General features: G+C 36.5%; 1 long non-coding RNA gene across 2 annotated transcripts; it reads left to right on the forward strand.

Moving 5' to 3' along the window:
• Positions 1-59,963: 59,963 nt before the first annotated feature.
• Positions 59,964-119,287, forward strand: LOC116274570. Of its 2 annotated transcripts, none has more exons than XR_004183340.1 (3): positions 59,964-59,991; positions 61,626-61,888; positions 116,089-119,287. It is a non-coding gene; the product is annotated as an uncharacterized LOC116274570 (long non-coding RNA). The 2 variants fall into 2 exon arrangements; XR_004183339.1 differs by lacking the exon at positions 116,089-119,287 and adding an exon at positions 80,039-80,305.
• The last annotated feature ends 24,892 nt before the right edge of the window (positions 119,288-144,179 follow it).

Here is a 144,179-nt window from a genome sequence, read left to right on the forward strand (position 1 = left end):
GTGGTTTCACGGACTAGGCCAGGACTCCCTGCTCTGTGCAGCCTTGGGGCATGATGCCCTGTATCCCATCTGCTTCAGTGCTAGCTGTAGCTAAAAGGAGTCAATGTACAGCTTGGGCCATTGTTTCAGAGGATGCCAGCTCCAAGCCTTGGTGGCTTCCATGTGGTGTTGAGGCTATGGGTAGACAGAAGTCAAGAACTCAGGTTTGGGAACCTCCGCCTACATTTCAGAGGATGCATAGAAATGCCTGGAGGTTCAGACAGAAATTTGCTACAGGGGTGGGGACTTCATGGAGAACCGCTGCTAGAAAAGTGAAGAAGAGAAATGTGGGGTTGGTGCCCCCACACAAGAGTCCCTTCTGGGGTACTTCCTAGTGGAGCTGTGAGAAGAGTGTCACCATTCTCCAGACCCCAAAATGGTAGATCCACCAACAGCTTGCACCGTGTGCCTGGAAAAATCTCAGATGCTCAATGTCAGTCTATGAAAGCAGCCAGCAACCTTGCAGAACCACAGAGGCAGAGATGCCCAAGACCACAGGAACCTAACTGTTGCATCAGCATGACCTGGATGTGAGATATGGAATCAAAAGAGATCATTTTGGAGCTTTAAGATTTGACTGCCCCACTGGATTTCAGACTTGCATGGGGCCTGCAGCACCTTCATTTGGGAAATTTGTCTCATTTGAAATGGCTGTATTTATCCAATGCATGTACCCCCATTTATCTAGGAAGTAACTAACTTGCTTTTGATTTTACAGGCTTGTAGGCAAAAGGGACTTGGCTTGTGTCAGATGAGACTTTGGACTGTGTACTTCTGGGTTAATGCTGAACTGAGTTAAGACTTTCGATGACCGTTGAGAAGGCATGATTGGTTTTGAAATTTCAGAACATGAGATTTTGGAGGTGCCAGGGGCAGAATGATATGGTTTGGTTGTGTCCCAACCCAAATCTCATCTTGAATTGTAATCGCCATGTGTCATTGGAGGGACCTGGTGGGAGGTAATTGAATCATGGGAGTGGTTTCCCTAGTGCTGTTCTCATGATAGTGAGTTCTCATGAGATCTGACGGTTTTATAAGCATCCAACATTTCCCCTACAGGCCCTCATTCTCTCTCCCACCACCCTCTGAAGAGGTGCCTTCTGCCATAGCTGTAAGTTTCCTGAGGCCTCCCCAGCCATGCTAAACTGTGAGTCAATTAAATCTCTTTCCTTTCTAAATTACCCAGTCACAAGTATGTCTTCATAGCAGCATGACAATGGACTAATACAGACGGACTGATCACAAATATGTTTGCTGTTTCCCTAAAATGATCTGAGGAGGATTTTTCTTGCCTTTAGTGACTCCCTGCTATTTGAGGAGCTTAGTTTCATTTCCAAGTACTAGAGACCAGGCTCTTCCTCACAGACTTTCATCTGCATACTCCAGGTTTTAAACATAAACTTGTATCTGCATCTCTGTTTCCTTTATGACTCTTTAGACCCCAGGTCTTCTTGAATTTTATGATTTTGAATTTATTCTTTGTTTCCTGAACTGGGGTGTTTTGTTATACGTTTGACTTTATGTTAAAATGTGTTCACAGGGGCTGGGTGTGGTAGTTCATGCCTGTAATCCCAGCACTTTGGGAGGCCAAGGCAGGCGGATCACGAGGTCAAGAGATCAAGACCATCCTGGCCAACATAGTGAAACCCTGTCTCTACTAAAAATACAAAAAAATTAGCTGTGCATGGTGGCGTGCACCTGTAGTCCCAGCTAGTCGGCAGGCTGAGGCAGGAGAATCATTTGAACCTGGGAGGTGGAGGTTGCAGTGAGCCGTGATTGCACCACTGCACTCCACTCCACTCCAGAGCACTCCAGAATGGCGACAGAGCGAGACTGCATCTCAAAAAAAATGTGTGTAAGGATATGTGTCTGTGTCTGAAGCAGGTGGGAGTATCCTGCACCATTGATACAAAATCAAATGTGTGTTCAACAGTTTTCTATATGGTTTCTATAATTTCTGTCATTTGAAACAGGAAATGAGGGGTTGCAGTTATGTTCTAAGACTGTCAATTTCAAAGTATTCTGTTAGTTTTTAAAAATTTGTTTGTGTAGAGGTAGTAACTATTAATTGTGTTAAAAGATGACTTAAAAGCCTAAAATGGAAAACATATCCATTGATTATTTCTGAGAATTATAAAAATATTATCCTTAGCTTAGGCTATTTTTGTGAGAAAACAACTCACTCACCTCAGCTCACGGTAGTCTTGTATTTCTGGAAACAGTAGTTGAAAATTGCTGCATATCAATTTATACTTTATATATATGTGTGTGTGTGTATATATATTGTTAAAAGAAATATATATGTGTGTGTGTATGTGTATATATGTACACATATATGTGTGTATATATACACATACACACACACACACACATATTTCTTTATAACAATCTGTTGACGTCAGTATTGTTCCTTCAGGTTCTACTGTAATAGAATGTGGCCAGAAAGAAATGGCTTATCACAGATTGTCTTCCTCAAAGCAGTAAAGCAATCAATCACTCAGACTTGGAGGATGCTTCTATGATTTTTTCGCTAGTACTTACTACTTTATTACACTTTAGGTTTCTTTCTTCCTTCTTTTCTTTTTCTGTCTTCCTTCCTTTTTAGTTTCCTTCCTTTGTTTATATTTTCTTTCTTTTTTTTTAAAAAAATCTTAATTTGGGTAACTCTCCTTTTAAGGAAGTTGAATAACTTTCTAAAACAAACAGAACACAAGTAGTAGATTACTAAGCTGACTATAAATTAAAATCAAGCTTTACTTCCCTGAGACCCAACAGAGTATGAATGAGTACAAAGTAGGTTCGTTCGATAGAACATTGCAAAGGGACCATATTTTCACTCCTGCTCAGTCTCTATATATATAAAAGGCAAAAATATTGTGTGCCAGTAAGAATGGCCTTAGTCTATTTATATTCTGCTTAATAAGCACCCTTTCAGCATTGTACAGACGAAGGCTGTATCTTTCTTCTTGATTTCTGCTCTTCAAATAGGGTATGTTTTAATTTTTAAGAAGGAGAAAATGCCTGTTCAGATGAAAACTAATCACTACACAACATTTTCAAGAAAGAAAGGAATAGCAGATGCTTAAAAGACTAAACAACGTTTCTTTCTGAATAAATATCTCTGATTATTCTTTTCTGTGGTTGACTAACTGTATAAAACACGATCAGGTCTAGTGCTTTATTGATGTATCACAGTCTTAGGCAGAGTTAACGGTATACTTAGGTTGGGCCTGCCTTTCTTTCTTCTCTCATTTTCCAAGCTGCAGTGTGGCACAGCCCTTAGTCGATACAGCAACTCCCTGCTGAGCAAGCGTTAAATTGAACAGATGAATGGCAGCATTTTAAAGGAGATCTGATAACCCAGACATGCTTGCGGCTTTTAAACAGGCCACATCAGATAAAAAGAACTACTGGACACTTGAGAGCTGACATATTCTTCTAAAAAAGAAAAGATCTTGAGAAATCAATTGGGCCATAGAGAATATTCTCCAAAAGATCAAATAGGGCAAAAGAATGTTTCTATTTCTCTAGAGAAGCATACAATATTTAGAGAAAATGCTCTTTCAAATAGTCAAATGAATTTATTCATACAGAATTTTTATATAAAAAGAGTTGAGCCTAATACTTCTGAGAATGACTTTAAAATCTCCCACATTTTGTCAACAATCTTAGACTTTATCCTAAAAAAATATCTTGAAAATGTTTTCCATCATCATAGCTGCCCAAAGAAAAATACAGTCTTCAAACAGTAAGTTCATAAATCATTTAGTTTTTCTATACTTAAAGAAACAGAATTTCCTGAAGGCCTTCTGTGTATTGGTTTGTATGTTTGTGTGTATGGGTGCACACATATATGTGTGTGTGCATGTATGTGCGTGTATGTGTGTGTGAGACAGAGGGACAGAGAGAGAGAGAAATTTAGCAGAACACTGTATATACAAAGTTTAACATAATCTAATTTCAGAAGAAAAATTTAAAAAATCTTTCTAATGATACTGATCTTTGAAATCTAGCACTTTATGTAAAAATCCACTCCAAATTGGAAACATATTTGTCATTTTCTAAAGGAACTATGCCTACCAATCAATGGACTACATCTGGTTATTAACTTAAGCCATTTCTGTGATTCCTTTCATCATTACAGACCTACATTGATTTTACTAACCGACTGAATGGAATAAGCCTTTAAAAAATAAAAACGAGAACAGAAGAAAAGAAGGAAGGAAGAAAGAAACTAAGAAAGGAAGGAAGAAAGAACCTAACCTGAGAAATAAGCAACATGTACCCCCAGACATTTGGCTCATTGCCGAGCTAAACCAACCTTCACAATTTGCAGAAAGTAAACTTAAATATCATTGTTGTCAACTTAAAATCAATGAGTTGGGTGAAAACAATCAAGTACCAAAGTCACAAGTGTACAAGGACTGTCACATTAGTGCCATGAGACACGGCCTCATTTGGTGCAACTCTGTGTATTTTTTAAAGCAGCTGTAGGCAAGTAAATACTTCATGACATTAAATCAACCACATAAGAAAACTGAAATAAGTAATTACTCTAGGGAAGTGAACAATTAACAACTGAGCACACATATGGATTTCTTTGAATGTAAGTCAGTAAGACTCTATGTTTCCAGAGAAGAATTATCTCCCAATTATTTTTCTCCCCAACAGTAAGAATAGTAGGGTGGGAAGAGTCAATAATACATGCTCAATAAACATGATTTGAATGAATAAATTGGTATTTGTTAAAGAACTACATAAAAAAAGACAGTAATAATAGAGACAATTTTCTCATACTCCTTTAACTATTTTAAATTATTTTTTCTTCCCTCATGTGCTTACTAATAGTTTCTCTCATGTCTTAGTCCAGTCAGGTTGCTATAACAAATTACCATAGACTGGGTGGCATATAAACAATAAGAGTATATTTCTCATAGTTCTGGAAGCTGGAGGTCTCAGATCGGAGTGCCATTATGGTTTAATTCTAAGAAAGGCTCTCTTCTGAGTTGCAGATGGCAACTTCTTGTTGCGCCTTCTCATGGTGACCGGGGCAAGGCAGCTCTATGGGTGTCTTTCATAAGGACACTAAAATCCTGTTCAAAAAGGCTCTGCTCTTATGACTTATCACTCACCAAAGGGCCCACCTCCTACTAGCATCACCTTCAGGGTTAAGACTTTGACGTATGAATTTTGTAGGAACATAAACATTCAGTCTATTATACCCGGCATCCATCCTTCCTAGTACCCTGTGAACCTCTTCCTTTTTTTTGCTTTCTTCATCCTTGTGTCTCTGGCCTGCTGTTAGTAAAAGACTGTCTATGCCACTTAAGTTTCCTTAACCACCTATTCAGTATGTCATATTATACCAACTCCCTGCTATAAACTACATAATACAGAGAATTCTGAAACCCAATTACCAACTCAAAGATGTATTATGGAATTCTGCCAATCTTTCTTCTTGTTGATTTTCTGGTGGGTTATTTATCTGGAATTGATTTTTCATCTAGATAAATCACCCATATTTGTCACTGTAACTCTTGGACTAAATTATTGCCTCTTTAATACGTTGTATGTTGGGCTTAACTTCTGGGGTATATTTCTTAGGTTAAGAGACTGGGGTTTATCCCACAGCCATTAACAAGAGGAGTCAATTCTTGCCTCCTCTGCAGTCACTTAAGCTAACCCAACCTCTCCCAGCCAGAAGGAGACCTGTAATCCAGATTTTAGTTATTATAAATTAATTGGTATCATAATTTTGTTCAGAAGTAAAAGATCGTCATTTGTCTTCCATAAAAAGATGAGCAATACTCAGAAAATGTTGATTGAAAGTATTCACTGATAAGTATATAAAAAGCAAGGGTTAAGACATACTTGATTTGGTCAATATTTTATTTGCACTTTGCTTAAAAAAACAAAGATGAATTGAATGGAAAGAAACAAAAGATTGTAGATAATGATTATAGTTTAAATATGATGCTAATTAATGATGTTACTACTTTTTCATTTCCTTTTGATGAAGATAGTTCCAAAATTACTTTAACAATCAGCAGATATGATGATTTATTTAAATGATTATCGTAAAAAGGAAACCAGAGAGAAGGTAAAGCTCAGAGAAAAATATTGATGAAAATATTAGGTACATCAAAAATCACTCTGGGTGTTTTGATCTGATTCGTTCTTCTACGCTTGACAGAGAACATTCAATACTCAGAATTATCCATCTATCATTTTGACATTGCCCTTTGGAGAGTAATTATCAGTACTAATTTATGTAATTTTTTTAGTTCATCAGGAGGTTTCAGAACTCACATATGCTGTTGAATGTCTGTGTATTTTAATTTTATACCTTGAATGTACTCTATTTACATTTTAGGCAATACAATATGACTAGTGTAATATTACATGAAATTATATTTTCAAAATGGAAATTATTTTTCAAGGTTTTTTTTAAAGAAGCTTTCAAAAAGAATTTTCAATTTTAAAGAAAATCAATGTTTTTCCTTTTTTCTGAGACTGTATAGCTATCACTTGCAAGGAATAAAACCACAGAAATTAATAGGACATGTGCTTGAAAAAAAATATTTGGAACATCTACGGCAGTGCCATCAAATACACATAAAATATTATCCACATATGGAATTTTAAGTCATCTAGCAGTCACATTAAAAATAAAAATAACCTGGTAAAATTAATTTTTATAATTGTGGTATCATTTATACACCTATAAAAAATGCATTTGGTCTTTTCTTCTGGTTTCTGGTACAGCACTCCTCTGGAAGCTAAGTCTCCAGAAAGACCAACCCTTTGTTAGAAGTTTGGAACTTTCAGCTGCACCCCCCCCCCGCCAACCTCAGAGAAGGGAGGAAAGGCTGGACTGGGTTCAAGCGCCAGTGGCCAATAACTTAATCAATCATATCTACATAGTGGAAGCTCATAAAAATCCCTAAATGATGGGGATTGGAGACTTTCCAGGTGGGTGAACACACTGAGGTCCTGGGAAGGCAGCATGCTCAAATAGGGCATGGAAGCTCGGCACATCTTCACCTCCCACTGCCTTGCCCTAGGCATTTCTTCCATTTGGCTGTTCCTGAGTTGTATCCCTTATAATAAACCATGAATAGTAAGTAAAATCATTTCCCGAGTTCTGTGAGTCATTCTCATTTCCTGAGTTCTGTGAGTCATTCTAGCAAATTATCAAACATGAAGGGTTGGCGGGAGGTTGTGGGAATCCCTGATTTCTAGTAAAGTTAGAGAGAAGTGTGGGTAACCTGGAGACCAATATTTGCCACTGAAGTCTTGACACTGACTCTTGATAGACCTCCAGGTAACCCACAATTCTCTCTAAATTTGCTACAAATTGGGCTGTGAAATCGAGCCCTAACCGCATGGAGGCTGCTTTCATTCTGGGTAGGTAGTGTCAGAGTTAAACTGAATTGTAGGGCACCCAGTTGGGGTACCATCATTTTTCTTCTGAATGCTGAGTCTTTCTATTGCTTCTCTGTGGAGATCAATCCATTCTAGCGTGGCATGAAAGATCTATTGAATCTCTATGTAAACTAAAACACAGGGCAGGTCTAGGTTTTGAAAAGGGATGGAAACCTTTTTGAATTATTTAATGCTTATGTTCAACCCCACTAAACAAAACAAAATACATAGCATGTGTTACACAACTCAAATGTGTAATACCCACATTTCAAGATATTCACTCTTGAATTTTCAGAATGTCAGCAGGACACTGCCCATGCCTGACCATCCTCAAATATTTTGTAACTCTGGTTAGTGCATCAGTATTAGTTAATGTAAGGAGTCAGTGACAAACTGGAAAAGGGATAAAATAAGGGGGAGATTCAATATCAGTTAAGTACATCTAAGAAGTGTTATGTCAAAATCAGCATTGAGAAGGCCATTCTGAATTGGGTTGTGTTCACAGTTTCATAATTACACAATTTACTTGTCAAATATTCATGAAGTCCTGTGATTTGCTTTAAAGACAGATACCCTGTAACGCATGACACATTAGACTTTAGATATCAGTCACTTAGCAGTTATTTCACCCCAGGGAATTATTTAATTTGCCTGGTCTTTAGAGAATAATAGAATAATACCTCTCTTATATGACTGCTTTCAATTAGTCTCACACAAACACACAATACGAAAATACTTTGAACACTGCATGACACCTGCTAATGATTTATTACCTGACAACAACATAATTCTGACCTAGTGAATATGAAGATGGCTCTATTATCAAACCAAAGCCTCTCTTTGCTTAATATGATTTTAATAAATATATTTATAGGAAAAATTTAGCTAATGATAAATGTTCTTAACAATTCTTCTGATAGTTTGTGATAAAGTAGTTATGAAGATTAAATCAAACTTATTCTTCATTTAATATGAAAATTTTTTTCTTAAATAATTACTCAAACACTGTCTGGTATTTGGGATGTTTTCTGTTTCTTCATGTTTCCAAATGAGATAAACAAGAAAAAATAGGATAGACTAATCATTACTAGAAATAATTTGAAAGACTGTTTGACTTTATCTTGACATCAATATGGTATAGAAACAAATTTGAATTAGTTTGACAGTGCACATAAATAAATCCTGGAATATGTAATTTCTAGATCATAGTGTAATCCAATTCTCAATTTAATTTTAACCTAATGCTATGCTAATAGGTATTAAAATGGGCATTTTCATACCTTTTTATTTACAAAGAAGAGTAAAGGTTAAATTATATTGGTAATATTCACATAGTATAGAGAAAGAGAGCTAGCATCTATGTTCTATGTAAAATTCCAGCTCCTTTCAGTTGCAACTTTTTTGGGGTTTCAATGAAATTATATATTTACCAACATAAACAGATTTTAAAATTTACTATTTTCAATTCGTTACTGCTTATGAATGTGTGCAAAAATTAAAGTCTTTATAATCACTAGACTGGGATTTTTATGTCCGCAGTTTTCTTTAAATTAGTATAAGGCACAGTCATGTGGGTGAAATGTGTTAAATGTGAGCCAGGTATTTTCCAAGGCAAAGTCCTTGTTTAACTGTTTTACTTAATACATAAGTAAGAAAGACAACTTTTAAACTGCCTTTGCAAAAATTACAACAGTAAGAAAATTATGACAGTGAAAGAGATCAGACCTAACCAACTCCATCTTTTCTTTAACCTTCAAACTGCCCTTAGATGTTCCTGAGCATGGACCAAGTTAAGTTTGGGAGAAATTTAGTTTATAGTTTAAGAGATGGTAGCTCATCCAAAAACTAAACCACCTTTGTAAAACCAATGAAAAGAAACCAGATTGGGAGAGTGAGAGGAGCCTAAATTCTGCTAAGATGTAGGCATAGTTAAGTAATTACCAGCCATTATTCCAGAGGTCACGAGATTTGCAACTTCCCCAATTACTCCTGTAACTAACATTCCTATTGCAGAACCTAAAATTGGCCTTTTGAGATGTCTTCTCAGGCTTTTGCATTTCTGAAGACCAATGGCCCCACCCAGACCAATGACTCCTTTGTGGCCCCCACCCAGAAGCGGATTCAGCACACTACAACTATTTTCCACAACCCCACTGTTGCATCCCCAACCAATCAGCACCCATTACCTAGGCTCCTGCCCACCAAACTATTCTTGAAAAGCCCTAGCCTCCAATTTTTTGGGGTGGTGGATTTGAGTAGTAATGAAACTCTAGTGTCTAGTTTAGCTGGCTCTACTTATATTAATATAACTCTTTCTCTGTTGCAATTCTCCATCTTGATAAATTGGCTCTGTCTAGGCAGTGGGCAAAAAGAACCCATTAGGTGGTTATACTTTTAGCTCATTAAGAGTACAAATCCACTCTGAATCTGTACTCAGTAAGATATCCTGCATCAGGTCCTCCGAATGGGAGGACTACAGTGTCTCCTTCTCAGTGCAGTGATGCTTTTCCTTAAGTGCATATAGAAATGTTCATATTTTGCCCGAGTGAGCAGCAGGACAGTTAAACACATTGCCATCTTGTGTTGACAATGCATACTTCAATTTGGTATTAGAGACACATTTCCTTATAATTCTGGGTTTAGATTATTCAGTTTTGCTTAGTGCCTCTGTTTTCTTGTGGGTATAATAATAATACAGGTGCAAATATTTCTTGTGGGTGTAACAAGGCTGGTGCAAACATTAAATGAACAAATAGATGCCTAGTAAATGGAATTGTGACAGGCACATTGTAAGGATTCTATAGTTGCTTTTATTATTATCAAAGTTATTATTATTAATCTATCCCTGAAAATTATCCAGCTTATTATTATTATCAGAAAGGAAATGTTGAACGACAATAAAGTTAAATGCAAACTGCATAAAATGACTTTATAATATTAGGAGATACAAACTTGTATTTGAATATATTAGCCAAAACAATGGAATTATAAATATGTATTTTCCATTTTTTTGAACAAACAATAATTTATATGAAAAATGTGTAGTTAAAAAAGCCAGTGTGGTTCATAATTGCTGATGTGCAAACTCCTTGATTTAAAGCAAAAATCCACTTTAATATGGCAGCATATATTACCATATTCTTACTTGAAAAATGTTATTTCAACTCCTCCAAAGATATAGTGACAGAAAATGTTATTTTAATTTATTTGCCATATGCAATCCTGTTTCCTCTCCTCAAATTAAGAAAAATGCATAGAGTTTCCATCAAGTAGCTCCTATTGGGATGAAAACTCTTAAAACTCAATAAGGAGCACTCTGTTTTCAGTAACTCCTGTTAAAACACGACTACAGCTTATGGCCAGTTGGAAGTGAAAAATCTGACTTTTTTTCTGGATAGAAATGTGGAATTACAAAAATGTCACCTCTGCACAAGGTACATATCCAGCTAATCTAACGCAGCCAGATAATCACAACTCTACTGGAGTACTGTGTAGATCTTGCAGTGTGGGGAACAAAGTCTATGCTTGCTAGCAGGAAGATCACCAGAAGAGTGAAGAGTCAAGGGGCTGATTTGCTCAGACTGAATTTCTTCCTAGAAATCTGGGAAGTCATACGTCATCCCATAGGGAAGAATGACAAGTAACAGAAAAATGGTAAGGATATGGCTCTTTGGAGGGTTCTGGGCAGAAAATGTGAAGCAGAGAAAAATTACACATTCAGACAGAAAAACAAATGTATTGAACAACAATCAAATAGCTTATTAAAATAGGACCATTTTTGTTTAGGTCTCTTGATTTATGTTTTGTGAAACTGTACATAATTTATTCTTTCTTTCAATAGATATTTTAAAGTATGAAATAATTAACACTGCTAGTCATTAATTTTTACCCTGAAAAACAATCGTACCTTAAATTTTCAGAACATTATTTTTTATTTAGCATATCACTTCATACATAGCCACAACCCTCAAAGATGTAAATTAAGGACAGCAAGATTTAAAATCAATAATTCCTTTAAGCCTTTACAATATTTTTTAAAGCAGTGCCAGGAAATCAGACATACTGGCTTTCACTTTCAGTAACCTGAAAATAATAGCATAAATTATGTAAGTAACCTCTTATTTAACAGAGTGGTATCATTTTTTTTTTACTCTAAGTTCCTCATTTAGTATGACAAAGCTCTACTTTCTAGATCAGTGGTTCTCAAAGACAATGATTTTCTCCCAGGAAGATTTCTTAGGAGGCATTTGGCAATGTCTGGAGAGAGTCTGGGTTGTGATAAACCAAGGAAGATACTACTACGGGCAACTAGTTAGCCAAGATCATAGATGCTGCTGAACATCCTGAAATTCAAGTGGCAGCCTTTACAACATAGACGTAGCCAAAATGTCAGTTGTGCTGAGGTTCAGAATCTTTGTTTTAGATGCATGTTATTTGACTTAAGATTTGTATTAATATCAAAGGGACGACTTTGGGGCTTGAAGATGGCTGACTAGAGAGACCTGACAATTACCTTCTCCACAAAGGAGGACCAAAACAGCAAATAAATAATCACACGTTGAATAGAGTGTCTGAGAGAGAACAGTGGAAGTGAGCAGAGAAGCCACAGGAAACCTCCGAGATACATACGGAAGAGAGAAGCAAAGATGTTCACTGGTCAGGCTTGGCTGGGAGCCTCAGGAGAGAAAAACTTCCCAGTGTAGGAAAAAGGTAAATGAGAGATCACCTGCAGTCCTCATTTCCACCACGAACGTCTGCCATCTGCATGCGGAGACGCCCCTTGGCCCTTGCAGGCCCTGAGACCAGTAGAGGAAGCTGTATGGAGTCCGTATGATGGCACTGTTCCAAAGTGGGAGTTCATGCTGGATCCTATCAACCCCCTTGCCACCCCACGCAAGACTCAAGCAGCTGCAGCAGGGTACCATTTTGAGAGTTCATCAGCTACCAGACTATATCCTTCCCTGGGACCCAATCGTCACTGTTTTCCACTTCCCTGGAGACCCCTGCTGACATGTCCCTAGATCCGCCCAGAGGTCTGCAGTATCAGGACACAGAATGAACCCGTCACTGTGGCCAGGTCCCCAGCACTCTAGCCTTTGCAGTGTCCGACAGCCTGGGGAAAGTGCATGCATCACACCAGGGAGTCTGCCCATGAGACAAGACAAAGGGAGCCAAAGCATGTGATGCCCAGAGTCTGAGAGACCCTGCCCAGGGCCACTGTCACAGACACTAACCTCCCACTCTAAGCAGTAGGGCCACTCCTCATCTGCATGTGTCTTCAGAGGGCACAGGGGCCAACCTGCCCAGAAACCATCTTGGCGTTTGAGAATATTCCAATCTTGCCTAATGACACTAGGACTGTGCATGCCACTTGGGGGCCTGAGGACGACATTCAACCTACCACCAATGGCACCCTTGCATGCTGTCTGGGGATGTGAAAATTCAACTACCCTGGCCTGTGCCAGCTCAGTGCCAGTGCTGCTGAACAGGGTGTCCCTTCACCAGTGTATATTTTTGGGGTCTTTATCAAAAAATCAGTTGGCTGTAAATATTTGGATTTATTTCTGGGTTTTGTATTCTGTACCATTGGTCTTGTTGTTTGCTGCCAGTGCCAGCTCACACAATCAGGAGACCGGAGGACTGGCCTGCCCCACCCTCAACCTCCTGCAGCAGTGCGCACGAATACCACCCTGGGGGCCTGAAAACAGTTCTACCCTGCCCATTGCCATCTCCATTAGCACCCAAACATGCTGTCTAGGAGCCAAAAAACAATCTTCACAAAGTTAAATAAATTAAAATCATATCAAACTTCTTCCCAGAGCATAATAGAGTAAAATTAGACATCAATAACCAAGTAGAACTTTGGAAACTGTACAAATACATGGAAATTAAGCAACATGCTTCTGAGTGACCATTGGTTCAATAAAGAAATTAAAAATAATTAAAAAAAATTTGAAACAAATGAAAATAGAAACACAAATGCCAAAATCTAGGGGGTAGAGCAAAGGCAGTGATAAGAAGGAAGTTTGTAGCTATAAATACCTACCTCATAAAGAGTAGAAATATTTCAAATAAACAACCTGATTATTTGCCACTTCAAGAAGCTAGAAAAACAAAGTAAATAATCAAACTCAAAATTATTAATTTTTTAAATTTAATTTTTTATTTAATTTAGTTATTTTTTAGAGACTGGGTCTCCCTCTGTTGTTGAGGCTGACCCTCCAGTGATCCTCCTGCTTTGGCCTCTGAAAGCACTGTGATTATAGGTGACAGCTACTGCACCCAACCCAAACTCAAAATTAGAAGAAGAAAATAAATCATAAAAATCAGAGCAGAACTGAATAAAATAGAGACTAAAAAAGTTACAAAGTATCCATGAAACAAAAAGTGTTTTTTAAAAAAAGATAAACAGGATCAATAAACTGATAGCTTGACTAACCAAGAAAAAGAGAGAGAAGACATAAAAAAGTAAAGTTAGAAATTAAAAAGGAGACATTAAACTGATATCACAAAAATAAAAAAATCATTAAAAACTGTTATGAAGCACTATATGCTAACAAATTGGAAAATCTAAAGAAAAAGGATAGATTCCTAGATACACACAACCCACCAGGATTGCATAAGGAAGTTAAAAATTTGAACAGATCAATAAGAAGTAACAAAATTGAAGCAGTAATAAAAAATCTCCCATCAAAGAAAAGCCCAGAACCTGATGGCTTAACTGCTGAATTTTATCAAATTTATAAAGAAGAACTAAAATGAATTTCTCTCAAACTATTCAAAACACATTTAAGATGAGCCCTCTATGAGGCTGGCATTGCCCTGATACCAAATCCAGGAAAGGCATAAGAGAAATAGAAAACCATAGACCAATACTCCTGAATAACATAGATGCAAAATTCCTCAACAAAATACCAGTAAAACAAATCAAACAACATGGCAAAATATACCATAATCTAGTGGGATTTATCAAAGGGACAAAAGCATGGTTCCACATATGTAAATCGATAAATGTAATACATCACATGAAGAGAATAAAGGACAAAAAATTATAATATCACCTCAATAAATACATAAAAAGCACCTAATAAAATTCTGAATCTCTTCATGATAAAATCTCTCAAGAAATTAGGCATAGAAGGAACATATCTCAACATAGTAAAGATAATGTATTGCTGACCCATAGCTAACATCATATTGGATGGGGAAAAGCTGAAATCTTTTCCCCTAAGAACTAGAAAAAGGTAAGAATGCCCACTTTCACTGCTGTTATTCAACATGGTACTAGAAGTTCTGGCCAGAATAGGCAGGCAAGTGGAAGAAATAAAAGGAATTCAAACTGGAAAAAAGAAGTCACAATGTATCTCTTTGCAGATAAAATGATCTTACATATTTACAAAACACTAAGACTCCACCAAAAAAAAATTTAGAACTAATAAATGAATTCAGTAAAGTTGCAGGATACGAATTCAATATATAAAAATCACTAACATTTCCACACACCAATAGCAAACTGGATGAAAAAGAAATTTAAAAAACAATCCGTTTTATAAAAGCTAGAAAAAAAATCTAGAAATAAATTTAACCTAGAAGTCAAAAGACCCCTGCAAGGAAAACTACAAAACACTGATGAAAGAAATTGAAGAGGATACAGACAAATAGCAAAAATCTTATGCTTATGGAATGGAAGCATTAATATTGCTAAATGTCTATACTACCCAAAGTGATCTATGGATTCAGTGCAATCCCGATCAAAATAACAATGGCATTCTTTACAGAAATGGAAACAAAAATCCTAAAATTTGTATGACACTATAAAAGACCTAAATAACAAAAGCAATCTGAACAAAAGAACCGAACTGGGGGCATTACATTACTTGACTTCAAAATATACTCCAAACTGTAGTAGCCAAAACATCAAGGTATTATCATAAAAACAAACAACAAGATGAATGTTACAGAATACAAAACCCAGAAATAAATCCAAATATTTACAGCCAACTGATTTTTTGATAAAGACCCCAAAAATATACACTAGTGACGGGAAACCATCTTCAATAAATGGTTCTAGGAAACCTGAATATTATGCAAAAAGAATGAAACTATATTCCCATCTCTTGCTGTATAAGAAATTAACTCAAAATGAATTAAATACTTCAGTATAACACCTGAAACTATAAAAATACCAGGAAAAACCTAGGCAATACTCTCTTGGACATTGATCTAGGCAAAGAGAATTTATGACAAAGACCTCATAAGTGCAGGCAACAAAAGCAAACATAGATAAACGGGACTATTAAATTAAAAAGCTCTGTTTAGCAAAGGAAACAGTCAACAGAGTTGAGATAACCTGTACAACGGTAGAAAATATTTGCAAACTAATCATCCAAGAAGGGACTAATATCCGGAGTACATCAGGAACCCAAACAACTGAACTGCAAAATAATAATAGTATCCCCTTAAAAAGTGAAAAAAGAACATTTCTCAAAATAAGACCAGTATAAACAGTCAACAGGTACATGAAAACATGTTCAACATTACTAATGATAAGAAAATGCATATCAAAACTACAATAAGCTATCACCTCATCCCAGTTAGAATGGCTACTTTCAAAAACACAAAAAATAGCAAATGCTGGCAACGATGCAGAGAACAGGGAACTCTTACAGACTATTGGTGGAATGTAAATTAGTATAGCCATTACGAAATACAGTGTGGAGGGTTCTCAAAACTGAAAACAGAATTACAATATAATCCAGCAATTTCAATACTATGTATTTATCCAAAGGAATATAAATCAATGTATCAAAGTAATACCTGCACCCCAATGTTTTATGGAGCACTACTCAAAATAACAAAGATAAGAAACAACCTAAGTATCCATCAATGAACAAATAAATTTAAAAAGTCATAACTTTATAGTATAACATAAAACATAGTATATATAACATTTATAGAATGCTCTCTCTCTGTGCATGTATACAGTTGAATAGTATTTAGACATAAAAAAGAATGGAATCCTGTCACTTGCAGTAACATGGATAGAACTGGAGGCCATTATGTATAAAGTAAAATAAACCAGGCTCAGAGAGATATCACACATTCTGGCTCATATGTGGGAGCTAAAGAAGTCTATCTTGCGGAGGTAGAGATTAGAATGATAGTCACAAGTATGTAGAGAGTGGGGAAGTGGAAGAAGCAAGGTTGGTACAAACATACAAATTGATAGCACAGAAGGCTGATTATCTATAATTGTTATCTATAACAACAAGGTAATTTTGGAATATACTAATTTTTCTCACTATTTAAAACATAAAATATATCTGCAGATCTAAGAAAAGTTGTCTAAGATTCATATGATTTAATAGCATCCGGATACTTAACCAGGTACACTTAGTAACTTACATTGAATTGCACAATATTTTGAGAAAACATTATTATTTGCTAAATAGTGGGAGAATAACTTTCTAGAATGTAAGATCAACAAGTGCAAGGATTATTTTCTATTTTGGTCAATGCTATGTCTTCAGGGCTTAGCATATATAGACAACAAATAACTGTCAAACGAATAAGTAAATCCTAAAATTCCAAACCAATTCAATTTAATGATATATGTTTTTAGGCTTTTATTGCAACTAGCTTTTGCCTCTTGCAAATATCTTAGATATCTCCTATAATGGGTAAATACTTACAAGTTTAAAATGTTTTTATATACATAGAGAATTAAGACTTTTTGCATAAATAATTCTCATATCCTTTTAGTGAGTCAGAAGTTTGTATCCCTAATTGACAGCAGAAGATTGTGGATAAGGCAGGCTCTGAATGGTGCTCACCTAAATAGTCATTTCATCCCTGCTGTAGAAACGACCTCATTTGGATGGAGCAGCGAAGTGCCAATCAGAAGACATGGAATCTCAGCCTCTCTTACACTGTGTGGTGGCCCCTGACAAAAAGGTTCTTGCCTGTCAGATATGGGTAGATAAATTTGGGGTTTTCATCTTTTCAAAGGAAGAATGTTTCCTGACTTTTTAATGATCGCCATTCTAACTGGTGTGAGATGGTATCTCATTGTGGTTTTGATTTGCATTTCTCTGATGGCCAGTGATGACGAGCATTTTTGTGTGTCTGATGGCTGTATGAATGTCTTCTTTGAAATGTCTGTTCATATCAACACACTTACTTTGGTGGTTTCGCGGGCTTTGGGACGCTGCCAGTTCTAGGATATTAGCCCTTTGTCGGATGGTAGATTGCAAAAATTTACTGCTCATTCATAGGTTACACTAATTCCCTCTGATGGTAGTTTCTTTTTGCTTTATGCACGAAGCTTTTTAGTTAATTAGATCCCATTTATCCCAGTGCGGCTTTTGCTGCCGTTGCTTTTTGGTGTTTCGACCATGAAGTCTTTGCCCAATGCTATGTCCTGATCGTTACTACACGGTTTTCCTCCAATTTCATGTTGATGAACTAACATTTAAGTCTCTATCCATCTTGAATTAATTTTCATTATAAGGAGTAAGGGAAGGATCCAGTTTCAGCTTTCTACTTATGGCTAGCCAATTGCACCAGCACCATTTATTAAATAGGGAATCCTTTCCCCATTTCTTGTTTCTCTGGGTTTGTCAAAGATCAGATGGCTGTAGATGTGTCAGGTATTATTTCTGAGGACTCTGTTCTGTTCCATTGGTCTATATCTCTGTTTTGGTACCAATTCTGCTGTTTTTGCTGGTTACTGTAAACTAGCAGCAAGTATGGATTTGAAGTCAGGTAGCGTGAGTATATAGCATTTCAACGACTTAGGATTGTGTGGGAGATGCAGGCTCTTTTTTGGTTCCATATGAACTTTAAAGCAGTTTTCCAATTCTGTGAAGAAACTCATTGTGGTATGCTCGGGATGGCATTGAATCTATCTCTAAATTACCTTGGGCAGTATATGGCCATTTTTCGATATTGATTCTTCTATCCACGAGCATGGTATGTTCTTCCATTTTGTTTGTGTCCTCTTTTTATTTCACTGGCAAGGTAGTTTATAGTTCTCATGAAGGGGTCCTTTACATCCCCTTGTCGATTTAGATTCTAAATATTTTATTCTCTTTGAAGCGACTGTGAATGAGTTCATTCGTTTGGCATTTGTCTGTTACACAGTGTGTATAAAGATGCTTGTGATTTTGCACATTAATTTTGTATCCTGAGACTTTGCTGGGGTGCTTATCAGCTTAAGAGATTTTTGGGCTGAGACAATGGGGTTTTCTAAATACACAATCATGTCATCTGCAAACAGGGACAATTTGACTTCTTCTTTTCTAACTAGATACCCTTGATTTCTTTCTCTTGCCTGATTGCCTAGCCAGAACTTCCAACACTTTATGTTGAATAGAATTGGTGAGAGGGCATCCCTAATACCAGTTTCCAAAGGGAATTTTTGGATTTTATGCATTCAGTATGATATTGGCTGTGGGTTTGATAAAATAGCTCTTATTATTGCTGCGAGTCACGTTCCATCCAATACAGCGTTATTGAGGCGTTTTAGCATAGGGACTGTGAATTATAAAAAGCCTTTCTGCTATTAAATTATTGAGATAATCATGTAGTTCTTGCCTTTGGTTATGTTTAATAACAGATTCATGTTTGTTTGAGAATGTTGAACTGAAACAACAGGCGCGGAAGGGATGTGGAGAAATAGGAACACTTTTACACTGTTGGTGGATTGTAGAAACTAGTTCAACCATTATGGAAAACGGTATGCCGATTCTCAAAGGATCCTGAACCCCAGAATGTCTGTTGTATCCCATTACTGGGTATATACCCAAAAGAATTATAAATCATGCTGCTATAGGAACACATGCCTGCGTATGTTCATTGCTGACGCCTAATACAATAAAACGCTGGAATCAACCCAAATATCAGTGACAGACTGGACTAAGAAAATGTACATATACACCATGGAATACTATGCAGCCATAAAAGGATGGTTGTGTCCTTTGTGTAGGGACATGGATGCAGCTGGGGAAACCATCATTCTTAGCAAACTATATCACAGAACAAACCAACATGTTCTCACTCAGGTGGGAACTGAACAGTGAATCCTTATGGACTCAGGAAGAGACATCTTGCAGGGCTATCATGGGGAGGGATGGGGGAGGGATTGCGTGGGGTTATACCTGATGTAAATGACAAGTTGATGGGTGCTTGCTGACAAGTTGATGGGTGCAGCACAGCAACGCCTAACACAAGTATACATATGTAACAAACCTGCACGTTATGCACATGTACCCTAGAACTTAATAATAATAAAAAATAGGCTGGTAGCGGTGGCTCAAACCTGTAATCCAGCACTTTGGAGGCCAGAGACGGATGCGAGATCGAGACCATCCTAAATGCTGCAATTGAAACTGCGTCTCTACTAAAAAAAATACAAAAAACTAGCAGAGGTGGCGGGCGCCTGGATCCCAGCTACTCGGGAGGCTAGGCAGAATGGCATAAACCTGGAGACAGAGCTTGCAGTGAGCTGAGATCCGGCCACTGTACTCCAACCTGGGTGACAGAGACTCGTCTCAAAATGAAATAAAAGCTCCTCCTGCTCAATAAATAAATTTAAAAGAAAGAATGTTTATCCTTGTCTTGAACTTATCCTTTTACCAGCCCTTCTTCCCCACTGGAACCCAGACACAGTGTCTGAAATACACCCCTCTATACATTTTAAGAAAAACAATCCATTTTGTTTAACTCATTTTCTTATTTTGATGACATATTTGTAATATGCAGCTGAATTGATGCCTAACAGAGGCATGGTAGCTTAGAAAGTTTAAGTGATATATCTAGGATGGCCAAGTCTAAATTGTCAACTCCGTGTTTAAAAACTCAACTTATCCGGCTCCACAATTCATGTACTTTTCATGATGCTGTACTTTCTTTTGAAAGTCTTAGATGCTCAATCCAGTGCTTGTAATTAGTATGTCCATTATATACCCTCCATATTTTATATTCTTTCAAATAAAACTCCAGGGAAAATAATATACAAACTAGGATTTCAAATAGAAGAATAACGAAAAATAAACAGTTCTTAGTGCTCATTTATGATGAGTTTGTCCTTTAAGATGTCTTCATTGAGTTAAGAAACACCTGGGGCTATTTTAAATGAAAATGATTTTTTTCCAGTTTTTTTATCATTTAGATCAAGGTAAATGCTATGATTTTTTTCTAGCCATAGCAACTTTTTTTCTGTTATAAAATATGGTCTTACTTTAAAAAGAAAAATCATTAAAATAAAAATATATAGGCAGAATCCTATCAAAAATGGTTCATATTAATGACAAATCAATGTTAAAAAATCGTTGTAAGTTTTATTTTCAAATTCTATAAATTATTTGGCTTCTGAAATACATCATAACTTTATTAAACATGGATGATAGAATAAAATTCATTTTCTACTTCCAGGCAATACATGTTGGGAGGAGACATAAAACGTATTCATAAAGATAAAAACTTGGAAGTACAGGATGTCATAGGAAGTTCACTGCATTTATGCTTAGAGATGTACTATAAATCAAGTTCAAACATTAATTGAATGACCAAGAACAAATATTTTAACTTCCTTAAACTTTGTTTTATTATTTAGAAAATGAGATCCTGTTATATTTGCCAAATGATTTGATTTTTAAAAGGTTAAAAAAATTATGCAATTTCTTTGAAAACTGGTATACATACAAAACACATTAGCTATGTTTGAATATAAAAAATAAATTAGAAAATAAATTTAGTTTTATATTTATTATGACAGTCTTGAAGTTGAGACGATTAAGACATGATATTAAATAATTAACTGAAACAAGAACCTAATAATTACAAGATACCTCCAAAAGTTTAATGTTGCATCAAACACTGTGTGTTAATTTGGATCTATACATTCATACGCTTTACAATGTATATTTTTTGTTTTTTAACTTTTAATTTTTGAGAGTACATAGTAGGTGTATATATTTACAGGGTATGCGGGGTATGTGAGATGTTTGGATATAGGTATGCAATTTTATTTTATTAAAATAAGCACATCATGAAAAATGAGGTATCCATCGCTCATTTATCCTTTGTGTTACAAACATTCCAGTTACACTCATTCAGTTATTTTAATATGTACAATTAGATTACTTACTATAGTCACCCTGTTGTGCAATCCAAAACTAATTCTTATTTATTCTATTTTTTGTGTGTACCCATTGACCATCCCCATCTCCCCTCGACCTGCCCCCACCACCCTTCCAAGCCTCTGATAACCATCCTACTCTCTGTCTCCATGAGTTCAATTGTTTTGACTTTTAGATTCCACAAATAAGTGAGCACATGCAATGTTTGTATTTCTGTGTCTGGCTTATTTAACATCACGTAAGGACCTGCAGTTCCATTCATGTTGTTGCAAATGACAGGATCTCATTCTTTTTATGACCGAATAGTATTCCATTGTGTATAATGATATTTTCTTTATCTATTCATCTGTTTCTGATATGGTTTGGCTCTGTTCCCACCCAAATTTCACCTTGAGTTGTAGCTCTCATAATTCCCACATGTTGTGGGAAGGACCAAAGGGGAGATAATTGAATCACGGGGGCAGTTCCCCCATACTGTTCTCAAGGTAGTGAATAAGTCTCACAAGATCTGATGGTTTTTGTAAAGGTAAATCAATTGCACTTGGCTCTCTCTCTTTCCTCCCACCACCATGTAGGAAACACCTTTCACCTTCTGCCATGATTGTGAGGCCTCCCCTACCACATGGAACTGTGAGTCCATTGAACCTCTTTTTCTTTACAAATTACCCAGTCTTGGGTTTGTCTTTATCAACAAGATGAAAACAGACTGATACAGTAAGTTTGGAGGGCTCAGAAGAAGACAAGAAAATGTGGGAAAGTTAGAACTTACTATAGACTTGTTGAATGGCTTTGAACAAAATGCTGATAATTATATGGACAATGAAATTCAAGTTCAGGTGGTCTCAGATGAAGATGAGAAACTTGTTGGGAACTGGAGTAAAGATGACTCTTGCTATGTTTTAGCAAATAGACAAGCGGCATTTTGCCCCGCACTAGAGATCTGTGGAACTTTGAACTTGAGGGAGATGAGTTAGGGCATCTGGTGGAAGAAATTTCTAAGCAACAAAGCATTCAAGAGGTGACTTGGATGCTGTTAAAAGCATTCATTTTTTAAAAAGGAAACAGGGCATAAAAGTTTGGAAAATTTGCAGCCTGGTGATGGGACAGAAAAGAAAATCCCGTTTTCTGAGAAATTCAAGCCAACTGTAGAAATCTGCACAAGTAACCAGGAGCCAAATGTTAATTCCAAAGACAATGAGAAAAATATCTCCAGGGCATGTCAGAGACCATTGCAGAAGCCCCTCCCATCAGATGCCTGGAGGCCTAAAAGGAAAAAATGGTTCCCTGGGCCAGGCATAGGATTCCACTGCTGTGTTCGGCCTAGAGACTTGGTGCCCTGCATCCCAGATGCTCTAGCTATGGACCAAGGTACAGCTCAGTCATGGCTTTAGAGGGTCCAAGCCCCAAGTCTTGGCAGCTTCCACGTGGCATTGGCTTCTGTGAGGGCACAGAAGTCAAGAACTGAGGTTTGGGAACCTCCACCTAGATTTCAGATGTATGGAAATGCCTGGGTGTCCAGGCAGAAGTTTGCTGCAGGGGCAGAGCCCTCATGGAGAACCTTTGCCAGGGCAGTGTGGAAGGGAAATATGGAGGGGAAGTCCCTAAAACAGAGTCCCTACTGTGGCACTGCCTAGTGGAGCTGTGAGAAGAGGGCCACCACCCTCTAGACCCCAGAATCATAGATCCACCGACAGCTTGCATGGTGCCCTTAGAAAAGCTGCAGACACTTAACCCCAGCCCATGAGAGCAGCTGGGATGGAGGCTGTACCCCACAAAGTCACAGGGGTGGAGCTGCCCAAGATCATAAGAACCCACTTCTCGCATCAGTGTGACCTGGTTGTGAGACATGGAGTCAAAGGAAATCATTTTGGAGCTTTAAAATTTGACTACCCTACTGGATTTTGGAGTTGTGTGGGCCCTGTAGCCCCGTCGTTTTGGTTAATCTTTTCCTTTTGGAACAGGTTATCTAACAAATGCCTGCACCCCCATTTTATCTAGGAAGTAAATAACTTACTTTTGATTTTACAGACTTGTAGGCAGAAAGGACTTGCCTTATTTCAGATGAGACTTTGGACTGTGGACTTTTGAGTTAATGCTGAAATGAGTTAAGACTTTGGGAGACTGTTTGGAAAGCATGATTGTGTTTTGAAATGTGAGCACATGAGATTTGGGAGGGGCCAGGGATGGAATGATATGGTTTGCCTGTGTCTTCACCCAAATTTCATCTTTATTTGTAGCTCCCTTAATTCCCATGTATTTGTACAAGGGGCCTGGTGGCAGATAATTGAATCATGGGGGTGGTTTTCCCAATACTGTTCTTGTGGTAGTGAATAAGTCTAATAAGATCTGATGGTTTTATAAAAGGAAGCCTCTTTTGCTTGGCTCTTTCTCTCTCTTGCCAAGTAGTGCCTTTCACCTCTGCCATAATTTTAAGGCCTCCCCAGTCAGATGGAACTGTGAGTCCACTAAGTCTGTTTTTCTTTATAAATCACCCAGTCTCTGATATGTCGTTATCAGCAGTGTGAAAATGGACTAATACAGTTTCTGAACCTTGGCTATTATAAACAGTGCCACAACAAACATAGGGGTGAAGATGTATCTTCCATATACTGATTTCCTTTCTTTTGAGTGTATAATCCAGGTACCACTGGATTATATGATACCTCTATTTTTAGTTTTTTTGTGGAACCTCAAAACTGTTCTTCAGAATGATTATACTAATTTATATTTCCACCACAAGTGTATAAGGTTTCCCTTTTTACATCCTCACCAGTATTTGCTATTGCCTGTCTTCTGGATAAAAGCCATGTTAACTAGGGTGAGAAGATACTTCATTGTAGTTTTGATTTGCATTTCTCTGATGATCAATAATGTTGAGGACCTTTTTATATACCTATTTACCACTTATACAACATCTTTTCAAAAATGTCTGTTTAACTTTATTACCCACTTTTTAATCAGATTATTAGATTTTTTTTTCTTATAAAGTTGCTTGAGCTCGTTGTATATACTGGTTACTAATTCATTGCCAGATGGGTAGTTTACAAACATTTTCTACCATTCTATGGGTTGTCTCTTTACTTTGTTGATTGTTTCCTTTGCTATGTAGAAGGTTTTTAACTGGAGGTGACCCCATTTGCCCATGCTTGCTTTGGTGCCCTGTGCTTGTGGAGTAGTACTCAATAAATTTTTTGTCCAGACCAGTGCCTGGAGAGTTTCCTCGGTGATTGCTTGTGGTAGTTTCACAGTTTGAAGTCTTAGATTTAAGCCCTTAATCCATTTTGATTTGATTTTTCTATATGGTGAAAGATAGTCTAGTTTCACTCTTCTGCATATGGATATTCAGTTTCCCCAGCACCATTTATTGAAGAGGCTCTTTTCCCCAGTGTGTGTTCTTGGCACCTTTCTTGAAAACGAGTTCACTGTGTATCTATGGATTTGTTTCTGGTTTCTCTATTCTGTTCCATTGGTCTGTCTGTTTTTATGCCAGTACCATATTGTCTGGGTTACTATAACTGCAGTATGATTTGAAGTAGGTAATGCAATTTCTTTTGTTTTGTTTCGTTTTTTCACTTAGAATAGCTTTAGCTATTCTGGGTCTTTTTAGCATACTATAGTGGAAATCTGAATAAAAGAAAGATGTACCATAATATTGGGCAAGAAGATGTACGTTTAAAGGTACTTATTCTTTCAGAATCAATGTATGATTTTAAAATTCTAACTAATACTCTCTTTTTATAAGGAGAATAATATAAACTATTTTAGAATAGTGAAGAAATAACGGAAAAGTAAAGTGACACAATAGAATTGTCTCAATAATTATTCCATTAGTAACATATTCTAATGCCGCCATAATCAAGTTAGTATTGTAGTAACAAGCTCAGGTGGTTAGATCAGTGCACAACACAGATAATTCAGAAATAGGTCTGAGTGTATATGAGAATGTAACATATAAAACAGGTAATATTTTAATTCATAGGAAAGGATAGTTAATTTTATAAATTGTGCGGGCATATGTGGCGATGCATCTGGAGTAGAACTGTCACATCTGTAACACATATATTCTGTTTGGCTTCAAGTCTCCCTACTGATGGAAATGTGAATGGTTTCAAACTTTTCAAAAGTGTTTAAAAACAAATATTAAAATTAAAGCTACACATATACTTTTTTGGTCTATCAGTTGCCTTCTATTACTCTATTTCTTGGAACTGAATTTGCTTTCTGTGAGACTTTGTATGTAATAATATTTATTGCTGTATTTTTCATAATAACCAAAAAAGGAATAAAAGGATACAAATACAGTATATGCTCAAACGTGCAATGTCAAGGACTCCATAAATAAATTACATTTAAAGTCTGCATCATGGAATAATATCTAAACGTTCAAATTATTATTAATGCATTTCATTTTCTTCTTCTCCACTTTACAAATTTTGTTTTTCATATATTTTCATCTCAGAAAAAAATGCAGACTAAACTTTAATTTTCCCAGGTCCACTTCTTAATTCCATACTCCACAGTCCTGCTTCACTATTGGTATCAATGCTGTTTTCCTCCTCACCATCAATGCTTGCTCACTATGACTACTTATCATAAATCCAACTATTTATAAGTTTCACATATTCTAAAACAAAAAAAAAGAAAACAGGATATACAAAGAGAAAACTCCCTTCTAATGTTCTGCTACATCAAGCTGAACTTTCTCTGCTTTTATCACCTTAGAATCCTGTCCATTCTGTTAAAGTCTTCACCAGTCATTTGTTAATAAGACTCCAGGCACCGGGCTAGTCTTTCACAGGTCCGCCTCCATAACACCAAAACCAAGACTCTGCCAGTATTCATGATCTTTGACCTCTGTGCATATGACACAATTGACCATAAAGCCTTCTGGAAGCAATGACATGAAAAACCACTTCAGTAGCAGAAAGAGAAAGGACAAAACACATTTTAGAAATATTTAAGTGGCAAAATCAAATCAACTGATGATTGACTGATTGACCGCCTACAGGAAGGAATTCAGTGACTCACTGGGTATCAGATAATGAAGACAGGAATTATGTGAACCTGTTTTTGGGATTTGGGTAGAGTGTGATACCAGCTGTTTTTCCCCTCACCATCAGTGCTTTCTCCCTGTGAATCAAAACAGATTTACACTTTATGAAAGGAGGTTAGGATTTACATGGAAGTGATGAAGCATTTGTAAACCTGTGAGATTAGCATAACACATCATATTTAATCAGATGTCTATGAGTCTGAAGATCATAGCAAAATATAATATTTATGAAATGGCTAAATTATTCTAGGAGAGATATGAGTGGGGTAAAATGTTGGTCAGGAATAGCCTTGTGGAAATATCAAGGTTTTATGAATATATATATTAAAAGAAACTCATGGGGAAAGAAAAGATAAATGGAGAATTTGACCTGAATATTTTCTATTTGATCCTTTAGATTCTCTTTCCACCCAACTCCACACTGCCCCATGCTTCAGGATCAAAGTTTGGTGACACGTTTATGTCTGCTGTCCCAGTTTAATCATGAATGATACATTTTCTTATTATAAAAATGTCCTTATTTTAACTGTACATTATATGGTTATCCAAACCAGGAATCCCTGGTTTCTCTTTGATTTCAGCCACCAGAGATGAGACGGAGGGAAGAGAAGGAGGTCAGAAAATTTGTTTCTGCAGCATCCTTTTTGACTTGTTACATTTGGTTGGTGGTTGTTCTTACTGGCCCCAGCTGATGCTAGCCACTGATAGGGAATAGGGAATGAGGAAGGTTCCATATGATCCCCATTGGAAGGGGCTATGTGTCTCTTCCAATTGGTGCAGGGGTATGAGCAGATCACTCTTGATTGGTGCAGGGGTATGGGCAGATCAAAGACAGTGTAGTGTCAAGAAAGTCAAGAAAGAATTTTCCAAGACTTGTGTAATACACGGGGCAAAGCGAATGCAACAGGTAGTCCATCAAGACAAGGAGTAGATAGTCAAAATTATGAACAGTCATAAAATGTATGGCAATTATAAATTTTGTTTCAGGTAGAGACAACACATAAACATACACTAGGCATAAAATATTAAAAAGGAAAATAATTAGGCAAAAAAACAAAAAGCTTTTCTGTTTAGTTCAACAATTATTAATGACCTCCTATTCTGATTTTAGGGGTCGTTGTCTGAAATACATGTAGGGAACAAATTATAGAAAGGCGAAACTAGGGAATTCACTATATATTGATATAATTTATTTGAGTTTGAACCTATTTATACTTAATCATGTTTGGAAAAATATAAGCAGATAGAGAATTTTTGTGGACATATTATTCTGAACAAACATACTTTTGCCCAGCTTATGAAGACTTACTTTCATCAAAGTTATAGAAATACTTTGGCATCAATATTTGGCATCAATCAGCAGATATGGAAGGTAATAAGTTGTTTAGCTATGTTTTAATCCTCTTCTTGATGTGCTCACTGACTCTTATAAACTGAAAATATGAATGGCTAAAATAAAATAAACTTTGTATGATTATTAGAAACAATACTAATAACTCCTAGAAAGCAAAGACATACACAAATATCTAAAAACATGGCAAACTGCTGGAGGATGATTGTGGAGAAAAGTTAAATTAGCAGAATATAAGAAGTTTGGCATTTTCAGGAATTTAGAAGCCAGAGTAATTAGCCAGTCAAAGAAAGAGTTTGGTCTGCCACCTCTTCCCAAGTTCTCATCATTTTTTAAGGATTTGGTACATCTGGGGATTCTGATAGCTAAGCCCTGTATCCAATTTAGAAAGAGCATTCCTAATGTTAGCTGAAGGCAGTGGAGTAGAAATTTATTACTAAGGAACGAAATGCATTCCTTCTGGCGGAAAGCTGCTTAGAGGAATGTATTTTGTGTGGTATAAAAGTGCATGGAAATTTTAGTTGTATTTTTCTTTAAATCTACGAAAAACTTTATGTCTTTGAGGGACAAACCCTATGCAGCTATTGGGAAAATAGGAAACATCTTAAAGAAGAACAAACTTATCCAACATTGCACACTATTCTGTTTCCTACTTCATAGACCGGGCCACCTGAAATTTCATAACCCAGCCAAACTTTAGATTCCTTGTATTTTCATACAGGTCTCCAGAAATGGGAATGATACTCTTGCTAAAATATCTGCTGTGCAGAGTCTATTCTGCTTAGAAAATGAGAAGAATCAAGAACTATAAATAAATACCATACCATCTTCCAAAATACTTTTAAAGAGGTTCCTATACCATTCAGTCTTCTGGGTTTGAATTAGAGCAAATGGTCAATGAATAAAGAGAGGAAGAATGGAGAGGGAACAGTATCTGACACCTAAAAACTCCCGGCAAGCACTAGCACATTTTTCTTTTTTAATAAAATGAGTTATTCTATTTTTGTTTCTTCTTCAAATTCGTAAAATAGTTTGAAAGGTACAATTTCAATGTGCCAAAGTGAAAATTTTCTCCCGTGATTAACAAATACTGTTACTGGCTGTGAGGCAGAAAGTAGTATATAAGCAGTGATTAAATATATTATTCGGGTAATAGTAAAAATCTGGTAAACCCTCACACATTTTAGAGAATCATAGAGCCTTCTACTTGTCTATAAATGTGAAGAGCAAACTTTTTGATTCTCTTAAAGTGGTTGAGCATGCCATTGTCACCTACTTTTCAGGAGGGAAAGGTACTAGAAGAATATTCCTATCCTCTGCTCACAAGTCACCCACTGGGTCACTCTTTCCTTGAGGACTTCTGGAAAATTGCACAATTGTGGACTGTCCTTTGCAAACAGCTGTGCTCATGACTTAAACACTGGTTTCTTTTATTGCAATGTGGGGGTTCTTAAGGGGTCCAGATTATCTTGTTGCTCAGAGAATGAATAAAATTTAGGTAGAGGGGCAGGAAAGTTCATTTTGAAGCCCAATAGCCCTCACGTTTAAGTCATGTTCTGTATTATTTTATTGGTAAAGAAGCTGGTATTTAATCTCCATCTGTCTGATTCCCAAATTTTATCTATCAGCATGTTTCGAATTTATAATAGGCTTGACGGTCAGAACAATATTCACTCCTAAAAATTCAAACACTTCCCACTTAGTATCAATTGTGCCTTTTCCTATAATTTCCATTAAAAATTCATGTTTTTTGCCTAATTCAATTAATAATTACGCAGAATAGAAATGCCAAGTCCATAAAATTGCTAGAAATTGGGATGTTTTGTGGAGTTAGTTTACTTTTCTCATGTTTCACATAACTTTCTTAACCATGTAGAATGTTCTGCCACAAGCAGAAGCTCAGTAAGTTCTGCTGATTTGTTTTAACAAGTATAAAATGTGTTTTCTTTTGCCATGCAAAGCTGGCTTACTAGAAATAGTATTGACACAAGAAGGAAGTCAACATTTATGGTCTGAGCATTTCCAGTGTTAATATGCTTGAGTATACAAAATGCAAACGACTAGGCTATAAAATGACTTTGTCTTTCCCTAGTCAGGAAAAACTACCAAAAAGGTAATGTAAAAAAATATATAAACTGAGTAAGCACATGCCCTATTGCCACTTATACTTCTGCTTTTCTATGTAAGTCAAAATGTAGCTTATATAGGAACTGTCTAAAAACATATTACGGGAAGAATGATGTATGGATATTTACAGGAGAAAATCTGATGGTGCTCCAAGGAATGCCTTTCTGTATGTAAACAACTCTTTAAGTCACAAGGCTCTATGAAAAATGGCATGTTCTATTCAATGTAGATTCAATGAAAGAATCTCAGATTGCCAAAATCATTTTATGAAAAATGATAGCATTATGGTCCCACACCTTCATGTCTTCAAACACACACACACACACATACACATCACACACACACACACACTTCTACTTGTCTATAAAGTTAAAGATGTGAAGAGGAAACTTTTTTCTTCTCTTGGAGGGGTTGAGCATGCCATTGTCACCAACTTTTCAGGAGGGAAAGGTACTAGAAGAATATTCCTATCCTCTACTCACAAGTCATCCACTGGGTGAGTCACTCTTTCTTTAAGGCCTTTTGGAAAATTGCACAATTATGGATTGTCCTTTGCAAAAAGCTGTGTTCATGACTTAAACACACACACACACACACACACACACACACACACCCCATATTATAGGAAGATGATGTCCTCTTGTTCTAAATCACAAACCAATAAAATATTTGTATCCTATTTCAAACCATACTTATACCTTAACCTAGTCCTTGCACAAGTACAACTCTCTCCTTTTTTTTTTTTTTTTTACAGAAATTCACATTTCAATGTCACTGAAATGGGCAGTCAAAAGGCTAGCCCATCTTCTTAATCTAGTTCCTATACAATACACAAATATGTTTTTTTTTTTTTACCTGAATGCACATTTCAGTCAGTCACATAATGAAATTATGCCTATTTCATTGACATAAATAATGAGGTAGCAGAAACATCTTTTTGAGATGTTTATACATCAACCTAAGTCTCCATTATCCTTTATTTATTCCCTAAGGAGATAAAAATATAAATCCAAAATTCTTAGGAATACAAAATGGATGACTCATGCTTCTTGCAAAATGTATGCTTTCCATATGACCATTAAGAAATAGTGACTCTACCCTTAGGTCTCTACCACTATTTCTCTCTCTTCTCTCTGTCTCTTCAAGCTTGCTTACCCTTGTACTCATTCTTCCTTCAAATTCCTTTTCATATGCTAAATGTTGATTCATCTCTTGCCATTTTCTACTTCATTCTTGCCTCCCAATAGATATTACATTCAGAAAAAACATATTTCGGTTACAGAAACATGCAACTCATTCTTACATAAACATTTTTTTCACTTCAACCACCCCATTCCTTTTTATTTTCCTTTAAATATTAACATCTTTGAGCTCAAACCATCTCTTACACTCTCTCATTTTGGGTTAGGTGGAGGATTTCCAGATAAAACTCAAGACATGTAGTAAAATTTGAATTTCAGATAAACAATAATTTTTTAGTATATTGCAAATAGTGCAAGGATGTGTTTTTTGTGGATATTCAGGGGAGGGGGGTGGAGAGAGGAAAATTCCCCACAATGAATGTAACCCTGTGAGCAGGATAGACCCTAGGAAGTATAAAATTAGCTCAATGTGAATTAACTTGTATTGCAATACAATGGCATTTCCAAATAAAACCTGTATCTACAAAGTGATTTGATATTTTCTGACCATGAAAGTTTGAGCACTTAAGTCATAATTTTGAGGAAAAAAATGTACTATATCCTTTCCATTCTGTGAAGTCTGTTTTGAATTGTATTTATGAATGATCTGACCAAGTCGTACCATTTTCTAGTATAGAAAACTACTTTCTTGTGGGTTTACTAGTAACTAAAACCAGGGGATTTTACTGTTACTGTTCAGTATTTAGAGTGAAATTTCACTCTTGCTATGTATTCAGAATGAGTACAGAATAATTTAATCCAAGAGTAAGGTAATATCCACTGAGAAGTTGATGAAACCCTCACATTGTTTGAGGGAAAATTTTAATTCACTCAAATTGACATCTGTAACTGATAATCACAGGGCATAATAAAACTTAAAAAAAAAAATAACCCTGGTGTTTGCCATTCACTAATGTAACAGTATCTAGTTCCCTATCAGTATCATTAAGTTCAAATAAAATACAAACTAATATTCACTTCAATCTATTTTCTATAGTGACTATTTGAAATATTTTCTTTAAAAAGCTCAATGTAGTGATAAATCAGATTACAACATTGTAAATTCTTTATGATATCTTTAAAAAGCTTGCAAATAGCTCATAGAGAGATATTTATTACACATATATACACATAAGAAAGATGTTTTAATGGAGGAAAAAGTTTAAATAATTTGATGTCAATGTAATAAAATATCATTAATTGTATGGGTGTTTACCTTTGGTTGGGGGCATAAAGCCCCAGATGATTTTAATTTTCTTCTTTGCTGAGCAATATTTTCTAGATAATCTGTAATAAACACATTTTTAGCAAGTAATAAGAAACATATTTCTTAAAATAGTGTAAAAAATATTTTACCTTGTATTACTCATATCATTTGCCAGAGGCCCAAATACATATAGATTCTATTGAGCTGTCTGTGCTTAGGAAACCCAGAATGTGAAACCAGCTGGGTGATGAAATAGCAGGGAAAGGAATAATTTGTTTCCTAATAAGCTATATATAAGTCACTTCTTGAGTGAAGAATAGGTCAATTGTACTTTGTTTGGAATTGTTATTTATATTTTCAAGTGAATATGTTTAACATTTCCCCAGAGTCCCTTTCTGTAGTTCTTGATGATTGCAGCTATTTATTAGCATATGCACCCAGGCTAAACTAAAATATTCCAGGGGATGAATTTCTCAGTTTTGTAAAAAAAGTGGATTTGTGCAAGAAAACACTGCCCTCAAGGCTCTCTGCTGAGGAATTAATCTCTACAAACATAGAGAAATCCCTGTTGTTCAAACAAGTTCTTAGGGCACAAAACATGGAAAATAACCTGAACTTTGTCATCACTACTCGAATATTTTTCTATGTTTGTCTGTTGAAAATTACATAGCATGTCTAATAGGACACTTTCTAAATCTGTGAAATACTATGCAACTTTAAATGAAGCCACTTTTACTTTGATGAACTGCCACATGGCAAAGCAAGGACATAAAAATCCATTCAAATAGGTGTTATAAAACAGATTTATTAAAGAATGTATTACTAAAAAATGTATTACCAAGGGACAAACAGGCATACACAGAGATAGAAATATAATTAAAATTATTACTGTAGAGTCCTATTAAATGTATGACAATCGCAAAATACTCAGCAAATACAATATTCATATGCACATTTTTATAACTATTATATACACTCACATTTTAATACTCTCTCATATTTCACTGTGATTATAAATAGAACTACTTAGATATATTTGTTTCTTCCATACCAGTTGTTAAGGCTAAAATGAGACACAAAATAAATGATCGGAATAAAAATATCCAAGTCCATTTTATATTTATTAGAAATTGTATTCCTTGCTGTCACCCAAAATTTCACACATATCTCAGGAACGGAATAATAGGTTTGTTAGAATTCTGTCCTCTAAATAAGAGTCCTCTACCTTTACTTACATACAATGCAAGGTAAGTAAAAAATCTCTCTTTTTTAGAACACAATCATTTTGAACAACAGTTTTATATACTCTATTACTATTTGGTTATTATCTTCCACTTACTTTCAGTTTATTTTAACCACTTACATCCCACGACTACATTGAGACCCCTTCTTTAATGATCATGGATTAATTATGTCCTAATTTTGCAAAGTGTTTGAAGGATTTTCTTTTTCAGTTTGAGCCAGAACCTTATAAAAGACTGGTTATAACCTAACTACAGCTAGGAGACATACATATCACTGACACTGCCAGCATCTTCTATGTGATGATTCACTTCCACATCTGAAGAAAAGACTAACCTATGAATCTTGGGTGTTTTTTTCTCAATAATCAGTTCCTATTTATCCCTCTCAACTTTGATCTTCTATGTACAGCAATATGTTCTCATTTCTTTTAGATTTTCATCAAAATAGTTATTTTTTTGAATTGTTTGTAATTTTAAAAGTATAACACATGTGTAGCTGATTTTTCTTTTATCTTACTGTGGTATTTAAATCTCATTCATATATACACAACAAGGATAATGAGTAGGGGGCTTTTAGAAAAACGTGAAAACAAATACCTATATATTATCACCTAGTTTAAAATATCAAACATTAATGATACCTATGAAACCTTTTCATGATCACATTTCGTTTCGAACACCCAGAGCTATCCATACTTTTGAATGTCTATTTCATGTTACCTTGCTTTCTGATGAGTTTTACAAATGGACTTATTTGCTTGCTTTTGTACATTGTACAAACGTTATCACACTGTATGAACCCTAACATGGCTTATATTTTGTTGACTAATAGTATGTTGTAGAAGTCACCTATGTTTCTGTATGTGGCTAGTCCACTTTCACGGCTGTACAGTATTCAGTTTAATGGATAGCCAAATTTATTCATCCATTCTCCTCTTGGTTGAAAATTTACTTGTTTATATATGTTTGCATTTACAAATGATTCTGCTAGGTAACCTCTTATGTCTCATGTTGAACTTCTAATTTATTTATAGGGCATTTCCTTAGAAAAAAGTTTGCTGTGGGAGGGGGTATGCATGTGTTATAGAAAATATCAATTTTTTGGCCAAATTATTCCATATTCTGTTGAACCCTCCTATGAACAGAATATGATCTCCTGAGACTCCAGATCTTCATCAAATCTTGCTATAATGCAGCTATAATATTTTCTCAGCAATATGCTAAGGCCAAAGTATGTATAATTCTGATTTTAATTTTTATTTTCCTGTTAACTAATGAAGTTAAGCATCTTTACATAAATCTTCTTGACTCACATAAGAGATTTCTTTGTAAAATGCTTGATATCTTTTATTCATTTTGTATTACATTGTCCAATTTCTACTAATTGTTAATAATTAATCATATGTTTTTGGATACCAAGGGTTTGTGGGTTAAAAAAGTTGGAACTATCCTTCCCATTTTGTAGCATTTTAGTTTATTTACTGGATTTCAGATGAACAGAAATTTTAAATTTGATTGCAATCAAACGGTTTTATTTTTATTTTTATTTTTTTGAGATGGAATCTCATTCTGTCACCCAGGCTGGAATGCAATGGCAGGATCGCGGCTCGCTGCAACCTCTACCTCCTAGGTTTAAGCAATTCTCCTGTCTCAGCCTCCCGAGTAACTGGGATTACAGTCACGTGCCACCACGCTCAGTTAATGTTTTGTATTTTCAGTAGAGACAGAGTTTCACCATGTTGGACAGGCTGGTCTCAAACTCCTGACCTCAAGTGATCCAACTGCCTTGGCCTCTCAAAGTGCTGGGATTACAGGCATGAGCCACTGAGCCCAGCCAAAAACTTTTATTTTTAATAAATGTTTAAGGCAGAATTTATTTAAAAATTTTAATAAATTTCTAATAAAGTCAGGCAGCAGAGGCAGATACTTCTGAGCCTGTGGGGGCAGGGAGTGCCCTCCTGGCCCCTGAGAGTACGGAGATGCCCAGTTCCACAGCCACAGCTTGGGCGGCTGCAGCTGCGCCTAGGAGGGCGGGGATCCTCTCTTCTCCTGAACCCCAAGAGCACAAGGATGCCTGGGTCCCCAGCTATGGCTGGATGGCTGCCGCCGCATCCAAGAAGCACGAGGCTCCTGCTCTGCCAACTTAGAAGGGGCAGGGCTTCTGCCTATTCCTGGATCCCACTGGCTCGGTGGAGCACACAGCCCTGGCTGTGCCTCCCCAACTTTAGCTGGCATTATGGCAGCAGTTGCTCCAGATAGGCCACCGCTGCCATCAGAAGGACACTTCACCTATATATTATTCTTCCCTAAAAGTGTAATTGTGAGATTTGTTCTCAGACTAATTTTAAGAAAATAACCAGTCCACAGACGAATTTTAAGAAAACATCAGAGCAAATCGAATTGAGAAACACTTTACAGAATACCTGACAAGTACTCCTCAAAACTGTGAAGGGCATAAAAACAGAAAAGACTAAGAAACTGTTGTGGACCAGGTAAGAGTAAGGGAGCATCATGGTAAAATGAGATGTGGCATCCTGAACTCAGTTCTGGGATAGTAAAAAGAACATTAGTGGAAAGACTTGTGAGATCAAAGAAGAATAGGAGTTCAGTTAATGGTAATGCACTAATGCTGGTGTCAATCTAAAAGTGCCTGAGATAGGTCTCAATCAATTTAGAGGTTTATTTTTCCAAGATTGAGGATGTGACCAGCGAAAAAGAGACAAAAGTTACCATAGGATCTGTGGGATGCACTTTTTCCAAAAAGAGTTTTAAGAAGTTCAATATTTAAATGGGAAAGAGCAGCAGGAAGCGAAAGAGGGAAGAAAAATGGAGAGTAGGGTAGGCAGTGAGGTAAGCAAATACTTTCTTGAGAGGCTTTGATTAATGCTCACTGAATCCACATTTTACATGTTTCGCAATTTAAGTTTGTCCAATGTTTTTCTTAAAATTGGTCTGAGGAATTATGATTTTCTAAAATTTAGTCTGGGGACTAATTCCTATAATTATTATTTTGGGGAAGAATAATGTGTAATTTCACAAGTGAAAAGAAAGAAGTAGGGGAAATAAGGCAATTATGCATTCATCTAGCACTCAATAGATCTATGTTTTACATAAGATAAAGTATGTGTGTGTAATTATAGCTGTCTGTTGAACAAAGGAACTCAGCTTTTTTTCAATGACTCTGTCCCATAGCTTAACTTTTACCTTTGGAATGGTGACTTTGGGGTCCTGAGATTTTATGTTATTTTTTTCACAATGATTTCTTAGTTGTGACAACTTTAATATAGTTATTATTTTAGAAACATAGAAAAATCCTGCCTTCAGGAGCCGACAAGCACAGGAAGGAGGCCAAGGAGGGGCTGAGGGTCGCTCAGTGCTTGCCTGCAGGCACCTCTTGGCATGACCAGCCTGCGTGCCATGAACTGCAGCAGGAAGCAGACAGGCTCCTGGGTGGAAGGGGTGGGTCCCCAATGAAGCCCCATTTTCAAGCAAGGGAAGGCCTGAAGCCTGGGGACTGGGTTACCAGCCCTGTGGACCAGAGTGGGAACTTACAATGCTTTATCTGAGCCCATCCATGGCCATTCATGGATCAATCAGCAGAAAGAGGATGACCAACTGCTGAGAGGAGCTATCCACTCCAGGGTCTCCTCTCTGCTCAAAGCTGAGAAGACGACAGGAAAATCTGCCTGCAGAGAGGAGCTACCCACTCCAGAGTCTCCTCTCTGATGAGAGCTGAACACTCAGCAGGACACCCTGGCTGCAGAGAAAAATCTACCTACTGTGGGTCTCCTCTGAGCTGTTCTAGCACTCAATAAATCTCCTTTTCACCTTGGTCACCATCCTTTTGTCCATGTGCCTCATTCTTCCTGGGCACAGGGCAAGAACTCAGGACTCACCGAAAGGGGGCGCTAAAATAGCTGTAACACAAACAGGGCTGAAATATGCCCCTTGGTCACCATGTTGCAGATGACGAGGAGGAGAGAAGAGCTGTGACCCTTTGAGGAGCCTAGACTTAGGAGCTCCCTGAGCCAGGGCTGTGATACCCTCTTGGGGCTCCAAGGCATCTCCAAGTTTCTGGGTGTCTCCAAGCTTCCAGGTGCCACTGCATTCCCCAGTGCCAGCTGTGGAAGCTGCTTGCCCTATGCCTAGTCCAACCGAAGCCTCGCAGGGAGCTGGTGCCCATGCCACTGCGGCCAGCATGCTTGGCTGTGCATAGTGGCCAGACCCCATGCTTGCTTGCTCACATATGTTGCTTGCCCTCATCGCTGTGCTTGCCCTTGAAGGCATGGGATCCAGACCAGTAGTGCGAGCTGAGTGCAGCCTTCCAGGCCAAGTGAGCCCAGCAGGCCTGAGCAAAACTTGGGCATGGGTGCCACTGGCCACAGAGGTTTCTGGCTGGCAAAGCGACACCCCAAGGATCCTGTAACATGTCCTATTACATCATATTAGTAAGTATTAGCCATATGAAATCAACATGATGTTGGGCATCTTGCCTGAAAGTATTTACTATCTTAATGGCATGCTACCAACACATCACAATTCACTAATTAATTGAAATGTGAACCTCAAATATCTGAGACAGGTCTTAGTCAAGTTGGGAAGTTTATTTTGCCAAAGTTAAGGGTGCGTCCCTGTGACACAATCTCAGGAGCTTCTGCCAACAAGTGTCCAGGGTGGTTGGGGCACACCTGGTTTATACATTTTAGGAAGACATAAGACGTTGATCAATATATGGAAGATGTACATTGGTTCAGTCCAGAAAGGTCAGACAACTTGAAGTGGGGAGGGGGCTTCCAGGTCACAGGTAAATAAGAAGCAAATAATTGCATTTCTCTGAGTTTTTGATTAGCCTTTCCAAAGGAAGCAATCACATATACATTTATCTCAGTGTGCAGAAGGATGACTTTGAACAGAATGGGAGGCAGGTTCTCAGCTTGACTTTTCCTTCTAGTTTAGTGATTTTGGGGTTCCAAGATTTATTTTCCTTTCACAGATACCCGCTTTTTGAAAATATCCTTTACTCGGATAATGATGCTTGAAATTGCTGACTGTTGAAAATTAATTAGCTTTTGGGCCATCAGAGCAAGTGGGAATGTAACTGAGTTCTGTATGGACCAGGGTGTTTTCTAAAAGTGTCTTCTTCGGAGAGTTCTAAGGATACATTTTTTTCTCCTCTTTCCATGAGTTTCTCTGCCATTTCTCTTTGCATGAAGGGCTTATTCACCTTGAAGTTTTAACACTCAAGGGCCTCCACTTGATGCAAAGGCCTGAGGCTCTGTTTCCTGTCCCCACATGGCCACTGAAACAAAGCATCCAATCACTGGGTAACGCTCACACCCTCAGGGCACCCTCTGGCACCAGTAACTTCCTCTCTCTCTGGAGTCCTTTGCCTCATGCTGGCCGGATATTACTAGGTCATCCATATGTTTAAAAATTATTTTAAAAATATTTTATTCAGCATTTAAATTCTTTTTTCTGTGTTGGAGTTATGTTAGGGTCTGTTGTTTGCTATGCTTTCTGTTTTTACATATAATTTCTTCTTGATATTTTCTTTACACCTTCCATGATCTATCTCTTTCAAAAGATGGTTTAATAATTTATTTGTAGTATCTATTTTGACATGTTACCATGTTCATGCTTAAGATTTTCCATTAGTTACTCAAAGAAAGATAAAGTTGGGTAAACAGTGAATAAGAACAGAGAAAATGGGATCCATATTAGCTACAAGTTGAGCATTACTAATCTGGAAATTCATAATGTGAAATTTTCCCAATTGTGAAATTTTCTGAGCACCAACATGATAACACAATTGGAAAATTCTACCCCTAACCTCATGTGACTAGGCACAGTCAAAAAGCAGTCAAAGCTTCATTTGCACAAAGTTATTGAAGATATTATATAAAATTACCTGTAAGCTACATGTATCAGTCTATAGGAAATATAAATGAATTTTGTGTTTAGACTTGGGTTTCATTCTCAAGATGTCTCATCATGTATATGTAAATCTTCCCAAATTCAAAACATTTCCGGTCCCAAATATTTCAAATAAGGAATATTCAACCCATATGATAGGAGTGCAAAAAGAGAAAAGGATTTAAAAATGAAGAGGGTTAAATGCAAACTGTTACTCAGAATAAAATAGATGATATTTTTAGCATTAGCAATCTTACATCCTAGCTTCAATATCATTTATAATTTTCAGACTAATAAAGCATCATCACATTTTCCTCACTGCTAAATAAACGAAACATCTTGTATTATTTAAAATATATAGCTCTAGTTTTCTTATTTTATTATCCGTGTGTGTGTATTTGACTACAGAATGTGTAAGATTATAGTTCTTAGAAATAAAAGTCAAGACAAGTTATTAAAATAATTAAATATAATATGCAAACTTAAATGTAATAAATTTCAGCCATGTGCAATTTTATAATAACTCCCGGAAAACCATATCTTATTATGGACATCGTTATGTTGAAACTGATACAAATTTAGAACCCAAATGAAAAAATTAAAAAAAACATGTTAATTAGCCTTACTTACTTAGGGTTTCTTATAGAGGAAATAAGAAATGCTAAAGATTTTGCATATCGAAGTTGAAGTCTGTTATAACAGTAGGAGGGAAGTAATATACAAATTCATTTGTTGATATTTTTGAAAGAAAATTCTAAAAGTGTCCTCTTTCAAAATATCAGTACTTTAGAAATGAGGTTCTTTTGTTAAGATAACAAAATTGCCCTGGTTGTATTAATTGTGAAATGACCATCTAAAGATTGCAAATAATAATTCAATTGAAAACTTAATTATCAAAAAAATTAAATACCAAAAGTAGACTCTCCAACATCATCTCTCTCTTAAAACTGGTGACTCTTCTTACATTTCCACTCTCAAATTAAAAATTACATCAGCAGACTTAGTGGCTCATGCCTGTCATCTCAAGCACTGTGGGGGGCGCAGGAAGGAAGATGACTTAAGGCCAGAAGTTTGAGATCAGCATGCGCAACTCAGTGAGATCCCATCGCTACAAAATTTTTTTTTTTAATTAGCTGAGTATGGTGTCACATGCCTGTAGTCCTAGCTATTCTGGAGGCTGAGGTGGGAGGATTCCTTGAGCCCAGAAGTTCAAGGCTGCAGTGAGCCATAATCCCACCACTGCACTCCAACCTAGGTGACAGAGCAAGACTGTCTCAAAAAATAAAAAAAAATAAAATATGTCATCCCCACAGGCACTCCAAACAGAAATATATTATTGTAAATTATTTTTTATTTCAATCATTTGATCCAAAGCAGTAATGCCATCCAGCCTCTGTAAAATCCCAAGCATTTGTAGATTATTTGTTTTTCTCATCTTTCCTATCACTACTGCCTCAATTTAAATTCCCCTTATGTCTTGTCAAGATTATTAAAATGTTTTTCACTGAATTTCCTCAACTTCAGTATAAATTTCCTCTTACATTAAATTTACTTCATACTGTTCTTGGTTCATTTTGTGCTGCTAGAACACAATACCTGAGACTGACTGACTAATTTATAACAGCAATGCATTGGCTGACAGCTCTGCAGCCTGGGAACTCCTATATCAAGCGGCTGGCATCTTGTGAGGTTTTCTTGTTGTATCATCTCATGGTGGAAGGCAGAAGGGCAAAGAAAGGGCCAAACTTGCCTTTTTATAATGACACCAATCCTACCCTTGAGGGTGGGTGGAACCCTCATGGCCTCATCATCACCTAAAGCTCTCACCTTGTAATATTGTTATAATAGCAATTACATTTTAACATGAGTTTCTGATGGGACAAATATTCAAACCACATCATTCTGCCCTGGCTCCCAAAAACTAATGTTCTTCTCACATACAAAAAGACATTCATTCCATTTCTATAGCCCCAAGTGTTCCGGTATCAACTCAAAATTTCAATGTCTAGAGTCTCATCTAAATTAGATATGGGTGAGACCCAAGGGTTGATTCATCCTGAGGCAAATTTCTTTTCAGCTGTGAGTTGGTGAAATTAATCAAGTTATGTGCTTCTAAAACACAATGGTAGAACAGGCATAAATAGACATTTCCATTCCAAAAGGGAGAAATAATAAAGAAAATAAGGAAAAACAGGTCCCAAGCAAGTGCAAAACCCAACAAAGTAAATAATACTAAACCCTAAATCTTGAGAATACCCTCTTTTGACTATATCCTGCTTTACATGCACATTGGGGTGGTGCTGGCTCCCCTAAGGACCCAGGCAGTGCTACCCCTATGGGTTTGCAGGTATTAGCTCATACAACAGCTTCCACAGGTTAGAGTCTTATATCTGCATCTCTCCCAGGCTGACATTGCACGCTGGTAGCTCTACAGTTCCAGGGTCCATGGGCCTTGCTCCCACGGCTGCAATAGGTGCAGCCCCAGTGGGGACTCTTTAGCAGCTCTGCCCCTGGCACAAATCTCTGCCTGAACCTCCATACTGTCCACAGCATCCTTTGAAATCTAGGTAAAGAAAGCCATGCTCTCACAACTTTTGCATGTTTTTGCACCTGGAGGATTAGTACCCTGTGAATGCTGCCACGGTTTGCATATCGAACTTTCTAGAGCAGCAGTTATAGCCACACCCGAGTCTGCTGGAGTCATATATTGGGCAGCTAGCTGAGGAATGCTGCATCAGAACACACAGAATGCTGGGAACAAACATTGAGGCAGCCTTGCATAGCCCCCACGGTCCTGAGGACAGCCTAGGCCTCTCTTTTGCTATATTTCCTTCCCGCAGACCTTGGCACTCTGGGTCTGTGATGGGAGGGGTGACATAAGTAATCTCAAGAGTGCCTTTGTGGTCATTCTCTCATTGTTTTGGTAATATCCTCTGGCTTTGTTCTTTTCATATTAATTTTCTTATCAAATGGTCCCTTCACCATAGTCATTTTCCTGTCCTGAAAAATGCTTTTATTTTCCACCAAATGGCCAGGTTGAGAATTCTCCAAATCCCTAAATTCTGTTCACATTTTAATGATCAATTATGATTTTAAATGATTTCTCCATTTTCACATTTTACTGCATGCTGTTAAAAGAAGCCACACAGCACCTTGAATGCTTTGCTGCTTAGACATTTCTTCTGCCAGATATCCTAGTTCATCACTCTTAAATTCTGCCTTTCATAAAGCCTTTGGGCATAGACATTATTCAGCAAGATTCTTTCTCACCTTACAACAGGGATGGCCTTTTCTACAGCTTACAATACCCAATTCATTTCTTCCATCTGAGACATCATCAGGGTGGCCTTTACTGTCCATATTTTTAACAACATTCTGATTATGACAACGTAGATAATCTCTAAGAAGTACCAGACATTCCTTACAATGGAACGTTCTCTTCCGAGCCCTCACTAGGTTTGTCCTTAATGCTACTTTAACAGAAATTCAGGTTTTTGTAGCTTGCTCTTCCAATTATTCCAGCCTCAACCCACTACCCAGTTCCAAAACCATTTCCAAGTATTCAGTTGTTATAGCAACACCCGTTGTCCAATACTAATTTTCTGTCTTAATCCATTTCATGATGCTGTAACAGAATACTGCAGACTGGGCAATTCACAACAAACAGAAACGTATTTGCTCACAGTTCTGGAGGCTAGGAAGTACAAGATCGAGGTTCCGGCATCTAGCAAGGGTCTTCTTGCGGTGACATCCTATGGAAGAAGGTGGAAGGGCAAAGAGAGGGCCACATTTGTCCTTTATAATGGCACCAGTCCCACCTTTGAGGACACAGCGCTCATGGTTTAATCACTTTTTAAGTATCTCATTTCCTGATAATGTTACAATGGCAATTAAATTTTGACATAGGTTTTGGAGGTGACAAACATTCAAATAACCTATAGTTGGAAATATTTTTCTAATACACTCTGACCATACTGACATGGGAGAGGGGCAGACAAGTGCTGGGAGGAGAAGGGCGGGTGCCTGATGAGAGCTCTACCCTCGGGCCTGTGCCCATGCACCCAGGTGAGGACAGGCAACCTTGCATTTGCGGGCAAATGTTGCATTTCTCAAACCACCCTGGCCCGCCGTGCCCCCACCCTGTGCCAGTAAAAACACCAAGACCCTAGCAGGCAGACTGGACGTCGAGAGGAACGCATCAGCAGAAGAAGACACAAGCGGCTGGACGTTGAGGGGAGCATGCTGCTGTAAGAGCACACTGATAGAGCCGGCAGGCGGCAGGCCATCCACCGCGGGAACACCGCGGAGTTTGGGCAGGGCGGCTGGAGGAGAGCCCGGGCCACCCAGCGGCTCCACTCCAGGGGAAAACCATCTCCCTTCTGGCTTCCCCATCTGCTGAGAGCTACTTCCACTCCATAAAACTTGCACACATTCTCCAAGCCCATGTGTTATCCAATTATTCTGGTACACCAAGGCAAGAACCCCTGGGATACAGAGATCCCTCTGTCCTTGTGATAAGGAAGGCAGTCTAATTGCACTAACCTAAACCGCCTATGGAGCCTAAACGAAAAGAACACATGCCCACTGGGGCTTCAGGAGCTGCAAACATTCACACCTAGACACTGCCATGGGATCGGAGCCCCACAGCCTGCCTGTCCACATGCTTTCCCTAGAGGTTTGAGCAGTGAAAAAAGGAGACACACCCCCATCACACACCCTGAGAGGGGGACAAGGGAACCCTTCCGGTTTCAATAGTACTTCATCACCTAACACCTTGGCATGAATCTCTGTGGGGTACAGTGCATCAAGCAGAGCCAAGGATTATGATAGTGTTTTCCACTGCCCCCCATCTCTGTTCCCAGCTATGGCCATTTCCTGGCATTCACCAAATAATCTAGAAGATGTCTCCACACACCATCCCTGTGCTCACATTATTGTTTTTATTGACGCCATATTAGCTCTCCTAGAAAAGTCCCACCTCTTGCTGAAGAGTTAATTGGGTGCTATTTTCTCTTTTATGCATTACCCTTGACCTCTTCCCTTCCTCCTTTCCAAAGGGCATGCTCCCTTCTGGACACTGCTATTCTTTATGCCCACCAATTCCTCACTCTCCCTAAGAGTTGTTGCCTCTTTGATTTTCATTTCTTCAGGGGAGACTTCCCAGATGACCCTTTTACTCACTCCTATGGTCACTTCTCCTTTTTAGCAATTAGAAAAATTTCAGTTAAGTATTTTTTAGTGGATTTAAAAGAATTTCTCAATGTTTTCTAATAATCTCCCTAGGAATTGAACTATTATTTCATTCACTTATAAAGTCAATGTTGAGAAATTCATGTGTTGTAAAGATAGTATCTTTAGACAATTTAAAATGTGCTTCTAAATTTGCTCTGTATTAGTATACAATTTCTCACTCTTCTCTTTTTCTATTCCTTAAGACTAATTTACTTGCTTCAGGAGAGTTTGGGATTATTGCAGTAAGAATTCAAAAAGAAGTAAGTGCTTAGTCAATCTTTAATACACACATTAAGGGTTTTTTTTTTTTTTTTTTTTTCTGTTGGTTTGTGACATCATCAACAACAAAAATAATCCTTAAAGTCAGTTTTTTTTTTTAAGGCAGAAAAGTAGTATGTTTTAATAAATTATTTTAGCTCTCATCAAAAAAAGGTCTGAAAGACAGAGTCATAAAATTTTACTATAAGCCGTATCATAAAAAGAATGTAGAAAATGGTATAGGGCTGCTTTAGGCACATAGAAAGAATTGCAAAATCTTCCCCTTTCTGCTCAGGATAAGTGAAAAGGACACGAGATAAGAAGATAAAAGGGGAGATACACAACTGTGTCTTACTCTAGCCCAACAATAAGTAAAAACTCAAAGGTATAGATATGCTAGAAACTGCTATATTTGCAAGAAGAAACATAAGGAATTCAGAACTGGTAACCAGATTCCCTAAGAATAGACCACACCTCTCGAAAAATATGGCCCAGAAGCAATACAACAGAGTTAGAGAACAGGTGATTTGAAACAGTAGCCTGGAGCAGCAGGTCTGACTCAACCAAATCTAGGATCTGGAAGTTCCCACAAAGGATCAGGAGACCTGGAGGTACAGACAATACTGAAAGGGAAGATACCTTGTCCACTCTAGACAGTGAAATTTTGGACAATTAGCCACATCCCCAAATGAGGACAGGCAGCTGCTGAACCTCAGCAGTTACCGGGGTAAGAAGTGAATTCAGCGGACCACTCAAAATCAAAGCCAGGTAGATAGCAGGTCATGAGGCCCCATCATTTTCTTGTAGGAAACAAATTGTGTAAGTTTTTATTTCTCATTTCCCAGTATGTGCGATCACCTTTTGGAAAAGAAATGGGGAAATATAAGACATATTAAATATGGAATATTTATCAAAAAGGACCTAAGTCACTTATATTCATCTTCTAAGGATGCCGTAACAGAATACCTTAGACTGAGTAGCTTAGACAAATGTATTGCCTCACAGTTCTTGAGGTTGGATGTCCAACGTCAAGGTGATGGCAAGGTTGGATTCTGGGTGAGTACTTCATCCCTGACTTGCAGTGGCCACCTTCTCACCGTGTCCTCACTTGGTCTTTCTGTGTGTATGTACTCCCGATGTCTGCTTTTTTTCTTTTTCTGATAAGGACACTAGTCCTATTGGATGAGGGTCTACCCCTTGTGACCCCATTTAAACTTAATTCCTTCAAGTCCCTATTTCCAAAAACAGTCACACTGTGGGTTGGGACTTCAACCTATGAATTTTGGGAAGGACACAACTTAGTCTATAACAATCATAAAAGGATATAATCTGAACTAAAAGAGCTGAAGAAATCATCACATAGTAGTTATTCACAAGAAGTATTAGTTATAGAAAATACAGCAATCACATTTTGAAACATTTAATAAAAATAGATGCTAGAATTGCAACCCGGGAACAGTTGTGTGGCTCGTAAACAAATACACAAGTGCATAAATATATATGTATGTAGTCTTTTTAAATAAATAAAGCATCATGTATAAAAGGCAAAATATCAAAAACAGCCTAAATACTCATCTATGGGGTTTAATTTAAATGAATTAGTGGGCCTTCATACATTATTGGAATTTTTATATGCTCAGTGAAATGATAGACTTTGACTTCACATATTGAAATAGATATGTCAGTCTGTAATATTGCTTTCATATTTTGTCTAGATTGACAAAGCACATGCCTATTTTCTTTATTAATATGTTAATTTGTGATAATATATAAATTGTAAAAGATAAAATGATACATAACACAGGCTTATCAAAGGGCTACAGGTGTCACCTCTGTGGCAATATTGTGATAGGTTTAAGATCACTGCTAAGGAAAGTAGTTAACCGCAGAATTAAATAGCCTGGCTCAGTAGTCACACCCGAGGTATCTCTGGCAAGTTATTTAATCTTAGGTTTTATAAGCCTCACTTTTTTCATCTATAAATGGGTCTAATAATTGTATCTATCTTATAGGATCACTGGTAGAATTAAATGTGAATAGAAGTAAAACACTTAGGAATGGGTGGGATATTGTGTGCACTTAATAAATGTCACATATTGTATCCTTTTATTATTTTTATTCCTATTATTATTAGAGACATTCCCAAATAATTTTATTTCTGATTTTACAAAAGACATGTATTGCTTTTCAATCACTGAAATCAATAAAGCCGATACATACACAAAAATTTTCAAAAAAACTAGGTAATCACAATTTTTCTCTCTCTTCAACTTTACTAACATTGTTTAGAAATGATGCCATTAAAGGGCATTACTTCTACTCAAATAGACACATGCATAGCCAATTATTTTATCTCTTTACTCTTCATCTTTAAGCTTGTCCACTGACGGTCTTAACTGTAACAGACTGAAACAGCAATTATTTGCATGTGCCAATAGCAGCTAGAGGCTAAGGAGTAGATAAGAGAACCATTGTTTATGTGACCAAAGGAGAGAACTAATACGTGAATGAGGCTTTTTAATTTTTGCCCTTAAGAGATGTTCTCATATCTTAAAAAGAAATCGATAGCTCATATTAGATGTACAAAAACTAACGATCAATATCTCATAACAGTAGATTTGCGAATGCTCATCTAAGTCAACTAAACAAAGAAACCTATTTTATATTATGCTATGTTTTGAATTTGTTCCCCAAAGTTCGTGTGTTATAAATTGGTCCCCAGTGCAGCAGTGTTGAGAGATGGAACTTTAGGAGGCAATGAGTCTTGAGGGCTCTGCTCTCATAAATGGGTTAATCCATTCATGGATTACTGGGTACTGAGGGAGTGGGTGAGTTATCCTGAAAATGGGTAAGCAAGTTTGGACATCTCTTGTGAGCTGTTCTTGCCATGTAATGCCCTGCAGCACCAAGGGACTCTGCAGAGTCACCATTAGCAAGAAGGTTCTCATCAGATACAGCCCCTCGATCTTGGACTTCCCAGTATCCAGAACTGTGAGAAATATATTTATTTTCTTTATAAGTTACTCAGCCGTGAGTATTCAGTTATAGCAATAGAAAACAAATTAAGACATAGTAGTTTTCCATTAGGTATAGTTAATATAAAAAGAATACCAAAATCCGTAAGGCAATCAGTGTGTAAACCCCACTCATTCTGATTTCTTCATTATGCATTCCTTCACTCAGATTTAAGTTGGAGGAATTTTAAGTGTTGTAAACACTGCCATTTTAATAACATGATGTATAAACGTGGAAGATAATACATTAACATATTCTACCGTTGTTTATGGCTTTGTAAAAACAAAACAAATAGAATTAACTTGCCATTCATAGTCTGTAGTTTTGATTTCAAGAGCTGGGAATTCATGGGAAGTTTGTAACTGCAGTTTGATCACCGACCCTTTGAACCTATCTCGGTCATGAGCACTGTAATGTGCACTTCTTTACTTCAGCAGAAGCTGCTTAGAGACAAATTACTTTGGTGCCAAATTAAATGCACCTCAACAGCTAGACTGGATGGCATTTCATTCCTATGCAGAACCTTGCAAGCTGCAGTCTTTGACCTTCTGGATGACATCTTCTGCCCGACAGTCATTATTTTTTACCTCCAGCTCACTAGGATGCCTAAGCAGAGCAGTCATTAGAGCTCCACAGGCAGCATAAATGGCTATATATATATATGTTTCTGTAGTCAGAAATTGGAGGGGAGGAGATGAAAGGAAAAAAAGGGCTCCAAAGTTGCTTTTATTCATGACTGCACCTCTCCCTCACTGACTCTGAAGCTCACTGTTGTTGATTTCCCTGTGATCCTTGATTTCCTTGTGATATTTAAAACCACTCCAGTCTCTAGATCGAAGGTTTATGTTGGCCTTGTTGTGGTACTATAGCATAGAATTTTGGATGATGTTTCTGTCCTACAATTCTGAAAATTATCATTAAACAAAGTTATCAGGTGGTTAAATTAGGCATGTAGGAATGAAGCAAAATCAAATCTGGGGGATGATATAACTCTTCCGTGTGGTTAAGTATGTCGTAACAATGATTCCAGAGGGAGAGATCAGTGTTGAGTGGGTATTGATATAATGGTAAGTAACCCATTCCTCCAAATCTCTTGACACTGTTCACTCCTGCTTTCTTGTGCCTTATCTACTCTCCTTCCACTTCACCTCCTCTCTTAAAATTCTCTCCTCTTCCTCCCCTTCTCTTCATTATATTTTTAATGTCTATTTTTATTTTTATTTTTCCTGGCGAAGATGTTTAACAAATCAAGAATGGATTGCAAGAATGCCAAAAGCTTCCTAGCTTTTTTCTATATGAAAATGATACTTCATTCTTTCAATAAAAACATGCCAGAAAATGTAAATTATTCTGTAATCGCATTTTTTGTCTAGTTCTCTGGATTTCACCATCCCATTCCATAGATGGCTATTGTCTTTTATTTGCAAGGGAATATACTACTTGTTAGAGAAATAAGTAAATATTGGCCTTGATTTCTGCACTGGAAGTATGCAGAGCTTTGCTCTGGGGATGAAATAAAATATGAAGTATATAATTGGGAATACGTTGGCATAAAATAAGGGACTAATAAATGGTACCAAATAATTGAAGAAAGTGACAGTTTCATCAGCAGTATCAATGTTCAAGGCAAGCAAAGAAATTAGAAGGCTTACAAAGAAAGTTTCTCTCTCTTTTCCCAGGTGTGTGTAACAGAAGTTCTTGAATAAACCTGGATTTTGCTGATCTGGAGTTCAAGCAAGTTCATGCACATCCACTAAGTTAATGGGGCAGTTGCATTATCTTGTTGCCATGCTTATTCAATGCTGAAACCCACTGATGGTAGATTATGCCATAACATTTTAAATTATATTTTACAATATAGAAATGTGCATTAAAAAAACACACTGTGCAAAAAACAATCTACACACTGAGAGACAGACTCACACTCAAGGAATTCTCTGCTCCTGCTCCTAGTAATTATCAAATTCAGCAACTCAGCCTTTTGTTATCACAATATCTTTAATATAATTGCTTCAGATTAAGTTTTTTTTGTGTATTCTCTTTGAATAATATATTCTACCTGCCCGTTGGGAAATATCAGAAACTAAATACAATTAAACTGTACATCTCCTCCATATTCTTTCCTCCAGACTCTGTAAATATATATATTTTTTATTTTCTACATAATATTACAACTTTTAATTTTGTTAGATGAGCAAATTTTGACTCCCACTCATGTTCTTTCTACCAGCTGCCATCCATTTTCCATCATGTATGCCATCATTTTACATTTAAAAGTAATTAATACCTTATTTTCTATGTTAATTTTAAATCTTTGTGCTTTGTGAGATAGTGTTTGGAAATAAAACAAAAATCATCACTTAACTCATTAGAATTATGAAAACGCAATTCTTTTCGAAGTCATAGAGTCCTGAAGGTACTTTCTACTTTCTCATGCTATATATTGGCAGTTACAAAATATCTCAGTTAGTTTGCTTTATATTTGTCATTTCTTAAACGAATTTTTGTTTTCCTAAGAATTTTTCCTGGTACTTGCTTTGTTTCCTATGCCCTCTTTCTCTATCTGCTACGGTCAAACATAAAGTTCTTCTAGTGCTCTACTACTAAGAATAATCCTCACCTTTCCAGCATTAGATATTGACAGTGATGGGCATTACCAACTTTGGTGCAAAGCAGCTTTGCCTGAGATGGTAGATGTGACACCACGGAACAGATATGGCATCCTCTACACAGACTATGGCAAGTTTTGCAATAATGTTAAAAAAACTTTAGCAGCTACATTCATTCTTCTGGCAGATACGGAGGCTTTTTGCAGGAAATGATGCCATAACTATTGCTTTGGAAATTGTCAGAAAGGGGCGATATCGTCAAAGAGTACTTAAAAAGTAAAGGAAGATATTGTGGGTTTTATTTGAACACTGAGCAAACTAGTTCATGGAACGCACATAAGTTATACCTTGGAATTTCAAAGAGCTATTATTTTAAGATGATAGATCTTTGAAAAAGCAGATCATAATAAACCCAGAGAAATGTCTGGTGTGTGACAGCCTGTGTCAACATAATTTTGCCCAAGTCTCTGAACCATTAGAAAAATATAGGAACAGTAAATATCTATTCTAATGGCTTCAAGACAAATATTTTTTCCCCTCTTCTCTGCAACGGCCTCTAATTTACATTAATGGACCCTCAATGCTACTACCTCTGGGAAAAGCTCCTTGAAATGTAAGTGTGTCTCTTACTCCATGATCCGACTGAGGCTAATGAGAGAATATCATATCACATTTGGTGAATTTGAAAGTGGGCACTGGCCAAATTACCTGAGTCAGGGTTCTTGCCTGAGATTTTCAAATGCTAACCTAGAAGAAAAGCAATTTCTTCATGGTGACAAAAGTTGTTAAGTCATAAAAACATTGGCACGCTCGCTGGTTGTATTTCCTGCTATTTAGGGAAAACAGCTTTAAAGTGAAAGACGGTAAGGCCAGCATATTGAAATAAAATAAATTAGTACCAAGAGAGTTCTGATAGCATTCTTGTCCTTGGTCCAGTTGTTCATAAGTTCGTTTCATCTCTGCCATCTGTATTTTGGTTGTTATATTTTCACTGAATTCTCTGAAGAAATGTTCTTTATTTTTCTCCCTAAATTAGTTTGAGTTAGGTTTATGTTGGTTAGCATCTAACAACCTTCAGTAATTTGAAAAAGTTGAATGCCTGTTTATACTCACTAATGACTCTGTAAGGTATTTAATTTTCTCAGAGTAAAGTTGAGAAGCATTGCTGTAGCAGCTGAAGTTCACTTCAGATTAAACACAACGTCTTTGTGCCAAGAATATAATTTTATGTTTTCTCAATTATTAGGTAATAAGTAATTCTGGGATTCTGAGGTTGGCTTATCAGTAATATATATAATGTTAGAAATTTACTTCTAAAGAGAAAATTCACCACTTTCCTAATTTTACAGACCTTAGTTTTTACATGGAATTTGATGTGTGTTTTATGTTTTATGCTAGTATTTATTTAAAATGCTGATGACTATACAACTGAAATATGTCATCACTATATTAATGTTTTAAGGTGTGTATATTATTTTAATGACTGAATTTATATCCCTGAAATGCAGGCATTAGAAAATGCATTTAGAACAGAGAAATGGGAGTTGCTCCTTATTGGCTACTTCACTTTCTGAAGTTTCAGTTACTTGGTGTTAACCCTGGTTCAAAAATATTAAACGGAAAATTCCAGGACTAAACAATGTATAAAATTTTCAATTGCTGCTGTTACGAGTAGTGTGATGAAGTCTTGTATTTTCCTGTTCTGTCTTGCTGGGGAGGTGAGTCATTCCTATGTCCAGCATGTCCACACTGCTCACGCTACCCACCCATTAGTCTCCTGGTAGCCATCTTGGTGATCAGATCAACTGATATGTCAGTTCTCGTGTTCAAGTCACCCTTATTTTACTTACTAATGACCCCCTAAACACAAGAGTAGTGACGCCAGCATCTGGATATGTCAAAGAGAAGCCCTAAAGTGCTTTCTTTAAGTGAAAAGGTGAAAGTTCTTAATAAGGAAAGAAAAAAATTGTATGCAGAGGTTGCTAGCACCTATGGTAAGAACAAATCTTTTATCCCTGAAACTGTGAAGAAGAAAATAATAAATGAGTGCATAGTATATATATATGGTTCAGTACTATCCTTAGTTTCAGGTATCCACTGGAGGTCTTGGAACATATATGAATAAGGAGGCACTACTATCTGTGTATGTACCAGTGTGCACACACAATCAGCAATTGTTTTAAGGGTTTTTTTTTACTTTAAATTGCAATAATAATCTGTAATAATGTTACATGATCCACTAAATCATGTTACACAGAAATTAGAAAAATACATTTTGAACTGCTTACTATATTAGTTTTTAATTATTATTCCAAAGATAAAATATTTAAGATGACAGTTTTATTGGATAATGATAGAAATGCTAATGGCATTCCATAAAGTTTATATTAAAGCAGTATATTTTAATTTATTGATGTTTCATATTTCTAGCAACCTACTCCCTCCCAATCCTTTTAATTTTATACATCAATCAAGATGACAAGATTGGTAGGCATATAGACAAAATATCTATAGGCACTTTTTAAAGTACTGGAAGTTATAACACATCATTTGTTAACAAACAGCTTTTTAAAACTCTTGTATAGCTTCATATATAATCACAAGGCATGTGAACTTTAAGAAATCTTATGATGTGATGATAGTGGCAGGAGGCACACAAATTCCTAGGCAGATAGGGACAGGGGCCCAGTGAAACCCAACTTGCAAGCCAAAAACAGTGGAAAGCCTAAAAACCAAGCTACAAGTCTAGAAAAAAAAATCCATGGACTGAATTGAGAATCTCTCTTCCCATTTGGCACACTTTCCTCTGATTTATCCCCTCCCTTCACCTATTTTACGTACACCTACCCTTTCCTAATTGGGTTTCTACATTGCCATGCCCATCTTTGAGTGGTACATTTTTTTAGTCATTTTTGCTTACAAACCAATCACCATGCACTCCCTGATTCTGAGCCCATAAAAACCCTGCACTCAGTCACACTTAGGGGTCCCTGCCTTCAGGGGGAGGGCCACCTGTCTTCAGCTAGGGGGCTGCCACTTTAGCTCCCCTCTCTACTGAGAGCTGTTCCATTGCTCAATAAAACTCTTTGCCTTGCTCGCCCTCTGGTTGTCCATGTAAACTCATTCTTCTTGGGTACAGGACAAGAACTTGGGACCCACAGGTGTGAAAAGGGCTATAACACTGTAACCCTCCCTCCTGCTCCTGGAGCAATGGGAGGCCTGGGCAGGGGCACTGCTGGCAGCAGAGGTCTCCGGCTGTTGAAGCAACCCCCCAAAAATCCTCCATCACTGATGTTTCTTAAAGGAGATTATTTCTGATCCTGACACTCCAAAAATTACCCAGGTCTGTTCATATTTATTGATACAATTTTATGTACAAATATCTTTCAGCCATTTGGACTTAAAAAATAGAACTAGGCTTTGAGAAAGTCTTGTTTCCATAGGTAGAAAAATATTTAATTCCTATGGTTAGAATTGTCTTGAGCTACAAGTGTTAATTAATCATAATCAACAGTGTTTCATTGATGACGTATCGCCAGTTATTTCTAAAAATAACCAAAAAAACCACCAATAATATTTACCAGAAGGGAACTAACTTGAATGATTGACTGGATTGGGAGTCCAAGCTCCAGAGCAATAAGTAATATAGTCAGTCATACATAACCATTTTGTTCAAACTTTCTGCTTACCCTTGCAATGATAATTTACCTAATATAATTATAAAAGTTGGTGACTTATGGCTGTAATAAAAAATCAATCTTTGAAATAGAGAACAATGACAAAGTTTCCAAGTTCCGTGATGAAAGTATTTAGAAAGAATGTACAGTGACTCCATACATTCGGTTATCCATTAATAGTTCCTTGTTTTGACCTTACACGTCTCTCTTTGTTACATAACAATGCTGATGAAATCCATTTCATCACACAGACTCACAACCTTGGCCTTGTTCAACTTTTCCCTTTTCTTCTACTCAGACATTTATTCAGTTATCTAGGTTGGTTATTTTTAACTATGAAATTTTCTAAATCAGTTTTTCTTTCCTAGCTTATTATGGTTCCCTAATTTAAATTCCTCTTTGTCACCATTGGGAATATTGTAATAGTCCCTTAACTTCCCTCCCAGATACCAGTATTTCTAGTCTTTGTTACCAATAATTCTCATCTTTTTGGTCTCAGGACTCATTTATACTCTTATAAGCTATTAAAGACTTCAAAGAGCTTTTTAAATGTAGATTCCACCCACTGATATATGCTGCATTAGAAAGAATAACTAAGAAACGTATATTTGTATTAATTTTTCTTAAAATATACATTACAATTCCATTACATATAAACATGGTAGCATATTTTTATAAAATAACTATGTTTAATATAAAACATGAGGAGAAGTGCGGTATTACTTTAACATTTTTACTTACCTATATAACAGAAGGCAAATGGATTCTTATATATGCTGCTGCGTTCCACTTCAGGATATCATGTATGGCTCCACACAAATACATAGTTTGAAAACTGTTTTTCTTTTTTAATATCCTTTTCAGATAACTGTCAATATTCTTCTTTGATATAACATAAAAATTCAGTAAGTGGTAGATTGCTAATAATTATTTGCAATGTGGAATTAGAAACCAGACCAACAAACGTTTACCCTCTTACATTAAGATCTGTTGGATCTCTTGATACATCTGTGCTTTGACTCTTACCTGCTTGTGAATTTTCTGCATTATACATGGGTATTTAGAAAATACTGGTTCCCTGAGTTGTGTAGATATCCCAAATACTGAAATGTTTTATTATACGATATCAAAATCAGGTTCATTTGTATTAAGTTCAATAACAATATGATCAGAAAAGTATTAAGTATGAGAAATGTCAAGTTCTTGGTGGTGAATACCAATTTTCCAATTGTTTTTAACTTGAAAGCTCAAATGTTATTATTAGCAACAAATACTTCAAGTTGTTTACTTCAAAGTTATAGTATCACTTATTTTTGAGAAAATGTTCTTCAGAATAGCCATATTTGAATTATCATAGTTTGTCGTCATTCTTTCTAGTAAAGGGTATTTTATAAAAACAGTAAAGTGTCAGGAGTCCCCAAGACTACCCCTAAGTTCACGATTTACGGAAATTAGCATATAGTCATATTCATTGCTAAGATGCATCCTAGCAAAAGGAAACAAAGCAAAGTCAGCCAAGCAGAAAGGCTCGAGAAGCAAAGTCTGGAGACCAGGCACAAGCTTCCAGGATGTACTTAAGTCCTCCAGTAATGAGTTGTGACATGTGGGAAGTGTTGTTCCTACCAGAAAAGCTCATTCAGTCTCAACACCCGAGGTTTTTAATGGGAGCTAGTTATGTGGGCAACTTCTGCCTAGCATGTATCAAAATTCCAGATGCCCAGAGTAAAATCAGGAGTGCAGCATAAATCACATTATTTATGCAAAGATTTGGGGGATGGTGGGAACATACCCTAAATTCAAGCTCCCAGATGTCATCCAAGGGCCAGCATTGCGAGCAGGCCTTTCTAAGGAAAGGTAGTCAGATCTGCTATATGTATTCTCTCTTTCCTGCACAAGCAGCCAATCCATCTCATAACTAAAAAGTTATATACGGGTGCTTTTTCTCAATACAAAAGTGATATTTTGGTCTGCAACATGTACTTTATGCATACTTCTCATTTTGTGATATGTAACATTCAAAGATGTGTACCCAAAGTTGAGATTAAATAAAATTAATAATATATTTCTGCCGCTTCTAGAAACTTTGCAAGTAAAACGGCAGATTTTCTTTGTTTTTTCTTACTAAGCATTTGTAATGAGGAAGAATATAATGAATACTCATATAATTTAGTGCAACTGCTTTGATTCATGTTAAGGCATAAGCAGTTTTATTCATCATCGCTGCTGCAACATTACTGCAAATATTAACACAGTGAAAAAGGCAAGAAACATCTTAGAGTAGTTTTGACCTTGTAGATCCTTTGAAAGTTTTCAGATACTCACAGGTCTACAGTCCACAGTTTAGGAACTGTTATTTTACACTATAGGTACAATTATCTCTGTTAAATACTAACCTGATATTTTTCCCTCCATTGTTTAACAAACATTATGACTCTATCCTCTATAGAATAATAACCAGGCATTGTATTGAATTCTTAACAAATGCTGACTTTAACTGGTCCTTTCAAGATAAATTGTCCCCTATTTCTGCAAAGCCATGCCTACTAATCATTCCATAAGCATAATTGTCTCTCTTCTTAGAATGGTGTCCACTATTTATAGATTCTTACTTATCAGTATTCACATTTATTTATTATTTATTGTTATCTCCATCTAGGCCCAATGGGAATCTAATCACAATTATCTACAAAGAACTATTTCCCTAGCTTATTAAGAGTATTTTTTTTTTCTTTTTTTTTTTTGAGACAGAGTCTTGCTCTGTCGCCCAGGCTGGAGTGCAGAGGTGCGATCTCAGCTCACTGGAACTTCTGCCTCCCAGGTTCTCCTGCCTCAACCACCAGAATAGCTGGGATTACAGGTGCCTGCCACCATGCCTGGCTAATTTTTATATTTTGTAGAGATGAGGTTTCACCATGTTGGCCAGGCTGGTCTTGAACTCCTAGCCTCAAGTGATCTGCCTGCCTCAGTCTCCCAGTATTTTGTTTTTATTTCTTTATTCCTCTATTTCCAAAGATAGCTTGGCATCCTTAAATTTCTCAAGATTTTCTCAAATTTAAGATGACAGAAATCACAACCATTATATTACCTTCTAACCTTTACCCTCCTCCTGGTGTCACCACCATTTAAGCAGCCATATAAATCAAACATCTGGAATCCACTTTACCCCACAATCCTTTGCAAATCTCTACCTGGTTGACCTTCTTACCATGTCTTTGATCTACTCACTTTTCTCTTTTCACCACCATTCTGTTCTATACATTGTCATAATCTCCCACTTGAACTACTACAGTAACCTCTTAGCTCTTTCCAAACATCTCTCCTTGCTCTCACCTTCAAGCACTCCTTTGAAAGCTTATATCATAGAGATATTTTTAAAGGGAACAATATGTTCAAGTTCACCTCATCCTTGTGCCCACACCTTGCTTAAAACTTCAAAGTAGCTTACCATTGATCCTTAGTATAAATATAAAAAGCTTTTAATAAAAATATAAAAGTCCTTAACATGAATACAAAGTTCTCATGCTCTGGTCACTGTCTACTTACAACTAGATTTTGTGTTCAATTTTACCTTGCCCTCTGTAGCCCATTGACTTGCCCAGGTTTTCCATTTGTTCCTCAATTACATCATGCTTCCTCCTACACAAAGGCTGAACATGTGCTGTCTAGAAATTATTTCTAATTTTATACACATCATTCTCTTATACATTGTTAAAAATATTCTTCATTTTGCTCTTTGGTTAATAATAACTAACTCAAATATTTGAATAATGTAGTTTTTCCCTTCCCCACTCCCACAACCTTTGGGAAGGGCTTCTTCAATGTGAGGTTTTTTACTTCACTTGTAAGATTTGTTGATTAATATCTATTTTCCAAACTGAATTTTTATATCCATGAGTTCAAAGTGCTTGTCTGATTTTGCCTCTAGTGTTACCACAAACTCCTATTATAATGTCCATCTCACAGTAAGTGTTGAAAAATATTTGTCAAAATTATAAGAAATAATAAGGCTACAGTAAAGAAGACAAATGTGGTATTGGTGGAAGAATAGACAAAAGATTATTGGAACAAAATGGAGAATCCAAGAATAAACTCACATAAATTGAGTCAACTAATCTTAGAAAAAGAGAAGAGGCAAAATTGTCAGAAATGTTCGAACCAGAGTGATTCCACATTAAGTTAGGGCTAGGAAAATGAGGCTGAGACTTGCTGGGCTGCCTTCCCAGAAACTTAGATATTTCTAGCTTCTAGATGTTTATGGTTAAGGGAGAAGACCAATAATGTTTACTAAACAGAGTGTACAGATATCCCGATATCTTGAGAACAGAAGCACTCCTAATTTTGCTTTAAAGATAGTATCACTTCTTGCAAAATGTAGTAATAAAGAAAATTGACTGGTTGCCTTGGCTCATGTCTGTAATCCCAGTACTTTCGGAGGCCAAGGTGGGTGGATTACCTGAGGTCAGGAGTTTGAGACCAGCCTGGCCAACATGGTGAAATCCCATCTCTTCAAAAAATACAAAAATTAGCTAGGCATGGTGGTGCTTACCTGTAATCCCAGCTAGTTGGGAGGCTGAGCCAGGAGAATCACTTAAACTCAGCAGGCAGATGTTGCAGTGAGCGAAGATTGCGCCACTGCACTCCAGACTGGGCGACAGAGTGAGACTTCGTCTCAAAAAAAAAAAAAACAAAGAAAATGAACCCTTTATCTCACAAACCCTTGTAGCCGAGCACATCTCTCCATGATCTTTTTTTTATTTGATATATAATCTATTATTGTATTTAAGGTGGATGCGTTCCTCCTCTGACTTTGGGAATGCCTTACTCTGTCTCTGGAGTAGCTGTACTTTCACCACTTTATGTTCTTCATAATAAATTTGCTTTTGCTTTGCACTGTGGACTCACCTGAATTCTTTCTTGCATAAGATACAAGAACCCTCTCTTGGGGTCTGGGTCTAGATGCCTTTCCTGTAACAAAACAAAAGAGAAGAAACAGATAGTGTTGGAACAATCAGGCATCCACATGCAAAAAAAAAAAAAAAAAAAAAAAAAAAAAAAAAGGGAAAATTAATCTAGACGTCTACTACTATGATTTGAATGTGAGTACTTAATCTCCAGTGCAACAGTGTTGGAAGGTGGGACCTAATGGCAAGTGTTTAGGTCATGAAGCCTCCATCCTCATAAATGCACTAATGCCATTGTAAGGTCTGGCAGAAATGTAACTGCCCAAGGGGTATTCCGTGTCTGCTGCATAAAAAAAGACTATGTCACTATAGTAGAGAAAGAGTAAAATAGACACAAGGCCAGCCACACCATGTGAGAAATGGAGTTCATACTCAAATGATCTTTTTCAAAGCTCATAGATTAGGGGTTTATCAAAGCCAATTTGGCAGAAGTAGTAGGAGTGGCCAGGTAGCAGGTGCTTGCTGCTGATTGGCTGGGGCAGAGATGAAATCATAGTGGGTCTACGCTGTCCTCCTGTGGGTAAATTGCTCTTGGGTGTGGCCACAGAAGCAGGGTTGGTGAGTCCAAGTGGAGCCATGGGCTTCAGTTATGCAAAAAACCTGAAAAGATAATCCAAAAGACCCACCTTAGGTTCTACAATAGTGATGTTATTTGCAGGAATAATTGGGGAAGTTGCATTCTTATAACCTCCAGAATAATGGCTGACAATTGTTTATTTCTGTGCCTTAGCAGGACCCAGGTGCCACTCCTCCCCACAGCCCCCTGGCCTCTCATTAGCTTTACAAAACCGTTTGAGTTTTGGGGAAAGGCCTATTATCATTTAAACTACAGCTCAAATGTCTTCCAAAGTTAGCTTGGCCAATAGTCCAGGAATAAATAAGGAAAGGTAAGAGGTGGGGTGAGTTAGCTCAGATCCGTTTCACTGTCAAATTTTCCCACTAACATGATTTTTAGCAAAGGTGGTTTCAGAAGTGGGTTCTCTCTTTTGTTCTTCTGCGATAATGCTTGTCCCTCTTGCCCTTCTGTCTTATGCGCAGTAAGGATGAAGCATGAAGGTCCTTGCAAGACAGTAGGTGACAATGCTTTGGACTTTCCAGCCCCCCAAACTGTGAGAAAATAAATTTCTGTTCTTTATGAATTACCCAATCTGTGATAATTTTTTTTATAGTATGAGAAAACAAACACAGGAATGGGTATAAGAGAAATGAGGTGTCACTATAAAAATACCTAAAAATATGGAAATAATTTCATAAATATATGGAAACTTAGTAGAAGCTGATGGAACTTGGTAGAAAGACTGGACAAAGCATCAGTTGCTGTGAAGATTGCTGTAAAAGAGAATTAAGAGCAACTTTGGTGAGGGCTCAGAAGAAATGAAGAGCTGTAGATAGAGCTTAAGTCATAGAATTTATCTGAATGGTCATGAACAGAATTTCAGTAGAAAGATGGACAGTTAAGGCCCTTCTGATGACATCTCAGATGGATACGAAAACTATTTTATTGGGAAGTTGGAGGAAAGGCCATCCTTGTTATAAAATGGCAAACAATTTAGCCAGATTGTATTCATGCCCTAGGGCTTTATGGAAGGCAGAATTTAAGAACCGTGAACTAGGATATCTGGTGGAAGACACATCTAAGCAAAATATTGATGAAATTGTGTGGCTTCTCTTAACTGCTTTTAGTAAAATGTAAGAAAAAAATGAATTATTTAAAAATGGAACCTAAAATTAAAAGAGAAACAGAACATAAAGATTTGGAAAATTCTCCACCAGCCCAGATGACGATAAAAAGCTTGTTCAAGGGAAAACACAAGCGTGGGGCCAAACGACATTTTGATAAGGAGATGAGTATAGACAAATAGAAGCCAGATATTATTCATCTAGAAAATGGAAGAATGACACCAAAGGTGTTTCAGAAATTTTCAAGGCTGTTCCTCTCATCAGATCCAGTATGCTAGGGCTTTGAATATAGAACAGTTTAAGGGGACAGGGCCAGGGTACCTCTCGGACATTGGGGTTCCCTGCGTAGGGTTGTCTGGCGTTTCTGCTTCCCATATTCTGGTTCAGCCTCCTTGGTTACCCCAGCTGCGGCTCAAGCAGGCCCATGTGGGATGATTTCCACAACCATGTTGTGCTAATGCTTCAGGCTCACCAAGTGTAAGAGCTGTAGTGACTTGGGTCTCTTTGTGTAGATTTCAAAGAATGCCACACAGAGCTCCTGCTACGGCAATGCCCAGTGGCACTCTGAGGGACTACTGCAGAGAGTTCCTCTTAGGGCAATGCCTAGTGGAGGTATGGGAGAAGAGCTGCTCCTGAGACCGCAGAACTGCAGAGGCATCAACCTGCAGTGCCAGTCTGGGAAACCTCAAGCACCCAAAGGCAATCTTAGAGAGCTGTGTGGGTTGCATTCAGCAATGTCATGGGGCTGAGACCCCCACTCCAGGATATCCGGAAGGTAAGACATGAAGTCAAAATTATTTTGAAACCTTAAGAGTTAATGTTGTTTACCCTGTTGGGTTTGGATTTATTTAAGACCTGTTTCTTTTTCCTTGTTTCCTAATATTCCCTTTTGTAATGCGAATATTTATCCTGTGGCTGTCCCATCACTGTATTTTGGAAATACCTGTTTGATTTCTCAGGCTGATAGCTAGAGGGACATTTGCCTGAGGATAAACGCCTTGAGACTCATGCATATGTGATTTAGATGAGACTTTGAACTTATACCTTAGAATGGAGGCTGAAACAAGTTAAGACTTTTAGGGTTATTAGGATGGAACATATGTATTTTGCATGTGAGAAGAACATGAATTTTGGGGCAATGGGTGGAATGCTATGGTTTGAATGTGTCCTCAGAAGTGCCTGTGTTGGAAACAATCTCGAATGCAACAAAGTTGAGAAGTGGGGCCTAATGAGAGATGTTTAGGTCATGAGGACTCTGGCCTCATAAAGAAACGTTTCAGAAACAGACTGTGAAAGTAGGTTCTCTCTCTTCTGCTCTTTTGCCATGTGAAAACATAGAGTTCCTCTCCTCCAGAGGATGCACCATTCAAGGAGCCATCTTGGAATCAGAGACCAGGCTCTAACCTGATGGCATCTTGGTCTTGGATTCCCCAGCATCCAGAACTAAGAGAAAAAAATTTCTGTTATTTTTAAATTACTCATCTCAACTACTCTTTTATAGCAGCACAAAACAGACTAAGCCTTCTTACATGTTTCACCAAAATTAACTCAAAATGGATCTTAGACCTAAATATAAAATTTAAACAATGAAACTCCTATATGAGGACATAGGAGGAAACCTACATGACTTTGGGTATGGTGATGACTTTTGAGCTACAACAGGAAAGACATGATGAAGGAAAGAAAAACTTGATCAGCTGAAGTTTATTAAAATTAAAAGCTTCTGTTCTGCAAAACATAATGCCAAGAGATGGAGAAGGCAAGCAATATGCTGGGGAAAAATAATTTGCAAAAGATGTATCCGATAAAGAATTTTTATTCAAAATATACCCAAAAAACCCCTTAAAACCCAATAAAAAATTAAGCCTAATTTAAAAATTGGCCAAAGATCTTAACAGACACTTAAGTGAAAAAGATAAATGTATGTCAAAACAGCATTTGAAAAGATACTCTGCATCATATGTCATAAGAGAAATACAAATTAAGACAATAATAGATACCAGCAATTGTGTTTTTTGGTATTTATCCAAAAGAATAAAAACTTAATGTCCATATAAAAACCTGCACATGGACGTTTATAGCAGCTCTCTCTCTCTCTCTCTATATATATATATATATATTTATTTATTTTTTAAGACAGACTCTTGCTCTGTTGCCCAGGCTGGAGTGCAGTGGCATGATCTCGGCTCACTGCAAGCTCTGCCTCCTGGGTTCATGCCTTTCTCTTGCCTCAGCCTCCCGAGTAGCTGGGACTACAGGTGCCTGCCACCATGCCTGGCTAATTTTTTTGTATTTTTAGTAGAGACAGGGTTTCACCATGTTAGCCAGGATGGTCTCAATCTCCTGACCTTGAGATCCGCCCACCTTGGCCTCCCAAAGTGCTAGGATTACAGGCATAAGCCACCATGCCTGGCCTAGCAGCTATATTTTTAGTCGTCAAAAATCGGAAGTAAACAAGATATTCCTCAGTAGGTGAATGTATAAACCGTAGTATATCCAGACAATGCAATATTATTCAGCATTAAAGAGAAATGGACTATCAAACCATAAACAGACATGGAAGAAACTTAACTGTATATTACAAAGTGAAAGAAGCCAATCTGAAAAGGCTGCATATTGTATAGTTCTGTCAGACATTGGAAAAGGAAAAACTATAAATAGACAGTAGAAAAAAATCAATGATTTCCAGAGTTCAGAGAGGAAGGAGGGATGGATAGGCAGAATACAGAGAATATGTAAAGCAGTGAGAATATTCTCTATTATACCATAATGATGGATACATGTTATTATATACCTGATCAAACATGTAGAATGTGTAGCAAAAAGAGTAAAGTCTAATGTAAACCATGGACTTGGGGGAATGGGTATTGATAATGTGGGAGGCTATGCATTTTTATTGGCAGATGGTATATAAAAATGTCTGTACTGTCCTCTCAATTATTTTGCTTTGAACCTATAACTCCTCTAAATTATAAAGACTGCTGATACCATTAATACTGAAACTATTCCAAAAAAATTGAGAAGGATGGGGGACTTCTCTCTAACTTATTCTATGAGACCAGCAACTTTCTGATACCAAAACCTGGCAGAGATACAGCAACAAAAATATATTTGGACTAATATCCTTGATGAAAATCAATGCAAAAATCCTCAACAAAATACTGGCAAACCTAATTTAGCAGCACCGTTAAAAAGCATATCCACTACGATCAAATAGGCTTTATCCTTGGGATGGAAGTTTGGTTCAACATACACAAATCAATAAACGTGATTCATCACATAAACAGAACCAAAGACAAAAACCACATAGTTGTCCCAATAGATGGAGAAAAGGCTTTTGATACAATTCAATATCTATTCATGTTAAAAATTCTCAATAAACTAAATATTGAAGGAACATATCACAAAATAATAAGAGCCATCTATGACAAACCTCAGCCAAAATCATACTGATTGGGCAAATGCTGGAAGCATTCCCCTTGAAAGCTGGCACATGACAAGGATGTCCTCTCTTACCATTCCTATTCAACACGGTTTTGAAAGTTCTGGCCAGAGAGATCAGACAAGAAAAAAGAAATGAAGGGTATTCAAAAAGGAAAAGAGGAAGTCAAACTGTCTCTGTTTGCAGATGACATGATTCCATATCTAGAAAACTCCAGAGTTTCAGCCCAAAAGTTTCTTTAGTTGTTAGGCAACTTCAGCAGTCTCAGGATACAAAATCAGTGTGCACAAATCACTAGCATTCCTATACACCAACAACAGTCAAGCTTAGAGTCAAATCATGAATGAACTCCCATTAACAATTGTCAGAAAATGAATAAAATATGTAGGAATGCAGCCAATTAGGGAGGTGAAGGTCTCTGCAAGGAAAATTACAAACCACTACTAGAAGAAATCAGAGATGACACCAACAAATTAAAAAATATTTCATGCTCATGAATAGGAGGATCAATATTGTTAAAATGGCCATACTACCCAAAGCAATTTACAGATTCAATGCTATGTCTATTATAAACTACTATTGACATTCTGCCCACAACTAGAAAAAACCTATTTTAAAATTCATATGGAACCACAAAAGGGCCTGAATAGCCAAGGCAATTGGAAGCAAAAAGAATAAAGCTGGAGACATGATGTGACCCAACTTCAAACTATTTGACAGGGCTACAGTAACCAAAACAGCATGGTACTGGTACAAAAAGAGTGTATTAGTCCGTTTTGATGCTGCTGATAAAGACGTAACTGGGATTGGGTGATTTATAAAGAAAAAGAGGTTTAGTGGACTCATGGTTCCGTGTGGCTGGGGTGACCTCACAATCATGATGAAAGGTGAAAGGCACATCTTACATGGCAGCAGGAAAGAAACAGAAAGAGAACCAAGCAAAAGGTGTTTCCCCTTATAAAACCATCAGCTCTCAGCAGACTTATTTAGTAACACAACAACAGTTTGGGGGAAACCGCTCCCATGATTCAATTATCTCTTACTGGGTCCCTCCCACAGCACGTGGGAATTATGGGAGCTACAAGTTAAGATGTGATTTGGGTGCGGACACAGCCAAACTATATCAAACAGATATATAGACCCATGGAACTGAATAGAGAACTCAGTAGTAAGACCACACACCTACAACTATCTAATCTTCAACAAACCTGACATCAATGAGCAATGGAGAACTATAACAACGGAAACAATTTTACAAGAAAAAGGAACCAATAACTTAATTAAAAAGTGGGCAAAGGATATGAACAACACCTTTCAAAAGAAGACATATATGTGGCCAACAATCATATGAAATAAAACTCAATATCACTGATCGTTAGAGAAATGAAAATCAAAACCATGATGAGACACCATCTCAAACCAGTGAGAATGACTATTATTAAAAACAAAAAATAACAGATGCTGCCGAGGTGGAGCAAAAGGAACACTTATACACTGTTGGTTGGAGTGTAAATTAGCTCTGCCATTGTGGAAGGCATGTGGTGATTCCTCAAAGACCTGAAGTTAGAAATACCATTCTATCCAGAGATCCCATTACTGGATATATACCCAAAGAAATATGAATTATTCTATTATATAGACAAATGCAAATGTATGTTCATTGCAACATTACTTACAATAGCAAAGATGTGGAATCAACCCAAATGCCTATCAATAATAGACTGGATAAAAAAATGTGGTACATATATACCATGGAATACTACAAAGCTGTAAAAAAGAACAAGATCATGTCTTTTTCAAGGACATAGATGAAGCTGGAAGCCATTATTCTTAGCAAGCTAATAGAGCAACAGAAAACCAAATGCTGTATATTCTCACTTATATGCGGAAGCAAAATGATGAGAACACATGGACACATAGAGGGGAACGACACATAGTGGGACTTACTGGAAGGTGGAAGGTGGGAGGAGGGAGAAGATCAGACAAAATAACAAATAGGCACTAGGTTTAATACCTGGGTGATGAAATAATTTTATTACCTTTTATAAATGTAAAATATTTTTGAATTGTATATAGGAAATTAAATACCTCTGAATATGATGATTCCTAAGCCTTTTATTCAAAGACTTTTAATTAGTATTTGATAGAGAATATAACAAGTGAATATTCATCAGGCTCTATTTTGAAAAAAATGTCAGGAATTGTATAATATTTTATACCATTATTTTTATGCTTCCCTTAACTTTAGTTACAAGTATTATTCAAATATTTACATGTATATTTTAAAAATGTTTGTTATAATGTTGTATTCTGTTAGTTCATATATTCATATCTTTTTCTTGCAAAAAAGGAAAAATAAAATGAGTACTACAATCATGTATCACTTTGTAAAGTATGTTTAGTGACTAACCATTCTGCAAGAGGCTTTGTAAAAACAGAATTCCTCAAATATTTTGCACAATTATGCACTATCTATGCTGTCTTTAAGAATCACAATACATATCAGCAAATTAAAACTTCTTGAAATCTTTTGTAAATAAATCTTAACTAGGTTTAACTTTCATTTTACCTTGTTAGACAGCATAGTTTCTCCCCAAATATCATACCTTTAGTATCCTTTCAGATATTTATTACTCAAAATTGAGAAATGCTGAAATATCAATAAGACGGCAAATTCATAAAATTCTTTGCTTAGAATAAAAAGTGAGTTGTGTGTGCAATATTTACAGGTATGTATAGAAGGAGGAAGTCACTGGATAAAAAATAAAACAAAACAATAAAATAATCACAACCAATAATAAGTACAGTTAGCCAAGAAGTCATAAATTTCAGTGGAATGCAAATTTCTCACAAACATAAAACTAAGAAAAAATTAGTTAATATATTTATATTAAAATTATTTCATTCAAAATTTAAATTATATTAGAATAAATATATTTAACTCAATATTTTTAAATTTTATAATACATATAGTTTATAATATATCACCTATTGAACCTCTCATGCATCATAAGAAAGATATTTCAATTAAGAGAGAAAATTAAATAATTTTCTTCATATGAAAACAGGCAATGTGTAAAGATGGATCCCTCCAGTCATTATTTAATCAAATGATGAATTCTGATTATTTAGGTATAAGAGAATTAAAGAATGGAGGATGCTTTCAGAGATATAACTGATGTCACACATCATTGTTTCAAATGATTATTGAGATGTTTATGAATAGTAAACTGTAGCTGTGTAGAGAATTCAACTTCATTTATCTCACAATTTGGCAATAGAGATGATCCTGTGCTCAAGAAATATTGAAATGTTACACTTCTTTGGCCCAGAGAATCTGAGAAAATCCTTTATTAGGTACATAAAAAAAATGTAAGTAAAGCTTCTACACATATTAGCAACAGTGCATCAAAATGAAACTTTCTTAAAGTTTATTAACTGTTATGTAGCATGCAATTATACAATATTTTCTATGTCACTGGCTGTGCTCCCACTGAATTGATTAAATATATTTAACATATATAAAAATATGTATATTTTACATACATATAAATATATAGTAGATGCTTGAAGAACACAGGTTTAAATTGCATAGGTATCACTGTATGTGATTTTTTTTCCTCTGCCACCCCTGAGTCACCAAGATAAATCCTTCCTTTTCCTCTTCCTCTTCAGACTAATCACAGTGAGGATGAATACCTTTAGGGTGATTCACCTTCATTTAGTGAACAGTAAGCACGTTTTCTCTTGCTTATGATTATCTTAACATTTTCTTTTCTCTAGTTTACATTATAAGAATACAGTATAAAATACACATAACATAAAAAATATGTGTTAATATGCTGTTTATAGTATAGGTTAGGCTTCTGGTCAATGATAGGCTATTAGTAGTGAAGTTTGGGAGGACTTAAAAGTTATATGCATATTTCTGATGGTATAGAGGTCAGCACGTTCAGCCATGTTGTTCAAGGGTCAACTATAACCCCGATAGCCCTTTGTGGATACTTGCTTCTACTAAGCTCATTGTATCATGTCCTTGCGGTGACTGTGGTCATTCATTATGAGAATTTCTTCAGCTTGAAGACCATCTGTTCTCTGCATCTTCCTTGAGCATTAGAAATATTAGCAAGGGAGGGAACTTAGATGGTTCTGTCCCTGATCTAACTTTCATTACTAAGTTCTGGATCAGAGAGTTCCTCTCTGGAGGATTACGCGTCATTTAACAGACCATTGCTTCTGCAATCACAGACTCACCAAGGACAGTCATTATACTTCCTTCTGGAGTAATATCCCTTCTCCATTAAGATTCAACTTCTGCCCTGGAGACTGGGGAACTAGTAATCCTGTCTCAAGATTGGGCAATTAACTTCAAATTGCTTTTCAACACTAGGTTGAAATAGTCTTCCCTGAGAACTTTCTCTTTATTTGCTCAGAGGTTGATAAGACATTCTAGCTGTTCCCTAATATATTTTCATAAAGCAAGGATAAGTGATATCAAATCATTTTCTCAGGGTCACATACTGGTTAATGTCCTCCACATCTTGTTAATTTAAGGTGAAAGTGAATTTTATGTCTGGAAACTGTTGTATGTCTTTGGTATGTGTCTGAATTGGAAGGTCAGAACTTAGGTCATTGAACTTGTTATATAAGGCCACCAAAGAATAGTAATTTAAAAAAAAACTAGCAGTTACCTTATTTGTAGAAGAGGACAGCTTGGTCAATGACATTTTTGTACCATTGACGTCTAGAGTTTGAATATATGTGTTAAATTTGCTGCTACAGCAGCGCTTGACCCTATTCACTAGGTGATGTCAATTTTCTGATTCTAATGCTATTTCTGAGTTGAGGGGGAAGGTTGACTATTTCCATATAATTTGACCGGTGATGATTTTAAATTGGAAACAGTGACTAAGACTAAAATCATGGGGGAATGTTTCTTCTCTAATATTCTCTAGTAGTTATATGTACATATAATAGTTCTAATGATTTAGTCAAAACCTAATTAATGTCAGTAATGGAGAATAAATATAACTAATAATGCAATCTTATAGACAGTATTATTCTAAGCTTCATTGTACACATAGATTTCCCTTTATGTGCCTATAGTCATATGTTTAAAAGCTTTATGTTTATACAAAAAGTGATGACTTAATGTCAAATTAAAAAATGTTTGAGCAATAGTTGACTATTCCCATCTCATCAAACATGTACTTTTTCCTCTGTCTCTCCACGCCCATTATGACTCTCTTGACTTTTTTTTTCCTTTGCCAACTTCATTGTTATTATACTAACTATTATTATGACATAGCTTCCTTGATATGTTCTTGTCTATTATCTCTCATCTAATTTGATCTCTGTATTTACCAAATTAATGCTTGGTACTTCTTAGTGTTATAACCTTTATCAAACCTCTTCACCACTCAGCATACATACATATGTACATATAAAAACACACATGCAGTGGCTTTTCATTTGTTGTTAATTTCAAATTCTTCATACTCTTACTGTCTGACATAAACATTTCCTTCACATTCCTTATGTGATAAACGCACACCCACTGTGATAAATGAGCAGAGTTTAAAGACCTCTTATCTTTCTTTTTCTGGTACACAAACCTCTGTTTTAATTTATTACGTTGTCCTGGAATGCTTTTCCCTGAATTTTGAAGGGCAAATTCAATAAAAGTATCACCTTGGGAAAGACCCCAAGAGCTACTGTTCCTTTTTGAGACATTCATAGAACTCTTAGTGATACTTTAATGCCATTTATATTCTATTTTATAATTTAATTACTATTTTGTGGATTAAAATAATCTTTTTTACTTGATTACCATTGTAGAAGTTTTTATTTTATTATAATTTCATATTACTGTGCACAGTCTTCTATAATAAATAAGAATTATTTGTTAAAAGTCCCTTGAACAATGAATGAAGTAATTCTCTTTAGTTAAAAGGCAGACTATACTGCTTTATTTTTTAAGAAAATGGGACCCTCTTACAAAGAGAATGTCTAAAGAAGGCTACTGATTTTTATTTCTTTGAAATATTATTTTACCAAAAATTTCAGTATAGTTTTGCCAACAGTGACTCTAAAAGCATCTTCTAATGTTGCTCTCTTTGTTATCTCTAGTTCCAAAATGGTATCATTCTTTGATAAACACAAATTTTGAGAAACAAAACATGTGAATGTGGAGCTGGAGGAGTCTTCAAGGAATGTATATTAATCCATTCTCACATCGCTAATAAAGACATACCCAAGACTGGGTAATTTATAAAGAAAAGAGGTTTAATTGACTCACAGTTCTGCATGGCTGTGGAGACCTCAGGAAACTTACAATCATGGTGGAAGCGGAAGTAAACATGTACTTAATCAGAAGGCAGCAGGAGACAGAAGTGCCAACCAAAGGGTGGAAAGCCCCTTATAAAACCATCAGATCTCATGAGAACTCACTCTCATGAAAACCACATTGGGGTAACCGCCCCCATGATTTAACTACTGCCAATGGGGACCCTCCCATGACATGTGGGGACTATGGGAACCACAATTGGAGATGAGAATTTGTTTGGGGACACAGCCAAACCATATCACAATGTTGCTTGGCTCAGTGAATAAGAAACCAAATTTATTTATTGTGATTTAGGATGTAGAGTTATATCCTAGGAAAAGAATACATATGTTTAATGTTTTATCTGGTTGTCATTGTTGATATGAAAAAAACACTTATCTTCTTTAAGTATTAAGGAGAGCAAGAAACTAAAAAATATTTTGCAGCTAGTAGCTCTGATAATCTGTGGAGACCTCAAAAATGGCAAAATAGCCTCTTGAAAAAACATTTTATTATTAAGACAATCTGTATATTAGGTTGGTGCAAAAGTAATTGTGGTTTTTGCTAAACATCTGTTGTCACAGATCTCAAATAGCTTGCTAGAAGTTATAAATAACATGAAATTATGCTATTTGTTTATTATGCCAGGCTTCTCCAGAACATGCTAAGTAAAATTGATTTAACTTTGATAGTTTTAAGCTGGAATTTCTCAAATCTACTTAAGATTGCAATGATTCCTAAAACCATGTATTTTTTTTCAAGAACAGTGCAGACAACTTCTGAGTTTATTAGATACAGATTCAGAATCAGCCTTCTTAAAGGCTGAATTGCCACATGCTACTGAATTAATTAAGACACTGACTTCAATTCAAGAGCGTTGGGTTCATTGGAAGCACAAAGGGCCCTGCGGCAGCTTTTCCCTGTGGCTATCATACTTCTCCACTACGTTTCTATCTTTTGCATCATTTCAATATTCCCATCCCTCTCAGAAGTGGATTAAAACTATCTCTTTGCAATAATGAAATTAAATCACCTAAGAAGTTTGCATCATTTTTACTGGGAAGTGAAGGAGAAGCATTTGTTAGCACTAATCTGAAAGTTTCTAGTGATTTATTAACATTTTCTTTCTTTGAAAGTACTACTGAAAACTGAATGATAAATGATTTCTCAAGATTGGAAATTCAGACACAAGGCTTTTTCAGGGCTATTCCCAACAATAAAAGGTAAAAAAAAAAAAATCAAATTTCTAAACATTTTTAAACTAATATCACAGTTTCCAACATGATGCTACCTTCTATTTTTTAAGACATCTTCCTACTACAGGGCATAACTATAATTGGAATAAATCTGCAAACATTCCAAGACTGCTGTATCAAGTCTGCAAGAATTCACCTCAAATTAGATAAAATACATGCAATTTGTGATGCCTCTGTTGCAAAAGCAAAAAGAAATATTCCAGTCTCCCTAGGGTTGTCGATTGCTACTGAATTTCATTTATACTAATATAACCATAACAGAACCACTTTGTCACCTAGTGGAAAATGGCTTTCCATGGTGTGAAATTCACTTAAATTTGGATACTTTTGTAACATCTAGCAATTGTTGACTTTTCCAATTTTTGCCAGTGCATTTCTTTAAACACAAGTGGTCTTTTCTACCTTTCCTTGACAGAATGGGAAAGGTGTTCAGCTTCAAATTATCTATTATACTTTTTAAATATTTATTTTTTAATTGAAAAAGGAAATTTAATATATAGTGTGTATATATACATATATACACACACACACACCCCATATGTTTTGATACATGTTTATATTATGGATGGTGAAATCAAGCTAGTTAGCATATTTAGTACCTGACATAACTATCATTTTATTTTTTGTAATGAGAACATTTGAGATCTTCTATGAGCAATCTTTAAATATACAATACATTGCTATTAACTATAGTTATCATGTTGCTCAATAGATCTAGTGAACTTACTCCTCTCTAATTTATATTTTGGGTCCTTTGGCCAGGCACGGTGGCTCATGCCTACAATCCCAGCACTTTGGAAGGCCAAGGCAGGATCACATGAGGCCAGGAATTCAAGATCAGCCTGAACAACATAGCAAAATCCCATCTCTACTAAAAATACAAAAATTAGCTGGGCATGGTGGTGCACACCTGTAATCCCTGCTACTCGGGAGGCTGTGGCATGAGAATTGCTTGAACCTGAGAGGCAGAGGCTTCAGTGAGCCACGATCATGCCACAGCACTCCAGCCTGTGTGACAGAGTGAGATTTTGTATCAAAATAAACAAATGAATAAAATTTGTGGATCCTTTGACCAAAATCTTCTGAATTCCCCACTCTCTCTCCACGCTCCCAGTCCCTGATAACCACTTTTCTACTCTCCGCTTCTGTGAGTTCTACTTTCACATATAAATAAGATTATTATGCACTATTTGTCTGATGATACTTTTATACTACATTTATCTACTGAACAATTTCATCAATAAACTGAAATGAAAAAGAAATTTAAAGCTGTGGCTGATAGTTCAGGAGTCATGACATTCCTATCTTTATCACTGTGAATTTATCACTTTTACTCATTAAAATTCTCATAGACAAAGAAATAGATAGATAGATAGATAGATAGATAGATAGATAGATATGCAAATCAAAGGAACTAAGTATGAAGAGCAAGGAAAAAACACTGCAGCCTGGTTGGCTAGGCTTGAATTCTGGTAGCAGTCACATGCCCTTGGAAGACTTTGTAATTTCATTATGTCTTAGATGCCTCATGTGTCAACTGGAGAAGATAATAGTACTTATCTAGTAGGGATGTGTAGAGAATTAAATATGTTAATGGTTGTAAAGAGATTAGAATAGTTTATGGCACACAATAAGGCATAATATGTGCTACCCGTTTCAATTTATATCACAGGGAACGCAACTCTAGAATATTTGGGTCTGCTCTCATTGACAGCACATTAGTCTAAATATCTGCAAGACCAGTAACATGCTAATTATTTTAACAATGTGTTTCTGTGAATCACAGAGTATGCTGCATCTGTATGCTGCATCTATCTGGCTGTAAGTTGTAATTCTCCTATCCTATGAAATTGTATACTTCACTGAATGAACTCCTGTATGGGACCATGTATTAAATTGAGTGGGATAGGGTTAGGGGAAATATGTTCAACTTTCTTAACAAGTCAGTTAGAAACCTGAAATCAACCCTCACTTTATATTCTCTTTCCCCGTATCAAAATTTTTACTAGCTCTTATTGATTTTGCCTTCAAAATTTATTTTAAAATGTGTGTATTTCCATCTGTTTTTTGAAGACCACATTATTTCTTGCTGGTAACAGATGTAAATATTTTCTCCATCTTAAGTGTCTTCCTAAATACAAACCCGATATCCATATTGCTGACAGAGTCATCTCTTTAATATCATAATCGAATCATATTCTCTCCTTACATAAATGTATTCAGGAATTTCACATTGCTTTCCAAATAAACGTGGAAGCCTGTAACATTTCAAACAAAACCTTTATATTTTGGTCCTATAATTTTAGGCTTATCATCTGTCATATTCCCAAATGTTTTCCCCTCTCTCTTAATGACCCGTTCCTGGTTACTTTTTCTTCTATCTTCTTGTCCTTTGTAGATACTCTCAGCAGTAGTGGTAATAATTTTCATGTTCTTACCTGTGGACACCATTATACTTGTACTTAGAGGCTCGTAGTTTTATTTTTAACCCTCTAGCTCAGAATGAGTTAGAGCTTTGATTTATATTTTTAAATCACTCTACATATTAGTTCTTATTTGTTCTATTAGTTTTTATATTGTGAAGGAGGGAAATTATTTACCAAAAAAAAAGTCATTCTTTTGAGGGCAGAGTTTGAATTTTATCATTAGATAAAATTCAATGTCATTAGAATCCCTAAATTTAACATAATCCATTGCAGTAGAAGCCAATCACTAAATAATGGTTGATTAAGGGACTCATTCAATTTTACATTATTAATACTTGATATCAAATTTGGCCCCATGTCTTATAGCTATCTGGCTTTTTCCTGAGTCAAGTGCCCAGGGTTCAAGAATATTAATTTTTCTACAGTCTTAACTTGCTAAGATTTTATGCTTTAAAACACTTTCCCTAGATCAGTTTTCTATCTTAAGGTTTTATAAATTGAATGTTCAGCTTTGAGCTGCTGTTCAGTTTCCCTCCTTCACTGATCTTGAGCATCTTTTTTTTTTTCTGCGCTGAAATGTTTCTTCAGTCCTTAGGTTATAGCCATGAATGATTTCTTCGAGTAAGTACCCTCTAGATACATCTAAGTGGTATTAATAAGAACTCAATATCCTAAGTCTGTGGGCATAAAAGGCATTGTTTAAAGCCTTTGAGAGGCTTTAATATTGAAAACATTGTAAAGCACGGATGAACACACTGGAGAAATAAACATAACTATTACAACTACATGGTTTTCTATGGGAAAAGAGTGGCAACTTTGAATTTCTTATTTGTTATACACTCCTTAGAATGACTTTAATTTTTTTTTGAATTGCTTACTGATTTTACTTTTGAATTGAAAATAGTTACTTTCTCTGTTAAATTGCCTCAACAATTGAATATTTATGCTGAATATTAAATTACAAGGTGCTTTTCATTTCTATTTGGAATACAATATGCCTCAAATATATCTCAAATGTATCTAAAATACCATTTGATATATATTATATTAATTAATATTTGATGATTTGGGGGCTAGAGTTTGGAAATGAAAATTACAATCTAAAATGTCCATTTTTATTTTCCTCCAATGCCAGTGGTCTTAACTAAGATATAGGCAACTGACTGCTGGACTTTAATCAGATCATAAGTCCTTAGTAGTATCAGAGATGCATTGGGTACTTTAAAATTGGAGAATACTTTTATTTTTGCATTATTTGAGTAATTAGTAATTATTGAGTAATTTTATCAATATTTGAGTATTTACTAACTCAATTACTCAAATATTTTTCACACAGAATATGTTAAATCCTTTTGAAATCTTATCAAAAATAAGCCTCATCTCTTTTTTTTTTTTTTTTTATTTATTATTATTATACTTTAAGTTCTAGGGTACATGTGCATAACATGCAGGTTTGTTACATATGTATACTTGTGCCATGTTAGTCTGCTGCACCCATCAACTCGTCATTTACATCAGGTATAACTCCCAATGCAATCCCTCCCCCTTCCCCCCTCCCCATGATAGGCCCCGGTGTGTGATGTTCCCCTTCCCGAGTCCAAGTGATCTCGTTGTTCAGTTCCCACCTATGAGTGAGAACATGCGGTGTTTGGTTTTCTGTTCTTGTGATAGTTTGCTAAGAATGATGGTTTCCAGCTGCATCCATGTCCCTACAAAGGACGCAAACTCATCCTTTTTTATGGCTGCATAGTATTCCATGGTGTATATGTGCCACATTTTCTTAATCCAATCTGTCACTGATGGACATTTGGGTTGATTCCAAGTCTTTGCTATTGTGAATAGTGCTGCAATAAACATACGTGTGCATGTGTCTTTATAGCAGCATAATTTATAATCCTTTGGGTATATCCCCAGTAATGGGATGGCTGGGTCATATGGTACTTCTAGTTCTAGATCCTTGAGGAATCGCCATACTGTTTTCCATAATGGTTGAACTAGTTTACAATCCCACCAACAGTGTAAAAGTGTTCCTATTTCTCCACATCCTCTCCAGCACCTGTTGTTTCCTGACTTTTTAATGATCGCCATTCTAACTGGTGTGAGATGGTATCTCATTGTGGTTTTGATTTGCATTTCTCTGATGGCCAGTGATGATGAGCATTTTTTCATATGTCTGTTGGCTGTATGAATGTCTTCTTTTGAGAAATGTCTGTTCATATCCTTTGCCCACTTTTTGATGGGGTTGTTTGTTTTTTTCTTGTAAATTTGTTTGAGTTCTTTGTAGGTTCTGGATATTAGCCCTTTGTCAGATGAGTAGATTGCAAAAATTTTCTCCCATTCTGTAGGTTGCCTGTTCACTCTGATGGCAGTTTCTTTTGCCGTGCAGAAGCTCTTTAGTTTAATTAGATCCCATTTGTCAATTTTAGCTTTTGCTGCCGTTGCTCATCTCTTGAACCAGAAATTGATTTTCTCTATTAACAAATGGAACTTGAACCTCGATATGTGTCCTGAGTTCAATTTTAAACTTCAAATCTATGATATTTGAGTTAAGGGCTACGTTTGCCAAATTGTGTTCTTCCATCCCTAAAGCTATTACTTCCAAGTCCTGCCAATTGGAAGATCAAAGAAATACAAAGAAAAAAATCAACATATGATTGAGCTTCTTCACCCCGTCTTCATTAAGAGAATACAGAGTATAATTTAATTCTGCAGCATATATTTGAAAATGGAAAACCAAAAGTGCTGCTAAAGTTGAGCATTATCTGATTCTAACTCTTTTGGAAAGTGGTCATTGTAACTTGGCCAAGTCTACAATAATGGTACACACACCACACACACACACACACACACACACACACACACACAGAGCTATATAAAACCTAGTGTTGTTAATAATAATAAAATGAACACCAAGGGATTCCTCATCCAAATTAAGAGACCCCTTATCTTGATGTCAGTCCCTTTCTCTGATAATATATTCTTCCTCTTCACCAAGGTTAAACACTATCCTTTTTCCTTTAATCATTCTGAATTTTTCAGTTTTTTACTCATGCATTTTTTTCTGAGGCACTCATTGTTAAGTATGGCACGGCTTTAAATGTTGTGCAAGTTCAATCATACTTTATATATTCTGTTATCTTCACCTTGTTGCTCTGTACAGTTGTAAATAATTCATTTTCAGTTCCGAATACTACTATACTGCATCAATATGGCAAAAATGTCTTTTCATTCTAGTCTTGATGGATATTGGGATGTCCTCAGTATCTTACTAATTATTGTGCTTTCAACAGAATACACATGTATAAATTTATCTCAACCAAATACTTATAAGTGGAATTGCTCCATTTTACTAAAAGTTGTTAAAGTATTATTCCAAGAACATTTCCTAGCCTACTCTTTACATAACTGTGTACAAAAGTTTTCCTTGCTGTGCTTACTTGTGAATATTAGGTTGGTGCAAAAGTAACTGTGGTTTTTGCTGTTACCTTCAATGGTAAAAACTGCATTACTTTTGCACCAACCTAAAAGTTACTATTGTAGATTGATATGGTTTGGCTGTGTCCCCAACCTAATCTCATCTTGAATTGTAGTTCCCATAATCTGCAAATGTAGTGGGAGGTACGCAGTGTGAGGAATCACGAGGACTGTTACTCCTATGCTGCTGTTCTGGTGATAGTGAGTTCTCAGGAGATCTGATGGTTTTACAACAGGTTTTTCCCCCTTGTGCTCTGCATTTCTCTTTGCTGCTGCCATGTGCAGGACACGTTTGCTTCCCTTTCCACCATGATTGTTAGTTTCCTGAGGCCTCCAGCTCCATGCTGAACTGTGAGTCAATTAAACCTTTTCTCTTTGTAAATTACAGTCTCAAGTATGTCCTTATTAGCAGCATGAGAACAATTACCTAAATCTTTAAAACGTGCTGAATAACATAATAAAATTGTATCTCAGAATTTTAAACTCTCAATTTAAATGAATAGAAATTCATTTTTGTCACATTATTTTATCATTTAATACATGTACTACACTTTTAATAATTTTATTTGTTAAAGCTGAGTTTTCTTTCTTATTAATCGTAGCAGCACTTTACATATTCTTGGTGTAAGTAAATTGTAATTTAGATCAAAAATATCTTCTCTTAATATTTTTAAAGTATTCCATTGTAATGCATTTTTTTGTTTTTGAGATGGAGTTCCGCTGTGTCACCCAGGCTGGAGTGCAGGGCGCCATCTCGGCTCCCTGCAAGCTCTGCCTCCCAGGTTCACACCATTCTCCTGCCTCAGCTTCCCAAGTAGCTGGGATTACAGGCGCCCACCACCATGCCTGGCTAATTTTTTCTTTTTTTGTATTTTTAGTAGAAACAGGATTTCACTGCGTTAGCCAGGATGGTCTTGATCTCCTGACCTTGTGATTTGCCCATCTTGGCCTCCTAAAGCGCTGGGATTACAGGTGCGAAACACCGCACCCGGCCTGTAACGCATTTTATGTAAAAAAAAAAAAATTGTAAGTTTATGTCCAAATCTATTTTACTTTAAATTTTAATGGTACTATTGATGCATTTGCCTAGGAAACATTTGTACAATATGTAGATTTCTTTTTCACTTTTCCTTTATAATTTGCATTTTCAGAGTCACATTTAGATATTGTTTCCTACACTAAAGACTTGAAAAGTTTTTTTGTGTTTTTAAAAATGTTCTCAATGTGATATTTTGCATTAATGTATTGAATATCCCTTGAATTGATTTTGACTAGGGTGTAAAGTATGACTCCAAATTGATTTATTTCCATATTAGCCCATTTTCCCAGGACTATTTAAGAAAAATCTGCCCTTCCACTGCAAATATAAAATATTCCTGTGTTATTGATCAAGTACACCTATGTTTCTGGATTTCTTACTGTGTTCCATTAGTCTATTTGTACTTATATACAGTACAATACTTTGTAGTATACTATATAGTATTTGTGTAGTATAAATACCATCTATACTATTTATAGCTGCATATAGCTTTATGATGAGTTTTGATAGCTGACATTGAAATAACTTCCAAAGACTTAGTCTTCTTTTTCTTTTCGAAGTATGTTTCAGAAATAGCTTGTCAAAGGCACTTCCATATCAATTTTAGAATTATCTTATTAAGAAACTTTCTCTCTCTCTCTCTCTCTCACACACACACACACACACACATGCTGTCAGTATTAAGTTGAAAATTCAGTTGAAATCTCACTGAATCTACATCAGTTTGGAGAAAACTTTCATATAGTACTACAATACATGAAGATATACATCCTTCTATTTGATTAAATCTTCTAAAGTAGAAAAGCTTTATATGATTTTGTAACTGTTTTTTAAATATTTTGTGATAAATTAATACCTGTCCTGTGCTGCATAACTGCATATATGATGGTGATGGTGGTTCTGTAAGAACTATGTTACTGGTTTATGTATTTACCATGGGATACTTTTTATTGTTCATTTTAGAGTGTTCTCTTATTAAAAAAAAGTTGACTGTAAAACAACATCAGGTAGATCCTTCAAGACGTATTCCAGAAGAAGGCAATATCACAGGAGATGACAGTTTCATGCGTGTTATTACCCATGAAGACCTTCCAGTGGGACAAGATGTGGAGGTGGAAGACAGTAATATTGATGGTTCTCACCCTCTCACTCTGTGTAGGCCTAACTTACTGTATTTGTGTTTGTCTTCTTTCTTAACAAGAAAGTAAAAAAAAATTAGAAATATAAAAAATAGAGTTTACATATAAAGAAATAAAATATTTTTGAACAGCTGTACAATGTGTTTATTATTTTTCTTTTGAGATGCACTCTCACTGTCGCCAGGCTGGAGTGCAGTGGCCTGATCTTGGCTCACCGCAACCTCTGCCTCCTGAGTTCAAATGATTCTCCTGCCTCAGTGTCCCAAGTAGCTGGGATTACAGGCGCGTCACCATGCCCAGCTAATTTCTGTATTCTTAGTAGAAATGGGGTTTCACTACGTTGGCCAGGCTGGTCTCAATCTCTTGACCTCATGATCCTCCTGCCTTGGCCTCCCAAAGTGCTGGGATTACAGGCGTGAGCCACCATGCCCGACCGTGTTTTTGTTTTAAGCTGTTATTACAATAGAGTCAAAAAGTTAAAAAAAAATTAAAAGGTTTGTAAAGTAAAACAGTTACAGTAAGCCAAGGTTAATTTATTATTGAAGAAAGAAGTTTTTAAAATAAATTTTGGGTAGCCCAAGTGTACAGTGTTTACAGAGTCTACCACAGGGTATGGTAATGTCCTACGACTTCACAATCACTCACCACTTACTCATTGACTTATCCAGGTCAACTTCCAATTTTGCAAGCTACATTTATGGTAAGTGCCTTACACATGTGTACTGTTTTTTATTTTATATACCATATTTTTAGTGTACCTTTTTCATTTAACTATATTTAGATACATAAATTCTTACCATTGTGTTACAATTGCCTTCAATATTCAGTACAGTAACATGCTGTACAAGTTTGTAGTCTAGATGAAATAGGCTATGCCATGTAGCCTAGGTATATAGTACACGAAACCATTTAGGTTTGCTTGTGTACATTCCACGATGTTTGCACAATAGCAATGCATTTCTCAGGACATATCCCCATTGTTAGGTAATGCTTGACTATAATTACATTTTCTTACTTTAATAATAGTTGTATTTTTCATCTGTGACAGGTACATATAAATGCAACAAATTTGCTTGTTAGATCTTATTACTCAGACACCTTTCAAATTCCTAATTGTTTCTAATTATTTACTTATAGATCATTTTTAATTTTTATATAAATTATAACATCTGTGAAATATGTATATCAGGTATTCCTTTTCACTCATTTCATAACTTTTTCATGTCTTGTGTTTGCAGTGGTATCCCAGAAAATGTTCAATAGATGTGAAAATGTCAAACACATTTACATATATAGACAATATCAACAGAATTCCTGCACTATTTTACCATTAAATGTGATGTTTCTGTCATTATTGCTTTTGTTATTTTTTTGTAGCCACAACTTATGATATTGACTGAATTCCTTTCTAATTCTAGTTTCTAAAAATTTTACCATAATTAAGATATTTTACTTTTACATGACTTTTCAGCATCTATTGAGGTAATCATTAGATTTTTCTCCACTCACTTATAAATATTATGAATCATACTTTTTTTTAAATGTACAAACCTTGCATTTCTGGAACAATCCCACTTGGTCATAATATTATCTTTTGAAATACATTTTTAGGTTTTATTAGCTAATATATTCAGAGGGCTGTGGCATTAATTTTCATGAGTGTGTACAAGTTGCTTTTAATTTTTTCTCAGCTCTGTTTTTCTTGTATGGAGTTAAAAGTTATACTAACAAAATGAGTTGGAGAATTCTATTTCTTTTTTTTTGTACTAATTTTGTGAATGTAGAACTGCTTACATCTTTAATGCTCAATGGAACTTCATGGTAAGATTACCTGGCTATGGAATTGTTCCTTATGGGTGTTTTGTGATTTCTGATACAAGGTATTTAATCTTATAAGATAATTAAGAGTTTTATATCCTCTTTTATTGTTGAGAAAAAGTTGTAATTTTTAGATATACAACCAACAGTCAAATCTACTGACATAAATGTGTTTATCATTTCTTTTTATTCACCTTTTAAATGTCTACATTATTTACAAATATGACATATATAAGCTCTCAATATTTTTTATTCCTAATATTGTTTGCGTTGTCTTTTTAGTGTGATTTAAATAATTTTTAAAAGTGTTTGTTCATTTCTTTTTTTGCTTTTCCAAGATCCAACTTTTATTTTCTGATCTATTCTATTGTATTTTTAATATCTTTTGTTTTGATTCTAGAGTATAACTTTAATATTTACATATTTATATTTATTCCAAAGATCATTTTATTGTTATTTGTCTAACTAGTAGAGTGGATCCTTTGATCATTAATTTTTAGCTTTTAACTTTCCTTTCTTCCTACCATAAGTAATTAGGATTAAAAATATATGTCATTGTATTACTGTCCTTTACAAGTTTAGATACGTAGTATTGTCTTAATGATTACATATTAAATTACATTCTAATGTTAATTTTTATACCTACAACTTATGAGTTATTTGGAAATATCTTTAATATCCAAATGTGAAATTTTGTAATCATCTGATTTTAATGAACCTTATCTTGATTAATCTGTGGCTGGCAGAAACAGTCTACATTTTACAATTTGATTCATATTAAACAGAATATAGGCAAAACAAAACAAAAACATATAACTTATATAAATAGTTGCAGAAAAAAATTAAAAATTCAACACCATCTCATAAGAAAATATAAACTACAAACAGAAAGGAAATTCCTCAAATTGATAAAGACATCTATAAAAACCTGTTGTCAATAGTATCTCTAATGCTAAGCATTAATTGATATCTCTCTATGAATGAGGAAAAGAAAAAACTTAGCTATTCTCATCACTTTAATTCTACATTGTTCTGGAGTTTTAGTAAATGCAATAAGATAAGTAAAGAGAAATAGCATACAGATTGGAAAGAAAGAAATATAACTGGCTTCATTCACACACAAAAATGCTATTAGAACAAATAGTAAATTTAGCCAATTCATGAGATAAAACATCAGAATGCAAAAGTTAATTACTTAATTTTATTTGTATATGCTAGAGACAGTGGGAAAGAGAACTTTTAAGAAATTACTATTTACAACAGCATTAAAAATATGAAGTATTTAGTTTTTCTTTCAAAATATGTTCAAAACATGTTGACTAAAACTGAAAATATTGCTGAGAGAAATTAAAAGTCTAAATCATTAGAGAGATTGACTCTGTCCATTGATTGGGTCACCGACTATTAAGACATCATTTTTCAATAATTTCCTCTCTAAATTCAATAGGATTCAGTCAAAATCTCAGTAACATTTTTAAAGATGTGTAAAGGGAATTTTGAAGTTCAAACAAAAATGTAAAGCATCTAAATTAGTCAAAACTAGTTTGAAAAAATTAAAAAAACACATTTGGTAGACACACAGTACATGATTCCAAGATTTATTCTGAAGATGTACTCATTAAGACAGCATGTTATTGGCAGAAGTACAGACACATTGATAAAACAAAGAGAACAGAGTGCAGAAATAGACACACTGACACACAGAGAGATTCACACACATGCACACATACACACACATACATAGATGTATTTTCTCAAGTGTGTTAAGATAATTCGTCAAGTAGAGAACAACCTTTTTAAACAAACTGTGGTGTAATAACTACTTACCTATGTATTTTTTCTTCACTTTATATGTAAAACTGACGTGGAAATCATCACTGACCTATATACATAAAATCTAAAACTTTAATAATATTAGAAAAAATGCAATGAAACTATCTTTGTGAACTTGTAATAGTCAATCATTTTGTAAACAGGATGCAAAACATAACAATCACAAAATTTTTACTAATATGGAACCGGGCTTTAACAAAATTCAAATCTTCTCTTAGAATAATTATATTAAAGGCCAGACTCAGTGGTTCACGCCTATAGTCCTCACACCTTGGGACGCTGAGGAGGATGGATTGCCTGAGCTCAGGAGTTCAAGACTAGCCTGGGCACCATGGCAAGACCCCGTCAAAACAAAAAATTAGCCATGCATGGTGGTGCGCACCTATGATCCCAGCTGCTCGAGAAGCTGAGGTGGGAGATCGTTTGAGCCCAAGAGGCAGTGGTTGCAGTGAGCTGACACTGTGCCGCTGCACTCTAACGTGGGAGACAGAGTGCAACCCTATCTCAAAAAGAAAAAATTTAAGAATACGAAAGCATGCCAGGAGTGGTGGGTCACAACTGTCACCCTGCACTTTGGGAGAGGAAGGTGAGAGGATTGCCAGAAGCCAGGGAGGATTGCTAAGTTGCCAGCCTGGGCAATGTAGTGAGACCTTGTCTCTATTAACAAGAAATTACTTAAAAAATATAAAAACAAAAGAAAATAGAAAGAACTCAAAAGAAGCATGAACGTATACTAAAAGAATGTATTTGCAACAAATATATCTGACAAAGAACTTGTGTCTGTAATATTAATATGTAAATATACACAACAGCCAAACAATAAGAAAAACATCAACATCTAACATATTTGAACTATACAAAATAAGATATGCAAATAAACAATAAGAACATTTTTTCATCTTCTTTAGTTATAAGAATAATGCAAACAACAAAACCAAACGTAACTTAAACACGACATCAAGAGTTTGCAAGAATATGAAGCAATCTGAAGTTTCCTACATTGCTGGTGGAAATATAAAATGGTATAACCACTTTGGAAAATAGTGTGATAATCTTTTATAATGTTAAACATAGAACTATCATATAACCCATAAATTTCACTTCTTGTTATTTACCCAAAACAAATGAAAATATGTGAGTTCACAAAGACTTCTACATGAATGTTTGTAGTAGCTTTACTCATAACAGCCAAAAACCTAGACAAAATGTTCATCCAGAGACCAAATAAGAAATATGTTAAGGTATATCCACGTGATGGTATGCTATTGAGACATCAACATGAATGAAACTCAAAAATACACTAACTGAATGAATTCAGACCAAAAAAAATACACATTGTATTATTCAATTTATATGAAACTCTAAATGAAGCAAGTCTTACAGTGATAGAGAGCAGACCAGTGTTTATCTAGGGCCAGATCTTGAGGAGAGGTGAGTATGAAGTGGAATATATAACTTTTTCGGTGAAGGAAATTGTTTATTTGTGGTAATGTTAACATGCTTGTATACATTTGTAAAAGCTAACTGAACTGAGCAATTATAATGGGTATATTCTATTTGCATAAATTATACCTAAAATTATTTTTTGAAATGAATAGTATAATATTCTATGTCTGACGGCTGATTTTTTTGTTTGCTTTTTGTTATTTTTTTGAGACGGTGTCTCACTGTGTTGCTCAGGCTGGAGTGCAGTGGTACAATCTCAGCTCACTGGAACCTCCATCTCCCAGGTTCAAGCGTTCCTCCCGCCTCAGCCCTGCTAGTAGCTGGGATTACAGGCATGCACCACCATGCCTGGCTAATTTTTGTATTTTTAGTAGAGATGGGGTTTGGCCATGTTGGTCAGGCTGGTCTCAAACTCCTGACCTCAGATGATCCACTCTCCTCGGCCTCCCAAAATGCTGGGATTACAGGCGTGACCTACTGCACCTGGCCAGCTGATTGCTGTTCACTGTATCTTCTTTGTGCATGTCTGTGCATGCATATTTTGATTTTAAGAAACTCATTTTCATTGAAGCAATTGATGTGAGAATATTTTTGGCTCAGAGAAGTCACTAAGAATTTCCTAGGGAGCAGGTTTTAGATTTTAAATCGGTAAGAATGTTTATCAGATTTTGATGATGCCACATTAAAAATATTCCCCATGCTGGCTGTGGTGTGTGCCTATAGTCTCAGCTATTCGGGAGGCTGAGGGAACAGGGTCACTTGAGTACAGAAGTTCTGGGCTTTAGTGCGCTATGCTGATCGGGTGTGCTCACTACGTTCAGCATCAGTATGGTGACCTGTGGGTAGTGGGGAGCCACAAGGCTGTGTAAGGAGGGGTGAACCAGTCCAGTTCAGAAACAGAGTGCATCAGAACTCCTGTACAGATAGGTAGTGGGCTTGTGCCTATGAATAGTTACCGCACTTGAGCCTGGGTAACATAGTGAGACTCCATCTATTAAATAAAATAAATAAATAAATAAATAAATAAATAAATATTTCCCCAAGTTAGTGACTTTTACAACAAAAGTCATTTATTTTTTCTTCACTATCTTCCGATTCTGCTCTGCTCAGCTCCCGGCTATGGGTCAGGTTTAGGTCCACATCACATGTCTTACTTTTCTCATATCCAGCTTGAAGGTGCATTCTCTCTCTGTACTCTGTAGTTAGGGTACAGATAAAAAGCTTGACAGATGTCATTTCTCTGCTCATTTTCCAATGGTCAACTTGAGCCCCAGCATAATGCTGAAGTCAATGGCCATCCCCATGTCTTCTTTGCAGAGGGTAAGATTTGAAAATAGTATCTGATGATCAATGATATATTACAAAGGTAATGTATATCATAAGCAATTTCCAGGAAACTAAGTTCCCATCTGCTTAGCTTAAGGTACAATATGAGCAATTTTCCTAGTAGTACATGAGCATGGTGTGAGGTAGTGAGGTTTATGTATGCTAGTCATCTTTTTAATGAAGTAGAGTTCTTCGGGATGCTAGTTTTACGATGGGTGTCTTCTTAAAGTCTTTCCCTTGTCATGGATCAGTAAATAACCTTAAATGAATGTGAATGTCAGCTGCAGTTAGTCTCTCGTCTCTTGATCATTGCCCTCACTTATTTTCTGACCTATATACAATTTATTTGTTTGTTATGTTGGCTTACAATAGAACTTAAAAAAAATCAGCATTTTAAACTTTTTTGGAGCATTGGTGAAAATATTAAGTGTGCCACTTTATTGGAAATGAATAGCTAAATCCCTAAGCAGGGGAAATTGATGCTGCAGTGAGCTGAGATGGTGCCACTGCACTCCAGCCTGGGAGACAGAGCAAGACTCTATCTCAAATATGTATATACACACACACACACACACACACACACACATATATATATGCTCTAAACCTCATAAAATGTGAATACAGATCTTATATTATTTACATATTTTCTGACCACTCTGTTTTAGAATTATTCTCCCATATCATCATCTTTGTCTAATTTTAACATGCACTTGCTCTGGTGGCTGTTTCAAAATAAGGTCAGTTCTTTGAAATTAGTTCCAAAGATCTTCATAGGTAATAGCAATTTACACTCTCCCAATGCTCCTGCCACAGTGGTGTCCCTATAACAGTGAAGTAAATTTGAGAGAATTACTTTTCTCCAGGAATGTTAGGAGAGTAGTTCCTACAGCTTTGTAACCAAAAAAATACACAAACACTAACATAACAAGTAGAAGGGGCCAAACTCCTCAGTTTTGAGTTTCAACAAAATGCAGAGGTCTGCTTTGTATGATAACTGCTGTAACACTCAGGTGCTACTAATCTTTGTGCCCACTTTTGAGTTGTATTATCAGGCCAGATGCTCCATTCTGTAATGAATCGGTATCTCAAAAGGAAATGATATTCAAAGGGGAAACATTTACAGAACAAGAAGACAGTTGTTGGAAGCCCTTTACGTGGTAGATATATTCGCAGCCCATCAATTAGGAATATTCTACAAAAACAAACATTGCTAAATTCTATTCCAAGAAATGAGTTTTCTCTGACTAAGGTTATATTTCATTTCTCTAAAAAGAACTATGGACTTCTGTAGCTTGCTACGCTATAACCTCTTCCCCACAAGATTCTTCACAGTTTCTCTAAATAAAATTCTGCCTCTTGGTTACATTAAAGAACAATCTATTTATAGTCTTTGGATTATTTCCAGTTCATCATGATATTTTATGTGCTGTTACATAAGCTTTTATTTTGAATCCTTTTTCTTTTTCAACTTATTGAATCAGATTTTGATTGACATTTGTAAGTGGCTGAAGAACAAACCATAATCCTTAGCTCTCTGCTCCCCTATATCCTCAGACACAAATTTGCAATTATTTGTTGACCCTCTTCATAGCACCACACAAATATGTCCTAACTGCCTTCTGCAGTTTACTTATAAAGATTTCTTCTCTCTCTCTGTCTTTTCTTCTTGGCCAGAAAAACAAATTTTATTTTAATATTATACATTAACTTTAACAACTGGGATTTCTTCATTTCTCATTCTTGAGCAAAGACATGGAATCAACCGAAATGCCTATCAATCATAGATTGAATACAGAAAATTTGATACCTATACAACATGAAATACTATGCAGCTTTTTTCTTCTTTGTAATTCACGATGTTGACGAATGTTTTTTTCATTCTTTCAGTCCTGTGGGCTTGAAATCTCAGATAATTGTGAACCTTTCTTCTACATCTTGAAAATCTATCATCAAACTATTTTATATTAAAAGAGACTTTCATATCTGACCTCTTATTTTCACTTTCACTATTTTTGTTTATACATTTCTTTCATTTCTCCTCAAAAATATATTATTGCTCTATTCATATTTAATTTTTCTCAAACTTTAAGTTTGCAGCCACTTTCTCTACCATTACCAGCTTAAACTAAATATTATTATCTCTTGCTTAGATTACTTCAGTACTTTACCAATAATTCTTCCTAATTCTAGTTCACCATCACTCCTTTTTTTCCATAGTAAATTTCTCGCCTAAAAACCGGAGTGATCTTTTGAAAATAAATGAAACAACGCTACTTTCCTAACTCAAAACCTATTATGACTTTGAATGTCTGTTTTGCCAAAGTCCATATGTTGAAATCTGATCCCTAAATGTGATGATATTTGAAGGAGAGATATTTGAAAGGTAATTAAGTCTTGAGGGTGGAGCCTGCAGGGTGGGAACAGTGCTATTATAAGAAGAGGCCAGAAACTAGCTCAATCTCTTTGCAACATCTGTGAACACAGCAAGATGTCAACAGTCAGCAACCCCAAAGAGGGCCCTCATTAGAACCTGATCATGCTGGCACCCTGATCTCAGGTTTGCAATTCCAGAATTGTGAGAAATAAATTTCTGTTGTGTATAAATCACCCAATCTGTGATACTTTGCTATAGCAGCTCAAACACACTATGACAAAAATCTCAAAGTCCTATCATCCCAGGTAGAATGAATCCAATTGTTTTTTCCACATTGACAAGAGCCTATGGCCTCTGGCTTTCTAATCAACCTCCTCTCCCTCCATATAGCTCCCATGTATATACTTGTGCAGCCACATTGAGTTCATTGTTCCCTTTGACACGTACACTCACACTCTGTTTTTAGAGTAATGGCTTTGCTGTGCCAATTGCCAAGAAGAATCTCACTCCAGAGTCATGGCCCAGTATCTCAGATCATTCCTGTGACCCTCAAATGTTCTTCTTTCATAGGACACTGCTCTACCTATTGTAGCTGTCAGGCATCTCCACTCTCTGATTTTAACCTAGTTTTATTTGTTTTTCTTCCTAAGGCTTGTATACCTAGTATTATCATTTCTTATAGCAGTTATTATAATTGTTTTATATTAGTTTATATTTTATTGTTTTATATTGCATTATATTAAGCAATTATCTTCATATATTTAGATACTATATTCTTTATATCTATTTTACATTTTCACCAAAACGTTAATTCTAAGTTGTTAGAACTTTTGTGAATCTATTTGTTGCTTGAGTTTTATGTAAACAAGTATTGAATAAATGACTGAAAAAATACACACATTTCGCTAACTTTTTTAACCCTCTTGCAGTAACTTCCCAAAATATAGTAAGATCACATAACTTTGCTGCACAAGAACTTTTATCACTCACTTCCTTCCAAAAGTTGAGGGTTAGAATGGCATTGATTTTCTACCACCTCTTACCAGTCAATCCTTTAAGACGCAGCTCTACACTATGATCCCAATATACAAATTTTAGTCATTCAGTACCTGGCAGTTTTTATGTTTCTCACTAGGTTTTGCTATATCCTCTGCATACAACAATTGTCTCCTTAACTCCGGTTTTTGTTACCCTACACATTGCTAAGTATCAACTCAAGTTCTATATTTCATAGGAAACCTTGCCTTATTCTCTAATGAGAGTTGAGCTAACACTGTAGTATTCTCACTGCATTTTGCTTCTACTTCTACCATGTCATGTACATATGTGTATACATATATGTATGCATATTACAAGCACATCCCTTGTAGTATAGTTATTTGCGAGAAATATTGATTTTGTACTAAATAGCAAGCTTCTTGGGAGAGAAATCCATGCTCTATTTATTTTACATCTCCCATAGTGTCCCTTTTGTGGCATGAGAAGCACAGATAGGCATTAAATAAATGTTTACTAAATAGAATAGAATGAAATTTTAAAAATAGAGGGGGATCCGGAAAGATGGTTGAATAGGAACAGCTCCGGTCTGCAGCTCCCAGCAAGACCAATGCAGAAGGTGGGTGCTTTCTGCATTTCCAACTGAGGTACCTGGTTCATCTTACTGGGACTGGTTAGACAGTGGGTACAGCCCAAGGAAGGAGAGCAGAAGCAGGACGGGGCATTGTGTCATCCGGGAAGTGCAAGGGTCTGGGGAACTCCCTCCTCTAGCCCAGGGAAGCGATGAGGGACTCTATTATCTGGCCCAGAAACTATGTTTTTCCCATGGCTTTTGCAACCCACAGACCAGGAGATTCCCTTAGAAGCCTACATCACCAGGGCCATGGGTTTCAAGCACAAAATTGGACAACTGTTTGGGCAAACACTGAGCTAACTTTAAGAGTTATTTTTGTACCCCCGTGGCACCTAGAACCCAGTGAGACAGAACCAGTCACTTGCCTGGAAAGCGGGCTGAAGCCAGGGAGCCAAGTGGTTTCGTTCAGTGGGTCCCACTCCCACAGAGCCCAGCAAGCTAAGAACCACTGGCTTGAAATTCTTGCTGCCAACACAGCAGTCTGAAGTCAGCATGGGATGATCCAGCTTGGTGAGGGGAGGTGTGTCTGCCATTACTGAGACTTGAATAGGCAGTTTTCCCCCTCACAGTGCTAAGAAAGCCACTGGGAAGTTTGGACTGTGCAGAACTCACGGCAGTGTGCAAGGTGCCAGATTGCCTCTCTAGCTTCCTCCTCTCTGGGCAGGGCATCTCTGGAAGAAAGGCAGCAGCTCCAGTCAGCACCTTATAGATAAAACTCCCATCTCCCTGGGACAGAACACCTGGGGGAAGGGTCAGCTGTGGATGAAGCTTCAGCAGACTTAAACTTTCCTGCCGGCCAGCTCTGAACACAGCAGCAGATCTCTCAGCACAGTGCTCAATCTCTGCTAAGGGACAGACGGCCTCCTCAAGTGGGTCCCTGACCCTCTTGCCTCCTGACTGGGAGAAGCTTCCCAGCAGGGGTCGACAGACACCTCATACAGGAGAGCTCTGGCTGTCATCAGGCGGGTGACCCTCTGAGATGAAGCTTCCAGAGGAAGGAGCAGGTGGCAATCTTTGCTGTTCTGCAACCTCCGCTGGTGATACTCAGGCAAACAGGTTCTGGAGTGGACTTCCAGCAAACTCCAGCAGAACTGCAGAAGAGGGGTTTGACTGCAAGAAGGAGAACTAACAAGCAGAAAGCAATAGCAACAACATTAACAAAAAGGACATCCATACAAAAACCCCATCCAAAGGCCACCAGCACCAAAGATCAAAAGTAGATAAGTTCATGAAGATGAGGAAAAGCCAGCACAAAATTGCTAAAAATTCCAAAAACGAGAATGCCTCTTCTCCTCCAAATGATCGCAACTTCTCTCTAGCAAGGGCACAAAACTGGATGGAGTTTGAAAAATTGACAGAAGTAGGCTTCAGAAGGTGGGTAATAACAAACACCTCTGAGCTAAAGAAGTATGTTCTAGCCCAATGCAAGGGGGCTAAGAACCTTGATAAAAGGTTACAGTAACTGCCAACTAGAATAACCAGTTTAGAGAAGAACATAAATGACCTGATGGAGCTGCAAAACACAGCACAAGAACTCCGTGAAGCATACACAAGTATCAATCGATCAAGTGGAAGAAAGGGTATCAGAGATTGAATATCAACTTAATGAAATGAAGCATGAAGACAAGATTAGAGAAAAAAGAATAAAAAGGAACCAACAAAGCCTTCAAGAAATATGGGACTATGTGAAAAGACCAAAACTATGACTGATTGGTGTACTCAAAAGTAACAGGGAGAATGGAATCAAGTTGGAAAACACACTTCAGAATATTATCCAGGAGAACTTCCCCAACCTAGCCAGACAGGCCAGCATTCAAATTCAGGAAACATAGAGAATATCATGAAGATACTCCTTGAGAAGAGCAACCCCAAGACACATAATCGTCAGATTCTCCAAGTTTGAAATGAAGGAAAAAATGTTAAGGGCAGCCAGAGAGAAAGGTCAGATTACCTACAAAGGGAAACTCATCAGACTAACAGTGGATATTTCTGCATAAACCCTCCAAGTCAGAAGAGAGTAGGGGCCAATATTCAAAAGTCTTAAAGAAAAAATTTTCAACCCGGAATTTCATATCCAGCCAAACTAAGCTTCATAAGATAAGCAAAGGAGAAATATCATCCTTTACAGACAAGTAAATGCTGAGGAATTTTGTTACCACCAAGTCTGCCTTATAAGAGCTCTTGAAGGAATCATTAAATATGGAAAAGAAAAACTGGTACCAGCCACAGCAAAAACATACTGAAATATAAAGGCCGATGACACTATGAAGAAACTGCATCAACGAATGTGCAAAATAATCAGCTAATATAATGATGAGAGGATCAAATACACACACATTATTATTAACCTTAAATGTAAATAGGCTAAATGCCCCAATTAAAAAAAACAGACTGGGCCGGGCATGGTGGCTCAAGCCTGTAATCCCAGCACTTTGGGAGGCCGAGACAGGCAGATCACGAGGTCAGGAGATCGAGACCATCCTGGCTAACACGGTGAAACCCCGTCTCTACTAAAAAAAAAAAAAATTCAAAAAAACTAGCCAGGCGAGGTGGCGGGCACCTGTAGTCCCAGCTACTTGGGAGGCTGAGGCAGGAGAATGGTGTAAACCCGGGAGGCGGAGCTTGCAGTGAGCTGAGATCCGGCCACTGCATTCCAGCCTGGGTGACAGAGCAAGACTCTGTCTCAAAAAAATAATAATAATAAAAATAAATAAATAAATAAAAAACACAGATTGACAAATTGAATAAATTCATGCTGTATTCAGGAGACCCATCTCACATGCAAAGACACACAGAGGCTCAAAATAAAGGGATAGAGGTATATTTATCAAGCAAATGGGAAGCAAAAAAAAAAAAAAAATCAGGGGTTGCAATTCTAGTCTCTGATAAAATAGACTTCAAACCAACAAAGATCAAAAAAGACAAAGAAGGGCCGGGCGCGGTGGCTCACGCCTGTAATCCCAGCACTTTGGGAGGCTGAGGCGGGCGGATCACAAGGTCAGGAGATCGAGACCACAGTGAAACCCCATCTCTACTAAAAATACAAAAAATTAGCCCGGCGCGGTGGTGGGCGCCTGTAGTCCCAGCTACTCAGGAGGCTGAGGCAAGAGAATGGCGTGAACCCGGGAGGCGGAGCTTGCAGTGAGCCGAGATCGCGCCACTGCACTCCAGCCTGGGCCACAGCGCGAGACTCCGTCTCAAAAAAAAAAAAAAAAAAAAAAGACAAAGAAGGACATCACATAATGGTAAAGGGATCAATGCAACGAGAAGAGCTAAATATAGTAAATATATATGCACCCAATACAGAAGCACACAAATTCATAAAGCTAGTTCTTAGAGACCTAGAAAGAGACTTAGACTCCCACACAATAATTGTGGGAGACTTTAACACCCCACTGTCAGCATTAGACAGATCAACAAGACAGAAAATTAACAAGGAAAATCAGGACTTGAACGGAGCTCTGGACCAAGCAGACCTAATAGATATCTACAGAACTCTCCACCCCAAATCAACAGAATATACATTCTTCTCAGCACCACATAGCACTTATTCTAAAATCACCCACATAATTGGAAGTAAAACACTCCTCAGCAAATGCAAAAGAATGGAAATCACAACAAACCGTCTCTCAGACCACAGTACAATCAAATTTGAACTCAGGATTAAGAAACTCACTTAAAATCACACAATTACATGAAAACTGAACAACCTGCTCCTGAATGACTACTGAGTAAATAATGAAATTAAGGCAGAAATAAAAAAGTTATTTGAAAACAATGAGAACAAAGATACAACGTACCAGAATCTCTGGAGCACACTAAAGTGGTGTTACAGAGAAATTTATAGCAATAAATGCCCACATAAGAAAGTGAGAAAGATCTAAAATCAACACCCTAACGTCACAATTAAAAGAACTAGAGAAACAAGAGCAAATTCAAAAACTAGCAGAAGACACAAAATAACTAAGATCAGAGCAGAACTGAAGGAGATAGAGACAAGAAAAATTCTTCAGAAAATCAATGAATCCAGGAGCTGGTTTTTTTGAAAAGATTAACAAAATAGATAGACTGTTAGCCAGAATAATAAAGAACAAAAGAGAGAAGAATTAAATAGACACAATAAAAAATGATAAAGGTGATATCACCACTGATCCCACAGAAATACAAACTACCATCAGAGAATATGACAAACACCGCTATGCAAAGAAACTAGAAAATCTAGAAGAAATGGATAAATTGCTGGACACAAACACCCTCCCAAGACTAAACCAGGAAGAAGTCAAATTCCTGAATAGACCAATAACAAGCTCTGAAATTGAGGTAATAATTAACAGCCTACCAACCAAAAAGTGCCCAGGACCAGAAGGATTCACTGCTGAATGCTACCAGAGGTACAAAGAGAAGATGGTCCCATTTCTTCTGAAACTATTCCAAACAATAGAAAAAGAGAGACTCCTTCCTAACTCATTTTATGAAGCCATCATCATTCTGGTACCAAAACCCGGCACAGACACAATAAAAATAATTTCAGGCCAATATACCTGATGAACATCAGTGTGAAAATCCTCAATAAAATACTAATAAACTGAATCCAGCAGCACATCAAAAAGCTTATTCACCACGATCAAGTTGGCTTTATCCCTGGGATGCAAGGCTCATTCAACATACTCAAATCAATAAACGTAATCAATCTCATAAACCGAACAAGTGTCAAAATCCACATGATTATCTCAATAGATGCAGAAAAGGCCTTTGAAAAATTCGACACCCCTTCATGCTAAAAACACTCAATAAACTAGGTATTGATGGATCATATCTCAAAATAATAAAAGCTATTTATGACAAACCCACAGCCAATATCATACCGAATGGGCAAAAGCTGAAAGCATTCCCTTTGAAAACTGGCACAAGACAAGAATGCTGTCTCTCACCACTCCTATTCAACATAGTATTGGAAGTGTTGGCCAGGGCAATTACGCAAGAGAAAGAAATAAAGGGTATTTAAACAGGAAGAGAGGAAATAAAATTGTCTCTGGTTGCAGATGACATGATTGTCTATTTAGAAAACCCCATCGTCTCAGCCCCAAAACTCCTTAGGCTGATAAGCAACTTTAACAATGTCTCAGCATGGTACTGGTACCAAAACAAATATGTAGACCAATGGAACAGAACAGAGGCTTCAGAGATAACACCACACATCTTCAACCATCTGATCTTCAATAGGCATAACAAAAATAAGCAAAGCGGAAAGGATTCCCTATTTAATGAATAGTGCTGGGAAAACTGGCTAGTCATATGCAAAAAGCTGAAACTGGTCCCCTTCCTTACACATTATACAAAAATTAACTCAGGATGGATTAAAGACTTAAATGTAAAACCTAAAAGCATAAAAACTCTAGAAGAAAACCTAGGCAATACCATTCAGGACATAGGCAAGGGCAAAGACCTTCATGACTAAAACACCAAAAGCAACTGCAACAAAAGTCAAAATTGACAAATGGGATCAAATTAAACTAAAGAACTTCTGCACAGCAAACGAAACTATCATCAGATTGAACAGACAACCTACAGAATGGGAGAAAACTTTTGCCATCTATGCATCTGACAAATGTCTAATATCCAGAATCTACAAGGAACTTAAACAAACTTACAAGAAAAAAATGAACAACGTCATCAAAAAAATGGGCAAAGGATGTGAACAGACACTTCTCAAAAGAAGGCCTTTATGTGGCCAATAAACATATAAAAAAAATTCATCATCACTGGTGATTAGAGAAATGCAAATCAAAACCACAATGAGATATTGTCTCATCCCAGTTAGAATGGCGATCATTAAAAAGTTAGGAAACAACATGCTGGAGAGTATGTGAAGAAATAGGAATGCTTCACACTGTTGGTGGGAGCGTAAATTAGTTCGACCATTGTGGAAGACAGTGTGGCGATTCCTCAAGTATTTCTAGAACCAGAAATACCATTTGACCCAGCAATCCCATTATTGAGTATACATCCAATGGATTATAAATCATTCTACTATAAAGACAAATGCAACATATGTTTATTGCAGCACTACTCACAATAGCAAAGACTTGAAACTAACCGAAATGCCCATCAATGATAAACTGGATAAAGAAAATGTGGCACATATATACCATGCAATACTATGCAGCCATAAAAAATGAATGAATACATGTCCTTTGCAGGGATATGGATGAAGCTGGAAACCATCATTCTCAGCAAACTAACACAGGAACAGAAAACCATACACTGCATTTTCTCACTCATAACGGGGAGTTGAACAATGAGAACACATGGACACAGGGAGGAGGACATCACACACCACGGCTTGTTGGGGATCAGGGCTAAGGGGGGCGAGAGCATTAGGACAAATACCTAATGCATGTGGGGCTTGAAACCTAGATGATGGGCTGATGGGTGCGGCAAACCACCATGGTACCTGTATACCTATGTAACGAATCTGCACATTCTGCACATGTATGTCCAAACTTGAAGTACAATAAAAAAAAAAAGAAATTTAAAAAATAGAATGGAATTTCCCGAAAAAATTCAGCCTCTAACGACCTTCTTTGTTTCTGAATTGTTACCGTGCTTTTCATTTTTACCAGCTATTGCATCTGTTTCTTTAATCAATTGTAAATTTCAAATAAGCAGAGCTTCCTCTCCTTCATCTAAGTAACTAGTTAACACAGCACTTAGCACTAAGTAGATATCTAACACATAGTAATTTGGAAAAAAAAATACAATTTTATTTTGTAGAATTTCAGACATGAAAATTAAAGAGTAAAATTTATTGTCTCCCAAATTAACAGATACATGGATTGACTCAGGAAAAGCATGCTTCTTTCCTCATATTATATAGTATTTAATGACAATACTAGTGACAGAAATAATTTTAAGCTATTGCTTTTAAAAGGATAAAAGTAGAATTCATTATAATTTAATTTTTTTATTCCTTTGGATTTCTTCATATACTAATAAGCATTTACTAGATAAAATTTCAGGCAATCTTTATTAATCACTAAATTTCTATATTGTGAAAATTTATTTGCAAAAATTTCCATATTTATGACTTTCTTGGAAACTATTTACATAATAAAAATCAATCAGTGTGTATCTATGTACATATGATTTTAAAACATAAATCTCAAAGATGAAGTTAAATTTTTTTAATCCTGTAGTAGTTATTCTCCCATTGATCTCAATTATCTGGCTCCACAGCATGCAATGTTGCAGACCTTGAGCAATTAGAGTTTTGGCTTTCTAGTATCCAGATTTTCTAGTATATGCTATATTATTACATGTATAATGACATAAGCAATTATATGTGATACTTTTAAAAATTAAATTAAAAGGATCAGTGGAAAAACAAAACAGAAAAGCCAGTAAGTGACTGGATATCAACAAAGTTCTCACTCAGAATTCAGAATTTAAACAGAAACCTAAAAGATGTGTGTGTGGACAAGGTATAGAACAAGTTATAGGCAGACAAAGCTTGAAGCAAGTTCAATTGGGTTTTTTAAATTTAGCTGAAAGCTGCTTCCTTATGTATAAGTTTGGCCTAAAGCTTTCTCCATACATAATGAACTGTAACTCAACTGAATGTATAGGAAGACTGTAACCTACTGTTGTGCCAATCACCGAGTTTCAGGCAATCAGAGGTGGCCAACTGTTCTAACTGCCAAGCTGTAACCAATCCGGCTGTTTCTGTACCTCACTTCCATTTTCTCTATGTCACTTTCCTTTTTCTGTCCATAAATCTACCCTGAGGCAGGGTAGGAGCCGCTCTGAACCTATTCTGGTTCAGGGGCTGCCCAATTTGTAAATCGTACTTTTTTCAATTAAACTCTGCTAAATTAGTTTGTCTATGGTTTTTCTTTTAACAGGGTGTAGGAACAAGATAGCAGAGGCCAGATAATAAAGGGTTTTGTGGTCATTAAAAATTCATAATTTACCCAAGATGGTGAAAAGTCAGGAAAGGGTTCATCAGAAAAATTATATGAGCAGATCTGTGTTTTTGAAAGATCATTATGGTTTAATATTGAGAGAAGAATGAAGGATCTAAACTGGAAGTAAAACATTCAATATTTCAGAAGATAGTAACTGAGAATATTGAGCAGGGTCTGGAATGTGGAAAAAACTACATGTTTGAGATTCTAAAAAAAAAGAAAAAAGGGCCAGGAGCAGTGGCTCATGCCTGTAATCCCAGCACTTTGAGATGCTAAGGCAGGTGGATCATCTAAGGTCAGGAGTTCGAGACCAGCCTGACCAATATAGTGAAACTCTATCTCTACTAAAAATACAAAACTTCGCTGGGCGTGGTGGTGGGCACCTGTAGTCCCAGCTACTTGAGAGGCTGAGACAGGAGAATTGCTTGAACCCGGGAGGTGGAGGTTGCAGTGAGCTGAGATTACACCACTGTACTATACACCCTGGATGACAAAGCACGCGCGCACGCACGCGCACACACACACGTCTCAACAAATTAAAAAAATGGATTATAATTCAGTGATTGGCTGGAAGTTGGTCTGAGAATGAGAAAAGAAAATTGCTAACTCCCATAATTCTGACTGGACAACTATTTGTACTGTGAGGCCACGCACTGAAGGCATAGAAACACAGGAAAAATGTGAAAAACGTTGTGGTGAAAAGATGGTGCATCCTGTGTAGGAATATGCTTGAGTTTTAGGTTACTGTAAATTATAGAAATGTAATAAGCATTTGGCAATGTTGGCAGAGAGGTAGGAAAGTAACCAGTGGCTATACATTCAGATTCTAAAGTCATGAAAATGGAAATCTTCAGAATAAGAAGAGATTCGCAATAAGCTCTGAGGGACATCAATGAAGGTAAGACCTGAAGAAGAGAGTTTGCAGAGTGCAATGAAATAGAGTTACTCAATACAAGATAAAGACCAGGACAGTGTGATGCCATGAGAACAAACGTAATGATATGGTTTGGCTCTGTGTCCGCACACAAATCTCATCTCATAGCTCCCATAATTCCTACGTGTTGTGGGAGGGACTGGGTGGGAGATGACTGAATCATGGAGAGGGGTCTTTCCCATTCTGTTCTCATGATAGTGAATGGATCTTATGAGATCTTACGGTTTTAAAAATGTAGTCTCCCTGCATAAGCTCTCTTTTTGCCTGCCACAATCCATGTAAGAAGTGACTTGCTCCTTCCCTTCCCTTCGGTCATGATTGTGAGGCTTCCACAGTCATGTGGAGCTGGGAGTTCCCCATTAAACCCCTTTCCTTTGTAAATTTCCCCATCTTGAGTATGTCTTTATCAGCAGTATGAAAATGAACTAAAATACAGTAAATTGGTACCAGCAGAACGGGGCACTACTGAAAAGATACCTGAAAATGTGGAAGTGACTTTGGAACTGGGTAACACGCAGAGGCTGGAACAGTTTGGAGGGCTCAGAAGAAGACAGAAAAACATGGGAAAGTTTGGAACTTCCTAGAGACTTGTTGAATGGCTTTGACCAAAATGCTGATAGTCATACAGACAATAAAGTCCAGGCTGAGGTGGTCTCAAATGAAGATGAGAAACTTGTTGGGAACTGGAGTAAAGGTGATCTTGTTATGTTGTAGCAAAGAGACTGGCAATATTTTACCCCAAGCCTAAAGATTTGTGGAACTTTGAACTTGAGAGAGATGATTTAGGAAATCTGGGGGAAGAAATTTCTAAGCAGCAAAGCATTCAAGAGGTGACTTGGGTGCTGCCAAAGACATTCAGTTTCATAAGGGAAGCACAACATAAACTTCGGAAAATTTGCAACCTGATAATGCAATAGAAAACAAAATTGTATTTTCTGAGGAGAAATCCAAGCTGGCTGTAGAAAAGCCAAATGTTAATCTCCAAGATAATGGGAAAAACGTCTCCACGGCAAGTCCGAGGTCTTCATGGCACCACCTCCTATCAAAGGCCTGGAGGCCTAGGAGGAAAAGGTGATTTCAGAGGCCAGGCCTGGGTCCCCTTGCTGTGTTCAGCTTAGGGACTTGGTGTTCTCCATCCCAGCTGCTCCAGCTGTGGCTGAAAGGTCCAACCTAGAACCCAGGCCATGGCTTCAGAGGGTGGAGGCCCCAAGCCTTAGCAGCTTCCATGTGGTGTTGAGCCTGCCAGTACACAGAAGTCAATAATTGGGTTTGGGAATCTCTGGGAACCTCTGTCTAGATTTCAGATGCATAGAAACGTCTAGATACTCAAGCAGAAGTCTGCTGCAGGGACGAGGCCCTCATGGAGAACCTCTTGTATGGCAGTGAGAAAGGGAAATGTGGGGTTGGAGCCCCCACACAGAGTCTCTAATGGGGCACCACCTAGTGGATCTGTGAGAAGAGGGACACCCTCCTCCAGACCACAGGATGATAGATCCACCAACAGTTTGCACTGTGTGTGAGTGCCTGAAAAAGCTGCAGACATTCAATGCCAGCCCATGAAAGCAGCTTGAAGGGAGGCTGTACCCTGCAAAGCTACAGGAGTAGAGCTACCCAAGACTATGGAAACCCACCTCTTGCATCAGCGTGACCTGAATGTGAGACATAGAGTCAAAGAAGAGCACTTTGGAGCTTTAAGATTTGACTGCCTCACTGGATTTCAGACTTGCATGAGGACTGTAGCCCCTTTGTTTTAGCCAATTTCTCCCATTTGGAATGGCTTTATTTATCCAATGCCTGTACCCCCATTGTACGTAGAAAGTAACTAACTTGCTTTTAATTTTACGGGCTGATAGGAGGAAGGGACTTGTCTCAGATGAGACTTTGCACTTTTGAGTTAATGCTGAAATGAGACTTTTGGGGACTGTTGGGAAGGCACAATTGGTTTTAAAATGTGAAGATATGAGATTTGGAAAGGGTTAGGGGTGGAATGATATGGTTTGGCTCTGTATCCCCAACCAAAACTCATCTTGTAGCTACCATAATTCCCACGTGCTGTGAGAGGGACCCAGAGGGAGATGATTGAATCATGGAGTAGATCTTTCCTGGGCTGTTCTCATCATAGTGAATGGGTCTCACAGACCTGATGGTTTTAACAAAGGGGTTTTCTCTGCACAGGCTTCCTCTTTTTGCCTGTCGTTATCCAAGCCAGATGCAACTTGCTCCTCCTTCCTTTCTGCCAAGATTATGAGGCTTCCCCAGACGTGTGGAACCCTGAGTTCTCCATTAAACCTGTTTCCTTTTTAAATTGCCCAGTCTCAGGTATGTCTTTATCAGCAGAGTGAAAACAGACTAAACCAGGCATCTGTGTTTTCAGAAAGATAAAGTGGCAAATGGTATTAACTACTGCAATAATTTGAAGGATAAAATGTTTATAAAACACAGTGACATTAACATTCTATTTGAATAATTTGAAAGTACTTTCAGTGGAATAACAATGAATCTTCATGGGAATTGGACAAGAAGTGAATAGAACTAAGAAAATGGAAATAACTACTACGCCCAACATTTTCAAAAACCTAGGCTTTGAGGAAAATGAGAGACCCATGGCAACGGATGGAAGAGAGTATGGTGGTAAGAGTGCAGTTTCAGAGAGATTTGAGTATTTTTGAATTCTCATAGAAGTAAGTTTGAGGAATGGGAAATACTGAAGACACTGAAAGGGAGAAAAAATAATGAATTGAGTCACTTTTCAGATGGCAGTGATCACATATAGAAACTGAGTGGAGAAAAAAGCCTTGTACATGATGTAAGTTCATTCATCAGGTAGGTTTTTGGTTTTGTTTATGCGAAGAGAAGAGCATTTCTTCCCAATGATTTAAGCCTTTTTCAGTGAAGGCAAAGTCATCTCCCAATAGTATTGAAGTAGTTTGAGAATTTTGAATTATAAGGTGAGTGTGTAGAATAAAGAGTTATTGAGAACTAGAGCGTACTGATTGAAAAAAATATGGTAGGATTGATGAGAAATACTCAGGGTCTGCTTGAAGTTAGTGACAATGAATTTAATCTAAATGACTTAGTTTGTCTCTGGCACCACTCAACATCTTAAGTGTGTCCACAAAGAAGATAATAATTGGATTAATCCAGTACAAGAAATATTACTCTATTTGGAAGGACATACTACCTATATTTAGAAAAATAAATATGGGAATTGCCAATGATAGGGACACATAGGAAGAACGTATGTGTTGGGGGTTGAGGCAACCTCTGCCTCCCAGATCCGAAGTCCAGGAAAACCTGGACTTTGAGTACAATTAACCACATAAACTATAAGAAATGACGTTAAGGTCAGTCAGTTGGTTTTTATAATTTGTCATTTAAAAAATGGACCTGTTAAAGACAGGAAGCTCCATGTTGAGCTAAAGGTGTATAAGTATAAAAGAAAATAGAAAATGTTGCCATTGCAAACACGAAATCAAAGCATTGAAATTTAGTAAATCAGAACCATTTCTAAGTACATTAATATTAAATTCAACGAAGGTTTTAAGACCAGCTTTGAATACTGAGTAATCTGGTTAGGCAAGTACCATAGTCTTCAATACATATGCGAGGATGCCAAAAAGATGAGTAGCCAGAAACAGAGAAGTTATCAAGACTAGTACACCAAATACAGTTTACTTTTAAAAAATGGAGTGTGACACAAAACGGTGAGATTTGGAAGCAGCTGTTCAGAGTGAGGCAGATGACTTTGAGGTTGATGAGATACGGAAAAATGAACAACCTTCATTGTGACACTGTCGTAGGATTAGAAAGAACTGAAGAAAGAGAATACACATTTTAAAGAAATTCATAGTTGTAACTGTTAAATATTTTACTGATATTAGGGAATGTATTAGTTACGATGTAAGAATTCCACAGGAAACAAAAATAGATTTAGTAATGATAGGAAGAGTAAATGTGTTCAGGATAGATCAACACACAGCAAAGTTGAGATGTGAGTATGAGAGATGCATGAGGTACTGAGATGTTAAAGACGACCAAAGCAAGAGGTTCCAGGCAGAGGAAGATGAGAGATCCTGAGATTATTCAGATAAGCGTACTTGGTATTACTACTTCCCCGCTGTTAAATAGTTAAGGTAAGTAGCTTAATAGGACTGTTAGTGCCAGTCTCTAGGTAGCACAGGGATACCTTGGAATGGAATAGAAACAGTTGTTGTAGTTAAGGTTTGGTTATATGGTGGCTGAATAATTGTGGCTGGAATTGGTGGGTTCTTGGTCTCACTGACTTCAAGAATGAAGCCAGAGACCCTTGAGGTGTTACCTTTCTTAAAGATGGCGTGTCCGGAGTTTTTTCCTTCAGACGTTCAGATGTGCCTAGAACTTCTTCCTTCTTGTTGGTTCGGGATCTTACTGTCAGGAGCGAACCTGCAGACCTTCGCGGTGACTGTTAAAGCTCTCAAAGGCAGCGTAAACCCAGTGAACAGCAACAAGATTTACTGTAAAAATAAAAGAATAAAAACTCCAGTGTAGAAGATTACCACAGCAAGTTTCCACTGCTGGTGCCAGCAGCCTGCTTTTATTCCCTTATCGGACCCCTTCCACATCCTGCTGATTGGTCCATTTTACAGAGAGCTGATTGGTCTATTTTACAGAGAGCTGATTGGTCCATTTTGACAGAGTGCTGATTGGTGCGTTTAGAATCCTTTAGCTAGAGGCAGAGTGCTGGACAGAAAAGTTCTCCAAGTCCCCACTAGGTGAGCTAGATACAGAGTACTGATTGGTGTATTTACAAACCTTGAGCTAGACACAGAGTATTGATTGGTGCATTTACAATCCTTTAGCTAGACACAGACGGCTAGACAGACAAGCTCTCTAGTATTCCCACTAGGTTAACTAGATACAGAGTACCCATTGGTGTATTTACAAACCTTGAGCTAGACACAGAGTGCTGATTGGTGCCTTTACAATCCCTTAGCTAGACATAAAGGTTCTCCAAGTCTCCACTAGACTCAGGAGCTCAGCTGGTTTCACCCGGTGTGTCCAACACAGGGGCTGCAGGTCAAGCGGCCCAGCAGTCCCACACCGTGCCCAGCACTCCTCAGCCCTTGGGCGGTTGATGGGATCCGGTGCCTCAGAGCAGGGGACGACGCTGGTAGGGGAGGCTCCCGCGTGCAGGAGCCCACCGAGGCGGGGATGGGGGTGGGGGCGGTCTCGGACATGGCAGGCTGCAGGTCCAGAGGCCTGTCCGGCGGGGAGGCGACTGAGGCCTGGGGAGAATTCGAGAGCCGTGCATGCGGGCTAGCAGTGCTGGGGGACCCGGCGCAACCTCCGCAGCTGCTGGCCCGGGTGCTAAGCTCCTCACTGCCCTGAGCCGGCAGCGCTAGCTGGCCGCTCCCAGTGCCGGCCTGCAGAGCCCGCGCCGCCGTGCCCGCCAGAACTCGCGCTGGCCTGTTAGTGCCGGGCGGCCCCGGTTCCCACCCTCGCCTCTCCCTCCACACCTCCCCAGCAAGCAGAGGGAGCCGGCGCCTGCCTCGGCCAGCCCATAGAGGGGCTCCCACAGTGCAGTGGCGGGCTGAAGGGCTCCTCAAGGGCTGCCAGAGTGGATACCCCGAGGAAGAGGAGACGCCGAGAGTGAGGGCTGCTAGCACATTGTCACCTCTCATAATTAATTCCATGTTTAGCATACTTTTTTTTTTTTTTTTTCCCCCGAGACAGAGTCTTGCGTTGTCACCCAGGCTGGAGTGCAGTGGCACAATCTCAGCTCACTGCAACCTCTGCCTCCCAGATTCAAGCAATTCTCTTGTCTCAGCCTCCTGAGTAGCTGAGGTTACAGGCACTTGTCACCATGCTCGGCTAATTTTTTGTATTTTTTTAGTAGAGACAGGGTTTTACCATGTTGGCCAGGTTGGTCTCGAACTCCTGAACTTAAGTACTCTGCCTGCCTCAGCCTCCCAAAGTGCTGGGATTACAGGTGCTGGCCACCATGCCTGGCCTAGCATACTTTCAAATAAAGAAAAAAATATTAAAAGTGAACCATTATATATTTTTCGTGCTACTTAAAACTTTTTATTGTCTAACAGTGTGTTCTGCGATTAGACCTTAAAATTCCTGGTTGTTTTTTCACTGATAACCGGTTACTAAAATGTTGGTTTCGTTCTATGATTGGTTTGATGGTCTGACTCTTTCCAGGGAGCAATGATTTTGTTGAACACTCTTTGACAGGTAGCTACAATTGAAATAAATGCTTTTTGGGCATGAAGAGAATTTCAAAAGGCAAAGACATAATTTGAATACATGTGTTAGATGATGAAGCATGATTTTCATTGATGTAGTTGGTGGCATGAGCAGGATAAATAAATAGCGGATATAATATTATAAAGCCAAGACTTTTATAGGGAGGAGGCAGTCTCCAAGAATAAGAAGGTGAGGAATAACTTCTGACAGCATATGACTTTAGCTTGTCGTTGAAATATTTGAGAAATGGATAGACAGAGTCCCAAAAGGCAGATCTCTCATAAAGGACATAATATAAAGAAAAACATTTTAATATCAGATAAATATGTAATCACAAATCAAATATTTCTTTAAATTGCAAAATATTCATAATTCTCTTTTACTTGTCATTATAGTAAGGATTTTAACTTTGAATTATCCTTACTCATCCAAATATTCCTATATACACAGGTAAATTTATTTTCTTCTATTTCAATATGCCTAACAGTAAATAATCAAACAAGTGAGCCAAGAAAGAATAGAAAAAAAAAAAAAACTTTAATAATGATAGTTGAGTATTTTTCAATATAGGATATTGTGTGGTATCTGGGGAAGAAAATAAATTGTTTAAGTTTATAACATGTATTCTTAGCTAGTGGGAAAAGTAAAATATGTTAATATGTAATTTGCCGCTGTTTCTACAATATATTTTTGTGTCAAAAGGTTGCTTTTTCAAATTATAATTATTGTTTTACAGATGTCCAAAATTGCCCACAGAGTAAGATACGTTTATTTACAAAGCCAGCTTCTACATGAGAAATTGGTATTTGTTTGAGCAACCTAGTGCATTAAGTGGAAAAAGTGTGCTTAAAGCCAGAGACTCTTATATGTTATTTAATGGGACAAACAGAAAAATTATCATCATAGCAATTTACTTCCTTCAGGGCTTGGTATTTTTAAAGAAGATAAATGCATTTAGTATTTGGAAAGGGGCTTAGAGAATAATGAAAAAAGATTATTAAAAGGTCAAGGAGCAACAATGTTAGAAACATTATAATGATGAAACTCATGAAAGAGTGAACAAACATACATATGTATTATATAAAAATAAAACATTTTGTAAGCTGAAGAATATCAAGGTTCATAAATTTTAAAAGGAGAGTTTTATTTCTCATAAATGGCTGCAGCCTGCAGGGTGGCCATTCAGATAGGCTGGAAAGCACAGCCTTGACTGGAAGCCAGAAACAGACACTTTGAGGGAGGGACAAAGGGAATAATAATTTATACTGAGTGGGGTTGCCAAATATACTTATTCGATAAGCTACAGGAGGAGTTGTGACTATCTGTGAAAAGAGACCTGTGCGCATGTACAGTTGAGCTTCATGCTCCTTCATGGGTCCCACGTACAAAAAATGGTGGCATTAGCATGATCTGTGGGTAGAGGTGTTGGCTCTTTTGATATCAAAAGGTGAATCAGAGGACACAAAATCCCTTACTGTGCATTCTCTGTAGACTGGCCAGAACCACTCTGTGGTTGGTAGTCTCTTATTAGACAAAAATAGAGGAGTGTCAGGTGCTTGGTTGACTTTAGTGGTGGAGTCTTTTGAAATGTCTGGTTTTTGTCAAGCACATAGGGAGGAAAACCTAATCATGGTTAGCAAGGGAAGGGGTTTAATGAAGTGTGACTGACACCCATCCTGTTGTAGCCAAGAATTCAGTTTTCAGGATTACTCTGGGTTCCTCTTTGCAAAGAGATAATCTGTTCAGTCATTTGGGAGGCTTGGAATTTTATTTTTAGTTTACATTCTACAGTCAAATATGTGGACCCTTAGATTTTCAAGGTATGTCCTCATTTGAATGATGCACATTAATAGAACTGTAGGATATGATGAGATTTCTCTTCAAATAACCCAATAAATCTTTTATTCTTTAATTCATAGTGCCCGCCCTTTTTCCCTTTTTCTTCTTTTTTTCCTTTTTGCCTTTGTTAGATGCCCAGGCACGCCACAGTACCGGGCGTTATCAGTACCAGCTCACATTCCTTTCCTCATTTAGAAAGAAGACTAACTTTGTAGCTCATCACAGACACCCCTTCCCCTTTCCTCTCCACTTTTTTTTACGTACTCACCTTATCTAAAAAAAATTCAAATGTTTAGCCAATCAGAATTAGTTTAGATTATATGATCAGCCAATGGGGAAAGGGTACGGGGCAGGATTTGCATCAGGAATAAAGGCTTTCGTGTCCCTTTGTTCAAGTGTGCTCTCATGGCGACTGGCCAAGGAGGCACCCTTCTGCGCAGAAATAAAATTTCTTTGCTAAGAATCCTTTGTTCAAGTGTTCAATTTCCTTAAGATTTTGAGCATTATTCCTAACCGAATCATCAAAACTACTGTGGGGGACTGAGGACATTTATGTGGGGAACTGAGGACATTGATTTGGGAAAAGAACGAGAAGATAGAGAGGAGAACAGTCACATCGTAGGGAAAAAAATATGATTCTAGGGAAATGCTGAACTTGGCATGGTGATGGTCATACTGTTTCTGGATCGCTAGAGCTTTTCTTAGAGACTACTTTCTTGGTCCCATGTTTGATTTGGTATAGTTTCAGCTCAATGCATGCTCCAAGAAAGAAATCAAAAGCAAATATTTGAGAAAAATAGCTATTTTTAATAAAATTTGAAGATAGCTATACCAGTGTCAATTGTATGTTCTCACTTATACATGGGGGCTAAGCTATGAGTACAGAAAGGCATACAGAGTGATATAATGGACTTTTAGAGTCTCAGAATGGGGAGGGTGGGAGAGGCACTAGGAATAAAAAACCACACAGTATGTACAAGGTACACTACTTGGGTAATGGGTGCACTAAAACCTCAGAATTCAATACTATGTAATTTATCTGTATAACCAAAAACCACTTGTACTCCAAAAGCTATTGAAATTTTTTTAAAAGGCAGTACGTATGAAAGAATTGATTTCTGAAAAATTGTATTGAGATGCTTGAGGATGCGTGGTAAAATATTTATTTACAAAGATAAAGACAATCAAACAGATGAAAAACATGGGTCTATTATCAATGGTAGGAATAAAAGTTGTATGAAGAAATAATAAAATGACCTGGCCAAGACAATGACCAAAGTTTCGTACTTATGAAAATGACACCTTGTGTCAGATAAGCAATTCTCATGATGTATAACCACTTCATCCATCTGTTTAGTTTATCTATAATAATTTCTATAAATTTGTTATTTGGGAGAAGTTCTTCCCCTGACTTCAAAGTGAAAAGTTAAATAAGCCCAGAATTGTTCAGGTCATGCTAAAAAATAATAATAATTATTAATATAATTCCAAAATTCTTCCCCTACCTTGATTCTCTTGATTTCTGTGCAATCTACCTGTGGGTTTTAGATCATTCTAGCAACTTCTGACACACCACACCAACTTTTATATTTTTGATTATTTTTTGTCAGTTCACTGTAACATTTCATGTTAATATTATGCTGGTTTCTTAATAAGTATTTCCAACTTAACATCATGCTACAAATATAAATGCAGGTTTTTAATTAAATAAAAGTTGTGACTGTGATACTACTACATTTAAGAGAGTCCCTGCCCCTCGGTTGCCTTGTTTTTTGGGCGAATAAAACAGATATCTATGACATGACTGATGGTTCTTCTACTCTTGTTATTCTCTCTTGCCTATACCCACCTTACTTTGACCTGGAAATTGCCTTATCTTTCCATGCAACATTTTTTCTCCTACATACAAGTGTCCCCACTCACACTCCCCAAACATAGAGATATGTGGCAATACCCTTCATCTTAATACAAATAAAAGAAATTTTCCTCAAACTACATTCTTCTCCAGTTACTGTCTTATTTCTTCTTTTCACTGAAAACTTCATAAAAATCGATGGTCTCCACGCCTCTCATTCTATCTTCTCACTGGTAACACACTAGAGTAAAACCTTTATCTCCACCACTCATGAGAAATGGTCTTATCAATTCTTCAAATGTCTTTCACATTGCCAGGTTAATTCTTTGTGTCTTCACTGATCTATAGGTAGCTTATGACACAGTTCATCTCTCCCTTCTTGCCTTGATCTTTCCGATATTACTGTTACTCAGATTTTCTGCTAATACAATGGTCATTCTGTTCACTCTTTTACTGGATTATTATCATCTATCATAACTCAATTTTTAGAATGGCTCAGAGAATGGCTCAGAGATTAGCTCTGAGCCCTTCCTCTTTATTTCACTTGTTAGGTGGTGATATCTAACAGTACACACACACACACACACACACACACAATCTCTTGTAACTTCCCTCTTCTGAATATTGAACCTAAAAAAGCCAACTGCCTACTTGAATGTCTATGATTATATGAAAATTAACAAGTCTAAAATAAAATTACCCTTCCCCCAGTAGCTCTTCCCATTTATCTCAATTTCAGTATGTGAAGTTCATTTACTCCAAGTGTTAAGGGGATCTTTTTATGTTCTCTTCTTAAACATTTTCCAAACATGACATAGTGACTCTGTCCTTCACTAATGCCACCCTGGGCCAACCTGCCAGCATCTCTCAACTAAAAAAAATTAGTAACTTCTTAACTGGTCTTCTGCCATCCCCTTTAAGACAAAATAAATAGTAAATATATTAAATAAGTACATTACATACTTGGTTACAACACACCTGTTGCTACAGAGAAAGAAAAAGAAAAAAACCTGAATAGAGAAAGTAACAAGGATTGTGAATTCCATATTGTGTTTGTATTTGAGTTGTACAAATACAAATACAAATATGGTTGTATTTGAGAACAGTGGCAGTAGAAAGTAGTAAAGATAGGCATTCACAAGAGAAAGAAGAGTCTTCCAGGTGGAAGCTAGTCCAACTGGAATAGAGTAAATGAGGAGGAAATTTCTAGAGGAGAATGTCCATGGTAAAAGAGGACTCCATTATTTACTGAATCTACCTGTGTATTAGGCTGTTCTTGCATTGCTATAAAGAATTACCTGAGACTGGGTAATTTATAAAGAAGAGAGGTTTAATTGGCTTATGGTTCTGCAAGTTCAACAGAGAGCATGGTGCTTCCATCTGCTCACCTTCTAGGAAGACTTCAGGAAACTTACAATCATGGCAGAAGGCAAAGAAAGAGCAGGTACGTCACATGGAGAAAGCAGGAACAAGAGAGTGGGGGTATAGGTGCTACACCCTTTTAAACCACCACATTTCATGAGAACTCATTCACTATCACAAAAACAGCACCAAGGTGATAATGCTAAGCCATTCATGAGAAATCTGACCCCATAATCCAAACACCTCCCACCAGGCCACACTTCCATCATTGGGGATTATAATTACCCCTAGTGACCCACTAGCAAACTTTTTGCTTTCTGTTCCTGTGACATTACGTTCTGCTGGTCCAGAGGTCTTAGTTCCAGAGGGAAGAATGCTGCCACCAGGAGACACAACAGCAATTCCATTAAACTGGAAGTTAAGATTGCCACCTGGACACTTTGGGTTCCTTTTACTTTTAAGTCAACAGGCTAGGAAGGGAGTAACAGTGTTGGCTGGGGTGAATGACCTGGACTATCAAGATAAAATCAATCTACTACTACACAATGGAGGTAAGGAAGAGAATGCATGGAATACAGGAGATCCATTAGGGTGTCACTTAGTATTACCATGCCCTGTGATTAAGGTCAATAGGAAACTACAACAGCCCAGTCCAGGAAGGACTGCAAATGGCCCAGACCCTTCAAAAATGAAGGTTTGGGTCATTCCACCAGGAAAAACCGATGACCTGCCAAGGTGCTTGCTGAAGGCAATGGAAATACAGAATGAGTAGTAGAAGAAAGTAGTCATAAATATGAGCCATGACCATATGACCAGCTGCAGAAACAAGGACTGTAATTGTCATGAGTATTTCCTCCTTTTTTTTTATTAAAAACATGTTTGTGCATGTGTACACTTGTACTAAGAAAATATCTTTATTTTGTTCATTTATCATGTGACATTTATTAACTTCATATCAGCATTTACATATTCTTAACTTTACGTAATAGCATTTGGGTTGGGGATTGATGCATTTCCGGTTGTACAAAAGATACTTCTATTATGTTAAGTTTAATTATGACCTTATTATTATCTTTATTTGGAGATTATGTATAATCTGAGGAGATGTCTATAGGTTCAAGTTGACAATGGGTGGACTTGTAGTGTTTAATACTGAGTGTCAACTTGATTCGATTTAATAATACAAATATTCATCCTGGGTGTGTTTGTGAGGGTGTTGTCAAAGGAAATTAACATTTGAGTCAGTGGGCTGGGAAAGGCAGACCCACCGTTAATCTGGGTGGGCATGATCTAATCAGCTGTCAGCATGACCAGAATATAAAGCAGGCAGAAAAATGTGAAAAGACTAGACTGGCTTAGCCTCCCAGTCTGCATCTTTCTCCCATGCTGGATACTTCCTGACCTCAAACGTCAGACTCCATGATTTCAGCTTTGGGACTCGGACTGGCTTCCTTGCTCCTCAGTTTACAGATAGCCTATTGTAGGACCTTGTGATTGTGAGTGCTAATACTACTAAATAAACTGCCATATGTATGTGTGTATATATATCTTATTAGTTCTGTCTCTCTAGAGAACCCTGACTGATACACCTGCTTTAATAGGCTGTTGAATGCCCATGACTTTTCCAGGTGCAGGGCATAAGCTGCCATTGAATATACTATTATTGGGTCTACAGGGTGATGGCGCACTTCTCATAGCTCCACTAGGCAGTGTTCCAGTGAAGGCTCTGTGTGGGGATTTGAACCCCTCATTTTCCCTTGGCACTACCCTAGTATAAGTTATCTGTGGGGGTTCTGTTCCTGAAGCAGGCTTCTGCCTGGAAACTCAGGCTTTTCGTAAATCTTTTGAAATCTATGCAGAAGGTACCAAGACTTATTCATTCTTACACTGTGCAGGCTTAACAGCACATAGAAACCACCAAGGCTTATGGCAGTTTGTACTTTCCAGAGCAGCAACATGAAGAGTGTCTGGGAGGTTTTGAGCCAGGGCTGGAGCCGGAGTGGCCTAGACGTGGAGAACAGTGTCTCAAGACTACACAGGGCAGCAAAGCCCTGGGCCTGGCCATGGAAACCATTCTTTCCTACTAGGCCTCAGGACTTGTCATGGAAGGGGCTGCCACGAAGTTCTCTGAAATGCTTTCCAAGCATCCTCCCCATTGTCTTGGCTATCAGCACTTGGCTCCCTTTTATTTATGCATATTTCTCTAGCAAGTTGTTTCTTCACAGCCTGCCTGAATTTCTCTACCCAAAAAGGTTTTTTCTTCCTCTGCCACGTGACCAGGCTGCAAACTTTGAAAACTTTTGTTGTCTGCTTCCCTTTTGAATGTAGGTTCTAACTTTAAGTCATTCCCTTGCTCCTACATCTGAGCATAGGTTGTTAGAAGCTGCCAGGCCACATTTTGAATTAATTAATAAGCATTAATTCAAAAGGAAAGAGAAAGTGGACCAAACAATTGAAGAGTACTGAGAAAGAATTGACAAAAATAAATGGGCAGGAATTGGAGAAGTGACAGAGAAATCAACAGTGAAGGTTAAGAAGTGACCAGTGATCTTCGGAGAAAATCAAGACATTGTGTTACTCTACAAGCCTAGTGGGGAAAAAATAAGTAACAAAGAGAAGACAGCAATGAAATGTGTTACTTAATCTTCACATATCAGGTAACATATCTACTAAATGGAGTGGTTCAAAGACAGGTTATGAACAGAAGAATTGGAAGCCCAATGCAAAAATAGATTGATATGCTTTAATTTCACCTTGAACTGTAATTCCCATGTGTCAAGGGAGGGATTTGTAATGTCCACATGTCAAGGGAAGGAGGTGATTGCATCATGGGGGCAGTTTCCCCCATGCTATTCTTGTGATGGTGAGTGAGTTCTCCTGAGATATAATGGTTTTGTGTTTGACAGTTCATTTTTCACACTCTCTCTCTCCTGTTGCCTTATGAAGAAGGTGCCTGCTTCCCTTTCCACCATGATTGTAAGTTTCCTGAGATCTTCCAGCCATGCAGAACTGTCAGTCAATTAAACCTCTTTCCTTCATAAATTACCCAGTCTTGGCAATTTCCTTTCTTTTCTTTTTTCTTTCTTTCTTTTTTTTCTAAGGCAGTTTCTCTCTGTCATCCAGGCTGGAGTGGAGTCTGTCTCCCTGTCTCCCAAAATCAGGTGATTCTCTTGCCTCAGTCTCCCAAGTAGCTGGGATTACAGGCATCCACCACCTGGCCTGGCTAATTTTTGTATTTTTGTAGAGACAAGATTTCACCATTTTGGCCAGGCTGGTCTCAAACTCCTGACCTCAAGTGATCCACCCACCTTTGCCTCCCAAAGTGCTGGAATTACAGACATGAGCCACTGCATTGGGCCTCAAGTATTTCTTTCTTTTTTTTTTTTTTTTTTTTGAGACGGAGTCTCGCTCTGTCATCCCGGCTAGAGAGCAGTGGCCAGATGTCAGCTCACTGCAAGCTCCGCCTCCCGGGTTCCCGCCATTCTCCTGCCTCAGCCTCCCGAGTAGCTGGGACTACAGGCGCCGCCACGTCGCCCGGCTAGTTTTTTGTATTTTTTTTTTTTTTAGTAGAGATGGGGTTTCACTGTGTTAGCCAGGATGGTCTCGATCTCCTGACCTCATGATCCACCCGTCTAGGCCTCCCAAAGTGCTGGGATTACAGGCGTGAGCCACCGTGCCCGGCCGAGGTATTTCTTTATAGTAGTGTGAAAATGTGCTAATACACAGATATTCCAAAGAGTTTTACTACAAACAAAGCAAGGACTGGGCAGTAGCTAAAAGAAGAAATAGAAGCAGCAGAAGTGTTATTATTATACTTGGTATTCTATTCATTTTTAAAATTGAAGAAATAACAGCTTATTTGGATGTTTATGGGAATAATTCAATAGACAGCAAAATTTTTGATGTATGACAGAAAGAGAAGAGTTGCCAGGGAAGTGCCCTGAACAAGTAAGAAGTAATAAATTAGTACTTTAGTGGAAGGATGTACTTTATGTAAGAGCAAGGAAATTTCATCTGCTATAGCAGCAAGTGGGAAGAAAGAGTATGTGAAGGAAACTGCTGTTTGATTTCAATTTTCTATTGAAGTAGGAAGCAAGTAGGAAGCAAGGTCATATGGTATGACTGTTAGAGGAAGGGCTGGGAGTCACTGGGAGGATAAATAGACCGTGTACTTGCCTGGCAGTACTGAGAACCCTCCAAAGCCCAAAGCGATCTGGTCCCTAGTATTTCTCTAACATTGTGCTCTATGACTTGCCCTCTCATTGTGTAGGCCTGGCTCCCTTGGTTCCTTAGCCATTTTTAGAAAATGCCAAGCACACTCCTGCCTTAAAACAATGTCAAACTTTTGCTCCTTCTGCCTAGTATACTTTCTTCTGATCCCCACATAGACTCTTCCTCACTTCATAAAGCCTCTGTTCAAATGCGAGGTTTTGCCTAAACCACCACCTTGTTGTTCTCTATTCTCTTACCCTACTTTATTTTTATTTTAGCACATATCAATACTTGACTCATTAAGTTGGTGATTTATTGCCTGCCTTTTCCTGATAGAATTGTATTTCCATGACACTAATCTTAGGTCCTGGAAAATGACTGGTAGGTGCCCAATAATGAACTCCCTTAAATAAATGAGTAAATATATGAACGAGTGAATGAATAAATGGTTACCAGGGAAAGAGAACAGAGAAAAGTGGGCTGTAAGTGAACAATAGGTAATATCTGAGTCACTTATTTAAGAGACATGGTCTTTAAACAACTGAAGTTAAATTACAGTAGAAACAGATAAAGTATCAAAAATATTTGCCTTTGGGAGGTGTTGACATAAGAAAGAGCACATACTTATTTTTGGTTATAGCCTTTTAGCATTGTTTGATTTTTTCAAACTTTGAGTTTATAACATTGATAAACACTAAAAGCATATTATTGTAAAAGGCCAGTTTGAGTGCAATGATGCATTTTACAGCCATTTCTGTCATCTAAAGCTGTACAATCTAAGCTTTTTGCTGCCACCACAGAAGCAACCATCTGAACAAACACCACAGAAGCAACCATCTGAACAAACTGAAGCTTGAATGCCCCATAGTTCAACAGAATTGATGTTAGATTCCTTTCAACTTTGCTCTCTTTTTTCATATTACATCACCTTCACTAGCAGGTTGCAAATAGTCATACAATAATATCTATTTTATTTCATTTCTAAAAGCTATGTTTAATGCATTTGTTGTACTTTTGAATATGACTAACTCCCAATTCATTCTTCCACAGACAGGAGATGTGAAGACAGATTGTCTGAATATCAAGATGCTGTCCTAAATTACATGAGGTACAGCTGCATGGTGGCATGCAAATTATTTTTTATCTCTGTACCTTCGTTTTTTCTTCATTGTTAAAATAAGAATACCTATCCTTTAGGCCTCTGTGGGTGAAAGTAATTGAATATGTACAATATTTACAATATTACCTAGTACATGGTACACAATAAATGCTAAACACATCATAGTAATTATTATTATAAATACTATTTCAAGCTGTCTCTGAATGGCTAGATAGGCTTGCATTCTGCTCTTCAGATACATAATCAGTAAGACAATGATGAAAGTGGATGCGAGAACACCATGTATTCAGCAGGCAGATTAGAGTTTAATCAAGAGTGTTTCTTAAGTTCATCATGTAAGACCAAATGAAAATCTGTGGATTTTACTGAAAATGAAAACTGCGTATTAAAATTATCTCTAGACTGAGTTTGAAATGCTAACTTTGAAAATGGTGACCTGAAAACGCTAAAAGAAATCATCATTAAAAACTAAAGGCTTAATTCTTTGTTTCATTTCTTTGAATTCTTTCTACCTGCATTTGTGAGTATGTGTATGTGTGTGCACGTGTGTGTATGTGTGTGTTGTGCATATGTATATATATGTGTGCATATGTGCAGTTGGAACCAAGACAGGCAGATGTATATAAGAATTCCTGCCTTTCAAATTATCTGAATATCCATGCTTTTCCGTGGACTATTAACATACATCAGAAAATAATTCCTCTAAATAAAATATCCCTAGCCTAAATACTTGGCCAGTGCACAGCTGTAGAAGGAGCCTGACATATCAGAGGTAGAGGATGTCTATAGCACCTTCAGCTCCAGCCCTATACTCTCTGTTTTACACAGACAAGTAAGAGATCTGGAGGAGGGGCAGAACCTACTCAGATCCTGATCTCTAAACCCATGGTTCAGAACTATTTTAACTGTGCCATACAGTTTCAAATAATCCAAAAGGAAAAATGTAACAGAGAAGAGATCAATGAAATGTGTTACCTGATCTTAACATTTCAGGTAAAATATCTACTAAATGGAGTAACATAAAGATAAGTTACAAAGAGAGGACTTGGAAACAGGACGTGAAAATAGATTGAATGGTTTGGCTCTGTGTCCCCACCCAAATCGCATCTCAAATTGTAATCTCCATGTGTCATTTATCCTTATGGTCAGTTATTGATTGAACTTTATCCCTGTGATCTTATTATGAACTATTTTGCTCTCTCTGGATGGCAGTAGTCTTAAATAGAGATATATTTTATGGAAAAAAATGTTATTTTTTAATCTACTCCTTCATAAAGAAGTGGAGAAAATTCCACTATTTATAGGAAGATAAAGTAAGTGGACATTTTATGAAGGCATACTTTTAAATTAGATGAACACATAAATCTGGTGCTGAAATTACGTGCAGATATACAGAAAATACTCCAGCTCAAGACAATACAACACAAATCAGGTAGAAAATTATTTGCCTATAAATCTTAATCTACTGCGATTTTATTTTCCCTCATCTATTTGCTATGTGGCACTCCTGAATTTTAGGTGCTAGGTCTATTACTTGGAAATAGGCTTGCCCTAATAAAACTGACATTTCTAAAGGGCTGTTTTCATAGAATCATGCTCCTGTTTCTGAGATCCCTAATTCAACACGTTGACAGAGTCTCAATTCTTTGCAGGGTACAATACCGGGAACAAAGGGGAAAATAAAAATAAAAGCAAAGAAGAAATGGGAGCAGGGATAAGCTCTTAAAGTTGTTTTAGTCCTCATAATTCAAAAAGTTATAAAGTTCTCTTACACCGAAACTAAATGTCTCAATTTTTACTCCACCTTTGGTCTTCTATTCCTGAGAGGCAAACTCAGGCAGTCTTTTTTTTTTTTTTTTTTTTTTTAGCAAAGCACATTTTATTACACATAAAATTAATATATTAATATACAATAAGTTACACTATTTTATCTTACTGCACAGTAATTCAAGAGGCTGTTTTTACTTTATCTTTAATCCCACTTCTGAACCCCAGAAAAACTTTATCAGGCAGTCTTTTAAATTATTTTTGGATAAGTTCTCTTTACCTAAAATTTGATTAATTTTTTTTTCAACCCCAGATTTTATCTCCAATAATTGATTGATTGTATGTTACAAGCACTCAGTTTTTATGGAAGTAGTGAAAATCCACCAGGTTTTTTTTAAGTTAAAGTTTTCATCAAAGAGCTTAACATCGAATACCAATGAGCAATCTGAAAGCACGATGGGATTTCTTATTCAACTCTTATGAAATTCACATTAGCCAATGAATTCTGTTCCATTTAATCACATCATTTCAATATTTCCTGTGGAACGCAGCATTTCAGTTGAGCCGAACCAGAAGCCTTCATCTTCATGACATACTTCATCTTTGAAAGAGGCTGCTTGTATGTTACGATTTTTCAAGCTTTTAGGCATCTTTAAACATTATACTTCAAGATTCCCAGAAATATGTGTTATTAAAATAATTTTGTATATTAATATTTGAAACCAGTCAGGACAAATAACTTTGATTTTTCTTTATTTATTCATAGATGCCACAAACTAACATTTGCTGTCATTATTGTAGGAGAAATGTGAGTTGCTCTTTAGAAAATGTCAATCACGTGCAAAATATGGTACATCAGGCTTTATAAATAAATATTTCATAAACTAGTTTATGTGATGTCAGGAATATTTAAAAACAAGATTTTGTTTCAAATAAAATTGCATATCACTGGGTTAAGCACAAGTAGTTTTCTTTAGTATAGGACTTACTTTCTTTAAAACACAGAAATGCTCCTTAAGTATTTAGTAAGAAATATATTATCTGGTGTAGCCCAAACTTATTTGACTATGGGACCTGTATTTCTTGGAGCATCTTTCCAGAAGTGATTTCCAAGAAAAAAGATTTTAAAGCATAGTATGAATAAAACCAGTAATAGCATACTTCATTAACTTTAATACTTGTAGATGTTTTATTTCCCGTCTTTCCTTCTCAAATAGGAGTACATCTTTTAGAAAAAATGGGTAATTTAAAATACATCTTTGTACATTATCACAAAACATAATACTTGAAGATGGTAATTGTTAGTAATAAAGCCTTTGGGTTTTTTTTCTGTTTTTTTTTTTTTGTTTTTTTTTTTTACTTCAGCAGTGATATACTGAACTGATAGTAATATTCAACTGCACACTAGTCATTTGCTTATAAATCCAAGATAGCTTTAAAATACTTACCAAAATATTTTCTGTTAACTGCGTGGTCAAAATTTTATCCTTGCAACTAATTTTTCTCCACCTTCTTATTTGATAAAAATATTGCAATGTACTAGCAAGACTGGGTCAGTTAGAAAAATTCATATATCTCTATTACATGGTTAAATTTTTTTTTTAAGTCAGAATACTTCATAATTTTCATCTCGTAGATATTTCTCTACCAGCCTGTCAATGTCATAAGAAAACAGTTATATTCAAACAATGAAATTGTCAAGTGAGGAATTTTCACAAAAGTATTTATTAAAATGTGAGAAAGTATTCGAAGCTGTAAATAGGTATACCTTCAGGATGATTATCGTTGCAGGTCAAAATAAAATGGCAGTGGTGGATTCCTTAGAAAAGAAACAAATGCTGATGAGTTTAGCAAGCCAGGGACAGACTAAAACCTACAATTTTTTAGTTTTTTTTAATTAGCTACTTTAAAGTTTTAAACAACTCACATGAAACAAATTCTATTAACCCATTTATATATAATTTTGGAGTGCTTTATCATAAGTTCTTACTGATTTTACCACTGACACTAAGTAGTAAGCCTTTTTGTTGTTGTACCTCCATCTTGGAATATCTCTATCCCAAGTGTCTTTAAACCATTTAAATTTACAAAGGAAGTAGAATTTTGTTGTTGTTGAGGTGAAATTGTGTCATCAATATACATAGGTTCCTCTTTAATTTTTAAGAATGTTCATATATATGTAAGACAACGTTATTTCAATTGGCTTAGGAAAATAATTTTTTCTGGTGAATTTATATTTTTGTTATTTTTGATCCTAAGTTTAAAAAAAGTACATAGATGACCAACAGATGCACCCAAATTGAAGATTTTAAAAAATTGTTTTTCTTGTTTATCTGCCCGTTAGTTTATGTTCTTGTAGAGGGGCAGAAAAAATGTTGTTATTAACACTTTTTCAAGATAATTAAAGGAGACAAAAATATGTGGAATATTCATTTCAGCTGTAGAACTAATACTGTTTTGGTGTTAGATGACCACTCACTGGGTCCTGTTCTCCATACTTTAAAAATACCCTTGTGGTGTCCAACATTATAGAGGTTGTAAACAGATGTATTGATTTATTTTTATAGTATTAAATCACTGAACACTGATGATAGAAAAATCAGAAGATTTTTGAGATTGAAGAAACCAGGCTGCTGATATGTGGACCTGCTTCAAGCGAGCTTAGTAATTAACATTGCATCCTGTTCAACTTTTTCAAGTTTCAGAATTAGAGGAGAACCAAATAACTTTCAACTGTTTTTATTGTTGCTGTGGTTTTGTTTTATTTAGTTTTGGTTCTGTTGGAATATAAATCGTTAACCCTACTTAGCAGTCTTTGGACTGGCTCAAATATTTTTCTCTCTTCTTTGGTTATATATCCTCACTCTGACTCCTTTGGTTATAGTTTTCATATGCTAGTTACATGTTCCTCTCCCCACTTGGGGCTACCAGAAATAATACAAATGAAGATCCTCTCATCTCTTCAAAAATAGGAGATAGAAAATCCCATCAATTATCATATCTGTGTCTTCATATTAACCTCTTTGGTGGGTATAGAACATGGGTTTGTTTGGTTTGTTATTTACACTAAATTCAAATGTAATGCACAACCTCATTCAAAAGAGTAGAAAGATAAAATAGATAGTACATAAATACCTGACTAATAAATATCAATAAATGAATATATAGATGAACGTTACAGTAAGAAGCTTCCCAGAATATCTGATGGACTTTAAGCACAGTCTTCCCTTCTGCTTCACGTGTTACAAATGATTTGTGTTCCATCAGGGTACAAACAATTTCCCAGGGAGCTTCTTAAATATGCAGAGTCAAGGTCACACTATTTCTCTTCTACCCTAACTCCCCGCCTCCTCCGCCCCTGACACACACACACAAAGATTTGAGAGGGTCTAGGAATTAGAACTTAATACAGGTTGTTCATGAATTTTATACCAAACACTGTAATCACTAGAGTCAGAATAGTCAAAGAAAAAGATATATATTTGAATGCGGTTTGTGGCTTGTTTGAAATCAATATCATGAATGGAACAAAAAAATAAAAAAAGTGTTTACTTTTAAACACAAGCCATGGTTTTGAGTTAAATAAATCTATTTGTCTCCCAAGAGCACAAAGAACCATCTTATCTCTATTTGGCTAATTGACGGCCATGGATTTGAAGTCTCCTAATTACTTCTCAACTCTTATTCTGCAAATTGTGTTTCCTGAAAATAGACTGGAATTGTGTATTCAAATGAAGGTAGTTTCATGGGGCATGCTCCTGGGATTGATTCCTTTGGAATGAAAGGGAAGGAAACTGGATTGGGAAAGAGAAAAGGTGGCCTGTGATGAAAACTTAGCAAAGCCTTCAGCCAGCCCCTTGAGTACAGTGAAGCTTGCACATTGTGGCCAAGGGGCTGGGCCTTCACACTCCCACTATATCCACTCATCATTAAATATGGGCTGCCCCCAACAAGCGAATCTGACTGTAGGCCAGGCAACACTTCCCAGAGCTTTCTGACAGTGGAGGCTGTCAGCTGCTAGCATCTGTAATAGCCAAAGGCAAGTCTTTCAGTCCTGAGGCGGACCTGGGCAGTGCATCATAGCATCAACTATATCTTACTTGTTTTTAAATTTTATATTTTCTTTAAATATGTCCCCCTATATCCCTTTCATTCTTTTTTTTAAAATTAATATTATGTTTTTGTTCTACTTTAAGCTCTGGGATACATGTACAGAAAATGCAGGTTTGTTACATAGGTATACCTGTGCCATGGGGTTTGCTGCACCCATCAACCCATCATCTAACTTTTAAGCCCCACATTCATTATGTATTTGTCCTAATGCTCTCCCTCCCCTTGTCCCCCATCCCTCAACATGTCCCAGTGTGGGATGTTCCCCTCCCTGTGTCCATGTGTTCTCATTGTTCAGCTCCCACTTATGAGTGAGAGCATGTGGTGTTTGGTTTTCTGTTCCCGTGTTAGTTTGCTGAGAATGATGGTTTCCAGCTTCATCCATGTCCCTGCAAAGGACATAAACTCATCTTTTCTTATGGCTGCATAGTATTCCATGGTATATATGTGCCACATTTTCTTAATCCAGTCTATCATTGATGGGCATTTGGGTTGGTTCCAAGTCTTTGCTATTGTGAATAGTGCTGCAATAAACATACGTGTGCATATGTCTTTATAGTAGAATGATTTATATTCTTTTGGGTATATACCCTGTAACGGAATTGCTGGGTCAAATGGTATTTCTGGTCCTAGATCCTTGAGGAATAAACTTACTGTCTTCCACAATGATTGAACTAATTTACACTCCCAACAGTGTAAAAGCATTCCTATTTCTCCACATTCTCTCCAATATCTGTTGTTTCCTGACTTTTTAATGGTTGCTGTTCTAACTGGCATGAGATTGTGTCTCATTGTGGTTTTGATTTGCATTTCTCAAATGACCAGTTATGATGAGCTTTTTTTTTTTTTCATACATTTGTTGGTTGCATAAATGTCTTCTTTTGAGAACTGTCTGTTCATATTCTTCACCCACTTTTTGATGGGGTTTTTTGTTTTTTTCTTCTACATTTGTTTAAATTCCTTGTAGATTCTGGATATTAGCCCTTCGTCAGATGGACAGATTGCCAAAATTTTCTCCTATTCTGAGGTTGCCTGTTCACTCTGATGATAGTTTCTTTTTCTGTGCAGAAGCTCTTCACTTTAATTAGATCCTGTTTTTCAATTTTGACTTTTGTTTTAATTGCTTTTGGCATTTTCATCAGGAAGTCTTTGCCCATGCCTATGTCCTGAATGGTATTGCCTAGGTTTTCTTCTAGGGTTTTCATGGTCTTAGGTTGTACTTTTAAATCTTTAATCCATATTGAGTTAATTTTTGTATAAGGTGTAAGGAAGGGGTCCAGTTTCAGTTTTCTACATATGGCTAGCCAGATTTCCCAGCACCATTTACTAAATAGGGAATCCTCTTCCCATTGTTTATTTTTGTGAGGTTTCTTGAAGATCAGATGTTTGTAGACGTGTGGTGTTATTTCTGAGGCCTCTGTTCTGTTCTATTGGTGTATGTATCTGTTTTGGTACCAGTGCCATGCTGTTTCGGTTACTGTAGCCTTGTGTTATAGCTTGAAGTTGGGTAGCATGATGTCTCCAGCTTTTTCTTTTTGCTTAGGATTGTTGTGGCTATACAGGCTCTTTTTTGGTTCCATATGAAGTTTAAAGTAGTTTTTTTCTAGTTTTGTGAAGAAAATCATTAGTAGCTTGATGGGAGTAGCATTGAATCTACATATTTCTTTGGGCAGTATGGCCATTTTCACAATATTGATTCCTCCTATCCATGAGTATGGAATGTTTTTGCAGTTGTTTGTGTCCTCTGTTATTTACCAATTGCTACAAAGAAAATAAAATACCTAGGAATACAACTTACAAGGGACGTGAAGGACCTCTTAGAGAACTGTATCCCTTTCATTCTTTATATGTACTTTCTGGTCTATATATACTCATGTGAGGCCTTCTAATGACTTTCTCATATAGTGACTTAAACATATATATAGATAGAGAAATGTAGAATACTGTGTGCATAAATATACACATATCAGTTCTCCACGGAGAAACCACTTGCCCTTGAGACAAGAATAGTAACAAATAGTAATTTGAAAATGCAGTTAGCACTAAATTTATGTTTATTAGGGATTATTGTATTTATTTTTCATATATAGGGATCATAAAAATTGTTAAGTGCATTTTGGTTTATTTCTTAAATGTTAAATATTTCTTAAATGTATGTGATGCAACAAAACAGTAAGATATTGGTAATTGTGATTGCTACTCAGCCTTTTGGCTAATATCAAGTGAAGATACTGGTAATTGTTGAAACAGGGTGTTGAATATGTGAAATCACTGTAATATTTTATGTATTTTGCATATGTTTGAAGATAATAAAATGCTTAAAATATTTTGACTAAAAGAAAATACACGTAAAATGACACTGTTGGCAATTTTTTTTACTGTCATGATGTAACAAAAGAGATGACGGCAGAAGACAATTCGGTTCACATTGAATTAAAATTTTTGCAACATGCAAGTGAGAAAAAACTGGTAAAATTTTGAGAGAAATAAGACACTGGAGTATTTATACTGAAGACTGAATGAACAATTAAAATATTCTAAAGTAGATTTTTGAAGAAAGTTAAATATATAGAGACCATGAAAATATTAAAAATTAATGTGCAGTAGTTGCAAAGCAACAAGATACTGTCAAATTAAATTATAGGAATCCTTTCTAATCCACTAAGAGATAAATATTTGAAAATATTCACATGTATCTACAGTCACATAACCAAGTTTCAATTAGCTTGCTTCTTCTACTTTCTCATTTTGGCCCACTGGTCCATGGTTGTTACACACCAGCAGCATTAATTTTGCAAGTAAAATATCTTAAATTTTCTTTTCTACTTTACTTTCCATTTCCAGGCCTGTACCCACACAGACGTATGGCACAACAGTCCCAGTGCTATAGGAACAATGAATACTAAATAGTTGCTATAAATGCAGGCATCATAACATCAAATTTAGCGCCACGTGATTTAAATTGGTTTTCATATTCTTATGCCACTCACCTCTCTATACATGGCTTCTAGTTTTTAATAAATCCATTACTACATTTTATGTTTGCAAAGGGTTATTACAGGTTACGTAACACAGTAGACTGGACTGGAAGGTTAATGACAGATTTGCTTTGCAAAATGTCACACAAATTGATGCAGTCAGACCGGCCATGGTCCAAAGGTAATTCATTTATAGAGGTACTAATACGCTAATCAATTCTAATCCAAAAATATCTGAAAATGACATTTGTCCGGTAATCTTGTGAACATTATGAAGAGTGGAAAAGCCAGCATGGAATGAACAGAGAATTTGTTTAGCAAACACTCTAATCACTGAAGTCAGAATAGTCAAAGAAAAAGATACATATTTGAATGTGGTTTGCCACTTATTTAAATCAATCTCATGAATGGAACAAAAAAAACCCACACTTTATCATGAATTTCTTCTCTTAGATATAGGGTTAGCTCTTCCAAAAGAGGCTGATTATTTGTGAGATGTTTACATTTCCTATGAAGAAGAGAGAGATTCTCCAATAATTTTATTCTCAGCAGTTGGGGAATCTGAGGAAAATCCACCAACAATACATCTTATAGCTTCACTGATATTCAAAATTTGTTTTCACTGGGTTTCTCTGTCTCTGCAAGGAATTAAGAAAACCTTCTGTAATTTCATTAGACATAAAGGGTGGATGTAATTGAATTCATGGTAACTTGCAGATCAAAATGATTTCAGTGATTATGGTTCACGAACCAATCCCTCTTTTTTGTTAGTCAGTATTTCCTCAAGCTAGACATATTTTGTTCGCTGGATCAGGAAAACACAGGTGTCATAGTACCCAGAGTGAGATACATAAAGGTACAAAGGTTGTTCACCAGATATTCTTACATGGGAATGAAAGGAACACTTCCCAAGGAAATGCATGTGGAAGTCATCTGAAGTACCTGCTCTAAAACTGTTCTAGAACACCTGGGGTAGGTAGCACATGCTCCATGAAAAGGTAACCACCAGCCTGAGGGAGTTGGGTAATTTCTAATAGTGGCTCAAGGGGGAAGCTTTGGGGAGAATAAATAATGTCTAGGTTATATTTAGGGGAAGAATTGCTTGTGATGTGCAAAGTGAAACTCCTGATCATAGATTCTTAATACCATAAAAATCAACACCACTCTTTTTATTTGTGATTTCTCGCTGATGCAAAGGCTGGTGACTGCTGTGCTACCCTACCCAGAATTTAAAAGACTGTATTTAAAGAGAGAACTTACTCTAGTGAGATGTTGCTTTTTCCTCTAAGCCTATAATGAGACAAAAACATTATAAAACAGTCATCTAAGGAAAAAAGGGCTTTGTAACATTGTTTGTGCATTATAGACAAAAGTCATCATATATTCTTGAGTCTTATTTCTAAGAATAACTACTGCAGTATGTAGTGCCTGGATTCTTAGTTAGATGCAACAGGAATCAACTGTATGTTATTCACAAAGGAAAAAGTGTGCTGAAATAACCTGAGTATGTCACCTATAGCTAAATGGGCTAGAGAACTGGACATGAAGAAAATCCAGTGGAGAATTATGACAAAAGTTTACTACAGTAGATACAGGATAGATCTGCTACTAACATTGAATGTTAGACACTCTAGCTTCCTCCCCAGTAGAACTGGTCCTGGCCACTACTCATCAGGGAATATAGTTTGCTACAGAGACTACTGATGCAAGTGAGAAATCTTTATTTTCCAGTTTCTTTAAATCACTGAGTACTGTTATTTAATCTATCAATATATCTGATTAGTGAAATCTAGAATCTGTGCAGGCTCCTTAGCTATAAGAAAACCTGGCAAGGCAAACTTCTAATATTTTTTTTTCCTGAAGTGGCAAAATTGCTTACTTCCCTCTCCCCAAGTCTCATAAGTTGGAAATTACCCAAATAAAAGATAAGATGTCAGAAGCTTCAGTGACAAATATAATAAATGTGTTGAAGTCCATCTGTTTGACTATCCAATATTACATAAATGCTTCTACACATACATATATGGAACTCTCATTTGAATAACAAGAAATGTTTTTAACTCAAACATAGAACAACTGAAATTCTCATCCATCTGTTTAGGGATTATCCCAGGTTACAGAATATCTGAGTGACATCAATTCTCATTGCAATATTCTCTAACGCATGGGTTGTATAAAAAAAAAAAACAAAAAAAAAAACAAAAAAAAACTCTACCAAGGCAAATATCTACCTAGATGAAACAGTGAACCAAAAACATGGCAAAAGAGGAAATTGAATGTAAAAATGTATGCACAGTAAAGTAGTTCTTGGGGCAATATACAGAAATATATGAAGAAGGTCAAGATATTTTTCTGCACCTGGCTGAAAGGCAGACTTTAACCACAGTTTTTATTTCTCTGTTTCACTGTTAGGATGGCTATACACTCTGGGCATCTCAGAACAATTATTGCTTACACCTGTCAACCTGGCTGCCTTCTGACACATTTATTTCTGATTTTAAAAATAGTATTGTTATTAAATGTTTTATAACCTGACAAAATAACTTGATAGCAATAAGCTTAAATGTACTTATTTAATGAAACATTCAGAACATTAGTAGGTTATTGAGGTTCCATTGTATCCAACATCTGTTATGGTTTTGACCAGCCAGTGTGAAACACTTTACTAACAGGATGATAAACTTGAAATATCTCCAGTAATAACTTCCCAGATGCAAAGTAACTAACACCAACCTTTCAAGAATAGCATGAAGGGCATAATTGATAAATTATGCTTATAGTTAAAAACAAACAAACAAAAAACAAAACAAAAATGGAAAATGAGACCTTTTTGGTACTTGAGTGGTCTGGGAGGTTTATTTGATATTGCTGCCCCTGTCAGCCACGTGGTGCTCCAGCCTGCTGTATCATGGCTTAGTTACAAGCCACAAGTCTGTCCATAAGCAGGATAAGCAGGACATATGGGAAATCTCCAATGTATGTATCAGCAGAGAAGAGTGCACAGTGTTGCGGAAAAGGTTACAGAAAGGAATGTGAGTGGTCTTTCTACAACGGATTTATTTTTTGTTGCAGAGTAGAAATCTGCAGGTATTTATTTTATCATTATATATACATTTTTATTTTGCAATGAAATAACTTGATAGCAAGATGCTTAATGTCATATTTAAGAAAACATTAAGTACTGATTTTTCTGCTTCTCAGGACATCAAGAATAAACATAGGCCTTACATACAATATTCACCAGTAGGCTATAGTCTTGTCATTTAAGCAAATGACAGCAGGGAGGCATAAATCTGCAGAAAAAGCATCAGCATCTACTTGAAAATCTGTAGTTAAGCATTAAAATCTGTGCCCTCCCCAGCACCTAATATGCTGTTTGTCATACAGCACACATGTGCTGAAACTTCTAAAATATAAGAAATATTCAGTACAAGGAGCTAGAAAATAAGCAAATAAATTCTAAATTTAAAAAATGAAACCATTCTCACAACTAAATATAAAAATGTGTAAATTATAAAATTTAATAATACATGTTATCCAGACTGTTTCTGAATAAGATGAGAAATATAGATTATATTTTGGAAAACCTGTTAAAGAGAGAAAGATAAATAGAATAAGAGAGAGACAGAGAATGAGAAAAAGAGAGCAAGAAAGGAATGGACGAGGAGGAAGGAAGGAAGAAGAACAATGGTACAATGACAGTGTCATTAATGAGAAAGGGGAATTAACTACAGATTAGGAAATTTAAAAAATTATATTTCAACATATTTGAAGTTATATAGTTGAGAATACTTAAAAGTCTAGGAAGAATGAATTATTTTTAAGGGAAGACAATTTATCAAATGCAAACTTACATATTTATATTTGCTTATATCTTACACACTTGATAATCTAACAAATTTAGTTCAAGATTCTATTAAAAGCCTGAATAGTCCAAGAAACAACAAAAGAAGAAGAACAAAATAGAAAAGCAGGAAATAAAATGTATATCCAAAAGATAATTTGAAACAAGTAGTTGCTAAAAATACTTTTACATATTGTATTAGAAGAATAAGTTTTACCTAGAAAGACCGTTTTCTAATTTTCAATTATTTTTGATGCAAAGTTGTTTTAAAATTATATTTTATTTATTTATTTATTTTTCAATTTTTATTTATTTATTTATTTTTTTGAGAGGCAGTCTCACTCTATCCCCCAGGCTAGAGTGCAGTGGTGTGATCTTGACTTACTGCAACCTCTGCCTCCGGGTTCAAGCGATAATCCTGCCACAACCTCGCGAGTAGCTGGGATTACAGGCATGTGCCACCATACCCAGCTAATTTTTTTTTTTTTTTAGTAGAGACGGGGTTTCACCTTTTTGGCCAGGCTGGTCTCGAACTCCTGGCCTCAAGTGATCCGCCTGCCTCAGCCTCCCAAAGAGCAGGGATTACAGGCATGGGCCACCCCTCCCAGCCTGCAAAGTTTTTCTTAAGCGTATATAAACATTAATAAATATTGGTTAATGTGTTGGCTTCATTACATTCAAAAGAAGCATTTACAAATACTTAAATGATATTATGTTTTAACCAGTGTCATCAGATGCTTAAAATAGGAAATCAGTTGTGTTAGTTACAATAAAACAGCCAATTCATGGAATCACAGTATATTTAGAAGTTCTTAAAGCAACAGTACAACCTTTAATATTTTGTAAATTATACTGTAAGTCTAATACAATACTAAAAATTGAATTGAATTGTTCCTGGATTTATAGTACAAAAACAAAATTTAGTGTTTGTAAAGATGAGATCATCTATACTGGATTAAGAATCAAATAATTCAAATAATATACTTAATTATTTGAAATTGATTTTCTACAACCATCAGTCATTCATGGGTATGAATACATATGCTTACATATATGATGAAACTAAACAAATTACAGTATTTTTGTGATAAAATTGATAATACAAAAAAGCCTTTAACATTACAGTATAAACTCTTAGATTAGTTTGAGAATATGAAAGATATTCTACATATAATAATAATAAAAAATATATTATATTATTGAACTTACTTATAGGTAAATTCATTCTTATTTGTCATTATTTTTAAACATTATTTGGAAGTCTATAATGAATTAGAAAATTCAATAGAATACCTCAAACGTTGAGCTTTTGAAACTTTTAGTAAATAAATACCAATTATTGAAAATAAAGATTGCAAACAGGGAGGATAGAAAAATTTCCCCTTATAAAAGCATGGGAGAACTTGGATAAATTACACATAGGGAGCTCAAACTGTATAAAAGATTTATTCTGAAGTCCTATAATTGGCTTTGTAATATATTTTCTTGTGAGAGAGTTTTTTTGAAAGAGCCCTTATTTTTAATAGGACAAATTTATATTCTGTAACAGACTGAAGTGAAATTGTGAAAACCCTATAAGTTTGCAGCATCTAAATTAGGCAATACGTTCATATTTGCTAAAGAAAGTTTATCTGAACAAAGGCAAAAAATAGCAACTATGAAAAATATTTAGGTTGGTATATCCATCCATTTCAATGCAAAAAGAAAGAAAGAATTGAAAATATCTTCTATTTAATAAACTTTGCCCTGCATACACCATATCTCAGCACCTGTAGAGTGAATATTTCTTGGTTAAAAATAATAGGATATGTAAATAATTTGTCCACCATATAATGCAACTTTCCAGAATAAGTCATTGGTTATTTTATAAAAACATTAAAGTAAAAACATTGAAAAAACTTCTTGAAGTAAAACCAGTAACATATTATGAAAAAAATATATTTTTATATATAAATTAAAGCACATAATAGAAATCATGAGAAGGTACCAATATTGCCTTTTTTAATGTTTACATACTAGATGGAAATAAGCATCTAATGTTGTTTTACTGAGGGCGCTTATGTGTGGATATACATGCATGTATTGTTTATAGATAGAATTTTATACCTACGATAATTTTTGAACATTTTTCTATAGGTCCACTATAGAAGGAAAATTTGAACTAACAAATAAATATTCAGAAATGAAATCATTTGAAGTATTTGGGGTGTCTTCAATACTCTTGAAAGTGTTTTAGTGTGAAGCATAAATTGTCTCATTTCCCTTTCCACGAGTCAGTTCATGTTTCTATCACCTGCACTGAGCTCCTCCTTTGGAGGGTGGTTTTACTCCAGTGGTGGAGTAAACAATAACCCTATGGGAGCCAAGCTGTGAGAGGATTTGGAAGAGTATTCACAAGGGTCACACAAATTCATACATTCTGGCTGCTCTTTGGAAAAAAAAGAAAAAAGAAAAAAGAAAAAAAAACCCTCAATCTGTACTTGTGAAATTACTAAGGATTGTTAAAGAAAACGAGGGAGGGCTTCTTAGACTAAGAGAATAGACTACTTCATCTGGCAAGAGTTGCTCACTGCAGATGCTGGGTTCTATGATCTGTGCATCTTTTTGTTATTTTTAGACACACATATTCCATTATTCTCTATTTCCCGAATCAATAGCCTAGATTTTACAAGAGATTTGAGAAAGCTGTGAATTCAGCTGATGTTAAAATCTGACATTCTAAAAGATGGGTTTGGTTTTCAGCCCATCTAAGCCTAAGGAGAGTGAAAATTACATGAGCACATTTATGGAGTGCTTTGTTTTCAACTTGGAGCACAGCTCCAAGCTACTTATAATATTAGGAGCAAATATCTCACACCAGGGAACTTGAATTTCTTAACCTCTTTGTCTTTCTCAAGATTCCCTGAAAAACAGATCCTGAAGCAAAGCTTATGTGTTGAAACTTTATTAGGGAGCATAATCCTAGGAAGAAAACAGTGCAGGAAAGTAAGGGGGGAAAATATGGCTGGGAGTGTTACTGTGCCCACTGAAGATTGATAGCAAGCATAGCAAGCATAACTGCTTGCTCTGAGTGGGATGAGTCTTAATAGGGGCATCTGAATGACTGTATTTCAGAACAATCAATCTGAAGGGAATAAAGAAGAAGAATTCACCCTTGGGTTCCCTCCAGCCCCACACGGAGTGTTCTCGCCTCACCACAAGTCCAGATCACCTCATTTAGCCTATCCAGAGTAACTGCAATCCAGAAGAGCTGGGCCAGAGGCATGCAGGCTTGTCACCAGTCAGTGCCATCTGCAGGGATCTGTGATATGTGGCTGTAGGGATAGTAGAAATTAATAACTTGGTTCTATTGTCTCAGGTATGAGGCAACCTTGGCTACAATTGCTTTGTTTGGAAAGCAAAGCAAAGGAACAGATGCGTAGTGCAAAAACTGAGGTTGATATACTTTTCATAGGTTTTCATGGTAGTAGCCACTTAGCCTCTCAAAGTATTGTCCTCCTTGACCATTGCATTTTATGTGGCCACAGGTGATACTTTGATAAATGGTACTATCACTAATTTTTGAGATTAATGATTTCTTTTAACCCCAGCAAGTCAGATAACCAACCCAAACTTCTTCCCAGTTCCCCAAGTCATTGTTGCTTGCAATCACTCTGGTAAAGAAACAAAGTTTCTGAAATTTTCAAAAATCTAATTTTAAAGAATTACGTAATCTTGATGTAGTATCATCTTACATTTCACTAGTAGATATTGTTAAAATAATTTCAGGTGCCTTACAAAATATGACTTTCAGAATGAGTTCATTGAAAATGCTTATTGTGGCTTGTATTTATTTATTTATTTGCACTAAATATACACATCGGAATAAGAAGAAATGTATGGCCAAACAGAAAAGGGTTTTTGAAAAAGGTTGCATTACAGATATGTATTTTATTGCCTAATTCAAATACTTTTTAGCTCAATTTAAAATAAACCATGTGGATTTGAAAGTAAATGACAATTCTTCCTTATTAGTCTTCTCTTTCATGGCATTTTTTGTGCTTTGAATTTACTGCCTATTCATATTCTTTGATGAGAAATGCAGACTACAGCAATGTGTCTAATGTGTTGACTAAAAATAACCCTTAACTATATTCTAGACAGCTTTAAAGGCTAGACTGTATTATCTTTTGAAAGATCAGAACAAAGACCCTTTCAGTTCATGAAGAATGGATGAAAAATTGCTCTAATTAGTTTATTTTAATCTCTAGAGAGGAATATAAGTTGTCTACACATTATAAATGGCTAATTTTTAGTGATTAGTTTTTATTTCTAGGCATTATACCCAACCACCTGGCTTGCCCTGGTCAAATTTACTCTTTTCATCTTTCTCTTGAATTAGATCATACAAAAAATGAATTACTGTGATTTAAATAAAAATGACACAGAACCCATAATGTGTCATAAAACCTTTATCTCTTAGTTATTTTTAAGAGAACAACTTTCTCTTCAGTTACTCAATACAGAGTATCAAATTCTTCACAATTTCTTACCTCCCTTATGTAAATATTCACCACGTGTTTCTATTCAGTCTGGTAAATATCTCTCTCCTTTGCTCCTCCATCAACCCTAATTCAGTTTCTTGTTGCTTTTTCCTTGAATTAAAGCAATGCTTTTAACTGTCATCCAACTTCCTTCTGGCCTCTGGCCTTCATTGTTACTACCAACAAGACTTTTCTAAAATGCAAATCTTAACACATGCTTGTTTGCAAAAACCAACCAATTACTCTCAAAATAAAGTACGAATAATTATATTAACATACTTTACCAGTGTGATGGTTAATTTGATGTATCAGCTAGTCCAGGCCATGGTTCCCAGATATGTAATCAAATATTTGTCTTGGTATTTCTCTGAAGGTTTTCGGATGGGATAAACATTTAAACTTGTGGGCTTTGAGTAAAGCAGATTGCCCTTCATGATGTGGCAAGGCCTCATCCAATCAGCTAAAGATCTGTATTAAATAGAACATAAGACTGACTTCTCCTGAACAAGGGAATTCTGCAGCAGACTGCCTTTTGACTTGAACTGTAACATTGGCTCTTCTCTGGGTCTCTAGCCTGCTGGCACACCCTGCATATTTTGGATTTTCCAGTCTTCATAATCACGAGTCATTTTCTTAAAATAAATCTCTTATCTATACATACGTTTTTCTACTGGTACTGCTTCTCTGGACAATCCCAAGTAATACAACTGGGTACTTGTATCCTTCCCTACCTCCAGCCTTCACTCCATGTACAACATTCCTTCCGACCACATGACATTGAAGTTCCATATATAAAAACCAGCATCTTCTTGAAGACACAGTCTCTTCACATGTTAGCTGTTCGGATATCTTTTAGTTATTGTTTGGTCCAGTAATTAAACATCAAAAAATGTTCCTTTCCAAAGCTTTTTAGTTGTTTTTCTTACACTGTTGAGATTTCTGTTGTTTTTTCTTTCAAAACCAATAGAAATTAGAATATAATACATTAAGAAAAAAAGCAAGAGGAAATAAAAGTTGAGTTGAAATACTCCTCAGGGGAAAAAGAAAGCACCAATTTGTGCAAGTTAATTAGGTTCAAAGGTGATTTCTAATTCCTAATTGTCAACAACTTCCCTCACTTAGCAGGAGTTCCACTTATACACCAAATGTTTACGGAGCATTTACTGTATTTGGATAATGTATTGGCACTGAAAATCTTTTTTTTTTTTTTTTAATTTCAACTTTTATTTCAGATACAGGTGGCACATGTGCTGGTTTCTTTTATTTATTTATTTATTCTATTTTTTATTTTACAGGATACATATGCAGAATGTGCAGGCTTGTTACATAGGTATAGGTGTGCCATGGTGGTTTGCTGCACCTATTGACCCATCCTCTAAGTTCCCTCCCTTTAGTCCCCAACCCCAAAAAGGCCCTGGTGTGTGTTGTTTCCCCCCATGTGTCCATGTATTCTCATTGTTCAACTCCCACTTATGAGTGAGAACATACAGTGTTGGTTTTCTGCTGCTTGCTAGTTTGCTGAGGATGATGGGTTCCAGCTTCATCTATGTCCTTGCAAAGGACATGATCTCATTCCTTTTTATGGCTGCATAGTGTTCCATGGCATATATGTATCACATTTTCCTTATCCAGTCTATCACTGATGGGCATTTGGGTTAGTTCCATATCTTTGCTATTGTAAATAGTGCTGCAACAAACATACATGTGCATGTAACTTTATAGTAGAATAATTTATATTCCTTTGAGTATATACTCTGTAATGGGATTCCTGGGTCAAATGATACTGCTGGCTCTAGATCCTTGGGGAATAGCCACACTGTCTTCCACATGGTAGAAATAATTTACGTTCCCATCAACAGTGTAAAAGCGTTCCTATTTCTCCACAGCCTCACCAGCATCTGTTGTTTCTTGACTTTTTAATAATCACCATTCTGACTGGCATGAGGTGGTATCTCACTGTGGTTTTGATTTGGATTTCTCTAATGATTAGTGATGTTGAGCTTTTTTTCATATATTTCTGTTGGCCATGTAAATGTCTTATTTTGAGAAGTGTCTGTTTATATGTTTTGCCCACTTTTTGATGGGGTTGGTTTTTTCTTGTAAATTTGTTTCTTGTAGATTTTGGATATTAGAGCAAAGCTGGAGGCACCATACTACCTGACTTTAAAGTATACTACAAGTCTACAGTAACCAAAACAGCATGGTACTGGTACCAAAATAGATGTATAGACCAACGGAACAGAAGAGAGACCTCAGAAATAGCACCACACATTTACAACCATCTGATCTTCAACAAACCTAACAAAAACAAACAATGGGGAAAGGATTTCCTATTCAATAAATGGTGCTGGGAAAACTGGCTAGTCATGTGCAGAAAACTGAAACTGGACCCCTTCCTTACACCTTATACAAAAATTAACTCAAGATGGATTAAAGACTTAAATGTAAAACCCCAAACCATAAAAACCCTAGAAGAAAACCTAGGCAATACCATTTAGGGCATAGGCATGTGCCAAGACTTCCTGATGAAAATGCTAAAGGCAATGGCAACAAAATTCAAGTCAAAATTGACAAATGGGATCCAATTAAACTACAGAGCTTCTACACAGCAAAATAAACTATCATCAGAGTGAATAGGCAACCTACAGAATGGGAGAAAAATTTTGCAATCTACCTATCTGACAGGTTTCTTACAAGAGCATATTATGTGATGCTGAGGTTTAAGGTAAAAATCCCATCACCCAGCTAGTAAGCACAGTACCCAATAGTAGTTTTCAACCCATGTCGCTCTCCCTTTCCTCTCTAGTAGTCTTCAGTGTCTATTGTCCCCATGTTTATGGGGTGCTAGATGGTATCTCACTGTTGCTTTGATTTGCATTTCTCTGATGATTAGTGATGACCACTTTTTCACATGTTTGTTGGCGATCTGTATGTCTTATTCGGAGAAATTTCTGTTCAAAAGTCCTTTGCTCATTCTTAAGGGGGTTATTTTTTGCTTATTGCTTTTTAAAGTTTTTAGAGATTCTGGGTATTAGACTTTTGTTGAATATACAGTTGGTGCATATGTTCTCCCATTCTGTAGGTCGTCTGTTTGTTCTGTTTATAGTTTCTTTTGCTGTGAAGAAGTTCTTTAGTTTAATAGGCCCCACTTGTCAACTTTTGTTGTCGTGGCAATTGCTTTTGGGTACTTAGCCAAAAATTATTAGCCAAAGTTGATGTTGAGAAGGGTATTTACTAGGATTTCTTCTAAGATTTTCATAGTATAAGGTCTTAAATTTAAATCTTTAACTCATCTCAAGTTAATTTTTGTGTATGGTGAAAGGTAGAGGTCTAGTTTCATTTTCTGAATATTGCTAGCCAGTTATTCCAGCACCATTTATTAAATACAGAGTCCATTCCCCATTGCTTTTATTTGTCATTCATATTGAGGATTATATGGCTGTGGGTGTGTATCTTTATATCTGAGTTTTCTGTTTTGTTCTACTGGTTTATTTGTTTATTTTTGTACCAGTACCATGCTGCTTTGGTTACTGCAGCATAATAACATAGTTTGAAATCAGGTAATGTGATCCCTCTGGCTTTGTTTTTAAAGATTTCTTTGGCTATTTGGGTTCCTTTTTGGTTCTATATGGATTTTGGTAGTTTTGCCTAATTCTGTGAAAAAGGATTGTGGTAGTTTGATAGGAATAGCATTGAATCTGTACATTGTTTTGAGCAGAATGGCCATTTTTACAATATTGATGTTTCCAATCCACGAGCATGGAATGTTTTGGCATTTATTTGCATTGTCTCTGATTTCTTTCAGCAGTGTTTTGTATAGTCCTCCCAGTAGAGGTCTTTCACCTCCTTGTTTAGCTGTATTCCTAGGTATTTCATTTTCTTTGTGGCTAGTGCAAATGGGTTCATACTGTTGATTTGACTTTGAGCCTGGACATTATTGGTGGCTAGAAATGCTGTGGATTTTTGTACACTGATTTTGTATCCTGAAACTTTGCTAAAGTCGTTTGTCAGTTTTAGGAGTCTTTTGGTGGAGTCCTCAGTGTTTTGAGATATATATCATCAGCAAAGAAAGTTTGATTTCTTCTTTTCATATTCAGATGCCTTTTATTTTTTATCTTGCTTGGTTTCTCTGACTAGGACGTTTAGTACTATGTTAAATAGTAGTGAGAATGGTCATTCTTGTCTTGTTCCAGTTCTTAGGGGTAATGATTCCAGCCTTTGCTTGTTCAGTATAATGTTGACTGTGGATTTGTTATAACGGCTCTTATTATTTTGAGATATGTTCCTTTGATGTTTAATGTGTTGAGAGTTTTTATTATAAAGGGGTGCTGGATTTTATCAAAGGCTTTTTCTTTGTCTATTGAAACAATTCCATGTTTTTTGCTTTTAGTCCTGTTTATGTGGTTAATCACATGTATTGATTTGTGTGTGTTGAGCCAACCTTGAATTTCAGGAATAGCATCTACTTGATCATGGTGAGTTAACTTTTTGATGTGCTTCTGGCTATAGTTTGCTACTATTTTGTTAAGGATTTTCATATCTATGTTCATCATGGATATTGCCCTGAAGTTTTCTTTTTTCATTGCACCTCTGCAGATTTTAGTATCAGGCTGACACTGGCTTCATAAAATGCATTAAGGAGGAGCCTCTCCTTGATTTTTTGGGGATAGTTTCAGTAGGATTAGTATGGGTTCTTTTTGATACCTCTGGTAGAATTTGGCTGTGAATCCATTTCATTCAGGGTTTCTTTTGGTTGGCAGGTATTATGTTACTTATTCATTTTCAGAACTTGATATTGGTCTATTTAGGCTTTCAATCACCTTCTGATACAATCACGAGAGACTGTGTGTTTCCTGGAATTTGGCCATGTTTTCTAGATTTTCTAATTCATGTGCATAGAGTTGTTCATAGTGGTCTCTGAGGACCTTTTGCATATCTGTTGAATCAGTTGTAACGTTATCTTTGTCATTTCTGATTGTACTCATTTGGATCTTCTTTTTCTGTTAATCTAGCGAGTAGTCCATCTATCTTATTTGGTCTTTTGAAAAACCAACTCGGTTTCATTGGTCCTTTATATGGATTTTTGCATCTCAATTTCATTTGATTCTTCTTTCGTTTAAGTTATTCCTTTTCTTTTGCTTGCTTTGTGGTTGTCTATTCTTTTTTTTTTTTTTTCCTCTAGTTTCTTGAGATGCAGGTTAGATTGTTACTCTGAGATCTTTCTAACTTCTTGATGATGGCATTTAGTCTTTTAAACTTTCCTCCTCACATTGCTTTAGCTGCATCCCAGCGATTTTGGTAAGTTGTCTTGTGTTTGTTAGTATTTTCATTAATTTCATAAAGTTTTTTTTTTAATTTCTGCTTTAATTTTTATGTACACTCAGAAGTTGTTCAGTAACAAGTTGTTTAATTTCCATATGTAGTTTTGAAAGATCTTTTTAATATTGATTTCTGTTTTTATTGCACTGTGGTCCAAGAGTTTGTTTGGTATGATTACAAATTTTGAATTTATTGACACTTGCTTTATGACTGGGCATGTGGTCAATCTTAGAATTTGTTCCATATGCAAATGAAAAGAATTTATACTCTGTAGTTGTTGGGTGGAATGTTCTGTAGATGTGTATTAGAAAGTGCCAAGTTTAAGTCCAGAGCTTCTTTATTACTTTTCTGCCTCAATGATACGTCTAATGCCATAAGTGGGGTGTTGAAGTTTCTCACTATTATTGTTGGCTGTCTAAGCCTTTTAATACATCAAAAGATCGCTTTATGTATCTGAGTGTATCTGAGTGCTCCAGCATTTGGTGTGTATAGATTTAGGATAGTTAAGTTCTCTTGTTAATTATACACTTTATCACTTTGTAATACCCTTCTTTTTCCTTTAAAGTGTTACTCATTTTTAGTCTGTTTACCTTATATAAAAATAGCAACTCTTGCTTTTTTCTGATTTTCATTTGCATAATAGATCTTTTTTCATCCCTCTATTTTGAGCCTGTGAGTTTCAATACCTGTGAGATAGGTCTCTTGAAGACAGCAGATGGTGAGGTCTTGTCTTTCTATTCAGCTTGTTATTCTGTCTTTGAAGGGGGGCATTTAGCCCATTTGCCTTCAGGATTTGTATTGATATGTGAGATTTTGATTCTGTCATATTGTTAACTGGTGGTTATGTAGGCCTGATCATGTAGTTGCTTTGTTTGTGTGCTATGTGCTTAAGTATGCTCTTGTGATAGCAGGTGTCCTTCTTTCAATTCTATATTTAAGGCTTAAAAACTTCTTGTAAGGATAGTCTAGTTGAAATAAATTCCCTCAGAATTTGTTTGTATTAAAATAATTTTATTTATCCTTCACTTCTGAAGTTTAGTTTGGCAGGATATGACATTCTTAATTGGAATTTCTTTTCTTCAAGGACAACTGAAAATAGGCCTCCTATCTCTTCTGGCTTATAAGGTTTCTGCTGAGAGGCCTTCCACTAGCCTAATGGAGCTCCCTCTGTAAGTCACCTGGTCCTTCTTTCCATCTGTCTTACTTTTTTTTTTCCACTGTCCTTGGTGAATCTGATGACTACATGCCTTTGATATAGTAATCTTGTATAGCATGTAGTTGTGGTTCTCTGTATTTCTTGAATTTGCATGACATTCTCTCTAGAGAAATTAGAAAAGTTTTACAGACTATTTCCTCAAATATATTTTCCAAATTGCTTATTCTCTTTACTTCTCTGTCAATAATGTCAATGAGTCATAGACTTTTCTCTTTACATAATTTCATATTTTTCAGAGGTTTTGTTCATTTTAAAAAATTCTTTTTTCTTTATTTTGTCAGAATGAGTGGATTCAAGGAACTAGTCTTCAAGCTCTTGAGATTCTTTCCTCAGCTTGTCTTTTCTGCCATTAAAACTTCTGACTGAATTATAAAATGACTCTAGTGAATTTTTCAGCTCTATAAGCTCAGTTTGCTTCATTCTTGAAATGGCTGTTTCAGCTCTTGAATCATTTTACTGAATTTCTTGATTTCTTTGGATTTGGTTTCAACTTTCTCCTGAATCTCCATGAAATTTTTTTCCATCCAGATTCTGTATTCTGTCTGCCATTTTAGACTGGTTAAGGACCATTGATGCTGTTCTGGTCGACTTGGATTAAGGGGACACTTTGCCCTTTTAAACTGCTTAAGTTCTTGTGCTAATTCTTTCTCATCTTGGAGGGTTATTCTTCCTTTAATTGTGGTGTAATTTAATTAGAGTCAGTTGGCTTTGTTTATGGATGTTTCCAGAGGGCTAAAGCTCTGTATGTGGTATTTATAGGCTGAATTCTAACTCTTGATTTCACAGGAGAGTATATTAGCAAAACACTTTTGTTGTTGTGGTTTGGGCTACTATCCAGCAGATAGCTTTCTAGAGTAACTGCCAGAAGATAAGTTCTTACTCAACCATGTGGCTCCTTTGTATTTCCTAGGTTTGCAGCTGTGCTCCGCAGTGAGGTTGGGGAGAGAGGTTACACTCTCACCAGGTCTGCTCCTGGCCATTGGGGAAGTCCCCTCAGATCACTGGCACTGTGCTTGGGAATTTATTTTGCTCCAGAAGAAAATATTCTGGGGTTTCCTTGCGCACAGGCTGGGGAAGGAAGATAGGCCACACCATTTCTGGACAGGCTCTCTTCTCCAGGAGCCATTCAGGGCTGGGAACTAGCCTTAGCATTTGGTTACCCTGCACAGTGTTCCCAGCTTCCTCCCTCTTCAGACTCTGTGTCTGTGTCATAATTCCATTTACTCTTGGTGTTTTCTCTCTGAAGAGCCATCCAAATTATGCTGGTTTACATTTTGGTTTCTCTTGGTAGGAGCAGCATTTCCTGGCTGCATCTAGTTGGCCATCTTGCCCCTCTAGCACTGGGAATTTGATTGTGAGCTAGATTTAGTCCCTCACAACAAGCTGCATGGAGTCTAGAGGGGAAAATAAACTGAATGCCAAGAGTTATGATAAAGCATGAGTTCAAGCAGAGGGGTTTCATTATTGTGTCTAAGGCAGGATTCCTAATTATTTTTGCATGGGTTTTGGATAAGAATCTACCAAGGAAACAACTCCAAGCTGTGATGACGTCAGGATCAGTCAGCCTTTTCATTGTAAGTGATCAACAATATCAAGATGAGGACACAAAGCTAGAGCATGGAATACTGAAATACTTATTTTCTAGCAACTTAAGGGACACTCCACATCATGCATCATATTTATGTATCATTATTAAAGGGATATTTTATTACTATTTGAAGCAATAATATTTTCACATATATTAAGTCAGTACTCCTTGAATGAGCTTATTGAATGTACCTTATTCTTCCCCACTACTTTCCCTTATAGTGGAGGAGACAGTTAAGGATGGATGAATAAGAAGTGTTTGGAAAAACATAATCCCACTTTTTATTCCTGGATACCGCACAGTCTTCTGTTATCAAGTTTATCAAAAGTTTTGAAACACAGTTCTAGATTTCTCTCATTCAACAATAGACTTAATTATCTTAATTTTATTCAAAGTTTGAGAGTTAATTTAGAAACATAATGAATTATTAATGAGTTTGTATCTATCAAAAAGCACTCAAACACATAAACTTGAGTTTCTTAGTATAATACTTATCTTTTAATATCGAACAAGATAAATTTACTGTCTATAAAAAGTTCATTGGTTAATAAAATGTTATTTTGTATTACTCATTTAAATCTTGGTTTAGACAATTAAATATCAAACCCTACAAATTTATTGGGAACACTGACTAATTAATGACCAACACAAAACTGTCAGTGTAAATAGTACTTGTCTTTCATCTCCTCACCTAGATGATTAGTTATTGTTAACTGGTGACAAAATCAGGAACACATACATTAGTATGCATGGTGTCATAACCAATGCAATATATACATTCTACTTCCTCTCTCTCTTTCCACTCCTGGTATTTCCTCATATGGACTGCCTCATATCCAACCTAGGAAACATGAGACAAAAAAAATCAACCTCAACTGATAAGAAAAATTTCAAATAGGATCATTATTTATCTTTTTTTTTTTTTTTTGAGATGGAGTCTCGCTCTGTCCCCCAGGCTGGAGTGCAGTGGCCGGATCTCAGCTCACTGCAAACTCTGCCTCCCGGGTTTACCCCATTCTCTTGCCTCAGCCTCCCAAGTAGCTGGGACTACAGGCGCCCGCCACCTTGCCCGGCTAGTTTTTTTGTATTTTTTAGTAGAGACGGGGTTTCACCGGGTTAGCCAGGATGGTCTCGATCTCCTGACTTCGTGATCCGCCCATCTCGGCCTCCCAAAGTGCTGGGATTACAGGCTTGAGCCACCGCGCCCGGCCAGGATCATTATTTATCTTCTATAGAAAGATCTAAAATGAATGTGAAGAAGAATATTTGATTTTATTAGAACATTACATTTTGTCATCATTTGCTCTAATTTCAATATGGTAATATGAAGCCCCTGGATTTTCATTCTGAAGTAAACTGGAGATCACTATTTCAGTACCATTTTAGCACAAATATTTCACTTTTTCCTTGATATTAAAAAATAATGAAATGTATTTTCTTGCAATTGTTTTCTTAAGAGTGTTTCATGGGTAGCTAATTTTCCAAAGAAAAATAAAGCCTAGTGTGATCAGCACATTCCAATATTCAGGCAATTTTTGGCATGATATTTATCTTATTATATTATTTTATATAACTGGATAACAGTATGATAATTGAGCATTTTTTCAGATATATCAAGGAGTAATTAAATGATAAAAGAGATTTGATACAGCTATAGATGAATATTTTAAGGTCTAGATTTCAAACCTTCTAATTTTAAAATTTAGACTTTGTATAGCATTTTGATAGTATTGTTTGCTTGATATCAAATGTTTAGAGCTTGTGGATTGTTCTTTTAATTTCAATATGCAGAATACTCAATCATTATTCTTACAATATATTGATTCAAATTTTCAATTTTTAAAATAAAATTACATTGGGTAAATTCAAGTGTCATTGAAGTAAACTACACTACAGTGAAGAGTAGAAGGGGACAGAAAAAAACATGTCTTCTTCTAGCATAGAACATTTATAATAAAAAGTAAATATTTTATGGGTCAGGAACCAGCACTTCTACTTTTATTTAAAATCATTGTATCTAGTAAATATGCATTTATTATTTGATTTTATTTAAAACAGAGTGACACCTAGGTGACCATCAGTAGTACCTGAGTCAAAATTTTAAAATTGACATGAAATTAATCATAATATAAAAGGTTGCTGTTGTAAATTATAGTGAGACTAAAAATAAGAATAAATTTTTGAAGTGTGTTGATAGAGATATATAAAATGAAAGTTGCTCTAAAACGTAGTGTCCCTCTTTGAGTCAGCTGTTGTCACAAAAATACTGCATGATAACAATATAATAACAACCATAATAACAACCACGAGATCTCAGTGGAGTGTACTAACAAGCATTTATTTAGCTCATAAGTCTACAGAATGACTGGCAGAGAGACTGACCTAGACAGAGTTCTCCTGAGTATGGTTCTGTTCTGGTTGTCTTTCATCTATTTCTTGGGACAGCAGGCTAGCCCAGGCGTGTTCTCATTGTGTTGGCAAAGACAAAAAAAAGTTCAAGTGTAAAACTCACAACGTATTTCAGTAATATATTATATAATATCTGCTAAAATACCATTGGTTGAAATAAATTATATGGCTGAGCCCAGCTTTAAAGGGCAGAAAGAATGTACCTCCCAATCTGATCTTAAAGCAAGTTCGTGATCAAGCTCAGCTACAAAGAAGTCAAAACCTATA

This window comes from Papio anubis, chromosome 4, assembly GCF_008728515.1.
Source record: "Papio anubis isolate 15944 chromosome 4, Panubis1.0, whole genome shotgun sequence".
Taxonomy (NCBI): Eukaryota; Metazoa; Chordata; class Mammalia; order Primates; family Cercopithecidae; genus Papio; species Papio anubis.